Genomic DNA, 139,100 nt, shown 5'->3' with positions numbered 1-139,100 from the left:
GTTGGTCAGGCTGGTCTTGAACTCCCAACCTCAGGTGACCCACCCACCTCAGCCTCCCAAAGTGCTGGGATTACAGGCATGAGCCACCACACCCAGCCGATGGATTTTAATTTAGATGTATCTTGGGTAATCTGCCCAGCCAGCTGGCTGACCAAGCCACCCCTGATGAGAGTCCTCTGGCCGGGGGTGGGGGTGGCCCAGGGAGGGGTTTTCACCCCTCAGAGGTGCAGGCCTGCCAGCTGAGCCCAGAAAAGCTGACAGCCTGCTCAGCACTGCTGCCACTCAGCACTGCTGGGGAAATTCCCAGGGAGATGTCACAGGCAGCTGGGAGCGACTGATGTCTTGGTGACACTGCTAATCTGGGGCCCAAGCTGCCCGTGTGTGTGTGCACGCGCACGTCAGGATGACTCATGGTGCGGGGAAGAGGGGTCCTGGCTGGGAGGGGGCAGCAAATGCTGAATCAGGGAAGAGTGGGCTTCTCTTGCTTGGGGTGGGGAGGGGAGGGCAAGCTGGGCTCTGCAGGGCCTACCGCCCTGTCCCCCGTGCCCAACAGACCCCAGCGACCACCACCTGCCCCCTCTTCCCCTTCAAGGCTCCAGCATCCAGTAGCCAGCCTGGCTGCACTTGGAGGGCTGGAAGGGGAGGAAGGACCAAGGCAGCCGCCGTAAAGGTCAGCAGCCCTTGGGGCCAGGAACATCCATGATGCAAATGTGAAATTTACACTCCTGGAGTGGCTGCTGGCCAGCCTCCCGCCTGTTTGTATGCCAGCCAGCAGCCTGGGCAGCACGGGCACAACAGATGTTTGAGGCCCTGGCTGGAACGGGCAGCTCTGGGACTCCCCACTGCGGTGAGCACCTCCCCGGCGGAGCCCTGATGTGCATGGGGGAGGGCCTTGGCCGGACTGGGCAGGTCTGCTCTGGCTGAATGAGCGCGGCCCAGCTTCTTTCTAAGGCCAGTTTCATTCAATGACTTTCCTGGTCTTCCCAGAGACTTGGGATGAGGAGAAGGAGGGGCAGAACCATAGAGCTCTCCTCTCTGCCAAGGGCTTTCCTTTAAACCTCCTGACAGCCCTGCTCCTATCATCCTGCTATTCCAGGAGAGGAAACTGAGGTTCAGAGAAGAAAGCCCCCCGCCCCTCCACAAGATCACACACCCAAAGAATGGCAGGGCTGGGACTCAAACCCATTCCTCCATCATTTCCTACGCCTCAGGGAGCTGACTGTAATCTTTACTCAGTACCCACCGCTCCTGGCCACAGTTCTGCAAACGCTGAGCCTAGCAGACCTGAAACGATGTCCTCCAAACCTCACGCCAGGCACCGAGAGTCACATGCCTTTGATTCTGTCTCTCTCGGTCCTTCTTTCTTTGTCTAAACTTCTCCTTTCTTGGTCTCTCCTGCCTTCCCTTCTCTCCTTCTAGCCTCTGTCTCTGGCTTTTCTCCTTCTCCATCTCTGTCACTTGTCTCTGTCTCTCTCATCTTTGCTGCTATGTACTTGCCGCCCTTCCACCTCTCTGTGTGGGTCTGTGTGTGCGTGTGGGTCTGTGTGTGCGCGTGTCCCATGCAGTTGTGCAGTGCCGTGGTAGGTACCGTGCGGTGTGTGCGAGCCCGGGGGTCCCAGCACCTCGCCAGCCTCACCCAGCCTCTCTGGACCTCAGGCTCCCCCCGCGTTCTCCGTGCATCTGGAACCCCAAGGCAGAGTCGACTTTCTCTCCCTCTGCTCTCCCAGCTCCCGCCTGCCCCCGGCCAGAGCCTGACACGCCGTGGGTGCCTGATACATCTCGTCCTTGCCCGACTGACAAAGCTGCCATTCTGAGTCCCTGGGGAGGCCGTCCGCGGCTTCCTCAAAAGGCTTTCCAGGGCAGAACGCTTTTCAGTGCTCAGTCTTCATTTTCTTCTCGTTTACAAACTTGCTCGTCCCCTCCCCCACCCCTCTGCGCTGCCGCGATCCTGCCCGCTGGCCTGCGGCTCTCTCAGTCTCTGTCTCCCTCAGCCTCTCTCTCGATCTCTCTCTCTTGATCTCTCCCTTTCTCTCAATCTCTCTGTCAGTCTCTCTCTTTCTCTCATTCTCTCAACTTGTCTCTTAATCCCTCTATCTCTCTCTCAGTCTCTATCTCTCAGTCTCTCTCTTTCAGTCTCTCTGGTTTCTTCCGCTCTGTCTCTCTGGTTGTATCTTGGATTCCGTCTCTCTCAGGCTTTTTTTCTGAACTTTCTCCTTTCTTGGTCTCTCCTGCCTTCCTTCTCTCCCAGCCTCTGTCTCTGGCTTTTCTCTTTCTCCAACTCTGTCACTTGTCTCTGTCTCATCTTTGCTATGTATTTGCCTCCCTTCCCCTCCGACACACACACACACACACACACACACACACACACACACACACACACATGTGACCCCGCCCCCGGGAGCCCTTCCACGCGTCCGTCATGATGCGTCATGTCACACTTTTCTCCTGGACTGTCAGAGCCTTTAATCCTATTGACATTCAGTTAACAAGTTTCTCTCACTGTTGACAGAACCTCAGAACCTCCCGCCCCACCCGTGCTGGGCAGACCGGGATCAGAGTTCAGTTGTTGCTAGGTCATTTGGGGCCTGAGGGAGGGAAGGGAGTGGGGAAATGGCCTTGGTCGGTTGTGAGGAGCTCATCGCCTCCTGCTGCAGCCTGAGGGGTGCCACGGGGAACAGCCCCTCAAGTAGCGGGCCTCTCCTCCGCCTTCCTTGGGATGAGGCTGGCCCTGGTGGACCCCGCATGGTGGGGAGGTGCCTCGAAGCATCCAGAAGGCCATGGACGCCATGAGGCCAGGGAGGCAGAGGGACCTGCCCATTGCCATGCAGGGAGGTTCACTCAAGGCTCAGGGCTGCTCTTCCTCCATCTCTGTTTGTTGTGCCAAAGAGATCTGGGGCATGGGTCCCGAGAGGAGTGGGGCCAAGCCCAAGGAATCCGGGATCCAGGGCCAAATGTACACAGGCTGCTGGGGCTGTGGCTTGCCTGGGGAGGGCCAGGGAGGGCTCAGGAAAGGGACAGAGGCCTGGGGGAACAGCCTTCGGAAGTTGCTGCTGAGAAATGAACACTTGGGGGTGCCAGGGGAGATGTTGTCAGCTTTCCCTCTTCGGATGCCAATCTGCCCAGAGCTTAGGACCACTGGAGCCCACCTCCCATGGAGCCACTCCCTAGAAAAGCAGAGCTGGGGCTCTGGAGGTCCTTCTCAGTGAGGGTCTCCCCCACCCATGCAGGACCGTGGGGGTCCAACTCTCTATTCATCACCCAACTCCAGAGAATCAATAGCCCTGGGAGGGTGCAGAGCTGCAGTGGGCAGCGTGGGGTGGCTCCTGGCCCAGGGTGTCAGCAGCATCACTGAAAGGCAGCCTGGAATGAGGAAGGAGCATGAGCTCAAGTCAGACGGCCTGGGTTCGAACCCCCACATTGCTCTTCAGAGCTGTAAGGACTGTAGGAAAGTGCTTAACCTCTCTGGGCCTCAGTTTCCTCCTGTATAAAGTGGAGCAACTGCTATCTGCTTCCAGTGGATCCCCATGAGAAATGAGCAGCATGTCATATGTCAACGTGCTTGGCATGGCACACTCCTGCTCCGTAAACAGCCACCAATATAATTGCTGTTTTAAAATGTCTCACCACACTGACATACCATTATTCAAATATCAGATTGGCAAAGCTCACAGAGTTTGATAACACTGTGCTGGCAAAGCTATGGGGACCAGACAGATGCAGACAAGGCGGATGGAAGTGTAGCCTGGCGTCACCTCCAAGGAGCGCCATCAGAGCTCTCCATTCCTTCCTTCACAATTGTGCATAGCCACGTCTAACCCAGCCGTTCCACTCCTGGAAATTTCCCTGCAGGTCCACTAACACACATTTGAAGTGGCATGTGTACAGGGTTATTTATTGCAACATTTATTATAATTAGCAACGACTGGAAACAAGCTAAATGTGCATTAACAAGGGATCAGAGTTCAGAGTTGTTGCCAGGCCATTTGGGGCCTGGGGGAGGGAAGGGGGATGGGCACGGTAGCTCATGCCTATCATCCCAGCACTTTGGGAGGCTGAGGTGGGTGGATCATGAGATCAAGAGTTCAAGACCAGCCTGGCCAACATGGTGAAACCCCATCGCCACTAAAAATATAAGGTGGGGTGAATCATGAGGTGGGTGGATCATGAGGTCAGGAGTTCAAGACCAGCCTGGTCAACATGGTGAAACCCCATCGCCACTAAAAATACAAGGTGGGGTGGATCATGAGGTGGGTGGATCATGAGGTCAGGACTTCAAGATCAGCCTGGCTAATACAGTGAAACCCCATCGCTACTAAAAATACAAAAATCAGCCAGCGTGGCAGCATGTGCCTGTAATCCCAGCTACTCAGGAGGCTGAGGCAGGAGAATCACTTGAACCCAGGAGGCAAAGGTTGCAGTGAACTGAGGTCATGCCGTTGCACTCCAGCCTAGGTGACAAAGGGAGCTCCATTTCAAAAAAATAATAATAGGCCGGGGGCAGTGGCTCATGCCTGTAATCCCAGCACTTTGGAAGGCCGTGGCGGGCAGATCACCTGAGGTCGGAGGTTCAAGACCAGCCTGACCAATATGGAGAAACCTGTCTCTATTAAAAGTACACACAAGAAAAAAACTAGCTGGGAGTGGTGGCGCATGCCTGCAATCCCAGCTACTCAGGAGGGTGGGGCAGGAGAATCTCTTGAGCCCGAGAAGCGGAGGTTTCGGTGAGCTGAGATCACGCCATTGCACTCTAGCCTGAGCAACAAGATCGAAACTTCGTCTAAAAAAAAATTAATAATAATGATAATAAGGGATCGGTTAAATAATGTGCAGTCCCTCCATACAGTGAAGTTATCTGCGGTCACGAAATAAGAATGAGGAACCTGTTTTGCAAGTGACATAGAACAGTAATCAAGATGTGTTTTTAAGGGAAGAAAGCCAGGTCCGGAGCAGGATGTGTGTGTATTTTAAAGGGATAACAAATGAGAATCCCTATGAGGGTGACGGTTTTTACATAGAAGACCTCTGGGAAGAACTCACAAGAACTGGCAACAAGGTTCCCTCTGCAGAGGGACCAAAGGAGGAGCGACTTTTCACTGTATGTCATTTTGGAATTTTGAATTTCGAATCATGTGAGTGCATCAGCCATTCAAAATATAAAATCATGTCTTCAAAAATAAATTCTTATTTCTGTACACATAAAAAAATATATTCATTTTATCATTAGCCTCTTTTGGTCCAGACTGAGCTTCAAACGGGCTTTTGGCTCCATATCAAGTTTCTAGGGGTGGAAATGGCATCGAGGAATACTCAGAAGCTGGGTCCTGATGTCTGCAGTGATTTAGGACCCCCAGGGGCCCCAAGCCCACCCCAAAAGCAAGGGAAGGGGGAGACCGAGGGGCTGCGTTAGCACCTGCCTAACCATGGCCTTGGACAGGTAAGTTCACATCCAACTGAGGCTGGCAGAGAGATTTGGCCAGGCGCGGTGGCTCACGCCTGTAATCCCAGCACTTTGGGAGGCCAAGGCAGACAGATCTCTTGAGGTCAGGAGTTTGAGACCAGCCTGACCAACATGGAGAAACCTTGTCTCTACTAAAAATACAAAATTAGCCAGGCATTATGGCACATGCCTGTAATCCCAGCTACTCAGAAGGTTGAGGCAAGAGAATCGCTTGAACTGGGAGTCGGAGGTTATGGTGAGCTGAGATCGCGCCATTGTACTCCAGCCTGGGCAAGAAGAGCAAAACTCCAACTCAAAAAAAAAAAAAAAAAAAAAAAAAAAAAAAACCACACACACACACACACACACACACAAAACCCAGAGAGGTAGGAGCGGGTGGGTATGAAGGGCAGGGAAGGGTCCTGGGGTTGAGGTCACCATTGCCATTCCTGGTGGGGAGGGTGAACATGCTACATCCTCCCAACGCCTGTTGTCAAATGCCTGCCTCCTCCCCTGGAATTCTGACTTCTACTGATACCCAAAGTGTTCAGAATTCCACCAGGGGAAGATTCTCCCCATCACTGAGCACCTACTGTATGCCTGTGCCAGGTGCTTTCCCTCTCGATAGCACAGGAGCCTGGGGCAGCCAGGACCTCAGTGGACATCACCTGCCACATTCCTTGAGGGGTAAACCATGCTGGCAGCTGCCGGTGGGAGAGCAGGCACTCAGGCTGGCCCTGTCTCCAGTGTCTCTGGCTGGAGTCCCCTTCCCGCACCCAGGGTCTAGTCAGTCCTGATGCTGAGGTGCCTGCAGCCCCCCGTGGGCACGGCAGCGTCACAGACACCCATGGAGGCCAGCAGGAGCTCTGCTGCCAGGAGACTGTCTCCCTGGATTCTGACTCTCTGAGGTGGCAGCAATGTGGAGGAGGGAGAGTGCCGCCCACCCCCTCCCGGTGCTGGGGATGGTTGGTGCTGGGCTCCTGGAGGTGGGATAAGGGTCCTTTGCCAGGACTGGTCACTACAGACTAACAGGTGTACAGCAACCCCTCCCTGGCCTTGTTCAGAGATGCACTGAAGGTAGGTTTCCTTCTAGGGACAAGGGGCTCAGGGGACAGGTTTTCCTGCATTGCCAACACCAGGGGTCTTCACTTGACTTCACAGGTGGGGAACTTGTCACAACAGATAGTTATGGATTCATCGTGTGCCAGAACCTCACAGATTACCACTATAAACCTCATGAGAAGCGGGGATGAATATCTTCATTTTGCAGAAACCAGGGCTCAGGGAGATGGTGACTTGCCCTGAAGCCACATAACTGACCCCAATGCCCCAAATCTCTTCACTGACTTCCCTCACACCCATGCACATACCACTGTCCTTTCCCCCATGCCTCCATAGGTGCTAGGATGTGATAGGTCAGCTCAGGCAGACACAGAGGAAAGAGCACTCCAGGACACGTGCACAACTTCAGCGAAAGCACAGAGGTGGGGCTGTTCAGAAGGGACGTGGGAAACTGAAGCGTGAGAGTGAGAGGCTCGAAAACGGGGAGCGCCACCGTGGAGCATGGAGGGTGACTGGAAGGTCAGGCAAGACGCAGTTTAACGCTGAGAAGGATGCTTATTCAGGGAGCCCTGGGGCAGCACCAGAGGCTTCTGGCTGGAGGACCGGCATGAGGAGAGGCATCTTCCCAGAAGGCGATGAGCAGGGCGGCAGCGAGGCACCAGCTCAGGTGAAGAAGCCCCAGGGCAGGTGCAGAAGGTGGTCGTTCAAAGAGGCTTCTGGAGTGAGGATAGTTGGATTGAAGCCCTGCTGCTTAACAGTGGTGCAACCTTGGACTAGTTATTTAACCATCTGGGACTAAGTCATCTCATCTATAAAATGGATGTGACCATAATGATGACGATATAGGTTGAACATCTCTTAGCAGAAATACCTGGAGCCAGGCATCGTGGCTCACACTTGTCATCTCAACACTTGGAGAGGACGAGGTGGGGGCCCACCTCTACCAAAATTTAAAAATTAACTGGGTGTGGTGGTGTCCACCTGTAGTCCCAGATACTCAGGAGGCTGAGACAAGAGGACTGCTTGAGCCCAGAAGATTGAGGCTGCAGTGAGTTATGACTGCACCACTGCACTCCAGCCTGGGTGACAGAGCAATACCCAGAGAGAGAGAGGGAGAGAGAAAGGAGGGAAGGAAGGAAGGAAGGAAGGAGGGAAGGAGGGAAGGAGGGAGGGAGGGAGAGAGGAAGGAAGGAAGGAAGGAAGGAAGGGAGGGAGGAAGCTAGCCAGGCTGGTCAAGGTGGCTCACTCCTGTAATTCCAGCACTTTGGGAGGCCGAGGTGGGAGGATCATCTGCGATCAGGAGTTTGAGACCAGCCTGGCCAACATGGTGAAACCCCGTCTCTACCAAAAATACAAAAATTAGTTGGGCATAGTGATGGGCACCTGTAATCCCAGCTACTCGGGAGGCTGAGGCAGGAGCATCACTTGAGCCCGGGAGGTGGAGTTTGCAGTGAGCCAAGATTGCACCACTGCACTCCAGCCTGGGACAGAGCTAGACTCCATCTCAAAAAACTAACTAACTAACTAACTAACTAACTAACTAACTAACTAACTAACAAAAAGGAAACAATCAAAAAAATACTTGGGACCAGAAGTTTGGGTTTCAGATTTTTGGGGGGGATATTTATATTACTCCTATCTGTTGAGCAACCCAAATCTGAAATCCGAAATGCTCCAACGAGCATTTCCTTTTAGCATCAGTCATGTGGATAATCAGAAAGTTTTGCATTTTGGAGCATTTTGAATTTCAGATTTGGGGGTTTGTGATGCTCAATCTGCTCACACATGGGGCTCCTGTGAAGACAAAGTGGATGGACACACGTCCGGCCCTCAGTGCCTGTCAGGGCATAGCCGGCGCGCCATCAGCCTCTGCGATTTGGTACTTGGTATCATTACTTCTCCTGACACTGGCCCCGCCTCCCAGGCCTGGGCTGCTGGGACAGACTGTTTCTGCTTCCTGCTCTAACACAGGAGCCCAGTAGGGAAGGAGGAGCCACCCTACCTGGAGACTGAAGTGTCCCTGTCCCAGACCCAGAGGGATCTCACTGGTTTTAGACACCTGGTAGGTGACCAGACAGACAAGGACTGGCCCTGGAGGCTGGATCCCTGCCACACCTGTCATTGCCCCAATTCTAGGTGGGTGGGGATCCCTGCCACACCTGTTTCCCTAGTCAGGGATCAAGCTGCCCACTCATTGAGGCCCCAAGTCAGACTCCTGTGTCCCCCCCAATGCCACGCCTGGAAAGAGGAGAGGGTGGGGTGATGTCCCGGCAGTGGGCTGATGGGCATGCCTCAGCAGCTCTAATGAGGCATGTGAAGGCCACAGAGGCTGCCTCGGCAGCAGCACGGTCAATGAGAGGGCAGGGGAGAGGCGGGTCTGGCATGCTGGACATGGCAGCCGTAGACAATCAGCCCTTCGTTGGTGGTTGCTCCGGTGAGCAAGTGTGCTCTGAGCTATTCGGCTGTAATAACACTAATCTGCTCATTACCACTCCCGGAGCTGACGGGTGACTCAGGCATGAGCTGCCAAGGGTTCCTGCCTTCATAACCCCCATTCCGCCCTCCCCCAACACATCTGTGCAACAGCTGGGCTCCAGGACAGCCAGTTCCCAGCAGACTCTGGCACCATCTGCTTATCCTGGGGGAGTCAGGCTCCGCAGAGGGTGTGCTCAGGGAGCCTCCTAGAAGAGCAGGGGTGGAGTTCAGGGACACTTGGCCTAGTGTTAGGGAGCTCTGTGTCTCACTCTGCTCCCCAGAGGGGGTGTGGGGGTCCAGGCTGGGGGCTCAGCAGGCTTGGGTCCTGATGGATGTTAAATGACTTGTTTCCCCAACACCTGAGCCTCAGTCTCCCCATCTGCATGATGGAAGGACTGTCTGGCTCCCGCCCCGCTTCTCCAGCCAACCAGACCTAATGCCAGACGGTTTTTTTCCCATCTGAGCCTGGGGCTCCTGTGTGCTGTGTGCTGGGGTGTAGGGTGCATTAGGGAACAGCTGAACTGCTGACTTCTATGGGGTGTGGACAGGGTGCGGTGGAAGGACCAGAGGCAGAGGCACTGCCTCTCAGCACCTTTTGCCCCGTCCAGCCCCAGGCTGCCTATGACTGTGGGGGTTCTCAATCCCCTTTTCTGCTCCTTCTGGCTTTTGAGACTTCTGCATGGCTGCCCTTTCCTAGAGCTGGGAGGATGTGGGGATCCTTGGTAGTCATGAGAGCAGCTAAGGCTTACTGAGCGCCCGCCTGGAACCCTTCAAAGGCATTGCGCTGGTGATCACAGCAATCCAGGTAGGTGAGCGCTATCAGCCAAGTTCCCAGATGAGAAACCTGAGGCACAAAGGGGTTACAGAAGGTCACACCACTCGCAAATGGCAGCTCCAAGGTATGAACCACAGTGCATGTGACTCTGGGTCTCCTCACAGAACCGCAGAACCACACGCGGCCCCAGGGCACAGTGGGAGGTAGAAGACTCCCCTTCTAAAGATGGAACGCACTGAGGCTGGAAAACCTGGCTGCCCCACGTGACTCTGTGTCCACCTGGCATGCAGTAGACACTCAGCAATTGCTCAGGGCTTAAAGGACTCATCAGACAAACTGCTTAAATGGGAGCTGCGCTGGCGGAAACAAAGTTGGGGTCCCGCTGGCAAATTGCTCATAAACCTCTCTCCCAGTCTTTCATTTTCAGAGAGTGAATTTGAAGTTAAGAGGGGGAAGTGACTCCCAGGGACACTCATCAGGTTGGTGGCAGAATCAAGACTAGAACTCATGCAGTGGGACGTCCCCAGGAGAGCAAGGTCAGGAGCAGGTGGGGGACTCTCTGCTCCCAGAGTGGGATGGGTCACCCCCCGTCCCTTTCCTCAAGCCAAGCCAAAGAGATGGAGGAAGAGGTCTGGAGACCCAGCTTGGGCCGAGCCATCTGAGCACCCAGTGGGCAAGTGGACTGGAGTCCACAAGCTCCCACCAGCCAGGGCCCTACCTGGCCCGCTTGCTGGCCTGCTCCAGAGACGGCCCGTATGTGTGTAGTGCAGGGCCACCTCGTTCCCCACTGTTGACACACCCAACTCCCTTATTCCATCAGCAAACACTGGGCTGGAGAGACAGTTCAATTGGCTGGCAGTGTCCTCCTCCCAGCTCCCCTCCTTGCCTAAACAGACAGCTCTGTTTGTCCTCCCTGTCCAGCTGCCAGGACTTCCCTGTCACCCAGTTCCCTGCCCTGTCAGCAACTCGCCTCCTCTCACGCCCGCAGAACCCCCTGTCGGAGCTGGAGAGGTCCATGGGAAACTTTTAGGACAAGCTCTAATCCCCTACCCAAGCAACACCACCTCCATTTTTTTTTGTTTGTTTTTTTGAGATGGAGTCTCACTCTGTTGTCCAGGCTGGAGTGCAGTGACATGATCTCGACTCACTGCAACCTCCACCTCCCAGGTTCAAATGATTCTCCTGCCTCAGCCCACCAAGTAGCTGGGATTATAGGCATGCGCCACCACACCTAGCTAATTTTTGTATTTTTAGTAAAGACAGGATTTCACCATGTTGGCCAGGCTGGTCTCAAGCTCCTGACCTCAGGTGATCTACCCACCTCCACCTCCCAAAGTGCTGGGATTACAGGCGTGAGTCACTGCATCTGGCCACCACCTCCACTTTTACAGATGAGAAAACAGAGACCCCCAGAGGAGAGGTGTAGCCAGAGCCATGTAGAACAGGAGAGCAGGCTCCACATCCAACCACTCACTGCTGGGCGTGGCCTCTGTCTCCTGACACAAGCTGTTCCTTCTGACAGGACAGCCCTTCCTCGATGAAGCCTCAGCCCACTGAGTGAATAACAACCTTGGCTGCACCTGTGTGTCACAGGTGGCTGTCTCCATTGTGGCTCATGATGCCAGTCACCTTCTCCATCACTCTGCAAGTTTCTGAAGCCCGAGACCCGGGTTGGTTCATTGCAGAGCCCCCAGCTCCCAGAGTGAGATGCTGAGAAGGGTGTGGACATGAATGAATCAGCGGGCTTGATCCAAAACAGATGATCTCAATCCTGGCCCAGCTTGGACCCCCAAATCCCAATCCCTGCTCCCCTAGGCCCAGGCTCTTCTGAGGGATCTTTCATGCCCCTGTTTCCAGATCCCAGTGGGCTTTGAAGACATTGTCTCCCTTGCTTCCCCTGGGCCTGGGCCCCGCCTGGGCTCAGCCTTCTCTCAGTTGTTGTGGGTGAATCATTGGCAGGCTGTAAACAGCGCTATGGAGCACTGGCTGTACCACCAAAGCCCTGGCAGCCATCCTAGCCGCACCAGGGGGATCTAAAAGAAGACATGGCTCCCACGCACCCACGATGGAAAGGAGAAGGTGGAATAGAAACAGGGGGGAGGCTTCCAGATTTGCATACCAACACGTGCACAGGAGTCTGTAATGCAGCCCAGCCTAGGAGGGGACAACACAGAACCTGGAGGACGAGAGGGGGATGAATCAGAAAGACTTCCAAGAGGAAGGGACCTGCAGCATGGAGGTGGGGTGGCTTCTGGGAGTTTGAAAACCACCAGTATTTACTGAGCACCTACTATGCAACCGGCACTGCTCCAGGGCTGTAGATACTGCCGGGAATGTACCAAAGACCCTACGCCGTGCAGGACAGAAAAGCAGAGCAGGGCCAGGGAGGGTGTGGGCAGCTGCCTTGTACATCATTTGCAAGATTCTGTACAAGGACAAGAGCTTGGAGACTTTTCCAGCCACTTAACAGATGGGGAAATTGAGGCTCAGAGAGGGCTGAGGAGTTGCCTGAGGTCACACAGGGAGAGGGGAGAGGCAGACTCCCCAACCCTGTGTGTGGGCTCAGAAGTGAGGCTGCCTCTGGCCTTTGGAAAGGAGAGATTTGACCTTCAGTAAAGCCCTGAGCTCAGTCCCTCCCTGTGTGGTCCAGGTGGGGCCTCATTTCCGTGGTGGGTAGCTGGGGGCTGGATGAGGGCAGGACCCTTCCCCTCCTGCCCCTCAGAGGAGGGAATCCCATGGCTCTCAGAGAACTATCGGAGGCTTGTTCGAAAAGCCGAACTCTGAAGTCACTCAGCGGTGGGTTCCCCAGGACTGCACCTCCTCCCCTCCCCATCTGTAGATGAGCAGCTCTGACTCCGGGCTTTTGGCCTTTCCAAGACCAAAAATGTTGCTTTCTTTCCTCCCCCAGGAGCAGCCAGCTGGGGCCGCCAGGATGGTCTGGCGTCTGAAAACTCAGACTTCTTCCAGCCCCACACCCCACCCACACCAGCCCCAGCGCTGAGCTTGGTGTCTGCTGAGTGACTCACTTTCCGTGGCTTCAACAGCCTCAGCCCCAGCAGGGTCAGAGCGCGGCCACTGACTTTCCGGGCTCTCACTCTGCTAGGTGAACATTAGACCCACGTCACGTGGCCGCTGGAATCTGTGGCTGCCTCCTACAAGCCATTTGATAAGCTCTTGTTGTCACCTCCCTCTGGTTTGCGTGCATCTCCAGGGCCTGGGGCAGCTTGTTCACTCAGAGCCAGGGCGCTGCCAGGGGGCAGGAGTGGGGCATGGGTGGCACAGGGCCCTGGCTGGGAGCTGTGGCCCAGCCGTGTGGCCTTGAGCATGATGCTTGCCCTTTCTGGTTTCCTCCCACTCTCCAGAACGTGACTCAGCTTCCCTGTTCAGCCAGCCTCCTCAGTGGTCCGTTCCTAGGCACAGTCCTGGGCTCTGGACAAGGCAGCCTCTTCCAGGGTCATTAAACCAGCCCTCAGCCCTAACCTGCCCCAAACAATTTGTCATTCCAGGCTTCTTGGTCCTCTTTCCAGAGCTTCCCAGGCTCCCTACTCCAAAGCTATCCTTCCCTTCTCTGAGCTCTCATCTCGCCTTGTCCAGGCTCTGTCCAGACAGCGTCCTGGGCCATTGCGCAGGTGGGTGCTCCATGAGAACAGCGCCTCCTTTACACTGGATGCCCCTGCACAGGCCTGGCACAGAGTTGATCTCTGTAGATGCCCATTCACTCACTCGCCCATTCAACAAACGGCTCTTTGGGCCAGCTTCATACTCAACTCCACACTGGGTCTGGGGATAGATATTAGAGGCTAATAAGACACAGCCTTATCCTCAAAGAGCTCCCTGTCCAAGGAGAAGAAATACAATGACAAAGCACGTGATTAGTGCCCTAATGGGGGAAGTCCTGGGACAAGCAGGAACACACAGTAGGGCTACCTCACCCTGGGGAAATTAGGGAAGGCTTCCTGGAAGAGGCAACCTCTAAACTAAGACTTGAAGAATGAGTAGGTGTTAGCCAGATAGAGGAAGCAGTTTCAGAGAGAGGGAGCAGACCAGGCAGAGTTCTGGAGTCTAGAGACAGCACATGGGTTCTGGGAACCCTCAGGAATCAGGCTGGTCTCTTCACTTCTCCTATGGACTGGCTTTTCCCCACCACACTAAGAAAGAAGAGGAGATAGTTCTCGACCACCACGTAGGATTCCCAGATCCCTATCCCTGCCAGAAGAGGTCTGAGAACTCCCAGGTGGCTGGTCACTTACCAAATGCCCCTAACCTGCCAGTCACTTCTCCACTCTGAGCCTCAGTTGCCTCATCTGTCAAATGGGGTGGGGCACTTATGCCCCTATGTCTTTATTACTAGAGACCTAGAGGAGAGAAGAGAAGCAGCAGCCCTTCCCCTGCCCAGCTAGGGGTGCAGCCCGGATTGGGCCTGGGTCTGTAGCGGGGAGTGGGGTGGAGGAGACCCTGAATCCTGGTGCCCACCAATCTGAGCCCAGGCCGGCCACAGACCCCTGGCTCCTCTCCCATCTCAGGAGTCTTTCTCCCTCAGCCCCCTCACTCCCAGCCACGTTGGATGATGATAAAAAAAGAAAAGAAAGAAATGGTCCTCCCACTACCTGGCAGGCAGGCCCACGATGAGAAGTGCCTTTCCAGGGGAGCGTGGTCTCTGCAGAGCCCTTGCCAACCCCCAGCCCTACCTGTCGTGATCCTCCGGCTGCTCCCCTGCGTCTTCTCCCCAAGTCTACCTCATTGGCTAGAGGGGAGGGGGCAGAGAAAACAGCCTTCACGGTGGGGCCGAGGACTCAGAGAGTAAGCAAGGGGGACCAGGGGGCAGAGGGTGGGAGGAGAACCCCAGGACCGGCTCAAGGCAGGTCATTCTTCCCTTCCTGGTTATATGGAGGCAGAAGCGAAGGGTGGGAGTGGAGTACCTGACCATCAGACACTCGAGGCCAAATTCAATGCTCAGAAACGGCTGGGCCCCAAAAAAAGGCTCAACGAGCTTATGGGATTAGATAAGAGAGCCACGGGGACATCAGGAATGGTCTTATCCAGCACATGTGCAAACTGAGGTCCAGAGAGGGGCCAAGACTTCCCCGATCACACAGCAAGTTAGAGGAGGCAGAGGCAGGACCGGAACTTGGGCCTTCTGTATCCAGTCCTAGTGGTGGGTAGGGAATGCAAGATAACTTAGAGGACTGTGACAACGCCAGGCCAGGCTGCCACGGAGGTCGGGGTCCAAGCCTGACCACAGTTTTTATTCCTCCCCTACAGGCTGGGCTCTTGTCCCACCAATTTGGATGCAATGCCAGGGAGAAGAGAAATTCTTGCCTGGATCTTCTGGGGAGCCAGATTCCCAGGTCTTTCAATGTTCCAGAATTGCAGAAATGCTGGAAGGAACCTCCTGGATCACCTACTCATGAAAGAACTCAGGCAACGGAAGGCCAGAAAGGGGAAGGCTACGCCAAAGCCCCAGCCCCGGTGAGTGACACAAGGATGTCTCAGGCTCCCAGACCAGGGCTCTTTCTGCTGTATCACAGTGGTTAGGAGGCCAGGCTATGGATGGCTCTGACCCACCTGGGTGCAAATCCCTGCTCGGCCACTCACTGGCTGTGGGACCTCACTTTACTCCCTAGTTATTTAAGTTCTCTGAGCCTCAGTTTCTCTACCTGTAAACTGGAGATGGCAGCACTTACCAGATAAGTCTTATGAGAATTTAACGCAGGCCAGGTGCGGCAGTTCACGCCTGTAATCCCAGCACTTTGGGAGGCTGAGGCAGGTGGATCACGAGGTCAGGAGATTGAGACCATCCTGGCCAACATGGTGAAACCCCATCTCTACTAAAAATACAAAAATTAGCTGGGCGTGGTGGCACACGCCTGTTGTCTCAGCTAACTCGGGAGGCTGAGGCAGGAGAATCGCTTGAACCCAGGAGGCGGAGGTTGCAGCGAGCCGAGATCACACCACTGCACTCCAGCCTGGTGACACAGCAAGACTCCCATCTCAAAAAAAACAAAAAAAAAAAAAAAAAAGGAAGAAGAATTTAGTGCAACAACTTGAGCTCCACAGGGACAGACTCTGTCTCATTCACAACCGTCTTCCTAGCGTCTAGAACATTGCCCAGCACATAGCAGGTCCTCAACAAAATAGGACAGTCATTATCGTGCTGTACTATGCTACTTCTGGCTCGACATCAGCAGCAGGGACAGAAAGGGGATGACCTCTTTTATTTCAATGGCCCCCGAAGAGAAGCCAGAGTCTGGCTGTGGCAGAGGGAGGCCACCAGCCATGCTAGAAAGAATGGCTGTGCAGCCTTAGACAAGTCCCCTCCCCTTTCTGTTGGTGTCCCCCACAGCACAAGGAGGGCATCGCTAAGTGATGACTGAAGTCCCCAGTTTGAGGACTGCTCCCGGACCCTGTGCCATGGCCCTATGTGAGAGCGTTAAATTTTCTCCTCTGGGATGCCCAGAGGGAAGGGCTAGGGGACCAGCTGCGTGTTCCAGATGAGAAAAGGGGTGGGGACGGTGCAGTGGCCAGGCTCTGCCGGGCTCCTGGGAGCCTGTGCTCTATTAGGCTCTCGGCTTGCAAGACGCAGGAGAGATCAGGGCAGCCAGGTGTCAGTGCAGGTACCAGTCTTTGCTGGGGCCTGAGAACAAACCTGCTGGTGGAGGCTGCTGGCTCATTAAGGGGATGAAGGACAGGGCTGGCGCCTTGCCAAGCACTTCATCTGCCCCCACCCCCACCCCAGCATCGCACAACCTGGCACTTAGTGGTTCCCTCCCCAGCAGGCATGGGGAATGGAGAGGAACCTGGAAGCTCTCCTGACAGTCTCCAGTGCCCGCTCTGCCCATTCGATCCTGCTCCTTGTGGCTCTTTATTGTGAGGGAGGCTTTATTGCTATCTTCAGGTTGTGGAGTGGAAGGTGAAGTCCTGGGAACGAGAGGCCTCAGTTGGGCATGACAGAGCAGGTCCCCTGCAGGACAGGGACCCACCTCCCAGGGCTCCCAACCTGTGGTCTTGCCGTGGTTCATTGCCAGCCAAGCCACATTTGTCCCCATGAATCCTCTTGTCCCCTACACACACACACACACACACACACACACACACACACACACTGACCACACCCTCAGCAAAGCCACCCCCCACTCCTGGCATCAGGGCCTCTGGGGAGGGGCTAGACAGCCAGCCTATTTTCCAGAGGTTTCAAAGGCCCAGATCTGGAGGTTCACGGCTCCAGAAAGCTCTGGGCTCCAGAGAAAGCAAAGCAGCGCTCTTCCCTGACCCCGTGGAGGAAATGGCCTCCGGGGACCCGGGAGGAAAAACAGGAAGGGCCAGGCTGGGGAGGACGTCCTGAGGGTGGGGATGGGAAGAGGGCCAACCCATCCCTTGTCTTCCTCCCTACACACTTGGGCTCTGCGAGGGAGGGAGCGGCCAGTGTAGACCTGGCCTTGGGCTGCTCTAGGGACTGTCCTGGGCTGCACTGGGGCGTCTGTCCTCAGTTGGTGGCTGCCCAACTGAGAGCTCTTTCAGGGATCCCAGTTCACACGATGGGAGCTGAACACTGGGGTTGGAGAGTTGGAGTCGTCCGTGTGGCGGGCGCAGAGCTGTCGCCTGCCCTCCTCTCCCCACTCCTTGGCATGTGGAGGCCCAAAGCAAACTCCCCTCTCCTCACTCACCCTTCACTCTTCATTTATTGAGCCCTCCTAGTACAAAATAGCAACAACAGAGTAGAGAACAGCAGTAACACAGAGCGCTTCCGTATGCCTCTGCCCCAACTTTACAGATGAGAAGACCGAGGCATGCAGATAACTAAAGGAAAAAAACAAATAAAAACCTTCCCAGGTTACACAATGAGTGAGCACTGGAGAACTCAAATGCTGGCTGCCTGACTGCACGGGGCTTGCTGGTAACCCTTTCCTGGAGCAGTAAGGCTTAAACCTCAGTGGGGTCAGGGAGTCCCGGGAGCTTGGAGGCAGGCAGCTGAAGCGGCCCACGTGGGGCGGGAAGGCGAGGCTCGGCAGCTTCTCCACATTTACCACTGAGTCTGTTCACCCTCCCCTGCTCGTGGGCGACTCATGTTTTCTCACGATCTCCTCTCCTCAAACCCCAACCGCCCTCCCCTGTCCTCACTCTCAGCTGTTGACCTTGTTTCCCACTCCCTGAAGACAATCCCATCTCTCAGAAGTACTTCCAGATTTGCACGGGCACATCCACTCCCCCCACAGCCTCTGCACCCACACACTCTGCCTCCCCGAGTCCTAGGAGAGATGACTGCCCACGCCCGCCCTCGCCCACCACCCCAGGCGGGCACTGGAGCCCAGTCCCTGTGATCAGCAAGTCATCCCCCCCCTTCACCGGACCATTCCCATCAATGGTTGTTTTTCCTCCCATCTTAAACAAACCTGCTCTCGATCCTGCTTCCCCTGCGGCTACCACACAATTCCTTGCTCCCCTCTGCAACAAAACTCCTCCCAGAGTTGTCTCTATTCACTACCATTGGTTCTTCGCCTGTCTTCTCTCAAACCCACTTCAATCTGGCTTTCGTTCCCACCACTCTATCAAAAATACTCCTATGGGCCAGTCATGCTGGCTGATACCTGTAAGTCCAATGCTTTGGGAGGCTGAGGCAGGAGGATTGGAAACCTGGAGTCCAAGACCAGCCTAAGGGAACATGGCGAGACCCTGTCTGCAAAAAAATGTCGTAAAAATTAGCCAGCCAGACCCGGCGCAGTAGCTCACACCTGTAATCCCAGCACTTTGGGAGGCCGAGATGGGTGGATCGCCTGAGGTCAGGAGTTCGAGACCAGTCTGGCCAACATGATGAAACCCCATCTCTACGAAAGTACAAAAAAAATTAGCCAGGCATGATGGCAGGTTCCTGTAATCCCAGTTACTTGGGAGGCTGAGGCAAGAGAATCACTTGAACCTGGGAGGTGGAGGTTGCAGCGAGCCGAGATTGTGCCATTGCACTCCAGCCTGGGTGACAGGGCAAGACTCTGTCTCAAAAAGAAAAAAGAAAAAAAAATTAGCCAGGCATGGTGGTGCACATCTATAATCCCGGCTACTCAGGAGGCTGAGGCGGGAGGTGGGAGGATAACTCAAGCCCAGGACATTAAGGCTCCAGGGAGCTAGGACCATACCGCTGCATGCCAGTGTGGGTGACAGAGTGAGACGTCATCTCGAAAATAAATAAAGATATAAAATGCTCCTACCAGGATCTCCAGTGGCCTCCCCATGGCTAACTCAGCCGTCGGTTCTCAGTCTTTCTGCCACCTGACCCCAACCCCATGGCATTTGGCAGTATAGCCCTCCCTCTTCCCCAAAACACTATTTCCACTGGGCTTCTGGGCCACCTGCTGTACTCACCTGGTTTTCCTTTACCTCGCTCACCTTTCCCTCTCCATCTCCTTTGCTGGTTTCTTCTCCCAGACAGCCCAACATGGGGTTCCCTGAGCCCAGACTTTGGTCCTGTTCTCATTCCTCTTTCTTCAGGTGAGCTCACCAGGTCTCATGGCAACAGCATAGCTACACCGGTGACTTTCACAGCCGTTCCTCTAGCCGGGACCTCCACCGTCCCACCGTCTACTCAGCATCACCTCCCTGCTCTAGACAGCTCAGGTCCAACGTGTGCAAAGCTGAGCACCTGCTGTTCCTCACACGACCATGCCTTCTCCACGGGGATGCCACACATGCCTTCTCCATGGCAAAAGTTGGTTCTTGCCAGGCATGGTGACTCACGCCTGTGATCTCAGCACTTTGGGAGGCCGAGGAGGGTGGATCGCAATGTCAAGAGATTGAGACCATCCTGGCCAACGTTGTGAAACCCCGTCTCTATTACAAAAATTAGCTGGGCATGGTGGTGCATGCCTGCAGTCTCAGCTTCTCAGGAGGCTGAGGCAGGAGAATCGCTCGAACCCGGGAGGCAGAGGTTGCAGTGATCCAAGATCGTGCCACTGCCTAGTGGCAGAATGAGACTCCATCTCAAAAACAACAAAAAAAGTTCGTTCTTGGGGGGGACAGAAAAACATTGATATTACAACGGTTTGTAATTCTCCAAAGGGCCAGAGTACATGGACATGTATATATTATAGCTGTGCTGTTAAAATTCCATTGTGGGTTAGACGCAGTGGCTCACGCCTGTAATCCCAGCACTTTGGGAGGCTGAAGTGGGTGGACCACCTGAAATCAGGAGTTCAAAACCAGCCTGGACAACATGATGAAACCCTGTCTCTACTAAAATACAAAAATTAGCCAGCCATGGTGTTATGTGCCTGTAATCCCAGCTATTTGGGAGGCTGAGGCAGAAGAATTGCTTGAAACCAGGAGGCAGAGGTTGCAGTGAACCCATAGCCCATATCACGCCACTGCAGTCCAGCCTGGGATACAAAGCGAGTCTCCATCAAAAAAAAAAAAAAAATCTGTTGTGGGGGGAAATGATTAGAGAAAAACGTCTTAAAAGGCTCCTGGCGGTGGGTGATAGTGAAAAACTGATTGAGAAAGGGCACTGCTCCAACGCAAACCCCGTTTCAGCCAACGGCAATCCTAGCCTTCCACAGCTCAGGCCAAAGCCTTGGAGGCGATGATCTCGGCTCCTCCCTTTTTGAAACAACCCACATCTAATCCATCAAGAAATCCAGTTGGTTCTGCCTTCAAAATAGATTCAGAATCCAAGCCCTCCCAACCACCCCCACAGCATCCACTCTGATTCGAACCACCATGATGTCTTGCCTGGATGAGTACAGCAGTCCCCCTGAGGGGTCTCCCTGCAGTCGCACCCCTGCTGCCCTACTCCTTACATACACACACACACACACACACACACACACACACAAGCACACACACACACACACAGAGTGATCTTGTTACAATAAAAGCCAGCTCACATCCTTCCTCTTACCAAAAACACTCCAGTTGCTTCCCATCTCCGAGTTCTCACAGTCCTCCCTGTCCTAAGGGCAGCAAAGCAGAAGTGTGACCAGGTTGCTCTTCAGCTCAAATCCCTTCCATAGATCCCTGATTGCTCTTAGGAAAAAGTTCAGATTTCCTGTCTGGCAGGCAGGACCCTTCCTGACCTAACCAGAGAGGCGAAGTCATCTTTGAGAGAGTCACCTGTACTTCCCTCGCCCCCGACATTCTCTTGGCCAGACAGCTCAACCCCACCAGCTTCCTCCCTCTGCTCCAGCCCCACAAGCCCCCTTGCTTTCCTCCGACAAGCCAGGCATAGTCCCACCCTACAGCGTTTGCACTGGCTGTTCCCTCTCCCTGGTACACTGTTACCCAGATAACTGCAGGAATACATCCCTCCTCTCCCTTAAGTGTGTGCTCAGATGCCACCTTCTCAATGAAGCCTGCCCTCACCACCCTGTCCCAACATCTCAACCTGTCCCCAGATAACCCTTGCTTCTCTCCACTTTTTCTTTTTCCACAATACTCCTCACCTTCTAACACACTATAACATTTCCTTCTTTTGCTCATGGCTGATTGCTACTTCCCTCTGCTAGATGCCAGCTCCTGAGGGCAGGGATCTTTGTTTCAGTTGCTGCTGCATCCCCAGCATGAGAACAGAGCCTAACACACACTAGGTGTGCCTGATTCACCCTGGACACTCCCCCTCGCCTCCTGCATATCTGCTTTCTGACTTTTCCCACCCCAGGTTCCGTCACATCTTCCCCACCTTTGAAACCACATTTCCCTGTCCCTGAAATGCCCCCTGCGCCTCCATCCCTTAGTGAGCTCTTTCTCAGCCTCAGAACTCTCTCAAAGATGACTTCGCCTCTCCGGTTAGGTCAGGAAGGGTCCTGCCTGCCAGACAGGGAATCTGAGCTTTTTCCTAAGAGCAATTAGGGATCCATGGAAGGAGCAACCTGGTCACACCTGTGCTTTGCTGCCCTTAGGAGAGGGACGGGAAGGGAGACAGGCTGGAGGCAGAGGGGGAGACCCAGGGAGGAAGTCGATGCAAGATGGGAGGACCAGGGATAGGGCCATGAATGAGGGGAAGGGGAGGCTGGGGAGGACTGGAGCCAGGAAGGAAAAAGACCAGGACTCACCACCAATGAAATGCGCCACATGAGGAAAGAGGGAAGGTAGAGACATGGCGGAGGTCTCCGCTTTGCAGGGTCAGGGTTGTGGTGGTGCCTTAGCTAAGGACAGGTCATGGGGGAGCACGCATCGGAGTCCTGTGTGAGAAGCTTCTCTTCTCTCTCATTGCAGCTTCCATCCCCTTTCGCTGAAGCATCTTGCACCCCAACACTTCTGGCCATAAAGGGAGAGGTCAATGGGGCTTTGGAGAGGGATGGGTCTTCCCCAGCGGAACCCATCACCTCCGACCTGAAGTGGACGGAAGGAGTTCACACCGAGGTCTTTTGCAGAAAACAGGCCTTAAGGCTGTACCCCAGAAGTTAGAGAGGAACTTCCTGCTGAAAAGCCCACACTTGCCTCATGTTCTTCACGGCCTCGTTTGACCAGAAAGACAGACAGGACAGGGAGTGGTGTTTGTGACATTATGAGGACTCCCAACTCAGCCCAGGGCGTGGCAATCAAGAGAAGGCAGAAGGCATTCCCTCTTCAGACACAGTTGTCCCTGGACCATCTCCTTGGAGGAGCCAGAGACCCTCAGAACCATCTCATGGTATGTCCTCATGTGGCAGATGTGGGAACTGAGGCCCAGAGAGAGAAGCAAATTGCCACAAGGCACACCTGATATTATCAGGAGGGAACTGAGGCCACGAGGAGAGGACATACCTGGTCTGACGGGGATAGACTAATATTATCCCCAATAGTTATTTTCTTCCAAGGAGTTCAGAGCACCTCATGTCCATGATCTCATCTGTCCACAAGACATCCCTCTGGGATAGGTGACAAGGTGACTTCATGCAGATGTGAAAATGCTCTGTCATCCCCCTACGCCTGGCCCCAATAACCTTAACTTTCTTTTTCAGTCTTTATTATGTCCCCTTTCTTCCCGTAACCAATTTAATTCAGCAAAGATTTACGAGGCTACTGCTTGGTGCAAGGTGCTGGGCATTTGGGAAGCTTCAGGATTTCCCCAGAGCCAAGATCATTGCTCTGCCTCCCGTGATCCCAAAGCACTGTGTTCAGACCTGCATTTGAGCACATCCGATAGTTTCTATACAGCTACCATCCTGGAGGGCGGGGCTTGGTCTTATTCAAGCTTGCATGTCCCCGTGGTGCTCGGGTTAGGACCTGGCATTTGGGAGCCTGGAGAAATCCCTGCCCAGGGCCAAGTTTCCCTGAATCCGCCTGCTAATGCACTTGTCACACTGTATGACAGTTACTCAGAGAAGGAGCAGGATTCTGTATATGCAATGCCTCGCACATAGCAGCTAAGCCATTAATGTTTGCTAAATGGATCAATACAAAATGTGAAAGAAGGAAGATGAGGGTGGGTAGTAATGGGCGATCCTTGCCCTGAAAGAGCTCCCAGTCCATTGCAGAGGTGGAGGAGGTGGGCAGAGAATGGGATTGGAGAGCTGTATAAATGCTATCAGTGTGGACAGTTCCATCAGCAAAGTGCTGAGAAGCGCCATGGGACTACAGAAGAGGAGAGTTCAAACTCACCTCGGAGAATCAGGGACAGCTCCCTGGACAAAGGCATTGAAGATGGGCTTTGATAGGTGGAAACCCATCGGGAGAAACGCAGTTTTTAGCTGAAACAGGGCACTGTGCAAGATGAGGAGGTCAAAAGTCATACTGGGGCAGACACCACAAGCGTGGGGAGCCGTCAAAAGCCTGGGGCTGAGAAGCCAGCAGCACAATTGGGTCTTATGTCTCAGAAAACCACAGGGAGGCCGGGCAAGGTGGGTGGATCATTTGAGGCCAGGAGTTTGAGACCAGCCTGGCCAACATGACAAAAGCTGTCTCTACTAAAAATACAAAAATTAGCCAGGCATGAGGATAGGCGCCTGTAATCCCAGCTACTCGGGAGGCTGAGGCACAAGAATCTCTTGAACCCGGGAGGCGGAGGTTGCAGTGAGTCAAGATCGTGACACTGCACTCCAGCCTGGTGACAGAGCAAGATTCTGTCTCAAAAAGAAAGAAAGAAAAGAAAAAGAAAAATAAACCCGGTGCAGTGGCTCACGCCTGTAATCCAGCACTTTGGGAGGCCAAGGTGGGTGGATCACCTAAGGTCAAGAGTTTGAAACCAGCCTGACCAACAAGATGAAACCCCGTCTCTACCAAAAATACAAAAAAATTAGCTGAGCATGGTGGCAGACTCTGGAGGCTGAGAGAGGAGAAATGCTTGACCCCGGGAGGCAGAGGTTGCAGTGAGCTAAGATCACGCCACTGCACTTTAGCCTGGGCGACCAAGTGAGACTGTGTCTCAAAAAAAAAAAAGAAAGAAAGAAAAAGAAAGAAAGAAAGAAAGAAAGAAAGAAAGAAAGAAAGAAAGAAAGAAAGAAAGAAAGAAAGAAAAGAGAAAACAGAAAACCACAGGGTGGGAAAGCACTGGATGGAAGAGACTGGGGGAGGCAAGTGACTGGGCAGGTGCTGGGTAAGACGGAGGGTGAGCAGCTTGAGTGTCTGACTTAGGGAGGTGGCTCAGGAGTCTGAGAAGAGGGTGCAAGAGGCTGGGCAGAGAAAAGGGTCTGAAGGATGTGGACACTAATTAGGTGTGGGAGAAGAGCAGTGGGAGAATTTGGGGAACTAATGTGGGGCTTAAGTAATGGGGCCTTAGCAGCTGTGGGGTGACCCCAGGAAGGTAAGGAGTTCCCTCCACCTGGTGGAGAGGCTTCACTAAGGACACAGCTGCGGAGCCTGGGAGGGAGGTCAGGGCCCCAGATACAGTGCTGGGCGTGGGGATGAAGCAAAAGCTGAGGCTGTGGGAGTGGATGAGGTCACGAAGAGAGTGGGTGAGAAAGAACAGGGAAGAGAAGACGGAGCCTTGGGGGACGCCCACCGTTGGGAGGGGTGGGAGTAGGAAGAGAGGAAATGAAGCTGCCAGGGAGCTGGGGGTCCCCAATTCTTTCTCCTTTCCAGGGCGACCGGCCTCTGCTCCCCGACACCTCCCACGGGCCACACCCAGCTGAGGAGCAGCCTCTGTTGCCCGCTCAGCCTCCGGGAGAGCTCCGAGGAGTCGTGGGCAGGGGTTGAAGGCTTGGGCTCTAGACCTGGTTGGAGCTGGTGTGACTCCCACCTGTCCCTCCACCCGGCAGGCTGACCGACCTCAAGCAGGCCACGCCCCCGGGTAAGCCACGCCCCTTGTCTCCACAGCCCCCTCACCTTCCTAAGGGGATCACAACGGGACTTTTGTGACTGTTAAGTGGTATAATGCATGTTATGCACTAGGCACCGGGGCCTGGCAGTCCCTCGAAGCTCAGTAAATGATGCCGGCTGCTCTGATGATTATTAGGGAGCCAGGATTGGATTCTGGCACTCAGGCTGGCAGGGGGGCCAAGGAGCCCAGCAGCTCCCAGAGGCCTTGGTGAAGGAGGGGGCCTGGCCACCTGAACTCGCCCAGCTCTTGGAGTGCTGGGGCCCCTCCTTTCATCCTCCTGAAACCAGAGCCAGGGATCCCGGAACTGGGACAGTCGCAGCTCTCCCGGCGCAGATCACCCTTCCTTCCACCTGCGAGGGATGGGCCTCCACCCCCACTGCGGTCTTCAACTCCAGCTAGGGAAGGGGGTGGAGCCTCAATCCTGGGGTTGAGGATCCCTCAGAGAGTGTCGTCTCCGACGCCCCGCGTCTGCGTACCGGCCCCCTCCTCCCTCCAGGCCGGCGCGGATGCGTCCTCTCGGGTCCGCGGTAATTTGTCTGCTCACGCGGGTTCCGCGGCGCCCCCTCCGCGCACGCGCATCCCCGCCCCGGGCCGGATACTCTAGGCGCGCTGGGTGGGTCCGTCCAAGTTGCAGAGAAAGACTTCTATGCTGGGGGTGCCCGTCGCTGGAGGAGCCGGCCTTGAGACCGGGCCAGGCGTTTGCGTGAGCTCAGCTATTAAGAGCGAAGATGCCTCGTGCCCGGCCGCCCAATTCTGCATCTGGGGCTCAGCCCAGGCGCGCCTTCTTGCGCAGCCCTGGAGGACCAGGAGCGCGGGCGGCGAGTGGTGCTGGCTGGGATCGGGGGCTGCTGGAGCAGACGAAGGTCTTGAGTTGGTGGATTCTGGCCCCTGCCCCCTTGCACACCGAAGCCTGAACCCTAGACTTCTCAGAGCCTCAGTTTCCCCTTCTCAGCCTCAGCTAAGGGACCCTGGAAACAGGTTAATGGCTATCCTCGTGGGCCTGCATGCCTGTCTGTGTAGCCTCAGAAGAGTCATGGCCCGCTGAAGGCTGGGGAACCGGTCTCCACCCAACACTACCAGACCCGGCCTGGGCTCCCCGAGAGGAGCGGGGCTTGACCCTCTACCAGCTGTGTTCGGGTCTGGCGTTCCAACTCAGGCCAGAGCCGTTCAGTGCTGGGAGGCTTCCATTAACTAGGCCACCCCTGGGGATGGGCGGTGGAGGCTGGAGCTGACTGGCCTGAGTCCCTGGGGGAGGTGGCTGCAAGGCCCAGGGCTTTGAACAAACCACAGAAGGTTTCTGCAATATCAAAAGAGCTCTCAGAGACTAATCATGTAGGGGGAGGGGGGGCACTTGGTGAAAGAGCTTCTGCCTGGTTCCCATCAGCGGAGGATCAAAACGCATTTGGTCAAAGAACCTTTAAATACCTTGAAAGGCAGGTGAAGGCAATTCAGTGGGTTCCAAGAGGGATTGAAACGCTCGTCTGAGCTGCAGGCAAGCTGGTACCAGCCACAGGAAATGCTGGGGGAGGGACCCACCGAGGCAGGAGGGAGAAAAGGTGGGGCTAGACTAGCAGCCCACTCCCCACCTGTCCCCTCTCCCTCCACACCCAAAGTCACTGTGGAGAGGATGGGGAGGGCAGAAAACTAGGTTCAGACTGAGAGCTGAAAGCAGTCTTGTAGGCTCCTGGACCAGGGATTTTCATCTGGAACCCCCACTCCAACACACGCCCAATTATGGGCAAAATGTTGTGTGTGTGTTTGCATATGCACTTTTCTAGGGAGAAGTCCACTGGCTTCAACAGGTTTGCACAAGGGTCCAAGACCCTGTCAATATTAAAAAAACAACCTCTTTATGGAACAGATTGGTAACATGAGGCTCAGAAGCACTGAGGGACTGACCCTGGGTCACTCACCTCGTAATTAGCAAACTGAGGTGCTTCCACAGTGCGTCCCAGGAAGGGGGTCTCGCTAACCTCCATAGTCCTCAGTCAGTCTCAGGGGTCCCAGAGCTGCCCAAGGGATAGGGAATGTCACAGAGCAGAGGCCCAAGGCCAAACTTCTGACTGAGGCTGGGGCTATCCCAAGCCAGGAGGGGTACCAGTTTTAATCTTTTAAGGGTGATGAGGGATTTGAGGGGCTGATCCAAGCACTTGGGGAGTGTCACAGTGATGAAGAAGAAAGAGACGGAGAGCCAGAATCTGGATAGAGAAGAGGGTACAGGGTGAAGGGACATAGGAGGACAGATGGGGTGAAGGAGGGGTGGGATGGGGCGGGAATAGGGTTTCTGTCCCAGCAACATGGCCTGAGAGACCCTTGGGGGCCTACAGCTATGGAAGGTCAGCTTGGAGCAGGGTCTTTGGTGTCTGGGTCACCCCTACGGAACCAGGAAAGACACCCAGCCCTTGCCATCTCCCCAAGGTGTTCTCACATCTGTGTGGATCAATTCTTAGCCTTATTTTACAGGTGAGAAAACTGAGGTCCAGAGATGTCAAGTAACCGGCCAAAGCCAAACAGAGAAACAGGCAGAGGTAGGACCAGAGATTGGGTCTTGGATTCTTCCCTTGACGCTGGGGGCCAAACCCTGCCTTTTAGTACCAGGCCCCCTAAGCAGAGCCTGACAGAAGTGTGACAAGCGAGGACTCTGAATGGGCCTCTGAGATCTGGTAATTAGTGGGTCTGGCGAGACGAGGCAATTGATCAGCAAGTATTGATGGTGATGGGCGGGCATAGAGAGGGCTGCAGCTGCCTCCTAGGAGTTTGCTGTCATGTCCTCTCTGGGGTACAGACACCTGTTAACTTTTTTTTTTTTTTGAGTCAGAGTCTTGCTCTGTGCCCAGGCAGGAGTGCAGTGGCACAATCTGGGCTCACTGCAGTCTTCGCCTCCTGGTTCAAGCGATTCTCCTGCCTCAGCCTCCTGAATAGCTGGGACAACAGGTGCATGCCACCACACCCAGCTAATTTTTGTATTTTTAGTAGAGATGGGGTTTCACCACGTTGGCCAGGATAGTCTCAATCTCTTGACCTCATGATCCGCCCTCCTCGGCCTCCCAAAGTTCTGGGATTACAGGCATAAGCCACCACGCCCGGCCATCTGTTAACTTTATACTTTTATCTTCTTCAGACTCTTATGGTCTGCAAAGGACGAAGGGGAAGACTGAAGGCAGGAGCAGTGACAGAATGACAGAACAAGTCCTCACTCCTGGTCTGTCACCACCAGTGGGTTTTGCTGTTGTCCTGCACAGCCACCTTCCAGCTAGTCTCAGCCTGTCCCTTCTGAATTGGGCAAATGCTCAGCCTGGGTCTTGCCACGTGGATGAGGGCAAGGAGAGAGGTGTGTTTGTTCTGTCACGTGAGCTACACAAACAGCTTCCTCAGCATTTTTATTAATAATTCAGCCCTTAGCCAGGGGGCGGGGGCAGGGGGGAAGGAGCTGTGGGGAGACAGCAACAATGAAGACCGTGCCAGGTGGAGGCCAGAGGGGATCTCAGAGCCCTGCCTCCCAGCCGTGGCCTAGCAACAGAGCCAGGCAGCCTTAGGGGCCCTGTTGGGAGAGTGCAGGCCCAGCATCTGCTCCTGAGGGACAGAATGTCCCTCCCTGAAGCCGGCCCAGGACTCCTGGCCCCGAGGATGGTGCCAGATCGGAAACTGGCCTGAAAGGCCAGCAGTGCGCATGAAGGCAGTCCTTGGGGAACCAGGTGCTGCCCACATTTCCTGCCACAACATGGAACCCAGGACAGGGGACCAGCAACAAAACTGAAGGAGAGGGCCTCTGGGCCTCCTCCTCTGGGGGCTGGAAGGGGAGAAACTGGATGCCCAGAGGCTCAGGCCCTCCCCATGAGAGACAAGACCCAAGGGGAGGACAGGGGTGATTCACAGCCTCTGATCTTTTTCCTCGAATGAGGACCTGCTCACTCCTGCAGGCTCCATTTACTGCCTCTGCCCAGTTCTCTCTGAGTACTCAGAAGACAGAATTGGGATTGGATTCTGCTGCTCAGGCTGGCAGGATCCAGGAGCTCAACAGCTCCTAGAAACTCACAGTTGGCTCGGCTCTCATCGATATTCCAGCAGGAGAGAGTAGCCTTCTGATGCAGCAGAATGGTTCAAGGTTAGACATCTGGAAGAACTTTCCTGACAGGCAAAACATGGGAATGGGGAGTATGTGGTGCCTCTGTTAAGGGTAAACAAATAGCAACAACAATAATAATGGCATTCAAAAAGTATAAAGAATAAGTTATACTTATATAATAATAATGACATTCAAAAAGGATAAAGAATAAATTATAATGTTCCAAGTTTTTTTTTGTTATTGCTGGTTTTTTTTTTTGAGACAGAGTCTCGCTCTGTCACCCAGGCTGGAGTACAGTGGCATGATCTCAGCTCACTGCAACCTCCACCTCCCAGGTTCAAGTGATTCTCCTGCCTCAGCCTCCTGAGTAGCTGGATTACAGATGTGCACCACCACGTCCAGCTAATTTTTGTATTTATTTATTTAGTAGAGACGGGGTTTCACCATGTTAATCAGGCTGGTCTCAAACTCCTGTCCTCAGGTGATCCACCCACCTCGGCCTCCCAAAGTGCTGGGATTACAGGTGTGAGCCACCGCCCAGCCCCCTAAATATCATTTTAAGTGATTTGATTTTTTCCACCGTGCTTAAACTTAACAATAGTGAAAGGAAATAGGTATTATTGTTATACCCATTGTATAGATAAGGAAACTGAGGCCCAGAGGTGTCTGGCCAGCGTAAACACAGCAATGAATGGCAGAGCCACATAAATTTGTATTCTTTCTTCTTTCCCATGACTCTGCATCCCTAAACAAAGTGACTGAGGCCCAGAAAAAGGGTGTCTTCAAAGCTTTTTCTATGTCACTGATACAGGCAGGAAGTTTAAAAAGCACTAAGATTCCCAATGCCCTGGAGCCTCATTTTGCACAGCTGTGTCTCTTGGCATTTCTCTTGCATGTCTGAGGAGCTGTCCAGCTCTGACATCCTGGAACAATGTCCAATCCCTGTGAGGAGAGAATGAGACTGGGCTTTGTATTCTTTTAAGCAACAGGCTATAAACCCTCGGAGCAAGCACTGGGTGTCCTCATGAATTCCACTGGTTAGCAAAGGGCTAGGAGTCTCAGCCAAGGGTGACTCTTACTCCAGGCTGCTGGCTCTGGGGACTTTACTTCCCTGGGTCAGTTCTTTCTCCTCTGGAGGTCTTACCTTCATCATCTGATACCTGGGAGGGGCAGCCTGGGGCATCTCTCAGATGTCCTCTCTGTCAACTCTGAAAAATTCTAGATGCTTGATAAAGACCTGTTGAGTGGTGGTGATGAGGAATTCTGCTGTCCCCCTCTGGACTTTCAGATTGATGGAAGGATCTGGAGTGGGGAGATTCACTCCAGATGGGCACTCAGCAGGGAACCTCTCTCTCTCTCTGTGTGCCCATCTATGGTGGGGATGTGAGGGGTGCCCTATTTGCTCTTTTTTTTTTTTTTTTGAGACGGTGCTCGCTCTGTTACCCAGGTTGGAGTGCAGTGGTGCAATCATGGTTCACTGCAGCTTTGACCTACTGGGTCCAAGCCATCGTCCCATCTCAGCCTCCCAAGTAGCCGGGACCACAGATGCGCATCACCACTCTGGGCTATTTTTTTTTTCTTTGTAGATATGGGGTCTCACCATGTTGCAGGCTGGTCTCAACTCCTGGGCTCAACTGATCCTCCCACCTCAGCCTCCCAAAGTGCTGGGCTTATAAGAGTGAGCTATAATTAAAGCCCATTCTTTACTAGGCCAATTAGAGTTGGAGCTGGAGTGGGTGGGAGAAGGAGCCAAAATTGCAGACCCTGGAGTCCCAGCCTGTTGGCTTAGCTTTCTGGGGCTTGCCAGTCCCCGAGGCAGGGTGTGGATAGCTCCTGGGTTCTTGACTGCATGTGGGTGAGTGTGAGAAGGCAGAGGGTTTGGGCTGAGATTTCTGGCCACTGAGGAACTGTGGCCTTAACCTACCGATGCCTTTTTTCCTTCCATTTTTATTTAGAACAGTCAATCCCAGGAAATCTGCTCTCCACTGGAACAGTATTCATGGAGGTTTGCTGGGTGGGGAACTTCCTTATCTGTTTGTCAACCGGAAAGGCTGTAGGTGGAGGTGAATGTGTATGTGTGTGTGGTGGTGGTGGGGATAGACTTCATGTGATTTCAAAGGGGTGGGGACTGTTTGTGTGTGCGTGCATGGGTGTATGTGTGTGTCAGGGGAGACTTGAGATAGAGGGCTGTTCCTAGCTGCCTCCTGTGCTGTGGGCAGGTGGAGGTGTGGCTGGGCGTGAGCTGTGAAGTATAAAGCCAGCAAAAGTGGATTTCTCAGGGTGGAAATAAGAATCTTTGACTCTGGAAAGCCTGGCTCACCTGCAAACTGCATTCTCAGCAGAGGGGAGGGCAGGATGCTGCCACAGACCCAGGGATCTTGCCCTTCTATCTTGCCCGTCAGTGAAGGGTAGGGACAGCACCTATATTGTGGGGAGCATTAGTGTAATGTGTCTCTTTGTGTGGGCAGCATGTCTGTCTGTGTGTGTGTGTGTGTGTGTGTGTGTGTGTAGGTGATTAGGTGTGTAGGTGTGTGCAGGGAGGGCTCTGTGCCTGATACCGCTAAAGGTTCAGTTCCGGGCCTTTCACATCCTTGGGAGACAGATCTCTTTTCCTCCCTGCCCCAGAATTAAATGATCCCAACTCTGTAGAGAAATGAGAACTAGAGTTCATCTGATTCGGACTGTCCCAACCTCTGGCAGAGGGGCAGAGAGGACCAACAGAGTCCCAGGGTTGGAAGGGGCAGGAGGGATTTCCTTCCTACCCTCCGAGGTGCTAGGGTCAAGGAAAAGAGGGGAGGATCAGAGAAGGAACTGCTGCTGGAGAGCGATAAGCAGAGGCTGAAAGGTCCATTTTCTTCTTTCGTGGGGCTGGGTTAGGTGGGGAGCCTAACCTCCCACGGAGGGCAGGGATCCCGGCCCTTTAGTCTCCACCTGTGTGCGAGCCTGGAAAACGACCGGACTGGCGGGCCCAGGATCAGCGCTGCCAAGAAATCCACTCCTGGTTTTTGCACACACCAGCCCGTCTGCTCCGGACGGCCGCGGTGTCGAGTCCGGAGCTGACGCCCTCGAGCCGCCAGCAAGCGGAAAACCCGGAATGGATCTCCAAGCCCTTTGGAAGGGAGCCAAAGGGCGCCTCGGAGGAGATGTCCGGCTCTGCAGCCCTGGCCGGTACGAGGCCGCGGCCATCCGGGACGCACAGGCCGGAGGTGGAGTCGCGCAGCGGAGCTGTACCCGCTGTCCGGAAGAGCCTGGCCGTGGGGCTCGGCGGCCTTCCCCGCGGGGGCTGCGGGCCGGCGGGCGGGGCGCGGGCGGCGGCCGTGCCCTCGGGGCGGCTCCGGGCGGTGGCAGGCGCGGGTGCAGTTCGGCGCGCGGCCGGCAGCGGGCGCAGGCGGCGGCGGTGGCCGGGGCGTTCGGCGGCTGGCGGGCGGCGCCGGCGGTGCCCCGGGCGCGCTCACACACGCGCTCACACACACACATACACACGGCCTCGTACACACTCACACACGCTCCGGCGCGCACACGCGGCGCGCAGGCCGGAGGGAGGCGGCTCGGCGCGGCTCGGCGGCGGCGGCAGCGTGCTCCGCGGGCGGGCGGGAGGGCTGGCGGGCGGCCCCCGCTCCCCGGCTCCGCGGCTCGGTGCAGCCCGCGCGGCCCCCGCCCTCGGACCCGCCCCCGGGGGTCGCCCGGCCCCATGCCCAGCGGCGGCGGCGGAGCAGCACGCGGCCGCGGGAGGCTCTGAGGAGCCCGGAGGGAACCGGCTACGAGGGGACCATGTACCGGGACCCGGAGGCGGCCAGCCCAGGTAAGCGCGGCCCCGGCGGGCTGGGGCGCCCGGCACTGGCGGGCAGGACGGTGGCAGCGCCGGACGCCGTCTCGGAGCCCCAGCCTGGGGCTGCTGTTCGCCCGGAGCCGCACGGGCTCCCCACGGGGTCATCCCAGCCCCGGGGGCGCGGGATCCAGCGGCAGCGGCTGGGACCCCGGTCCGCCGCATTCCGGACACTGCCGGGCTGGCTGTCCGGGGCCGGCTTCGCAGTGTCCCCACAAGGACCTCCCCCCCACCCCCCAGCAACCCAAGGACAACGTGTGTGGCGGAGCAAGGAGCCGCTGCCCCCGTGGGAGCCGGGCAGTGCCCTCAGAGGCACCCTCGGCTCCCCAGCACCGGTGCCCTGGGGGTGCCAGCGCTGGTGGACCCCAGGGCGAGGATCCTGGCAGCTCTTGGCCAAGGTTGTGGGCACAGGGGAGCGAAGTGGCATCGTGGTGCCAACTGTGAATTGAGAGGATGCCAGGGGGCAAGTGGGAATCTGGTGCACCCGGGCAGGGAGGCTCTGGGGGGTGGGGAACCGCAGGGGCGTTGATGAGGGAGATGGGGGTGCCTGAAGGGAAAGAGAGCAGGGGCTCATGAGAATGGGGGTGCCAGGAGAATATTCTCCTAGGCTTGGGGAGGGGGAAGCAAACAACCCCAAACTCTCTCCCGTCCTGGGGGGAGGGCCGAACTCCTTTGCTTTCTGCTTCGCCCGCCAGGGGAGTGGCCTGGGAGCCCACTGTCTGCTTGGTATTCTCCAAGCCAAAGCTGAGGAATCTTCCCGTCTTCCTCGGAAATTGCTCTGCCATTTCCTCCTTGGCTCCCGATGCCTCCTCATCCAGTGCCCACCTGTAGGCAGGTCCCCTGTGGCTCCTGCCCAGGCTCCATCCCGCTCTCACATGGGGTGCTCCACCCAGACCCAGCACCCCACTCTGCCAGTTCTGGCATCAGGGTCTCTGTCTCTGGGCTTCTCTCTGAGGCTAAAAGCACCACTCCCCAGCCCAGGACGCGCTCCCAAATGAAGAGCCTCCAGGCTCCCTGCCAGCCTCCTGGGGGCAGGGGTGCTATGGGGAAGGAACAGCTCTGGGACCCTGCACAGAAGGCCCCTGAAGGCAGTCCAATGGATGCTGGCTTTGCCCACTCTTGTCCCAGCCCCATATTTGCTCTTTCCCCTGTAGGGGCAGCCTCTGCCTGTCCCTGCCTCCTGAGGAATCGGCTTCCACCCCCAACAGTTCTTTTCAGCCCAGTCGATATTGAGGACGACCTACTGGGTGCCAGACTTTGCCCTCACTCAGCACTTGGGTATGAGGGTGAGAGATTCAGTCTCCTTCTCTGGAATCTTGAGCCCTTCTCTGAATGTCCTCTAGGTGAGGGCTGAAGGGGCATTGCCTGTGGAGAGTCCTCCCCTCATCTCTCTGTACCCAGGTCACCTACCCTGGCATCTTCCTCCAAGAGGTTGCCAGCTTCCAGCACATGGCCCGCGGCAGGGGCATTCTCTTGCTCAGCTCACCTTCTCAGAAGCCAGTAGCTTAGTTCAGAAGCCAGCTCTGGGGCATGAGGATGGAAGGTGGGGAAGCAGTAAGGACACTCCCTGTCCCCTGCCCCACCAGGCTGGCAGCCTCCCCTCTGTGCTGTTAGGCCTCTGGCCTGGGGACCATGCCCTCGTCCCCTCTTCCTTCCTCCTCTTCCCTCCCACACCTGGGCACCATGACATCACCACTCCTCCAAGCACCTCTGCCCTCACCACAGAGGCCAACTTGATGTGTTTGGCATCTTCTGGGCAAAGGGTCTGGAATCCAGTGCCATCCCTGGCATGCTGGCAGCCCCCAACTCTTCTCTCACCCCTCCCTGAATGGGCCTCCCTGGCTGCGGTTGCCTGTCGTGCCCACCGCAGTCGCAGCCGCAGTACTAGTGCCTGTGGTGGGACAGCTGGAACTGGGAAAGGGGCTGGCCCGAGGCTGACTCCTCTCCGGTGTGGGCACTGGGCTGGGTGGTGTCAGATGTAGCTGGAGGGGGCAGAGTCTGCCTTTGAGCCTAGTCCTCTGGGGTCCTTGAGGGATCAGAGAGTTCATTCTGGCCTCTGCCCTCTGGCATCCCTGCCCACCTTCATTGGCCCTATAGTTCCAGGTCAGATTTCCCTTCCCCTCCAAGGCTCCCCAGACTCAGCTCCCCCAGCCAGGACTCTGTGTCCCCCATTTCTGTCCCCACATCTCCCCTTGACTGGCACCAGTTGGGACTGAGATATGCAAATTGATTTCTGTGTAATTCAGGCTGCCCCTCCCTCCGCTCTGGTCCCCCAGGGGCCGGTGCCTTTTATATCCTGATCCTCTCACCCCACACTCAGGAACACCTGCGGCCCAATCCTTTAAAAAAAAAAAAAATCTGTCCTCTTCTGCTTCCGTTTGCCCCATGCTGGTTCCAGAGGATCCCTGTGGTCCTCCCTCCCTCATCCCCGTTACTGTGCAGGCCCCCACAGGGCTCAGCTCCTGCTAAGACCTTACCTGGCAGGTACAGTTCCCTCCCCACTTGGGCCCCAGGCCCCCAGGCCCTTGGCTCCCTGATCTATTATGGATGAAGAAAGGGACTGTGGGAAATCATCGGAGTCCAATGAAGAACCCAGACCAGCCCCCACCTATGCACATCTACGGGCTCCAGCTCCACACTCAGCCCAGCCTCCTGAGGCCATACCTGCAGCCTCCCTTCTGTTCCCCCCTAGACTTCAGGGCCTCTCCCTGCCCTCGACCTTCACCCTGTGGTTCATCACGAGGTCCCTGTGTCTATGGTACTGTTTTCCCCAGGCCAGGTAGGCCCCAGCAGGCCTGCAGGGGTCAGCGTTGCAGTGGGCAGACAGGATGGCGGCAGGAAAAGAGAGAGGGAGGGAGAGGTGACCTTGCAGAGAGCTGGTGAGCAAGGCCAGAGAGGGAACCACTGGGACAGAGGGCAGGTCCTGAGGACCACTTATCTTGCGCCCCAGCCCTCTGGGAGCTTTTCCCTGGGGGTAGCAGTGCTTGAAGCCTTCTTTAGTCCCACCTGTTAGTGGTCTCTGCCCCTTACAGACACTCTACCAGGCAGGTTATGCCTTGGGGGCATGCGGGGCAGGGGGCCTTGGTATAGCAGGCCTCCTCTCTCAAGGTGGAAGGATCGTCAAGATCATCCAGGCCAACTCTCCACTCACAGGGCACAAGGTTAGGGGCAGAGGATGATGATGGGTTGGGCAGGTGCAGAAGTTAGGGGTGTGGCTGAAAGGGCAGATCAAGGGTGTGCCCTGAGGACCACTTGGGTTAGAGGCCAGGGCTGGAGTGTGGGAAGGTCCAAGGAGGCCTGACTGTGTCTACCCATTTTGCCAACAAAGTCTCTCCTCCCACTTACCTCCCCGGAGTCTGCCCATTGGCACATGCCCGGGCCTCCCTGGCCAGCATCCTGGGCTTAGATCAGAGTCCGGACTGAAGAGGAATGATCTCCTCACAGGCCAGTACTCAGTGGGGGACCTGAGGCCGGGCAAGTCTAAAACCCAGAGGGGGCGAGGATGGTTTCTACTGGGTATGGGCCAGGGCAGCCAGTGCCCCCACACTTTTGTGTTACCATGGAGACAGGCCCCTCCTTGGCCCTGGTTCACACTGTTCTGTTCTGTGGCCTTGCAGGGACAGCTTGATCAACAAGCTGGCTGCTTGAGGGCTGGGGGATGGTGGGAGGGAGATAGCCCCAAAGTCCCTCCTTGTAGTCGGGAGGGTGTTAGAGCAGGCCGGATTGAGGTGGGAGCATACAGGTCAGCAGGTGACAGGTGAGGGGACAACTGGAAGGCAGGGAAATAGGTAGGTGCCCCGTGAACAAAGACAGTCCTTGGGCAGCTGGGTTCTGCCCCTGGCTGACCCTAAGCTCAGGCCCAGGGGCATTGAGGGCAACATGAAGTGCCAGTGGGGCACTTGTCACCCCCTCTAGTCTGGCCATTGCAGGATGTGTGGGACAGGCAGAGGAGCTGTATATGGTTCCCTCCCCCTCCTGCCCCTCCTGAATCCCCCCATTCCACTCCCCACCCACCCCGTATTCTCTCAGGGACTTTGTCTCCTTATTGAATCTGATGGACTGTTTTCAATAACTGCTTCCCCCAGGGGAGCGAGGCCAAGAACAGCAGGGAGAGGAGCTGGGAAGGGCCCCATGGGGGTGGGAGGCCCAGTCCTGAGCCCATGACCCCTGGCTGGAGAATGAGTTGGCTTGATGGCTCCTCAGAGCACTGTGGCATCCCGGGTGGGCATAGGCAGCTCTGCATGGAGCTGATCTTCTCCACGGACAGTGCCTGGCAGGTGGCATATGTGGCCGAGAGGTCAACTTTCTCTTGTCAGGGCAGTCACTGGTCTGGCCAGGTGCCGGTGCCAGCCTGTGCCAGGCCCAGCCCGGGTGCCTGCCTGCCTTGCCAGGGAACCCCAGCTGGTGATGCCAGGCAAATCCTGCCAGTTCCATGGGCATGGAGGTCCCTGACCTCCCAGGCAGCAGGGCAGCCCTGCTGGGCCCTGTCCAACTAGTATCTGGAGGGCAGGGCTTTGGTCTCACCCAGCACAATTCCCCAAGGGCTGGAACAGAGTTGGCAGACAGCATGGGACCTGTGGAAGGGGCTGGACTGTGCCCAGAGCTTGCGCCTGGAATTCCAGGTCCAGTTGGTTGGAAGGTGGGCAGGCGCATTCGGCCTGCTCTGGGGGTCTCTGCAGCCTCCACCTGGAAGGACGCCTTGGGAGAGAATGAACCAGGAGCTGACTGGTATTGTGAGCTGGAACTCCTGCAAAACTGCATGTTTGGGGAGTTGGTATCTTCGTGAGATTGAGCCCATGGGTGGAAGGGGAGGGCGGAGCCAGGAGAAGAAGTGCTGTCTGTGTGTGTACCTAGTGCATGTGCGGGCGGCAGCTGGATGGATAGCCGTAATCTCTGCGCTCATCTGAGTGCCAGGACCCCTGTAAACAGCAGCTAATGAGTGTATTTGTAGCGAGGTGGGTTGAGGAGCATGGGGAGCTGAGACAGAAAGCTTTTGCGGAGGGCTCCTCCACTGGCCCTGTACCTGGCCAGGCAGGGCCTGTGTGCCAGGGACCCCACCTACCCCCTGCCACACCCTCCCACCTGCCAGCATGGCCATAGAGGCCTCGTCTGCTGGAAGCAGAGCCTTACCTGGCTGTATGGCATGCACGAGTATGGACAGGGGTATTCATGCGAGCTTTCATGTGTACAGATACAAGTGTTTCCATGATGGTGTGGGTCTGTTAGCATGTGTGTGTGTGTCTGGGTCAAACTGAGCTTGCCTGTGTGTTTGTGACTAGGTCCGGTTCTGTGCATATGTGTGCGCGTTGCTTCCCCAGGCCCTAAGAGGAGGGCTGCCCATCATCTCTAGTGATCCTGATAGTGACAGACCGTGATAGTGACAAAACCAAAGATGCTCGTAAAGCAGGCATGTACTGTTGGCCCCGCTCCTTCAGTGCCCTTCCTGGAGAGAAGAAGGCTGGGGACTTCCCTGACTGACCAAGGGAGAAAGTGGGGTGACTGTTCTGCCCATTAGAGGAGACAGGAGGGAGAGGTCTGAGCTCTAGCCCCAGCAGGCTCCCATAGTTGTTGCTTGCATCAGAGACTGGGGAGAGCCTGGGCCCTAGAGAGCCCTCTGGTTCTAGAGCCCCCCAGGAGCCCCAGGAATGAGAGAGGAACAGTGCCTACCTGTCAGTCCTAGCTGGTTGGTAGAGCATGCACCCTGCCCCCAGCCAGGGTAGGGTGGCATGAGGGGTGGGAGGCGGAAGGGGTGCCTGCGTGAGGCTCTGCACGAGGGGAGCGGAGGAGAGAGCGTGTGGCTAATGTGTCCAATTAAATTACTTCAAACCCTGCCGTGGCAGCTGCTCTCGGCGGGGCCCTGGGTACAAATTGGATCCGTCTCATTACCATGGGGTGGTGTCAGCGGGGCCAGAGAGCGGCGGCCAGCATGGCCAGCACACAGCAGGCCCGCTCTTGCTCTCCCCAGCCTGGGTCCGGGACGGCCCCCTCAAACATTTGCTTGCTTCAGCACCCCTCAGGGGTAGTGCCCCAGGTGCAGCTATTGGGGCTCCCTGCATACCTCCTTGCCATCCCTGACCCCCATCCCTGGCAGCCAAGGTACCCCTGGAAACATTTTCTCCAGGAATGGGGTTTTGTGTTTTGCAGAGGGACCAGCTTAAGGAATCCCCTCTCAGGTCACCAAACACATCCCATGTCCTCCCCTGATAACAAAAACAGCATGATAATAGCAAGCCTTGTGGAGCGCTTGGTATGTGCCTCCAGGGCTGGCTTGCTTGAGCTAGGGCTCTAGCGTCAAACAGCTGTTGATTTGAATCCTGGCAGAGAGACTTGCTGCTGTGTATCTGGAGCAGCCCACCTCTCTGGCCTTGGGTTTCCTCTTCTGTTAAATGGGTATGATGATGGTTCTTACCACCCAGGTGGTTGGAGGATGAGGTGAGATAAGGCAGGAAAAGTATTTAGCAGAGAGCCAGTCCATAGTAAACACTTAGCCAGTGGCAGCTGTTCTCACCTGTACCAAGCAATTGATGTGTGGGATGAGGGTTCTGGATCCCAAGGAGGACATGCCTGCTACCTCCTTGGTGGAGGAGTTGGGGAGGGCTTCCTGGGGGCAGTGTCAGTTAAGATGCCATCAGAATAGAAGAGACATGTGTGCTCACTATGTGCCAGGTGCTGTTCTAAGCATATAGTATGCGTTAGCCCCTCCATCCTCAGAACTACCTTAGGAAGTGCGAACTTGCAGTTAGAAGTAGGTCTGGGATTCCAGCCACGCTGCCAGACGTATAAGGCATGAGCTTCAGCTGCAGGGCCTTGCGTCCTGAAGGAAGCATAAGAGCTTGCCATGTGAGCAAGCAGAGGTGAGGCAGTCGGTGAGGTGGGGACAGCACATGGAATGGCTCAGAGGTTCAAGGGGTCTTGGCCAGCTGAGGCAGCAGTGAGTGTTTGAGCATTATCAGAAGGGAGGCCTTCAAGGCACAGTAGCAGGAAGTGAGGCTTGGGAAGGTAGGTTGGGTCAGATTAAGAAGGGGTTGGCATTTTGAAATAGGAAAACTGAAATTCTTTCAAAAAGTAAGGCATGGAGAGCCATGGATGGCTTTTGAGCAGACCTCTGTAAAGAACTTTGACAACGTGGTAGTATGGAGGGTGGAAAGTCGGGAGGCAGGCAGGTGGATGGAGCTAGAGTCTCAGCCGTTCACATATCTGCTCCTGCCTCTGCCAGGAGATCTGTAGTGTCCAGCTGGCCTAGGCCCCTGCCCTTGGAAAGCTTGTGGCAGATTATGGCAGTAAAGAGGTAGCGGGTGCAGGTGGGCATGAATGAACACCCTGAGGGGGCTTCCCAGGTGCCTGGGGTATCATAGAAAGCCTCATGGTGAGGGATATGGAGCCAAGATGGGTAGGCCCAGGGCCCTGTGGACACAGTTAGTCCTCTTGAGGATTTGTTCTGTGCCCACATAACCCCCAGGCATCAGGGCCAGGCCCGGGAGGGGCCACTTGGCTTCTGCTCCAGCTGCCAGACCTGAGCTCCAGAGCCCCACCAAAGCCAACCTGTCTCCATGGCAACTAGGCAGGCCACCCCCCTTTCCATGCCCACGGCCCCTGGCACAGGGGCCCATTCACAGCAGGGCCTGGGTATGTCTTCCCACTTTCCTTGGGGGTCGTCCCAAGGCAGACGCCCTCACACAGAGGCACTGGCAGCTCACACGCATGTTGGCATTTGGGTGCGTGTGGACACGTGTGTGTGTGTGTGTGTGTGTGTGTGTGTGTGTGTGTCCTGCAGCAGGAAGCAGGGAGGTGGTGATCGTCTGTGTTGCCTACCCATCTTAGCTGGAGATTTGTTCCTACTGAGGGGGGATGATACAGGTGCCAAGGGCCCTGATGGCAGGATGAACTGTGGGCTCCGGCCTTGGAGATGGAGGTGAGAAAGCCAGCCCGGAGAAGGGGCAGCGAGGAAAAATGGAAGGTCAGGGAAAGCCACAAGGGAGAGGCTCCCAGCTGTGCCTGGTGGGTCCACAGACCACTTTGTTCTTTCCCTTCATCATGTCATGTCATCTTCACAGCAGTCTCGCGAGGGAGATAGCCAATTCACTGTGGTGCAGATGAGGAAACGAAGAGGCAGAGAGGTTGAGCGCCTTGCCCAGGCACCCAGTAGAGCAGGAATAAGATTGCAAGTTGGCCTCACTCTCAAAGCCTAGGTCTTAACCACTGGGCTATGTTGCCTGGTGCCTCCTTATCCTACTAGGCTCCAAGCCAGCCCGTCTCTCAGCCCGTCTCTCAGAAGGGAGCACTACGAGTTGGTACTGGCTGCAGAGGTGGACTGAAAGGGTGTCCCAGTGACTCTTCTAATTCTATGGTATCCCCTAAAGCCTTTGTTCTTCCTGGAGTGGAGGGGAGTCTTCTTCCCACCCTGTCTCCATTCTCTCTACTGGCAAAGTGGAGGGATCCTCTCACTCCTGGGGGAGGCTCTCAGGAAAAGGGGAAGAACCCCTCTCTCCCTGCTTGGCACCTGCCAGCCCTGGAAGAGCCTGATGAATTGTCTGTTTGCCCCCCCCAACCTCATTCCTCCCTCTCCAGCCCCCGCCTGGTTGGGGAGGTGCGAAGGGAGTGATTTCACAGCCTGTCAGCTGAGGCCTAAAAATACCCAGAACTCTAAGATGCCTGGGCAGGGGGAGGAGAGAGCAGGGACCAGGGATAGGGTGGTGAGGGGTGCAGTGGTAACTTGGCCAGAGGAGTCTAGGTGGCACCACAGTTTTGCCTGGGAATGATGGGAGACCCTCTGTCCCCAGGGTCCTCATCTGACCCCATATCTGGCAATGACACAGGGGGCCAGTGTTTTGAGGGTCTTGAGAGCTCAGCTCTGGCACTCAGACCTAAGGAAGGGCTTAGTCTCAGATGGGAACCATTGTGGACCCCAGGCCCCCTGGAGCCTCCAGTTGATGCCTCTCTCTCTCCCTCTCCACCCCCGGGTTGGCTGGCATCTTTGGGCCGTGGGAGCCAGGCTGTGCCTGAGTCTGCTTCCTTCCTGGAGAAGGTGCCCGCTTCTGTTAGGGGAGAGGCGTGAGGAAGGCAGGGTGGATGGGGGTGCCGGCAGGTGCGGGATGTGACGTGCCAGCCAGCCAGGCACTAGAAGGAAGCCGAGGAGAAGGGGGTGTGGTGGCCCACGTCACTGCCACATGGCTGTGCACTGCAGCATGGCACATGGCCCCCACGAGTCAACCAGTGCCCAGAGACGGGAACACTTTGTGTGTGTGTGTGTGTGTGTGTGTGTGTGCACGCGCGCGAGCATGGACCTGCTAGAATCAACTTGTTCTGGTGCTGGGATGCTTGTGGACATGTGTGACCACCCTGGCTTCTTCAGGTAGCAATTGGGTGACGGCAGAGGAGTGGGTGTGGGGGCGTGAGCAAACACATGTCACTTCATGCAGACACATGACCGTGTGTGTGCTTCCCGTGTGGAAACACGATAGCACATGTGTCTGTGCAGAGGCCCATAGGCACACGTCTCTTGGGCACCAGGCAGGGGCTAAGAGGGTCCTTAGGGAAAGAATGCAGAGTGGTAGCCAGGGAATGGGGGCTCCAGATCAAAAGTAAGGAGGTTCAAATCCCAGGTCTGCCACGCACTGACTTGCTTTGTGGCCTTGGGCAACTGACTTAACCTTTCAGTGCTTCATTTCCCACCTGTGAAACAGTGAGAATGATAGCACCATTATGGGGCTGTTAGGAAAATTCGATTAGTTAATATTTGTAAACCACCTAGAACTGTGTCTGTCACAGAGTTAGCACCATGTACATTGTAGTTCTTCTTATCTGGTCCTACCCTTTGATGGCACAGGTGGGAACAGGAAGGCCCAGAGAGGGAAAATGACCTGACCAAAGTCACACAGTAAGTTAGTGGCAGAATCAAGACTAAAAACCAGACTCTAACGCCTTAAGACTGGGCTTGTTCGAGTCTCAGACCTCATGGATTGCAGTCCTACTAGAGTTTGATGCTTAGATTGTGCCAGGGCTGTTCTGGAATCTTGGGGACTCAGGGACCTGTACATCTTCAGATAATGTTGGGGTGGGGGGCTTCAGGGAAGTGGCCTCAAAGTGACCACCTTCATAAGTCAAAACCATGGCACTGGCTAGCTGTGTGGACTTGGCCAGGTCACCCAACCCTCCTGAGTCTCAGTTTTTTCCCTATAATGGAATAATAGTGATACATACTTTATAGGGTTGTTGGGATCAAATGAGATCCTGTATGGAATGTCTTAAGTGTCTGGCATACCTACCTATTAAGTGCTCAGTAATGTTTGTTACAATTATAACCCTTGCTTAACCCTCTCGCCTTGTGCTCCAAAAATGTGATTTCCTTCGGTTCCCTTTAGCCTCTGGCCACCCTCACTCCCTTCTGCCTGCCACCTCACACTCCAGAGGGCTTTGATCAGGACTGACTTGCTGGCAGCCACGACTTGTCTTTATTTCCTGTTGTTGCCCTTTGCGCAGAAGAGAACAGGACTGGACCCACCAGTAGAACTTAGCCCCTGAGCCCTCTGCATCTGGCCTAATCACTCATTTGACCTTGGACAAGCACTATTTCCTCTCTGGGCCTTGATGCCCCCTCTGAAGAGTGGAGAGGCTGGACTCCACAGCCCCAGAAGCTTCTGGTTGTGTTGCTGTGTGACCCAGGAGGGCCCCTGGCTCAGCCTAGTCAAGGGGGTGGCATGTTGGCAGGGAGGGAGGTCAGCTGGCTGCCCCGGGCAAGTGGAGCATCTGGGGCCTGAGCTGGCTGGTGGCCTGCCATCATGCCCGCCCGCACCTGTGGCTGCGTAGGAGGGTGTGCAGGCCCGGCTGGCTGGGCACTGACATTGGGGGAGGCTCAAGGACAATGACGTAGAGAAAGCCCTTCTTGGGGCCGTGGGAGCTGCCACTCCAAGCTGTCCTCCCTGCTCTCCTCCCCCTTCTCCCTGGGGTTTTCCTTCAGCAATTCCTCCTTCCTCCCTGTCCTTCCTCTCTCCTTCCCCTTCCTGGAGTCTCCCAGTATCTCTCTCTGCCCCTGCCCCTTCTGTAATCTTGACCATTTTCTGGGCCATCTTCTCACTTCCTCTCCCTCCATAGAGGGGAGATTCCTACCTCTTCTGGTCTCTATGGTTCCTGAGCTTCCTTCTGTCTTCCTTTGATGTGTCCCCATTTTTCTGGCTCCTCCTGGCTCCCTCTGCAGCCCCAAAGCCCAGGTCTCTCTCACTTACTCTGCATGGACATGTCCAGGCTCCTTCCAGCTTTTTGTCCCCTTGCTCTCTCCTACTTCAGAGTCCCTTCCTCCCAAGCATCCCTGCCTCCCTCTTCCAGTTCTATGGAGCTATTTGCTCCTCCACCAGCATCCCCTGCCCTGACAGGATGCCGACCCAGGCAGTTTCTGTGGCTGGAGCTCTACCCAGTACCTCTACAACCCCCGTGCCCTCTGTGAGTTGAGAAAGGGGTCAGTCCAGGGCCCAGGGACTGGCAGCCTAGCCTCCTAATTAGCAGGAGGTAATTGCCTGGAAAAAGAAATTTCATTTAGAATGAGACTCCAAGACTCCAAGTTAAAGCTGAGCCAGCTGATGGATCCTGGGGAGGAGGAGTGGGAAAGCAGCCCAGGTCAGGGCCTCAGGAAGCCCCTCAGGAGATGAAAGCCCCTAGGACTCCCTGCCTGGCTTGTCCTCAGCACCCCAGCCTTATGCAGGTGGGAAGAGTGCACTGGACTGGGTGTCCCGCCGTCTTCACCTGAGTTCTGGTTCCACTGCTCACTGTGTGACTTGGGGCAAACCATTTATTCCTTTGAGCCATAGTTTTCTCTCCTATAAAATCAGAACAGGGCCATCCCTGCCTACTTCACCCCTCAGGATCATGAGGGTCAATTCAGACAGTGGCTCTGAAAGCACTTAGCAGACTGTAAAGTGCTACAGAGTGCAAGGCATTACTCTCTTCCTCCACATGGTTCTCAGCCAAAAGGAGAGGATGGTGTAGGGCTGGAATGGTCTTGGAGGAACCTGAGGGATAGTGTGGCCTCCCAGAACATGGAAGGATGATGAGGTAGATCCAGCTGAATGGCAAGGTCAGATGGATGCACTCTCCCATGCTCGTATCAGCACTTGCTGACTGCACCAGCCTGAGTGGTCACCTCCCCTTTCTGTTCCTCGCTTTCCTCATCTGTAGGAGGCTAAGCATGATGCTCCCTCCTGGGGAGGGAGGGTGGCTGGAAAGCTAAATGAGATCATGTTTGCAGAGCTCTTGGCACAGTACTTGGCATACAGTAAGTGCTCAATAAATGATACATACCAGCTATGTCTACTGTAATTAAAGGCTATTATCTTGACTGTCTTGAGTTCAGAAAAGCTGTGGCTTTGGGTGCTGTCTTCAGGTGTTATTATTTGTTTTGCTTTTTGTTTTGGGAAGGAGGAGACTCTCTCCAACCCACTAAGGTTCATATCAAGCAGTACCTAGAAATACCAAGCAGATCTGCCTCTCAAAGAGCCCCGTCTGTAGGGTGGGGGAACAGGAGTGGGCCACAGTTAGAATTAGGCATTATCCTGCAACCCCTAACTTTTTCCTGCAGTGTGGGCAGTGTGAGCAAGGTTCTTGTTTGGGTGGGGGTGAAGTGTGGGACCTCTGCCCTGGGGAGGCCTTTGTGTTCATTTGGCGGAACTGGCCCTGCTATGGAGGAAAGGTTGGTGTTTGTTTAAACAAGATTTCCCTATCCACCTTGGAGGAAGGAACAGGAAGTTTTGCCTGCCCAGGCCTGGCCATCTGGGTCGAGCCTGCGCTATGACTAGGCAGCCCCAAGGCAGCCAGGACGCAGTCAGACAGGCTGGAGTGTGCGGGTGTCGGACAACGCCGTAAGCTTTGAGCGCCAGATTGCCCCGGGAGCGGTGAGGGGGCGGTGGGGGCCGGAGGACCGTCTGCCGCTGTTTCCCCACCGGCCCAAGCCGCCGCTGGGAACCGACTGTGCGCCCGCTGGGGTGCAGTACCCGTGACAGCCGCCAGGAGGCAGTGCGGCAGGCCCCCGGAAGGGAATGGGGCGTGGTATTTACCACGTTCGCGGGGCGGTTCTCTTTGTCCCGAATCAGGACTGGGGTCCTCAGCATCCGAGGACCTAACTCGGAGAAAGGGGGCTCGTGTGAGGTCCCTGGTTGCTGCCATAGCTTCAGCTGAGGGTTGATCAGGGAGGCGTTGGCTGAGGAAGGCGGAATCACTATGCATGGTCTCTCGGATCCTGCTTGCTGGGAGCTGTGCAAAGGGCGGCCTGGAAGAGGGCGCAGCCCCAGGACTGAGTTCTGTTTCAGTACCAAGGACAAGGAGCTGCGTGGCTGACAGCAGTTTCAGCACCGTGGACAGCTCTCGGGGGCGGGGCGTTCGATGGCTCCATCCTAATATTTGCCGTGTAAATGATACCCGGAATATGATAGAACGATACCTCGTAGAGGGAATCTCAGACCCTGCATTCCAGCCAGGAGACCTAGGACCAGAGAGTTGAGTGAGTAGTCTAAGGTCACACAATTGCCGGGTCGCAAAACAGGATTCATATCCGCAGTGTTCTCTCTTCTTCCATCTGTCCCGCCCCTAAGATTCCCACTAGTTATCTCTGTCCTGAAACCTCTCTGAGAGCTTCACATTATGTTGCATCCGAAGAGCCCTTGAGCTAGCGAAGATTAAGTGCACTCCCCTCCCCAGCCATAAGCCCTGGCCTTGTATTTGAATCCCAGGATGGAAGGTTTCTAGCCCTGGTGGCCTTCACAGCTCCAAGCCTCAGGTGGGAGGGCATTCGGGCAGGTGGCCCGTGAGGAAGCCTATGACTTAGGGAGATAAAGTTGAGTCATCAGCATGAGGAGCCCTTAAGTGCTCTGAGATCCTCAAATGAAACAGCATACAGTTCCAACCCAAGCTTCTTTGCCGCGTGTATTATTAATAACAATAAGTTGCTGATTTAGGCCAAGGCCCAACAATGCATTATTCATAGGAGTAACTACTGGTCGAGGCCCACACTTAATCATTACACATCCCTGATCCTGCCTCTGCTCCACATTCCTGGCGAAGAGTCCCCCCACTCCATCTGAGCCCCTCCTTTCTTGGGCTCCTGCTGCTCTGACACACGTGATCATTTTCACAGCTGCTCAGGTGGCTCGTCAGCTTTAGGATCAAGGTGGGTGGGGAGGGTGTCAGGTTCCAAGCTAACTCCTGGCTAGCCACACTTCAGCCTGGGCTCCCAGCTCAGAGCTGGCACCTGGCCTTTTCCATCCTGAATGGCTTTGGCCCTGATGACTTCTGGGCTCAGCAGCTCTCTGGGGTCTACAGATGGCCAATCTCCCCTCCCCCTCTTTTGAGGCTGAATACTGAAGCCAGCTGCACCAGGCCTCCCTAGGCCAGGAATTGTGGGAGGTAGGGGTGGCTGTGGTGAGGTGAGGTGAGGGAGTCACTGAGCAAAAGATGCCATCACCTCCATTAAATTCAATAATGCATGTGAAACCCTCGGTAAACTGTGGAGCACTTTATAAACTGCTCTGCACTGTACAAATGTGAGCCATTATTACCAAGGCCGTGCTCTCTGATGGAAGAGAGAGCAGAGGTAGGGAAGGGAAGGCATGGACAAAGTCCTTTTAGCTCACCAGGCCTCATTCTCTGATGAGGAGTAGGAGTGCTTGTGGATCCCGACATGTCCCCGTCCAATTTCTTGCTGGAACGGCTGCTGGCCCATCCAGATAATCCTTCATTCGCTGTTTACTCACTTGGCATCTCCTCTGAATTCTAAACCGTCTGCATCTAGCCGGCCTCTGCGGCCCCTGCCAGCGCACTCTCCCTAGCTCACTCACACATTATCTGTTTTTATTACAGCCAAGGTTGAGGAAGCTTGCTCGTGCTAAGCCCCTATTTTCAGCTACTTGTAACTTTCCAAAACAATTCCCCTTGGGCTTCCTCTTTTGCTAGCCCAGTTCCCGCCCTGGGTGAAGCCCGAGGGGTTGTGGGCACCTCCACAGCTTTCCAAAGGACACTCAGAGAATGTCCAGAGATCATGGGATGGGGGTAGGTCCAAGGACAGCTTTTCTGGGAAATAAGTGCTGGGCATTCTCCCCTCCTTCTTTTTTCCTTCCTACATATCTAAATTTCTTTTTCCTCTTGCAAGAGAAGAGCTGTCCCTGTTCTCAAGGTGGGTTTCCTGAAAGGGGGAGTTTTACAGTGGAAAGAGGTCAGGAAATTCTGCAAGATGGCAAGACCTGGAGCTTTGCCTGGCTGTCTGGGGTGCAGGGTTTAGCTCACTGTCTTTCTGTTCCTTTCTCCCCAACTCTCCCTCTTTCTGGCTTTCTTGTGTGTGTTGGGTTGAGGGAAGGGAGGGAACCAGGACAGGCACAAAAAATGTCCCCCTTCCCATGCCCGGATCACCCTGGAGCTGGTAAGCTCTGCCCACTTGTAAATGCCTCCCATCTTCCCCCATTTCCATCTGCTCAGCATGCGCATAGAGGGTGCTTCCTATGGAAACCTGTGACTCCAGCTTTCACTGTTTCCCACCTTGAACGTCATCGGGAGCCACCAAAAGATGGGGGTGGGGAAGTGCTGGGGCTTGACGTGTACTGCAGAATCAGGTGGGAGGAGGCAGGCTCAGGATGGGGACTTGCTGGCGGATGTAGCCCCAACCACCCCCAGCAGCACTTGATTTATCTCCGGAATAGTGGTTGCACCCTGATCAGTACCAGAGACAGAGCCCTGGGCAAGTCCTTGGAACACCCCATCATCCTCCTCTTCCCACTCCTAGACTGTCCAGCACCAGAAACCCAACCCCTAACCTGTTCTGGGACCCTGAGGCCAGCTGAGCCTCTATGTATTGAGGGTGCTTCCATGAGGCACCCTCAATACCTGGCTGGTGGAGAGGGGAAGGAGCACCAGGAAAGGTATGTGTGTCAGAGGAGTCTCTGAAATACCTAGAGTAAATTGGGCATGGCTCTACCTAGTAAAATTCTTGGAGAGTGGGAGACTTTCCCTGATGGCTGTTTGTGTGCACTCAGGTTCTTTTTGTCTCTCTATTCTCAGACTGTCTTATTTCAAGGCATGGCTCCCCTAGGTTGGAACAAAAGTAAGAGCCACAGGGTTTGAGAGGTCTTAGAGACCTCCAGTCCAATCCTGGCTTTACCTCTCTTCTGCTGTATGTTCCTGGGCAAGCATTTAGCCCTCCTGAACCTCAGTTTCCTTCTTTGTAAAATGGGCATATTTACCCTGGGTGCTGAGGTCTGCGGACATGATTCAATGCCAAGCATACATTAGTTACTGTGGTGAAAGACACTTGGAAAGGAGAGCAGTGGCCTGGGACCTGTGGATGCCTGTAAGAGCCTGCAGAGCAGAAGCAGTCTACGTTGGGAGGGCTTGAGGGTGATGGGACAACTCTGGAAGGGCTGGATATGGGGAGTGTGCGTGTCACCATCTGAGAGTGTGAGCACACATGAATTCCGGGGGAAAGAGCCTATAAGCCCAGCAGCTTCTCTGTACCATGACCTAAGCTAAAGGCTATGGGAGACCCTGAGCAATTGGGAGATAGGATATTACCCTGCTGGCCCTGCTTGTGGGGGTCAGGTCTATCCCCAAGAAAAGGGGGTTGACAAATGGATCCATTAAATCAAGTCTGGAGAAGGAAGAGACTATTGAGTGCCTGTCATTGGGGAGGGCTTCTTGGAGGAGGTGGGCTTATCTGAGACCTTGAATGGTTTCATGAATTTCTTTAGCAATTACGTAACCAACCTCTCCTGTGTACCAGATTTTGGTCTTCAAAGATGAGTGAGCTGGGGTCTTAGTCCTCTGGGTACTCCCAGTTGGGGAAGGACGTAAAAAGAGCTAATTATTAACCCAAAATAGTTAATTGTCAGAGTTACTGGGGAGGCAGAAAGGATTGTAGGAGGGGAGACCATCTTTGCCTAGTTGGGTTGAAGACAGAGAAGGAAAGGCATTCCAGGCAGAAGGAACAGCCTGGGCAAAGCCTCATAGGTGTGACAGGGGTTGGCCTCCCTGTGGGAAAGAGGAAAGTGTGGCTAGATTGTACAGTGTAGCACATTATAGAATGCTGTCACATTCGTTAGCTCAAAGGGAGGCCACTGTCGCCGGGTGGGAAAGGATGGGCTCAAGCACCTACTATTCTCCATGCCTTAGTTTCTTCCCCTGTAAAATGGAGATAATAATGGTCTGAGGTCGAGGAGATGGTGCATGTAAACTTCCTTGCACAGCCTCAGCCACATTGTGTACACTCAACTAATGTTAGCTATTATTCGATGATGACAACACCGCAGCAGGGAAGGTCAGGGGTTATAATCATCATTTGAAGGTAAAGTGCTCAGGCCCAGCAGGAGCCTTGCCCTGGGTCACTTAGATGGCCAGGGGCAGGGCTGGGGCGTGAACCCAGGTTATCTGCCTCTGAGGCTAAGATATACTACTCTGCCTCAGAAGGACAGACAGAATCTGAGTAGACAAGAGACAGCGGATTCATGGGGAGAGAATTCCAGGCTAGAGGCAGTGCGTGAATGCCTAGAGTTCATGAATGGCAGAGCTGGCTGGGCACCTGCTTGTGGCCATGGCTATGGATGTGTGTGCACGTGTGTGTGCCCGTGTGCTTGGGTGTCTGTGCCAGGGTGAGTCTCTGTGGCTCGTGTCTGTGTGCATGTGCCCACTTGTCCCTGCAGCTCGCCTCCCACTCCCCTCTGGGCAGCTGGTGAGCTTGCCCTCAGAAAGCCATTCCCTCTCCTGCAGCTCCCCAGGGCATCCCAGCAGCCAGCAGCCCTGTTTGATTCTGTTCATCCATAAATCATGGCTTGCTGAGGAGATGAGAAGGAGTTGGGAGTCAGGGGCTGAGCCTGGTAAGAGACCAGGTTGGGTCAGCAGTTCACACCTGAGGTCCAGCCTGGCTTCCAGCCGTCACCCCGTTGACCCCATCACCCCATCACCCCGTTGACCCCATGTCCCATGCCTTAGCCCTCCCTCTTCCATACAATAGGTGCTCACTGATGCTTGATTTGATCAAGCCCTGCAGGTCCTGGGAGGGGGTCAGGGGTGCACAGAATTGAGTGAAATGTGACCTCTGACCTCTAACCTCTGACCTCTGCCATCCTGTGGAGAAAACTAGAGTGTATCCAGTCCAGTATTTCATTCAGCACCAGCGAGTGCCAACTCCATGCCCCAGATATCTCTAATCCAGGGCACGACATGATAATGCTATGATAATAGCTAGCATTTAGTGCCTACTTATTCCGTGTCAGGCACTGTGTAAGTGCACTGTACATGCTAATTCCTTTAAACCTCACCGTAGTCCTATGAGACTATACTATTATTAGCCCTCGTTTACAGATGGGGAAACCAAGGCACACAGAGATTAGGTCATGGGGCTTGGAAGAATCAGAGCCAGAATTTGAGCATGAGCAATTTGACTTCAGAGACCTGGCACTAATCATTACACTCTAAAAGAAGGTTGTAGGCCCAGTATGCTGGGAGCTCAGAGGCAGGAGAAATTGATTCCCACTGGGCAGACTAAAGGGAGGCTTCCTGGAGGAGGTCTTTTCATCTGCGCCTAAAAAAATCAGGAGTTTGTGAGGCAAAGTTGAGCATGGGGAAAGAACAGAAGGGTTCCTGGGGTGTGTGTGTGTGTGTGTGTGTGTGTGCACGCACACGCACGTGCATATGAAAGAGGGCTCTCAACTCATCACCGTAGCCTCTCCCATTTCCTCTCTTCTATCTTATTTGGTGACAAATGAGATAACATATACGAGTATTGAACAATCAACAAATATTTGCCGAGCACCTCTTGCATATCAGACACCAAGCTTGTCATAGAGGATACTGGAGAGAGCAAAGCAGATATAGCCCCTATCTTTGTGGACCCTGTAGTATGATGTATAGTCGATGCTTAATAAATAGTAGCATCTATTATTATCCTTGTTTCAGGAGGCCTGGGAGTCTTCCTCCTTCATTCTTTCAATAAGCATTTATTGAGCACCTACTATATGCTCCACCATTGGTGCTGGGAACACAGTGGTGAACAGGAGACCAAGCCCTGCCCTCATGGCACTGAGATGCTAGAAAGGAAGGCTGTGCATAGGCATCTTGCCCACCTTAAGAGGCAGGCCACATCCTGGGGTACACAGGCCTTACCCTGAGATCTCCTTGTGGGGTGGCATGGCCACGAGCATAGGCTGTGGCCACAGGACCTGGCAAAGCACATAGGGCTTTGTTAGAGCCTTCATCCTGAGCTCTAGTCAGCTGACATGCCTACCACAGGCCAGGACAGAAGGGTAGCATCCTGCCCCAGTTCATACCTCACTCCCAGGACTCCCCGGCATTGGACCCAGTAGGTGTGACTCTGCCTAGCTCCTGGATCACCCTGCCTCCCAGGTTTCCTGATGTCGCCTGTCTGCCCTTGTCTGTGCTGTGCCTTACCCCCCGGGACCCAGGATGTCTCCTCTGCCCAAGGATAGGTTGTAGCACTCAGCCCTGTCAAAAGGCTGACCAGAGCTGCTATATTTTCTTTCCCCCGATGTTAATATGCTGACGGTAAGGGGACTTGAAACCATGTGTGTCATCTGAGGAAGGGTTGGAAGGGCTGGGGCGGCTTTGCCTGGAGAAGACTTGAAGGGGACATGAGAACTGTCGGCAAGGATTTGGAGGTCTGTCATGTGGTAGAGGCAGCCAGCTCATTCCTGGCAGCTCCAGAGGGCAGGCTCAGGACCAGTGGGGAAAGTTCTAGGGAGAGAGATTCAGCCCTGCACAAGGCACAGCAGCCCTCCCTAACTATGCCTGTCTAGAGAGGACCTGCTTTCTGCCTTCTGCTCCCTGCAGAATTTCCCTGTCACCAGCAGGGCTGCCCAAGGGCTTTGTACATCCCTGGGGCCTAACTCCCTGACTTTCAAGGCCCCTTCCAGCTGGAGACACAGTGACTCCATACACAGGGAATGGTTCACTCTGGCTGGTAGGCGAGAATATGCTTGCACCCCTTGATAGCGACACCTCCCTTAAGATCTCCTAAGGATGTCGGCATGCTGGCGGAGGACATCATGTCACTTTCATTCACAACATCAATGCAATTTGCAGTGGCAAGTGTTTATTTCACCCTGCCTTCAAGGGCTGTCCGAGGGAGGCTGAAGGGTCTGGGGAATCTGGGGGGGATGTACCAGCTGCCTGGAAGATGACAACAGCCACCCATACTGTAAGGGATCCTGGGGCACTTATCTAGAGGGGTTCAACTTTCCTTAGCAACATAACCCCTTCTTCACATGGAATTTTCTGCAAAAGCCCATGAGCCCAGAAACAAGTGCCACTGTGGCTGAAGAGGGCTTGAGGGATCACAGCCTTATCTGCTCAGCCTCCACTCCCCAGAGCCCCAGAGAGACTCCAGGCAACCCGAGGGGTTCCAAAGAGTATACTTTGAAAACCAACCATGTACCTCTGTAGTTGGTATGATGTCAAAGCAAAGAGTATAGAATCCAAGCCAGACTGCCTGAGTTCAAACCCTGGCTTTGAACTTGGACATGGTATTTGACCCCTCTGTTCCTCAGTTTCCCCATCTGTAAAATGGAGAGAACTCATAATGCTTATCTCTGCTGTTGTTATGACATCATGTGGAGCACCTGGAATACCTGGCTTGTCCTCTGATCGGGGAAGGATTAGGGTCAACTCTTCCACAGATGAAGGCACTGATATCTAAGAGTCGAGTGCCTTGCCTGCCAAATGGCTGGTTAGCAGCTGGACTAGGGTTTCAGCCTAGTTCTCCTAGACCCCAAGCCCAGGGCTCATTCTCCTGTGCCCACAGAATGCTAATTGCTTAAGATGGGTGTTTTGTTGGATTTCTGGGGACCTTTCAGAGTGTGCCTCCTAGACTCTGGGATCCGGAGGCTTCTGTCCCTAGGGACTCTGACCTCCAGCAGAGGTTAAGGATTGTTTTTTGAGAAGGATCTTGTTTGACAAAAAGGAGGGAGCTCCAGGAGGGTGGTTCTTGGAGAATTCCCCATGGCCAAGAGGGATATGGGGAAGTGGGGAGTGTGGAGAGGGCACCAGGGCAGAGGAGCCTACTTGGAGTGTGGCCATGACCTCCAGCTGCTTCCTACTGTAACTACCAGATCATGAGCTTGTGCAACACCCCTCTGATCCCATCCTGCCCCTGCTCAAAAGGCTACCATGGCTCCCATGGTCTACAGAACCAAACAAGCCCCTCAGCTAGACAGACAAGCCCCTTCCCCATCAGGCCCTCCTTTCCTTCCAGGCTGGTCTCCCTGAATTCACTTCCCATACCCTAAGTCCCACTCCTCAAACAATGTGCCTGACACTTCTCCCACCTCCATGCCTTTCTCTGCCTGGAATATCCTACTTTCATCTCACTTCCATCAGACTACACCGAACACCACCTCCTCAGAGTGGCCTTCCCAGATAGCTTCCCTCGTCCTGCAAGATTGATCTTGTCCTCACTTGTGCTCCCAGAGTCCTTTGTTTATGCCTGAGATAAAACAAATACCAACAACCATACTAATAGTACCCATCTATTAGGTGCTAACACACCCCTGTGGGAGACACTGAGTGGTTAAGACACTTATCCAAAGTCATACAGCTATTAAGAGGCAGAGGTGGGGCTGGGCACAGTGGCTCACACCCATAATCCCAGCTGTTTGGGAGGCCGACACAGTAGATCACCTGAGGTCAGGAGCTGGAGATCAGCCTGGCCAACATGGTGAAACCTCGTCTCTACACAAAAATACAAAAAATGAGCCGGCCATGGTGGTGGGTGCCTGTAATCCCAGTGACTCAGGAGGCTGAGTCAGGAAAATCACTCAAACCCAGGAGGCAGAGGTTGCAGTGAGCCGAGATCATGCCATTGCAGTCCAGACTGGGTGACAAGGGCAGGACCTCGTCTCAACAAAAAAGAGGCAGAGGTGGTACTCTCAGGTATTTTGGAGTCTTTTGCCCCCTGGCTGGGTATCTTGCTGTTTGAAGGTTCTGGGGCACCCGCATGCTAGGAGATAACTTATTTCTAACCTGTCTTCCCCATTTGAGTGGTAGTTCCTTGTGGGCAGGGCCTGCCCTCCCACAAACACACAGCCTCACAAATACATAGATAGATAGATAATTTTTTTGAGACATAGTCTTGCTCTGTTGCCCAGGCTACAGTGCTGTAGTGCAATCTCAGCTCACTAAAATCTCCACCCTACCCACCCCATGCCAGGGTTCAAGCCAAGTGATTCTCCTGCCTCAGCCTCCCAAGTAGCTGGGAGTACAGGCACACATCACTGCACCCAGCTAATTTTTTGTATTTTTAGTAGAGATGAAGTTTCACCATGTTGGCCTCGAATTCCTGACCTCAGGTGATCTGCCTGCTTCTGGCTCCCAAAGTGCTGGGATTACAGGCGTGAGCCACCGTTCCCACCCATAATATATTCTTAATAGATAGTTGTTGAGGAAAGCTCAGTGTAAGAAGGGAGTTTACTTTATTTCAAAGTGAGTTAAACAAAGGAAAGTGTAGGCTCACCTGCTTTCAGCCCACACAGTACCCCTAGTCCTTCCAGCGGGGTTAGGCAGGTTCCATGGAGAGAGCTGGGAAACAGACCTCATGTCCAGAAGGCACCTTTGCCCATCCTTTCCCTGGAGGCCCGGCCCTGGAGCTGTGGTGCTATGGTGGGGTGCCCTGCCCTATTCCCCCTCAGAAGGTTGGAAATAAAAGTCCTAGCTCTCCCATTTGGCCTGAGAACTTTGTCAAAGGTGGCCCCTCCAGCCAGGTAGAGCTGTGCTCCTCAGCCCAGGAGAAGGAGGGGCAGGACCCTGGTGTCTCCAGGTTGTCCAGGTCAGAGCTCATGGGTGCCGTGGACCCTGAGGTTGACAGTGAACTGGGTACAGGGGCTTCCTGAGGGTTGAGGCTGCAGGCTTGCTAGAGGAGGAGGCTGAATTGACCTGGCAGGTGGACAGGTGGGGGCCGCACAAGGGTGGTCTTTCCCTACAGCTAGGAGGCTTAGGAAGTCAGGAAAACAGAGGTGGGGCCCAAACAGGGTTCTAGTAGAGCAGGTAGAGAAAGGGCTTCCTAGTATGGTGGAGTGGAGGAGGGAGGGAGCCCAGAGAGCCCTGAGAACTGATAAGAGTCATCCCTGAGGATGACTGCTGGGCCCTCCTCCACCAGGCTCCATGGCCAAGCAAGAGAGACTGGGAGAGGAAGAAAGGCAGAAGCTAAAACCGCAGGAACCAGGACCAGACAGATATCGTCAACTCTTAATTACCACGATCACTGGCACCAAAAAGCCCACACTGGCTCCTCTGTAAATAAACAGCATCTCCTTGGCTTTAGGATGCATCCCAGTGCACACAACAGATTCATTGCGCATGTGTGATCTATGCAGGTCTCTCCACTCACTTCCCCACATGAGAATTTTTAATCAAAGTTTTTGCCTTCCTTACATTTGGTTGGAGCTAATGTTTACAACCACCCGTGAGGAGGGCAGGGGAGAGGGTCTGCTCCGCATTTACAGAGGAAGAAACAGTGCTTCTGTGACTGGTCAAAGCCACACAGCCTGGGATGGTGTGGGATTCAGACAGAGGCCTGAGGTTTTCCTCCCAGGACAGGTCTCATCTTTGGCGAGGGTGTCAAGGTTTCCACTCCTGAAGTGTGTGGCCCGGTGGCACTTGGGATGGGAGCATTTAGGAATTACAGATGGGTGGCAGCCATGGTGTGTGTGTGGGGGTGAGCTCGGGGGATAAGGGATAAGCCCAGTGGGTAGGCTTCTAGACTGAGGAAAGCTGGGCTAAAGGGGGCAACAGCTGGCCAGAGGGTTCCAGAGATTCCTTTGACTACGCAAATAGCTGTTGTCTTGGGAAACAAGACCATCTGCTAGTGCCCATGAGGCAGATGTCCTCAAAGGGGCTGGCAGAGCTGGCAAGGACCCTTTGGACAAATTTCACTGGAGTCGCAGCTCAGAGTGTGTGTGTCATGGGGACAGCAGGTGGAAGAGTGCTGTGTGGGAAGGCTGAACAGGAGCAGTGGCCTGTGGACGTATTTGATGGACAGGTGAAGTCTGGCTGAGCTGAGGATTAGCCAGAGAGGCACATTTGGCCTCTCCCTTTGAGGGTCTCAAGTTTGGAAAGTGGCACAGATCCCATGGACTCACATAGGGTCCATGCAGGGAGAAAGAGAGAAAGATGCCAAATGGCACAGTTTCCCATTTTACAGATGAGGAAACTGAGGCACACAGAAAAACTACCCAAGTTCATCCAGCAAGGCAGAACTGGGAGTAGAACCTGGGTTTAGAGGTCCCAGTGAAGGGGCCAGATGGAAGGGTAGGGTGGTTGTTCTGGAGGGCTCTGGACTGAGGGAGGGTGGCAGGCCATGGCCAAGGAGGGTCTGACCTGTACCTGTCCTCCCCAGGGGCGCCCTCGCGAGACGTCCTGCTGGTCTCTGCCATCATCACCGTCAGCCTTAGCGTCACTGTTGTCCTCTGCGGCCTCTGCCACTGGTGTCAGCGCAAACTGGTGAGGCTCCTGAGGGCCCCTGGAGGGCGGTGCCTGGCCCTGCATCCTGCCCGGACAATTACAGGTTCAGGAATTTTCCCAAGGCTACACACAGGTGACTCACCTGTGTACATTGTCAGGGACACTTCCATAGAAATTCAGACAATGTGCACATGCATGCACGCACACCTTGCGTTTGCCCGGGTCTCGGCTCTATACTTCTGTGTGTACACCCAAAGCCACGCATCTAGGGACACATTCGGGGACAGACTTAGGACTCACAGGCATTCGCACGCCAGCAGCTATACACACACAGACACGCACACGCACGCACACACACACGCCATGCATCCCGCATAAAGAACCGCAGGCACACGCTTGCAGACAGAATAGAGCCCCCACCCTCAGCGCCGCGCCCCCTCCCCTCCGCCCTGCTCCCCCCCATGGGCGTGGCCGAGCCGGTGTCCAATGCGGAGGCGCCGCCCGCCCCACCCCCGCACATCCATCCTGGCTCTCGGGTTTGTACAAGCACAAACGGCTCCTTTTCATTTTTAACGAGGGCTGGGGAATTAACGAGCAGGATTAGGCCATCAATAAGTAACGAGACCGTCAGGAGGGACATTCATCCCCCGAGGGCGCCGGTAGGAAAAGCGGGGCTGAGCCGCCCGGGCTGCAGCCCCCGCAGCCCGCAGCTTCCCTGGCTGCTGGCTGCTCACGCTAGACTGCCACTCCCGGCTAGACCCCCACTCCCGTCCCCATTCCTGCCGCCCAGCCCAGAAGTGCAATGGGACTTTGGGGGCAGCAGGGGGCGGGGGGGAGATGGTGGGCCCAGGGGTGTCCGAGCTGTGACCCCTTCATCGAGGTCGGGTGAAGGAGGGTGACTAGCAAGCACCCCCATCTCCCCGGGCCAAGAATGGTGGGAGTGGGGGCAGGGCGCCACCTCTGAGAACCCCATTCTCTAGCTGCGCAGCCACAGGGTGTCCTTAAGGACAAGAGGGGAGTGCTGTGGCTGTGGGCACTGGGTAGGTGGAGGCTTCATGCCCCACTCCTCTGGAGGAAGAAAAGGGGCAGATACCCCTGGGAAAGGGTTTTGGGGTCTTGTGAGAGACCTGCAGGAAAGGCCGGAGAATCTCAGAACCCAGTGTGCCTCCTTCAAGAAAGGCAAACTCAGGACTTGGGAGCATGCGACTCCATCCCGGGTGTTGAACTTCACGCAGCTGCGACCCCTGGGGAGGAGCCATAGAGGAGGCCAGCTCTGCTCCCTGTGCAAGTGTGTGTGCGGGTGTGCCAGTGTGTGTGTAACCTGGTCCCCCTCTGCCCGCAGGTGTGTGGAACTGGGCTGGCTGCCCTGCTTTGTTCCTGGGTCCCCTGTGTCTGCGTCTGTCTCAGAGTTTCAGGGAAGGTGGTGGAGGGGGCTGGGCCATGTGCCTTGTGTGTGAGTGTCCTCGGAGGCTGGGGGTGTGGCTGTGCGTAGCTGCAGCCCTGAGCATCTTGTTGCAGGGCCCCTTAGGCTGTCTTGCTGTCTGTCTGGATTTGAAGGCCAGGGAAGAAGGCTGCATGAGTAGGCGCTGCTGGTGACCTTGTGTGTGTGTTCCGTGTGGTGTCTGTGCTGAACGTGTTGACTTTGAGGGTATTGGTGCAGTGTGTGTGTGTGTGTGTGTGTGTGTGTGTGTGTCTGTGTCTGTGTCTGTGTCTGTGTCTGTGCCTGTGTATCTGTTCACCCCTCAGCGGTGGGATGTTCATCAACTGATCAGATCCCTGTGTGAGCCAATGCTGGGGTCTCTCCCACCATCCTGGCCTCCCCTGCAAATGTGCTGCAGCGTGTGTGTGTGTGTGTGTGTGTGTGTGTGTGTGTGTGTGTGTCTGTGGTGAGAGGTGCCCTTGCAGGACCAGAGTTCAACTGAAACTGGCTTCTACTCCACCCCCATGCACCTCCATCCAGTCAGGGGCAGGGCCTGGGGACAGGAGTTCAAAGATGACAGCTTTTGCAGCAGACGGGGGGCTGTCAGCACAGAAAGGACCTTGGAGCTGAGAGATGCAGAGGCAGCCTCTTCCCTGGGCCCAGCTCCTCCCCGAGATCCCGTGCCAGGAACGCTCTCAGGATCCAGACCACAGGCTGTCCCTCTTGACTTGCTCTAGATAGAATGTTACTCTCTCCAGCACCCCTAGTCCTGCCACCCTCTTTCCTCTGCCTCAGGGGTTCCAGAAGCCAGGGAGCTCGTTGCTCAGGCTGTCTCAGGCTGTCTCCTTGTTCCATGGAAGGGACTTTAAAACGCTGTCCCTTCTCCCAGCACACAGTTGTTGGGCTCTCCTTGCCTGCCTGTCCCCTCAGCAGCAATGACGTGATTCCCTGACAGCCCAGATCCCATTTCCAAACATTAATAACTTCCTTAATCTCCAGCTGGCTTTTTCCGGATCAGCCTGGCCACCCCTTCCTGAGAAGTGGGCTGGTGGTGTTGGGCTCCTTTGGAGCTGCCTAATGTCACCTGGACCCTGCCTGGGTTTCCTGGTAACTTGAGTTGTCCCCCTGCCCTCCAAATCAAGTCCTGGCCTGGTTCCTGTCCTCCATAGCACCTCAGCTCCTGCTGCAGAGCAGTAGTCGAAGGCAGAGGGGAAGGTTCTTGGAGCTGGGGAAGGAAGAGGGACAGACAGAGGCTTCCAGAACGTCTGGTGGAGGGGGAGGTCACGGATATGGCTGACCCTGCCCTACCTGGCCTCAGGGAAGGGGCAGCAGACCAGCCTGAGGAGAGGGTGCTGGCTGGGGGAAGCTTTCCTGCCAAGACCAGAAAGAAGGAGGAGAAGGGTGAGGAGAAGGCTGCCCTCAGCAGCCCCCTCCTGCCCCACACTGCCTGTGTGCTGGAGAATAGTGGGGCAGGGCTCCTGCCTGGGGGTCCTGCCAGAGGAGGCCTGAGGTCACTGTGGCACTGCCCCATCAGAGCTTCCCAGCTAGAACTGGGAATTGTTTGAAATTTGGACCTCTGGGTAGTGATGGGAGGGATCAGAGGTGGAACTGAGAGCAGCAGCTTTTGTGAACCCAGGGAGTCCAGCATCTCTATATTTCAACTCTTAAAGTTCTAACTTAGAGGCAGCTGCTGGGGGCCTAGACTCCAGGGAGGGCAAGGCCATAGAAGGGGCACGTCCAGGTGATGATTTCCGAGAACTGCCCAGTACCAGGTTCCACGCTAAGTACCAGCAACCCACAGCCTTGCCTCTGTGGGAGCATGTGCCCGGAGAGAGGAGCTGAAGTAAGTAAACAGAAATACTCATATCTGTGATGAGAGCCTGGAGGGCTGAGGAGTCTTCCTTCCAGGGGATCATCTGGTGAGGCCACGCCATTTCAGAAAGAAGGAAAGAGGCCAGAGAAGGGAAGGGACTTGGCTAGGGTGGCAGAGGGAACACGTTGCCCCAGGCAACCCTGAGGTGTATGGCACTGCTGGTGGGATGAGGGAGCTTTGCCGCCAGTCTCCCTAGATAGGCGGCTCCCGTGCCTCGGAAGGGGCAGCCCCTGGCAGGAGCATCCAGAGCATGGCTGTGACAGGGAGCATGGCCGAGACAGCTCTTACTTTGCTATAGAGAGGATGGAATAGTCAGCTGTTGTGGCTGTGGTGCTGGTGCACATGACAGGGTGTTGGGAAGCATTTGTGTTCACACGTGTGTGTGCGTGTGTGTGTGGATGTGTGTGTGCCTGTGTGTGTGTGTGCATGTGTGTGTGTGTGCAGCCAGGGAGGAGCAGGCCAGTGCCCAGTGGGAGAATGTGCTGAGAGGGGCAGCCCCAACCCCCATACAGCCCCTGTCCCCCCACTGCCCGTATCAGCCCTGGACCTGGCCCAGGTCTGTGGCCCATGGGTGCGCGTGAGGATGCTTGGTGGCAGCCAGGAATGTTAATGGGGCTAGGCTCTGCATGAGCTAAATTTAGAAACCCAAACCGAGAAGGTGAATGGTGCTCACCTTCCCGGCAGCAGGCCCAGTGTCGCTGCGGCCACAGCCCTTCCTTTAGCTGGAGGATCTGGGGTGCCTACTGGCTGCCCTGCCCGCTCCTTCCCCTTGCTAGTGTGAGGGACTCTGGGGGACAGAGGCCCAGGCTGCCTCCCCACAACTGCCTCTGAGTCAGTGGGCAGTCTCTCTTCCTAAGGCTACCTTCCTGAAACAAACTGGCTCCTGCCTTACAGCCCCAGGGCATGAGGACCCCCCAGGGAGCCCCCAGACAGTGGTGGACACAGCCCTGAGCAGGACTGAGGACATGGCCTTCTCCCCACCCCCACTGCTCACATCACTGGCTACTGCCATCCTTGCCCTGCAGGATGCCACCCCCACCATCTGGGGGTGGTGACGTGGACAGTGTGACGTGGCCAGGCGCCTGAGAGCCGTCTGTCCGTGGCAGAGGGAACTGTGTTTCTGGGAGCCAGGCCAGAGCCCCAGGAGATAGGCAGACAGGAGGGGCTGATCCCTGGGAGTCAGGGATGAAGTTCAGGTCGAGGCGGGCGGGGCAGGTCCTAGAGCCCGGTGGGAGCAGGCCTCCAGGGGATTGATTGGTCCCCACTGCAGTGACAGCCTCACACACTGCTCCTGGCCTTGTCGCCACACCCAGACTCCAGTGTGTCTCCTTTCCCTCCAAGTCCCTGTTCTATAGAGGTGGGGAGGATATAGTCCTGTTCCCCAGAAGTGACCCCAGTCCTATCTTCACAGGGCAAACGCTACAAGAATTCCTTGGAGACGGTGGGCACGCCAGACTCAGGGCGTGGGCGCAGTGAGAAGAAGGCTATCAAGTAGGTGCCAGGCTGCCAGTTTGGGAAGGGGCCACACAAGCAACCCAGGTGGGAGGAGCCCCTTCTCTCCCCCAGCCCCACAGATCTGACTACACACACTCTCAGTTCCCCATGCCCCAGTGCCATGCTCTCTACACTCTCCACATGCTCCCAACAACTAAGGGGCCCCGTCTTTTCGGCCTGTGCCCGAGCCCCTCAAAGTGCTCCAGAATCCCCAGCCCCCGTTCCCGCTGCTCTCACCCCCAGCCCTGTTTGCGCCCACCTCAACCCTGGTTGCCGCTTTCTCATCTGACCCTCCTATCACACACACTGTCCCGATCCCCTGCAGGCTTCCCTGGACCTCCAGGCCCCTCCCATGGGGCCCCTGCTGCTGGGCTCGGGAGCCCCTCCCTCGTGGGCCCTAGATTCTTTTCTCAGATCCTGCCAGTGTTCAAGGATGATCTGGCAGTGGGGAGGCAGACACACCTTGTGGACCCCAGCTGGCCCCTGTGCTGGGCCACTTAGGGAGCGGCCTCTCCCTCCCCATCATCCCCACTGGCTGCTGCTTGTCTGGCTGCCTCTGCCTCACCCAGGTCTCCTCGTTGTGCTGGAGAGCCCTCTTCAAGTGGTCTGCCCTCCCCCTGCAGACCACCTTGGCCAGCCCTCTGCTGAGGTCACTGGGAGACACCGAGAGAAGCCCCCCACCCACCTGGCTGGGGACTCAGGCCACCCAAGCAGTGGAGGCTTTCGCTGGTGGGGAGGCCTCTGTGCCTACTGGCCCCAGCCCCTTCCTCCCCAGTAAGCCCAGAGGTCAAAGTGGGGGTGGCGGCCCCACACCTCAGCCTGGCCTGGGCCAAGCCTCCCAGCTAAGGGGCTCTGCCTGGAAGCTGGGCACCCCCAGCTCTCCCTGCCCCCACTCTTCCTCCCTCTCAAGGCCCAGCCACCCTCCCCCTGCCCTCTGGCCTCTGCCCACTGCTGGTCTCCCCTGCCTTCCCCTGTCCATCTTTCCCCTTCCCTTCCCTATTTCTCTACCTTTTCTTTTCCACTCCTCCCCAACCCTCCACCCTGATCCCGAGGGCTCCCTCCCAGCCCCTCCTCTGTCCCATTTTGTTCATCTCTTGCACTGATCCTGTCTGGGGACTTGGCAGAAGCTGCGTGCATGTGTCTGGGGTGGGGCAGGTGGAGGGGTGGCCAGGCGGAGGCTTGGGGCAGGCAGGAGGCTCAGGAGGAGGCTGCGGGAGCCTTTGAAGCTGGGTTGGTTATGCAGGCTCCAGTCTTCAAAGCCAAGTGCTGGCAGGGCTCAGGGGCTCTTACGGAGTGCAGGCCAGGCTTTCTGAAGGCAAGAGATCACGTGGGAGAGCGCAGCCAGCCCAGCACCTGTGCCTCCTCCAGGCCAGGCCGTTTACATCCGTGGGCCCGGGCTGGGGGCCTGTCTCTGCCAGGCGATCATAACCTTCCTGGTTAGGGATACATGTGGCAGGGCCAGAGTCCTGGAAAGGGCCCATGAGAGGAGACAGGATTCCCAATGGGGGAAGGGTGGGCAGCAGGCTGTGCCAGGCTGGGACCAGTGCCCATAGGGCTCTCTAAGACAAAGTGAGGCAGCAGTGGCCATCCAGCCTGCCTCTGTGGCCCTGCAGCCCCCACACTTACAGTCCTAGCCTGCCCCTGACAATGCTCAGTGGTCAGACCATCTGCCACGAGAGAAGGAAGCCACCACGTGTGTCTACATGCACCTAGGCGTTTGCTTCCTTCCAAAAGAGAACAGAAAGGGCCCAAGTCAGTGGAGTCACAGGAGGCAGAGCCACCTTCCTGCACAGCCCTCCATGGACTTAGGACACCCCACAAAGGATTGCCTTGTCAAGGATTCTGTGAAACTGTGTTCTTTAGCAGTGCTTTCCAAACTGTGTTCCTCAGAGTCCTTGTGCCCCATAGATGAGTCATGGCTATTCCACAGGTCAAGGGTCCCACGGCCAAATACGTTTGGGGAACACTGCATATTCTGTCTCCCTCTTGGTGATACTGATATTCATGGGCACATTAAAAGCTCTGAGAAGTCCTTCGTTGAAAGAGTCAGTGTTTCCCAAATTTCTTTAATCAAAGATTGTTTTTTCCAGTACTGCAGTGGAAAAACTTGAGGGACCCTGGAGCTCCTCAGAACACAGGGTGGGAAACAAGGCTGGCAGTGGTGACTCTGGGTGGCTTTTTCTCTGGGACCAAGGGTTGGATGGCCCTAGATTCTGGAGCTCTGGAGGGAGCAGGAAAGGGAGGCTCCTACCTGCTCCATCTCCCTGACACAGGGAGGCCCCATCCATACCCTGTATGAGGCTCTGCCGGGAAGGGACATCTGTCGTGGGAAGGGGATTTTTTGTCATGGGAATAGGTTCCTCTGGGGCCTATCCTGCCTCCTCCACACCCACCAGTTACTGCCCCTGTGAGCAGGCTCTACGCTTTGGCTTTGAGCTCTGTGCACGGCGTCCCCTGTGAGACATTTCGGAGGTGTACTCTGGACAGAGATCTGTCTACACCAGAGATACCCAACACCACTGTCTCATCTGAGCCTGTGGTGGTAGCTCAGCCTCTCTCCATCTTTCTCTTTTTTGTGCCTGAGTCTTGAGGTTGAGAACCCAGGTCAAGGTCAAATTCTAAATGGAGGAAAATGCAGGTCTCCCAAGAACATGTCTGCTTGATTCTGGGGGGTGGGGCATGGCACCCTTGCCCATACTACCCCACCTTGGCTTTGGGGAGCGGCACAGCCTCAGCCCTCTCCGTGCCCACCCCGGTGCTCCACAGGGGCCTCTTCCCTACAGGATTCCTGTGCCTCAGGCATGGCTGCCTTGAAGAATTGTCACTGTCTCTGTTCCCCCTGGACTCCCAGAGCTGCTCCTTGGGGTCCCAGTAGCCCGATGAGCTGGTGGTGCCCCTTGTCCTTGGCTCCCAGGGTTTCCAGGTCATGCCCTCCACCAGCCAAGGCTTCTACCACCCACCCCACCTGCAAGTCCCCATGTTCTCAGGAGAAGGTGGAAAGTCCAGAGTGAGGGTCCCTTCCAGACCCAGCAGCTCCACCTTGGAAAGGGACAGGGGCACAGGGAGGGGCTGCCCCATCAGGCAGGCCAGAGACACACCTAGAGAAGCACAGGTTCCCGTTACACACTCCCCGGAACAAAGGACTGAAGGGCCCACTGGTTGCCTTGGTGACATCCTCAGCAAGGTCAGAGGTCTGGGAATGCTCCCCTTTCAGGGAGGTAGGGTGACCCAGCTGCCACATTTGCAAAGAATAGAATCTCCAGCTCAGCTGACATCCCCCAGTCTCAGGTTAAGGCTGCAGCTCAGTCTCATGGAGTAGAAGAGAGAGCAGAGGAAGCCAGGGAGCCCCTCAGGCCAACGGGAGGAGAAAGATGGACACAGAGCTGGGCCTGTCCAGGAGGACCCCAGTGAAGAGAAGGTGGAAGAGGAGAGAATCAGGAGTTTTAGTACTAGAGCTTCTACTCTGCAGTGAGAGAGCTGATGGTATAGCAGTTACAGCCCATCTTCTCCTTTGACAGGCAGGGAAACTGAGGCCAGGAGAGGTAGGGCCCAGCGAGTTGGCAGCTGGGCCTGATCTGCCTTTCAGCCCCCTCAGCCAGAAACAAGCACTCTCCTTCTCCCACTCCCTCTGCTCACCTCAGGCCTGGTCCCCAACCCCTCTCCCCTCTGTCCCCCACCTCATCATTTTCTCTCTCCCACCAGCTTTCCAGGTGCGAGGCTCCGGTCCGCTGCCTGCCGCTTGCCTCCTTTCTGTGTGGCTTCCTGGCCCTCGAGTGCGTGCGTGTGCGCGTGGGTGTGCTTGCACAGGTGCGTGTGTGCGTGTGCCAGGCACAGACTGCAGTGCCCGCCTGCCTTTCTTCCTCCCGCAGGAGCTGACCCTCGAAGCCCCGCCCTCTGTGCCCGGCCCCTGGGTCCTGGTCCCTTCTGCCCCCGCAGGACTTGCAGTTCTTGTTTCTTCTTGTATCTCCCTGTTTTCTCCCCTCTCTCTCTGCCCCTCCAGTGATCTAGACAGAGACTTTTGGAATAACAATGAGAGCACAGTGCAGCAGAAATGGAGCTCCTACCCTCCCAAGGAGTTTATTCTAAACATTTCACCCTACGCCCCTTATGGCGACCCACGACTGTCCCTCAAGTGAGTGACTTTACCTGGTTTGATCATATGTACCGAGTATCCGCGCACACCCTCCTTCCTTCCTCCCGCCCCGATCCGCCCCTGGCCCCCCTCACTCCCTCTCTCCTCTCGCTCCTGTCCCAACTTCCCCACCCATCCACCCCATGGGCAGGCCGACCATGGAGACGAGCAACCCCTCCTGCCCCCCGTCCACCTGCCTGCCCAATCCCGTCCCCTCCCCCAGGGCCGGCCTTGCAGGAGAGCCCCCTCGGCAGCCACACCTGGCCCCCCCAGCTGGTCCCGGGGCCCACCCCACTTTCTGTGCAGTCAGGATGGGGTTGCCCGTTTGGGTCCCGCCCCCTTGGTTGTGGTCGCTGCTTCCTTCCCGCTGTGTGCTGCCATGGCTGCTCGGTGGTCGGTGGTCGGTGGTCGGTGGTTCGTGGCGGTGGTGGCGGTGATGGTGGTGGTGGTGGTGATGAACTCTGACTAACACGGCTTTCTCTTTCTCCCTGCCTTGGGGCCTCCTGGCCTGGACAGCCCGCTCTTCCTCCGTCGTTAACCCTTCGTTGTCCTGTGGGATAGAGTGGAGGTGGCTGCCCTCCCCCAACCCCCGCCGCCCCTGCCCCAGGCGGTGGGGAGGGGCCCCCCTCCGTTGTCGTGGTGCGTTGTTCTCCGACCCCCAGCCCGCCCGGTCCCCCTCTCTCCTCTCTGCAGGCTCTGCCGTTAACCCATTTGCAGTGCTGATGTCTCTCTCTCTCTCTCTGTCTGTCTCTTGTCCGTCTGTCTCTCTCCTCCTCCTCTCTCACTGTCTCTTTCTTCCTTTTATCTGTTATTGTTTTTCCTCCTCTTCCACCCTCCCACCCCCATGTGTGGCCCGCCCTCTCTCCCCCACCGCCACCCCCGGTGCCCCTCTGGCCTGGCTGCCTTGTGCATGCCTCCAGTGGCACCCTCCTGTCAGGCGCCAAAGTGGCCGCCGCGGCGGGGCTGGCGGTGGAGCGGGAAGGCCGGCTGGGGGAGAAGCCGGCGCCGGTGCCGCCACCTGGAGAGGACGCCTTGAGAAGCGGCGGGGCTGCCCCCAGCGAGCCGGGCAGCGGTGGCAAGGCGGGGAGAGGCCGCTGGCGGACGGTGCAGAGCCACCTGGCCGCAGGGAAGCTCAACTTGTCCAAGTGAGTGATGGCGCCCCATGGCTGCCGGAGCCGTGAGCTCAGGCCTGCCCTGCCAGGGTGGACAGCGGGACCCCTGGCATGCCCGCTGCTGCCCCCAGAGGTGCCGTCCTCGGCCCCTGGCTCATTCCATCCCTTCATGAGACTCTCTCATCGTCCTTGCCATCTGGCACAACGAACTCAGCCATACAGTGTCGCATTCCAGCCTCTGGCTGATGCCCCATCAGTCCCTCCCTTTGCCAGTGACCAGGTCATTTCATTTTCTGCCCCCAGGGCAACTTCATTTCAGTCCCCGGGTCATCCCATCCTCTTTGATTGGCCGCCCCATCTCAGCCACCAGGTCATCTCTCCATGGGCAGCAGGCCTGTGGTTGTTCCATCTCATCCTGGGAGCTGGCCCATTCTCAGCCTGAGACTCACCCGTCAGCTCCAGGGCCTTCCCTCTTATGGCCAGCAGATGGCTCTAGACCTAGAAGTTGAGCCATTCCATTTTTGACCATCGGGTGACTCCATTGGCTGTCCCAGTCTTGCTTGAACCATACGCCATCAGTTGTGGAAGCCACTCACAAGCAGCCGCAGGCTGCCGCATCGGTTCATCCTCATCTCAGCCATCCCCATTGGCTGTCCCAGTCTTGGTCAATGAGCTATCCCACCACTGGTTGTTGGGACAGTGTAATCCTGGAGGTTGGGTTGTCAGACCCCAGCTAGCTTCTCTGGCCAGGTGTCATCCGGTGTTCTGGACGTCAGGCAGAAGGAGCCATCCCCTCCTTAATAGCTGTCTGAGCTTGTCAGACAGGCCCACTCTTGGCTGATGGACGTAGGCTCGGCCCCTGTTCTCCAGAGATGGTATATTCTCATGAGGCAGCTCTGTTCTCATCTTGGCCTTTGGAAACTTCCGATTCCCCTCAGCAGAGCCCTTCTAGGCCCTGAGTCCCTTGAGCTGTGACCAGTCTCACCCCTGGGGGTAGAAATTCCGTTTTCAGAAGTTAGAACTACCTCATTGCCAGCTAATAGAGCAGCCTCCCACTTAAAAAGGCCAACACCCCTGACCCCTTCCTATCTGTTGGGCCATCCTGTTGCCTCAACTGAGGGCCCTCCTCGTTCTTTTCGGAAGACCTGTGGTTTCTGCCACTGGGACCACTGAAGACCACCCTGCTGAGATCTCATTTGCTAGTTGGCTTGAGTGCATGCAAGCCAATTTCTCCCGACATCTGGCCTCAGGAGGGTTCCACAGGGAAGCCACACACCCTACAAAGAGCCCGGCCCAGTGCCCCACCCTCCCAGCCTGCCCCGGCCAGTTTCCAGGCCAGCTAGGCCTCCATGCCATCCGCTGGTTCCAGGCCTGGAGGAACCAATTTGAGTTTCCTGTGACTGAGAGGTTGTAAATTGGACTAATTTTGGATGCGATAGGAAACCAAAATGAGGTCAGCAAGGAGGTGGAGGAGGTGGCCATCAACGTGCCACCCTCCCTCTGCCTCGACCTGCCCCCAGGGAGCTGTGGGCCTACCTGGCCAGCCAGGCCTGGGCCTGCTCCTGGAGGTAGCCCCAATTTCAGGCCTGAGTCAGGCAAGGCTGCCGCCCCTCCAAGACCCCAGCTAAAGCCACGTTTTGCTTTCTTCTCTCTGTTTCTCTCTCTTTACTATACTCTTTCTCTCCGTCTTTCGCTCTCTCTCTTTCTTTCTCTCAGCCCACAGGGGTAGCCTAACTGTTGTCTTTTGGTTCCCAGGGTAGGCTCAGAGGGTGAGCAAAGCTGAGGGCTGGTTGCTGTGGTGAAAGTGGCTCCCAAGGGCCCTGGGGCCTTCTCCCTTGGGCAGCCCAGGGGATACTCGGCTGCCCCATGGCCCTAGACCAGAGGCCAGCAAACTTACTCGGTAAAAGGCCACTTGGGAAATACTTAGGCTTTATAAGCCATAACGTCTTGCACGACAACTCAACCCTGCCATTGTGGAATGAAAGCAGCCAGAGACAGTATGTAAACTCATGCCAATGGCTTGGTTCCAATAAAACTTTATTTTGCAGAGACAAGCAGCAGGCCAAATATGGTCCACAGACCATGGCTTGCTAACCCCTGCCCTAGACCATTGGATTGAGAGGTGGAGGGAAGAGACAGGAGGAGGAGGAGGTTGGAACCCCTGAGGCTCCAGAATGAGAAATGATTCACCCAAAGCCGTTCATTCAGCCCAGTCTGGGGGCAGCCTGGCTCTGGCCCTGCTTATGGGATATGGTGAAATCTCCAGCCCGTGCATGAAGCAGACACGCTCCCCAGGGGAGGCCAGGGACTTCCGACTCCAACTGCTGGCATGGTGAGATTTTAGTAGTACAGAATCTTCAATACAGTACAACCTCATCAAGTCCTCATGGCAACTCTGTGACAGAGGAAGCTTGGAGATGATTTTATTACTCACATTTGGTAGATGAAGAAACTGAGGCCCAGAGATGTGGAGTAACTTTTCCAAAGTCCCATATTCAGTCAGTGGCAGAGGTAGGGTTTGAACCCAGGTCTCTCTGAGGCTATACTGCATCTGACCAGCCATGTCTTAGTTCCTCTGTGTCCTTGCCCCACTTCCCAGTGCATTTCACAGACACTGAAGGGCCTGTGGGAGAGCACCCCCTGGCAAATGCATCAAAGATAGTCACCCGCTTCTCCGTTCAAACTGTGGCAAAGTGTCGGGGGACTGGGCACTGGGCTCCCACCTTGCCTGCGCCCTTTCCTTGGTCCAGTCCTCTAACTGGGAGATACTCCCAAGGTCCCAGGAAAGGATGCTGGACCTAGGAAACAAAGAGCCCTGGAAAGATCCACGCCAGAGCCTGAATCCTAAGGCTGGCCACGGGGCGCAGGTCTGCTGCTTCCTCGCCTCTGTGGACAAAGTATAGGAACTGATGGCTTCCCCGGCCTCCCCAGGATTACTAGGCCAGCTCTGCACTGACCTGGATTCTTCTTGTCTCCGAAGGATGGCAGTACTTAAAACACAGAGGCAGCCTTTCCTGGTGTCCCCAAGCGGGACAGCGGGAGGGCCACAGCAGCTCCCTCCACCCCTCCCACTCCAACATGACAGGCAGCCGCAGGGCCCTGGGGACCTGCCTTCACCACGCAGCCTCAGCAGCACTTGCAGCCCACTCAGACCAGCAGGGAGGTCGGCCCAGCCAGGAGATTTTCAGGCACTAGCTGAGCCAGGGCCAGAAGGTGGGTGGGCGGGGCCGACCTGAGGCCTCAGGGTGGGTGCGAGGGCTTTGCAGCCACCTGGGCGAGGCGGTGGCAGCGACAGCAGCGGCGACAGCTCCGATGGAGGCCTGGAGAGGTCCAGCAGCGCGCACCCTGCACTGGGGCCTCCTAGTCCTGGCCCTCGGCTTCTTTCTCCTCCACTGTGATCCCTTCACCTGCTTCTCCTTTCTCTCCTCTCCTCCACCTGCCCCAAGTTTCGAGGACTCCACCCTGTCCACGGCCACTACCCTTGAGTCTATCCCCAGCTCCACGGGAGAGCCGAAATGCCAGCGACCCCGCACCCTGATGCGGCAGCAGAGCCTGCAGCAGCCGCTGAGCCAGCACCAGCGGGGCCGGCAGCCCAGCCAGCCCACCACCAGCCAGAGCCTGGGCCAGCTGCAGGCCCACATGGCCTCAGCGCCAGGCCCCAACCCCCGGGCCTATGGCCGGAGCCAGGCTCGGCAGGGCACCTCGGCCGGCTCCAAGTACCGGGCGGCGGGGGGCCGCAGCCGCTCCAACCCGGGCAGCTGGGACCACGTGGTGGGGCAGATTCGAAACCGAGGCTTGGACATGAAATCCTTCCTGTAAGTCCTCCCCTTGAGCGGGCCGGCCCCACCTCCCCGACCCAGCCTCCTGCCCCCCAGATCTCCTCGGGAGCAGCTGGTCATGTGTGCCTCCTGGCCCTCCATCCCCTTGGCAGGGTGCCAAGCAGACTTGGCAGCCCCCTCCTCGGTGTCTTGTGGTTCATTCCTGAAGACCACCATGGAAGGATTCTGAGCCACCTCCCTATGAGGACCCCTGCCCCCTTGGGTGCTCTAGGGCTCCGGGAAGTTCCCCCTAAAAGTTAGTCGGAGACACTAGACAATGCCCTGAGATACATCTCTTCTTCCCGGCTAGTCCCAGGCTGCTCTTGGCCTTCCTGCCAGTCTTCCTTCTGCTCCTGTGACCTCTGTCCGCCCCGCTCAGCTCCCAAACCCGTCCCTTTTACTCATCTCCAGCCCCACCTCCTCCCCTGCAATTTACTTCTTCCCCGTGTAACCCATAACCCGACTCTGCTAGCCTTCCAGGCCCATACCCCTCCCTCCCTCTCACTTCCTCTGTCCCCGTCCCTGCCACCAGCCCTCCCCCATCTCTCTGACCTTCTGTAGCCACCTGTCCTCCAGCCCCTGCCCTGGCTTCCCAAGTCTCCTTCCTCCAGTAATGACCCATCCCCTGAGGACAAACTTGAGATGTTGCCCCAAAGCTTTAGAAAAGGTTGTTTCTAAATCGGAGCCTTCTTTCAAGTATACAGGCCTAAGAAGTAACAACACACCAGCAGTGTCTAACCATTCTCTCCAGCCATCCGCCCACCCTTACTCTCCCTGGAGGGGACTCACCCAGGAAGCCCCCTCCCCAGCATCCCTCCGGACATTTGTCCCGACTCTCAGAGCCTAAGACAGGTCTGGTCTACCATCCCGGACATCACCCCTCCTCCACCCTAACGAGAGCTTCCTTCCAGGCCTTGGGGATTATTCCCATCGCCCAGGTCTTCCCTGGGAGCACTTGTCACGGAGCAGAACAGCACACTAAGCCTGGGAGAGGAGAAAGGGAGGAGGACAGGGAAGCATTGGCAAGATATAGGGATCCTGAAGGCAAGCACGTCCTCGGAGCATCCTGTCTCTCCCTGACACCTCAGCCGGGGCTTCCCGGGCAGATGGGAGTGCTGCCCTGGGAGGGGCACCCTACTTGAAGAGGCCCCACAGTGCCAGCTTCCCGTAGCCATGCAAGTGGCCCATGGCCCCAGCCAGCCAGACATGCTGCCTGCGACTCTCCTTGGCAAATCAGGGCACCATATTCTGTAAGGCTCTATCCCACTCGAAGACCTTCAGGAATCTAACTGGATGCCTGCACCAGACAAGATGCCCAGAAGAGCCTCCTGTCTTCCAGCTGGTGGTTTGTTTTGGGACAGAGGCCGTGGTCCTGGCATGATCTCCGAGAGCTGGAGGAATTGGTTCTGTGTGGCTTGAACAGGACTGAGTGCCGGCGCAGCCCCTGCGGCCCCCTGTGCCTCCTCACCCCAGACTGCCTTGGCATAGCCATCACCCTACATCCTGTTCTAGCAGCCATCAGACTGGGCCAGAGGCCTGCCGGGAACCTGGGTGCCATCTCTTCCCTGCCTCCTGCCTTCTCAGCTAACCGGGATTGGTCCGGCACCGTGCATGCAACAGCATCCTGTGTCCCTGCTCTGTGCCCCAGGGGCAGTCTCACGTCCCCCCAGCTGCTGGCAACCTCCAGAACTCACCTTGAGGGTCGGCCAACTTTTCCTAGAAAGGTCCAGATAATAATTTAGGCTTTGCAAGACGCATGTGATCTCCATCGCACGTTCTTTTTTTTCTCTTAAAACAACCCTCTAAAAATGAAAAAACCATTCTTAGCTCGTGGGCCGTACTTTGCCCCCTGCCTTATAATTTAGCTGCCCTGCTTCTGAGGCTCTTCTCTTGCCCAAACACTGGTGGCCGCAGTAGAGAGGCAGGTGGCAAGGGTTGTCCCGGCCCCCCGTGACCCCACCCACCCCTCTCAGGGAGGGCAGCAGCCCTCTGCTTGATGGCCCTGACGCCCCCAACACTGCCAGCTTCTCCCTCCACTTTCCAGCCCCTGCCCCTCGTCCTCACCCTTGCGGCCTGCAGAGCTGGAGAGAATGACGAATCGGGAATTTATGCAGAGGAGCTGTTCTGTTTTTAAGAAGAGAAAAAGGAGTATCTGAAAAATGCATTAACCGGGGAAAAAACATGTTGTTTTCATTGAGTTTGCCTTCCCCCAGCACAACTAGCTCCCAAGCAGCCAAATGGAATTTTACCAACTCTGAAACAGCACCAGTGGGCAGAAAACAAAGAAAACGAGGATTCGTCCTGAGGGAAGGGACAGCGTTGTTTCCCGAAAGTTAGATGCTGGCACAAGTGTCAGCCTGGAGTAACTGTGCCCAGGACCAAAAATGCAAAGACAGGGAGGGACAGAGCAGCCACTTAGCTCCCTCCATTCACTGGGACCCAAGAGGTAATGTCCCATTTTCCAGGACTCTCATGGCCTCATCCCTCCCCACAGAGGCTACTTCTCACCTGTTTGTTCCCTATTTGAAACCCGCTCTGAGAAGTTAGGGCAAGTTCTTCCTCTCCAAACCTTGCCTTCCTTCACAGTGGTTGAAGTGGTAGACTTCCTGACCCAGCATCCTCTCCCTTTCAGAATATTCCATCAGCCCTACCATCTGCCCTTTGGCCCTTCTTGATCCCTCCCTCTCCTTTTGTCCTGATGAGAGGCCCAACGCTGGAGGAGCTCCACAAAGCACCCAGAAAACGCTCACAGACTCTGATGGCCTTCAGGGACAGCGGGGTCACCACCGATGCTTCCTTTTCCTCCCTGGCAAATGCAGTTAACCTTGCAAAGACTTTGGCAAGCTGCCCAATGGTGCTCTGAGAATGCCCCATACTAAGGTGTCACACCTGGCCTCACACGGCTGCCCACATGTCTACTCCAAGAGAGTCTCACCTTCCTGGCTGCCCACCGTTCAGCCTTGACCGTGCTTCCTCAAAGCACGATCTCACACTGCAGGCACAGGCTCCCTGCAGTCCTGCCAAATCTCCAGACCTTGCCAAGTTCCTGCACTCTCTCGCTGCCCTTGCTCGTGAGGCCTTCTGGACGGCTTCTCCAGTGAAAGGCCTATGACCTGGGGTCAGCAGTGGTGGTCATTTCCTGGATCTCCAGCAAGGAGGACACAGGAGACAGCCGATATGGCCGGGTTGTCATATACCACAAAGGACTTTCATTCTCCTCTGATGGGCTTGTGTATCCAGGAGCCTGAGGCTTGTGTATCCCCGCCTGGCTTCAAGGATATCTGGTTGACCATGACCCGGCGTTGTCTCTGACGGGCTTCCAGAGGACAGGGTGCCGTACCCATTGGATTTCAAAACTTTCTAAGCCTGCAAGGTGCCGCTGCAGGATAGTAATGGAGCCCCTCCCTCTTCTCCCAGTGGCCCAGATGATGGTCAGAGCCAGTCCAGCTGGGCATGCGTTAGCCTTTGGAAATCTGTGGTGTCCCAGGGCCTATGCTCCATTCCCCGCTCCCGACCCCCACCCTCACCGGGTTCCCTTGGGACTGTCCCAGCCACGGGCCACCTCTGCAGACCTCTGCCCAGCCCCTTGCAGTTCAGCTCCGGAGAGTCTTGCTCTTGGCGCAGGCCGGCGGAGTCTCCGGCCGTAGACGCCTCCCCTCCCTGCCTGCCTTCACTATCCCCACTCCATCCTGCGACTGTTGACACTGCTGAAGTTTGCTTTCTTTCCTGCAGGGCCAGTTTCTTACACTTTTTTCTTCTCTCTCTTTGTCTCTGTCTCTGTCTCTCTCTCTCTCTCTCTCTCTCTTCTCTCTCTCTCTCTCTCTCTCCTTCCCCCCGCCCCCGCCCACGGGGCCTCCTCTTTTCACCCTGGCCGGTGGGCTGCCCACCCTGGGCAGGGAAGGCCGGATGGTGGTGCTATCCTTGGTCTTAGGGCTTTCGGAACAGGATGACTTTGCCAATATCCCTGACCTGCAAAACCCAGGAACCCAGCAGAACCAGAACGCTCAGGGGGACAAGAGGTACGAGCACAGGCGAGGGCCTGCGGCGACGGCGGCAGAGAAGGAGGCGCGGAGAGGCCACCTGCCTCGACCGGCCCTGGCTGCTGGACGAGGTGGTGGTGCCTTCAGCGGATGCTGGAGCGGGAGGACGAGCCCTCTCCCCAGCCGGTGCCCTCACACACAGCCACCTCGGTGGTGTCCCCGGGGTCCGAGGCCACTCGCGGCCATCCTGGGACCATTCTGGATCAGGCCTGCTCTCCGGCATGCTTGCCCCAGCCCGGAGCAAGCGCAGCCTTTTCTGCCCCATCTTCCTGCTTGGCTCCTCTCTGCTGCCCCTCCATATTTCATCTCTGTCCCCACCCCAACCAGAAATCCCCGTTTCTCTGGTGGTTGGTGGGCGGGGGGGATGTTAGGGAAGGGGCGCCAGCCCATTCTCCCTCATCCCCACCCCCTCAACCTCCCTCTTGCCTGGAGGTCCCATTGGGCTGCTTGGCTGATGGAAGAGGAGTCCACGGTGGGAGGGTCTGGGGCGTGGGAGAGGCCTGGTGACCAGAGACAAGCAGAGGGCTGGACCCTGAGCCAGGGCACCAGGAGGGAGCTGGGGAGGGCCCGGAGTGGTGCAGGCAGCTGTCCTGAGCAAGGGTGAGGCCTGGCTTCGTTGGATTCCCTGTCACTGCTGCTGGCCTCGGGACCCTACGGAGACCGGGAGTAGCCTGTGTAGCCACAGCACAGGCCAAGAAGAAGTCTGGGCATTTAAACTGCCATAGCCTCAGCTATCGGGAATTCAGGGAAGCAGCTCCTTCTGTCCCATCTCAGGGAAGTGAGGATGCTGCTCATGGGGAAGTGGTAGGGGAGGGAGGTCCCAGGGTTCAGGCGGCACCCCACAGCTGGGGCCATTAGATGCCTGAGCTTAGTTCGGTTGACCACACCCGGGGTTCCCAGGATGAATTAGCCATTGGGAATCATGGGAGGAGGAGCTGTCACCTTGACTGGGTCTGCTTCTCATCAGACCAAAGGCCTGCAGGAGAGTGTGTGGCCTGGCAGCCAAGACCTCTGCCTTCCAGCTCTGGTTCTGCCAGAGCCTCACTCTGCATCCTTGGGCGACACACAGCCCCTCTTTGGGATCTCTGCTTACTGCTCTGTCCAGCGAAGGATTGGGTGGGGCAACCTTTGAGGAATGGCCCCTCAGGCTCAGATATACAAAGCTTTTAATGAGAAAAAAAAACAGGCCTCTGGGCTGGAGCATGTGTCCTGTGAGCTGCAAGGGACTGTTTGGACGGGCCATCCTGAGGCTCTTGAGAGGCCCCTAGGGGCCAGAAGGGACTGCCCCAGGCTGCTGCCCTGGGCTTGTGGGCTAGGGAGGGTGGATAGACTGAGAGGCAGACAGCTGGCTCGCCTGTCCCTCTGCTGGCTCCTGGAGACCACCCCTCTCAGTTTTGTTTCATCCTGAGTCAACAGTGGCATGGTCTGTGGTGGGCAAGTCTGGAAGTCTCCAGAGAGTGGGATCAGGGCTTCTACTCAGTGGCACAATTGGTGTCAGCCCTGAGCCCACATAGAGGGATACGGGAGGAGCAGAGCCTGCCACCCCCGACCCACTGGGGTACTACAGGAGCTGTGACTTCCTGAGTCAGGGCCTCAAAGCTGGGCTGCAAGGCAGTCAGAGGGCCACTGGGAGGGCCAGGGGCCAGGGGCAAGAAGACACAGGGGATGGCTGGAGTCCTCTGAACGCTCCGCTAAGAACATGAGACTGGTGCTGGGAAAGGTGTGAAGCGTGAGGGAGCAGATGCAGGCTGGAAACGAGATTTCACGTCATCCATGTGTTAATGAACTGGCTCCATCGTCACCCACAGTCTATTTTTACCTCCTCACCTCTTGGGTCTCACTCCATATTTAACACATCCATCCCTTCTGATCATCACATCTGCTTGTCCCCTGCCTTCCTGGGAAAGGTGGGTGTGGGAGTGGAGGCTGTGCGCCCTTGCTACCACCCGGCCTGACTTTCCGAGTGGACCGTGCCATTCCCACCTCATCATGCCCACCCATCCTGGAAACTCATTTCTCATGGCCCCTGGGGTGCTTCTTGGGTTGTGGGCTGCCACAGGGGTCCAGAATCCAGTGCTTCCTTCCCAGCAGACTCTCCCCTTCCCAAAGCTTGGCATCGGCACTGGGCACCTTAGGGTGCCACCCCTCTGAGTTCCCGGACCCTCAGACCTGGGAGTGGTGGCCTTGGGGGGTCTGTCCCTCCCTCTTCAGCCTTTCCTTCTAAAATAGACCCACGGTCTGCCCTTCTGCCCCCATCCCTGCCCTTCCCTCCCCAGCTGACCCTTGACCAGGAGGAAGGGGTGGTAGCCCTTGGCTGTCACTAGGGAGGACACTCAGCCCCCTTGGTCTGTTAGCAACAGGCTCATGGGAGACAGCGTCCCAGGAGGAGGAGTGGCCATTCCAGGTTCCAGGCAATGTGGGAGCGTGTCCAGCAAGCAGCAGGAGAAGAGAGGGCCAGTCACTGCCTCTGTCCCCACGATTTTGTGTCCCTGAAGTCCCCCATCCTGGATACTTCAGCTCCTGGACCTCAGCACAGCACTTAAGAGTGCACTCCCGGGAGTGGGAGGGAGGGCGGGGAGGGAGGCCCTGGCTCCACGCCCTGCTGCGCCCATTCCACCCTCAGCCACTCTGCTCTATCCACCCCCTCATGCAGTCTGCTATCATTTCACCATTGCTCCTTGGGATCCAAATGGTTTCCACCGCGGCCCACCCCCACCCCAAGTGGGGGACGGGGCAAGGCGGGGACCAGGCCTCCCCCCATTGCTCTCCCTACTCTGAAGCCACCATGTTCCTCTGTCACGGTGTGTGTCCCCCGCCTCCTCTCTGCCTCTCCTGTTGGCCGCACGCTCCTCCCTGTCCCCTTGTCAACCCGGCAGCCTTCACACGTCTCTGACTAACTTTCTTAGCCTCTCTCTCCCTCTGTCTCCTTTCTCCCATCTGCTCCCCACAGGGCCGTCCTGGGCCGGTGACGCACCCCTCGGCCTCTCCCTCTGCCTCTCTCTGTGCCTCTCACCTCTGTCTTTCTGTCCTGTGACCTCCGACAGCTTCAGTGGCGCTGACCATCTTTCCCAGGCTGCTTGGCAGCTGTGCCGACGCTGTGGCGTGGCCAAATAACTCTGACGTTATACCTTCAGCAGTCAATCTCGCACTCTCCCTGCTCTCCCGCTGTTTCTAACCTGACTTTACCTCTCCAGCTGTTTCAGGCTCCCTTCCTTCCCACTGCCTGCCTGTGTGAGCACATGTCCTCTGTGTGTATGTGTGTGTGTGTGTGTGTGTGTGTGTGGTGCGTGTCCATATGTCCATGTGTGCCATGGCCCTTGGGGAGGGGTGCCCACCTGTCACTGGGTGGAGTGGGCGTTTCTATGTTGTAGAGGCAGGGCCAGGTTTTCACAGCAGGTGTATCGTGCTTCTGATAATCAGGATGTTTCAGGGCCCTGAAACCACTCCCTACCTTTTCCATTTCAGTTTGTCCCCATTCACGTGCACACGTGGCATGCCTAGGACTCCCCAGTGTGCCTCCTCTTGGGATCCCTTCGTGCTCATCGCTGTATGTGTGTTGTCACTGCTGCTCTGCTTGGCCTGCCCAGGCCCCTTGCCACCCTCTCCCTGCTCCTCTGGGTGTCTGTAGGACTTGTGTGCATGTGTGTGTGTACATGTGCACACCTGTGTGTGTGTGTACATGTGCACACCTGTGCGTGTGCGCACGTGTGTACATGTGCACACCTGTGTGTGTGTGCGTGCGCACACGTGTGTGCGTGCACACCCTGCTTTGGGATCCTGATGTCTCCCCTCAGGGCCTGGCATAGTCTATGCATGTCTGTCTGTCTGTCTGCCTGTCATGGCGGTCTGTGTGCTGGAGGCTGGTCTCTACCAGAGGGCCATAGCTCATGTCCACCCTCAGCGTGTGGCTCCCAGTTTGCGTCTGTGTGCTCTCAAAGCTGTTCTAGTTTAGCCTGTCCTGAGACTCATGCTACTGATCCCCCATCTCCTTCTTCCTGCCTACCCCCACCTCTCTTCCTCTTCATGGGACATTCCAGCCTGGTCCCTGGGCAGGCTTCTAGTGCCCCCTTCCTGAGCCCCAGCTGAACGGAGCCTGGGCTCACCACCCAGCCACTGGGTCAGAGAGCCCAGCATCCTGGGAACAGCGTGGAGTTGGGTGCAGACAGGGCTTCTCGGTGGTGCCTGTCTTTCTGTGACCCTGGGTGAGAACCTTATCAAATGCACAGTCTTCAGCAAGTGGGAGAAGGATGGGAACTGGGGAGCAGGGGTGTAGGCTCACCCTATCCAATAGGGGGCTATTAAACCTAAATGAGCTTACATCCAACAAAATTAAAATTTCAGCTCTCAGCCACACTGACCACATTGCAAATGCTCAAGTGCATACATGTGGCATGTGGCTGCTCCACTGGACAGCACAAATACAGAACACTCTGTCACTATGGAAAGTTATCCTGACCTCACCTGGTCAGTCTCGTGTCTGGAGGGTGGAAAGAGGATTCTTGATGAGCCCAAGCAAACACAGGTGGGGCGTCTGGGAGACAGACATTCTGGGCATGTTTGCAGAGGGTAATGACGCGGAGAGGCACCTGGACACACCATGCCATGGCGGAGCCTCCCCCTTCCAGTCTGGGGGTGGGTGGAATAGCACCAGCCTCTGGGGAGTGGGGGCAATGGACAGCTCAGAGACCAACTATGCAAGCCAGTGACTGAGGGTGGGGGTTTTCTGGGGAAGAGGAAGAATGGGGGTGTTCCCAAAAATATCCCCTATAGGAGTAGTTAAGCCACAGTCACCTGGGGCAGAGGTTGCAAGGAGAATGGGCCCTGGGCGTGGGTCTCCAGGGAAAACCAGGCATCCACATGGACAGGAGTACTGACACCTGCTGGGGTCTACAGAGAAGGTCCTGCCACCCCCCAGGCCGGGGTGCCCAACCCAGCTCACTCCCCAGCCCAATCTCATTCAGACTACCCTGCTCCCAGGTTGCCCGCCGGAGGGAAGGCAGTGAATACAGCCCCGGTGCCAGGTCAGACACCCCATGATGAGTCCGACCGCCGGACAGAGGCACACTCCTCCGTCTCAGACCTCGTCAACTCCCTCACCAGCGAGATGCTCATGGTGAGAATGGGGGAGCCCGGGCTGGGAGGCCGGGGCAGGGAGAAGAGGGACGTGTGTGGGAACTGGCAACGGCATGGGAGTGGTCCAGGGAGGGGAACCGGGTCAGAAGCAGCCTGGAGAGCCAGGCCCGTGACCACTGGGCACTTGATGACTGAGTGTGCAAGGCCTGGGCTTGTTGCCAGCTCTTTCACCCAAGTATCTTCTCCGTGTCTCCATTTCTTCCTTTGACAAGTGAAAATAAGAATTCCAATCCTGCTTTGATCCCTTTGTGGATTGAGAAGGGGCCAAAGCAAACCCACTCATGCAAGACATTTTCAGGATTCTAGAAGGAAAAGCTGGTGGGCAGAGGACTCAGGGGAGTTGTCCCCTCCCAGGAATGGTGTCCCCTTAAGTGGAGGTCTGGGGGGGAAGGCCTAGGCCAGTGACCTCCCCCATTCCCATGGCTGGAGGACCCTGAGAGCAGGACAGCAGGAATCCACTGGTCCTGGCTCCTCTGAGGGGACAGCTGTGGTGACGTGCTCCTGTCCACACCCTACCAGAGGCCTCTAACCCAATGGGATCCTAGTTCTAGGTTGTTTGGCCCAGGCAGAGATTGTGGTCCCCATGGTGCCTCCAGGGGGCAGCAGTGAGTCACAGCCACTTGCCCCACCCACGCTTTCCGAAGAGCCCCTGGAGGGAGAAAATGGGAGATTGGCAGGCAGGAATCAGTTAAAGGTTCGGCAGCTCTGAAGTCCCAGGAAGGCTTGAAGAGGAGATGAGGTTGGGAACCAGCTCTGTTCCTACTGGTCTTGACCTAGGACATTTCATCTCCTCGAAATTGAACCCCTCCCTCCTGTAGAGAGAAGGAAGTAGGAAATCGGCTTGGGAACTCCCAGCCCCTCACCCACTGCCCTGGCACCAGAGCCCTACCCTTCTGTCATGTAGGATTCCAGCCAGCTCTAACCATCCATCCCCACAGCCCCTTCTAGCCTGGTGTTTCTCAAATTGCTATGTACACAGGAATCCCCCAGGAACCTTGTTAAAAATGCAGATTCCAGGCCGGGCGCGGTGGCTCACGCCTGTAATCCCAGCATTTTGGGAGGCTGAGGTGGGTGGATCATGAGGTCAAGAGATCGAGACCATCCTGGTCAACATGGTGAAACCCCGTCTCTACTAAAAAAAAATACAAAAAATTAGCTGGGCATGGCGGCGCGTGCCTGTAATCCCAGCTATTCAGGAGGCTGAGACAGGAGAATTGCCTGAACCCAAGAGGCGGAGGTTGCGGTGAGCCGAGATGGCGCCACTGCACTCCAGCCTGGGTAACGAGCGAAACTCCGTCTTAAAAAAAAAAAAAAAGCAGATTCCTGGTCCTTAGGTAGGGCCTAAGAGGCTGCTTTTTTTTTTTTTTTTTTTTTTTTTTTTTGAGACAGAGTCTCACTGTCCCCCAGGCTGGAGTGCAGTGGCACGATCTCAACTCACTGCAACCTCCACCTCCTGAGCTCAAGTGATTCTCCTGCCTCAGCCTCTCGAGTAGCTGCGATTACAGGTGTGCACCACCATACTCAGCTAATTTTTGTATTTTTAGTAGAGACAGGGTTTCACCATGTTGGCCAGGCTGGTCTCAAACTCCTAGCCTCAAGTGATCTGCCTGCCTCAGCCTCCCAAAGTGCTGGGATTACAGGCATGAACCACGGCGCCCAGCCTATCCTGTGCTTTCCTTGGATCCACATTAGACCATCAGATTTTCCACATCCAGATCGGGTCGCCTTGGGCCTCCCCACCTCTCCCCTTCTTCCTACCCCCCAGGCCCCTGTGTCTGGCCCTCCGCTGCTCTCCTTCCATCTTCCCCAACCCAGGCAGACTGGCCCCAGCTGTCCTCCCCTCTGGATGGGCCATTGCCACAGCCCACCCTGCCTCCCTGCACAGCCCCTTAATTCATTACAGCTTCCTGGTAGCAAGGTTTCCAGAAGGACGGCCCCTTCCCAGACAGCTTGCCTGCCCCCTTGCTGCTCCCAGGGAGGGGCCGACAGCTGCAGCCAGTGGAAGGAAGCGTAGGCCTTGTCTCCCTCTCCTGTGCTGGGAGGATGCTCAGAGGTGGGAAGGCAGAGTCTAATTGCACTGCTCTGTGCCGATGCTAGGTCATTGACATTAACAGGCATGATAAGATAAGCAGGGCAGAATCAGTTCACTGTGACCTCAGCCTGTCCTGGTCTCCAGACCCTGGGCTGTGGAACCTGGGGGTCAAAAGTCAAGAGTGAGCTGGGCACAGCGGCTCACACCTGTAATCCCAGCACTTTGGAAGGCCAAGGTGGGTGGGATCATCTGAGGTTGGAAGTTCAAGACAAGCCTGGCCGACATGGCGAAATCCCGTCTCTACTAAAAATACAAAATTAGCTAGCCGTGCTGGCGCATGCCTGTAGTCCCAGCTACTTGGGGGACTGAGGCAGGAGAATCACTTGAGCCCGGGAGGTAGAGGTTGCAGGGAGCCGAGATCGTGCCACTGCACTCCAACCTGGGCAACAAGAGCAAAACTCCATCTCAAAAAAAAGAGGGAGAGTCGGCCGGGCGCGGTGGCTCAAGCCTGTAATCCCAGCACTTTGGGAGGCCGAGGCGGGTGGATCACGAGGTCAAGAGATCGAGACCATCCTGGTCAACATGGTGAAACCCCGTCTCTACTAAAAATACTAAAAATTAGCTGGGCATGGTGGCGTGTGCCTGTAATCCCAGCTACTCAGGAGGCTGAGGCAGGAGAATTGCCTGAACCCAGGAGGCGGAGGTTGCGGTGAGCCGAGATCGCGCCATTGCACTCCAGCCTGGGCAACAAGAGCGAAACTCCGTCTCAAAAAAAAAAAAAAAAAAAAAAAAAAGAGGGAGAGACAAGAGTAGAGCACCCAGAACTGGCCAGAGAAGGGACTGAGGGGCAGAGGTGTCTGAGAAGCAGCCAAGCCACACCTGCCTCTGAGCATCTCCTGCCCTGGCACAGGGTAGCCTGCTGCTTTTTGAGGCTGACTTCTGCTGGTACAGGGGCTTGGGTAGCACCTTCCCTGACTCTGACGGCGTGGCCAACCTGGTTGCCATAGAGATGGCTCTGTCCCAGCTTAGTAATTAGGGCTCAGGGCTGTGGCTTGGAAAGGCTGGGAGTGGGCACAGAGCCGCCACCCCTTTCCCAGGTGAAACCCGCCTGGCCAGCCCAGGCCTTCCCAAGACCACACTGTTTGGAAGCCAAGAGCCGAGGGACCGGAGGAACCTCAGGCCCGGGCTGCGGTCACCAGCAACCCCTCCTCAACTTGAGAAGCAAGGGGGAGGGTGAGTGATCTTTGCTGGCACTGTCCACTCATGTGCCCCAGTTACTCGGTCCCTCTGCCAGTGGCTCAGGTCACGGAGCAGAACTCTAGAAGGGACATGGACCCGCTTAGCTCTCCCAGGACCCCACAAAGTAGGTTTCACAGTCCCCACTCTACAGATGTAAACACATGGTCAAAGGGTATGGTGCTGGCATGAGCGGGGGAAAGAGCATCAGGGAGGCTGGGTGCAGTGGCTCATGCCTGTAATCCCAGCACTTTGGGAGGCCGAGGTGGGCAGATCATGAAGTCGGAAGTTCAAGACCAGCCTGGCCAACATAGTGAAACCCCATCTCTACTAAAAATACAAAAATTAGCTGGGTGTGGTAGCAGGTGCCTGTAGTCCCAGCTACTTGGGAGGCTGAGGTAGGAGAATAGCTTCAACCAGGAGGTGGAGGTTGCAGAGAGCTGAGATCGTGCCACTGCACTCCTGCCTGGGCAACACAACGAGACTCTGTCTCAAAAAAAAAAAAAAAGATCATCGGGGAAAAGCAGGTTCTGGGCAGGTAAGCCACATTCTCATTGGGGCTGCAGTGGGGCTTGTGGGGTTATCTGGATCGGCCAAGGGGTGAGGGCTGGAGGGACCATCTTCTGCTGTAAGACAGCTCAGCACCCCTGCCCCCATCCAGGCGGGACCAAGGTAAAGCCCCAGACTCTAGATCTGAGTACAAGAGCAAGCCGCAGGTGGAAGGGAACTCAGGATTCCTGGGTGCTAAACTGGGTTCCGTTCCCACTGGGCATTCAATCTCGGGAAAGCGTTCCAGCTGTGTTCCAAGTATTCCAGTGGGAGTGCAGTGCCTGCCTCGTTGGGATGCTGTAAGAGGTCAGTGAGGACAAGGCACAGGGCACAGGGCAGGGTTTGGCAAGGCGGGCAGCCAGTCCATGGTGGTTACTATTATGAGTGTGAGGCTGGGCACGTGGCTCACGCCTGTAACCCCAGCACTGTGGGTGGCCGAGGTGCGGATCACTTGTGGCCAAGAGTTTGAGACCACCCTGGCAAACCTGGCGAAAACCTGTCCCTACTGAAAGTACAAAAATTAGCTGGGCGTAGTGGTGCAAGCTTGTGGTCCCAGCTACTCGGGAGGCTGAGGCACGAAAATCACTTGACCTTGGGAGGCGGAGGTTGCAGTGAGCCGGGATTGCACCACTGCACTCCAGCCTTGGCAACAGAGTGAGACCCTGTCTCAAAAAAACCAAAACAAACAACGATTTGAGTGGGATCTGACGCTTTTCACCTGGCATGATGAGTCCGCAGATCTTTGCTGGCTTGAGGGGGACACCTCAGTGCTGCCCTGGGGTGTGGGCCTGCTTTAGTGGAAAGAGCAGGATTGCGAATCAGAGAGGGTTCATCCTGCTGTGCAGTCTTGGCCATGTGACTTAACCTCTCTGAGTCAGTTTCCTCAGCTAGAGGGTGGTGACACCTGCCTCACCTGGCTGTTGTCAGGATTCAGTAAGGAGGCGATCTGAGAGTCTCCAGTTGTGGTAGGAGCGCATTGTGTTCGTTATTATCTGTCTTACTTAGTCATTCAGAGCCTAGGGCTGCCCCTCCAGGGTGAAGGAGAGAGCACAAAGGTTTCTGCAGGAGAGGCACGGAGAGAACGGGTGCCTGCAGTTTGTCTTAACTGTGTACCCAGGGTCCTACTCCATCCCTCATCCAACCATCATGGGAGATTTTTGAGATGGGTGCCTGAGCCATGTGGTCCCCTAACTGGGTCTGTTGTGGTCAGTGGCCTGGGGCTGCTGTAAGCGGCTGGAGGGTGGGCAGGGCTCTAAACCCTGGCAGGTACTCCCAGTGTGCCCACAGCTTCACACACATGGCCAGGAGGTCCACGTCCCAGCTGCTTCCTGTGGTTCCATGTCAGGATGCAATGAGATGCCCACCCTGCCTCTGTGTGACGGTCCATTGCTGGGTCAGCCCAAGCGACCTCCCTCCCAGCAGCCCTCAGCCCCGATGGGTGGTACAGTCATCTGAGGTCTGAGGTGCCTTTTTTTGAGACAGAGTCTTGCACCATCACCCAGGCTGGAGTGCAATGGCATGATCTCAGCTCACTGCAACCTCCACCCCCCAGGTTCACGCGATTTTCCTGCCTCAGCCTCCCAAGTAGCTGGGATTACAGGCACACACCGCTACACCTGGCTAATTTTGTGTATTTTTAGTAGAGACGGGGTTTCGCTGGCCAACCAGGAGTTGGCCAGACTGGTCTCCAACTCCTGACCTTGCAATCCTCCCGCCTTAGCCTCCCAAAGTGCTGGGATTACAGGCGTGAGCCACTGCGCCCGGCCTGAGGCACCTTTTACACAGCACTGATGCCCAGGCCTACACCAGCTCCATCTGGTCAGACTGGCTGGGGATGGGGCCTGGGGAGTCTGCAATTTTCACGTCCCTAGTGATTCTGCTTTACACGAACAGACATTGCTCCTGAAAACTTGCCTCTCTCATTTTGTAAATCACTTCAGTCTCCACACCCCAGAGAGCCACTTTCCAAAGAATTACTGTGGTAAACTCTCTTGCAGTACGAGCAGCCTCCCCCATCTGCCGTGCAGCCCAGGTTTGTGTCAGTGCATCCACAGAGGCCCCTCCCATGCCACGGGAGGGCAGGGAGGTCAGGGGTCTCAGAAACCCCAGCACATGCCAGACCAGCTGGGGCCAGGGAGGCGAGGCCGCTGAGCTGCAGCTTGGGGCAGGCGGCAGACCCAGAGCTGCGAGGAGAGCCTGGGAAATAGGCGTCATGCAGGCTCAGGAGACAGGGCGGTCTCAGCTCTACCCTCCCCCCTCCCCTCCCCTCCCAGGAGACCCTGGTCAAGGCACCTGCCCTCTGAGCCTGAGCAGCGTCCATGGATGTGAGTGTGGGACGGGCCACCTCCTCTGGCCTGTCGCCCGTGCTGGGCAGCAGTGGGGACACAGGGGAAGCAGAGTCCTCCCCAACCCTGTGGCCTCTCCCCTGCCCTCAGCTCTCCCCAGGCTCCGAGGAGGACGAGGCCCACGAGGGCTGCAGCCGAGAGAACCTGGGCCGGATCCAGTTCAGCGTCGGCTACAACTTCCAGGAGTCCACACTCACCGTGAAGATCATGAAGGCCCAGGAGCTGCCGGCCAAGGACTTCAGCGGCACCAGCGACCCCTTTGTCAAGATCTACCTGCTGCCCGACAAGAAACACAAGCTGGAGACCAAGGTGAAGCGGAAGAACCTAAACCCCCACTGGAACGAGACCTTCCTCTTCGAAGGTGAGGCTAGTGCCACCCTCCTCTCGCCACGGTCACCTCTTGCCGTCTGCCATCCCCCTAGCCAACCACACATGTGGCCATGCACAGATGCATATGTGTGCACACCTGCAGCCCCACAAATGCACAGACACACACATGAGCAGATACAGTTCTGTGCACACCTGCTTGCATGCACAGGCACAAATCCACACACATGCACTCCCACACAGGCAGTATCTTGGCCCGGTTAACCTGATGCATTTTGTGTCTAGTTGGGATCAGGTCACAGGAGCCGAGTGGAGTCAGCATCAGCCAGAGGCCGAGGAGGGAAGCCGGGCCACCGCCTGGCGTTTCAGCCCAGACACAGAGCTCATCCTGACGAGGGCAGGAAGGGAGGGAGGGAGGCACCTGTAGGACTCAGAGCTGGAGCACCCTGGAGCCACCCAAGTGTAGTGGTTCAGTGCACAGGCTGTGGCCCAGGCTGCCTGGGTTCGATTCCCAACCCTTGACCTTGGGCAGGTTTCTGAGCCAAGTTTACTGGCTGCATGACCTTGGGCGAGTTCCTGAGCCCCCCTATGACTTGGTTTCCTCATCTACAGAACAGAGATAATAATAGTCAGGGTTGAACAAATGAGTGAGTTGTAGAGGCAGCTCAGAACAGTGCCTGACACCCAGCAAACGTTTGACACCAGGTTGTTAAACACACTCCATCTGTTGCCATTCTGACCCCCTCCCCCGCATGGGACAGGAACAACAGCTCTGAACCATGCCTGAAGGCCACTGAGAAAAATGTCCGTTCTCTCTCCTGCAAGCCCTCTCTGAAGGCCGGTCTTTATCTCTTATCTCTGAGGATTCAAGGTAACCAGGAAGTTGGGCGTGTGATTAATGAGTGATTTCTATCCCAGGGCCTTTGGGTGCTAGGACCCCACTTAGAGAAGCCGTAACCCTTTGCCAATGGCCCCCGGTTCAACTAGGGAGAGTAAATCCCTACTCCAGCTGCCCTGAGCCCCAGCCTTCCAGAACCTTCACTGTGTACCCCAGAGACCTTTCCTTATCTACTGTCCCAGCCACTTAGCACCCCACCTCTTCTGCAAGATGACAGCCAGGTCACCCACCAGCTGGCACTGAGGGTGAGCAGTGAATGCTCATATGTCTCTGGAGCCCCTCCTTTGCAGGCACCGTGAGGGCAGAGGTGGCTCAACAGCGAGGGTTTCGGCTGTCTGGAGGTCTGTGTGGCCAGCTGGCAAAGCGAGGTTTTTGAGCGGAACTCTGATCCCCCAGTGTCTTCCACAAGCCTGTACCCAGCAACAACCATGAACTGGGCACTCTTCCAGATACTGGGGGTGTAGGAAAGAATGAGGCACCATTATGGCCCTCAAGACATTTCTGATCTAATAGAGACAGAGATGTGTAGATAACTCAGCCACACACAGCATGACAGGAACTGCAGGAACCCAGTATGAGCTCCCTTTGGTGGTGCTGAAGAAAATTTCTCAGAAGAGGGACCATTCAAAAGGGGTTCTGATGGATGAGTAGGAGTTTGCCAGGTAGGAGCCTGCCTCTTCTGCTGTTGATGAGAACTGATGGGTTCAGGGACCTCTTGGAGCTCCCAACATTCCCAGAACACTTGTCCTCATTCATTTTACCTGAATCAATACCAAGGGTCTCCTGGGCTAGGTCCCTGGGGAACTCTGAAATAAGCAAGACATAGCTTCCCTCAATATGAGGAAAATGACCCTGAACAAATTCAGAGTCTCCTCTTCCAGCTCACCTGCTCCTATCAGAGCTCCTTGGTGCTTCCAGAATCTCTGGGGAAGGTGCTGGAATCCTCTGGAGCTCCTCCAGAGGATTTTGTGTCTAGCTAGGCTCAGGTCACAGGAGCTGAGCTGGTGAACATCGGCACCAGCCAGGCTGAGGTTCCAAGCGTCCTCCTTCCCACTCACACCCGGGTTCAGAATCTCCTCACCTCAGGCCTCCAGGCTGGCCTGTGCCCTGCACCTCCCGGGCCAGCCCCACCTCTGACTAAGCCTCCCACCTTGTGACTCCCGGCTTCAGACCTGCCCCTGGCCCCGTCTTCCCTCCTCCATCCCATCCAAGTCCCTTCTGCTCCTCTGGCTCTGACCTTAGCTCCCACCTCACCTCAGCACAGTCCTGCTGCTCCCTCAGGAGACAGGGCGGTCTCATCTGTTCAATTATGCATTCACTTAACAATATGTATCGAGTGCCTACTATGTGCCAGAAACGGTGTTAGACACAGAGATCCAGTGGTTGGTAACAGAGATGCCTTCCTGGGAATCCTAGCCTTCTGGGAGAGCCAGACAAAAATCAGGGAAAGAGACAGAGAAATATGTTACCGCGTGTGACATGTTTTGCAGAAAATGTGCTAGAGTGGATAACCGGACACTGTCTGAGATGCCAGGAAAGAATGCTGAGACCAGAAGGATGAGAGTAGCCGGGAGGGAGGTGGGCATGGTGGGGCCAGTGTGCACCCAGCCCCAGGGCAGGAGGGGTCGAGGTGTGGAAGGGCCAGGAAGGAGGCCAATGTGGCTGGAGCCCAGTCACTGAGTGAAGAGCGGTCACAAGCCAAGCAGGGAGAGGACAGCCGGGCCAAATTGTGGAAGGACTTGAAGCCAAGGTAGGGTGCCCGGCTTTTATTCTAAGTGCACTGGGAACCATTGAAAGGCTTTAAGCGGGAGCGCATCGTGATGGAATTTCTATTTTTAAAAGATCTCTCTGGCGGCTGCATTGAGAATGGACCGTAGGAGAAAGCGTGGACGCAGGGAGGGCAGTTTGGAGACGTTTGTGGCTGTCTAGGCAGGAGGTGCCAGCGCCTTGGACAAGGGAGGCAGCAGTAGAGAAGGGGATGCTGCAGAAAAAACAGAAGCACAGGCAGGAGGAGAGGGGTGCAGAGTCACAGGACACTTGTCACTTCCTGCTTCTGTGCCTTTGCCTTCCCCCCCCCATGCCCCTCTGCCCTGAGTCCTCCTGGGGCCTGCGTCCTGGCAGCTTTGGCCACCTAGGCAGAGCCGCTTGCCCAGACCTGCCTCGGGATGATTGGCAGCAGCTGCGCCTCCACTGAGATGGACACGAGGTGCATGGGTGAATGGAGGACCGCAGTTCTACTCTTTACTAGCTGGGACTCTGGGCAAGGAATTTAAGCCATCTGAGCCTCATCTGTAAGATGGACAAGATGCCATTGACCTTGGAGAATGGTTGAGGGAGTCCCATGAGATGGTGACAGTTCTTGCCAGCACTTCAGTAAAGGTCTAATCGCAATCTGGTGTGCCTGCTGGCCCAGTGGGTTGGCAGCGGGAGGGCACAGGGCCTGCCTCCTCTTCCCAGGGCCTTCCTTGCCTCCTGGGCCCCGTGTGGCCCCTCTCTCCCCCTCTTCACTGGCACTCCTCTGTACCCCCAGGTTTTCCCTATGAGAAGGTGGTGCAGAGGATCCTCTACCTCCAAGTCCTGGACTATGACCGCTTCAGCCGCAACGACCCCATCGGGGAGGTGTCCATCCCCCTTAACAAGGTGGACCTGACCCAGATGCAGACCTTCTGGAAGGATCTGAAGCCATGCAGCGATGGGAGTGTAAGGCCCCATGGGTGGGCCTTACCTGGGCAGGCAGCAGGGCAGGGCTGGCAATCTGCTCCCAGACCCCTGTCAACCTTAGGAAGGCCAGGAGGGCTGTGGGGGAGGGCAGGTGGGCGGTTCTGATGGAGCACAGTCCTCGTCAGCAGCTGGAGCACTGGTGCTTGGCGCCTAGGGGACTCACCTGATCTGTAAGAAGGAACCTAGGAACAGGGAGGGGATGGTGGCCCTGGGAGGGGCAGTCCACACACCCGCCAGAGGAGGGGAGACAGAGTGAGACAGAGATGACAGATAGGGGCATGGGTAAGCAGCAAGGTCAGGGCAGAGGAGGCCTGGGGCCCACTGGTGCAATCCGAGAGCCCTACTAGACGTTCCCACACCCTCCCGTTGTGCCTCCCAGGGGAGCCGAGGGGAGCTGCTCTTGTCTCTCTGCTACAACCCCTCTGCCAACTCCATCATCGTGAACATCATCAAAGCCCGGAACCTCAAAGCCATGGACATCGGGGGCACATCAGGTGTGGGGCTGCTCGAGCAGAGGACGGACGGGCAGGTGGGGAGGCTCTGGTGACATGAGGGTTACACCGCAGATGGAGAGCAGGGTCCGTAGTGGTCCACTCCCACCCCCCACACCCCAACCTCCAGTCCTCGCTCCTTACCCTAGAGACCTTGGGGGCCCCCTTTGGAGCACCCTCACCTTGGACCCTAGGTCAGGATCGGCATCGTCTTGGACTCCAGTCTTCAGGAAGAACGGGAACACCGTGGGAAGACCTGGGTTCTAGCCCCAGCTCTGATGCTGCTTGTCTGAGATTCTGGGCAAGACCTGGCCTCTCTGGGGCTCAGTTTCCTCATTGGTAGTAACAGGAGGGCCCCAAGTGATCGCCAAGGTCCATCTGCTGATTCTCCCAGGTCCCTCTCATTCTGGCCTGGGTCTCTCCTTGCCTCTGGGGAAAGCACCCAGCCCTCCTGCCTCAGCTTCCATACCTGGAAGGGGAAAGGGATCCTAGGAAGTCCCTCCCCTGCTGTCCCTCTAACCTTTCCCCACTCCCTCCCCTAGACCCCTATGTGAAGGTGTGGCTGATGTACAAGGACAAGCGGGTGGAGAAGAAGAAGACAGTGACGATGAAGAGGAACCTGAACCCCATCTTCAACGAGTCCTTCGCCTTCGATATCCCCACGGAGAAGCTGAGGGAGACGACCATCATCATCACCGTCATGGACAAGGACAAACTCAGCCGCAATGACGTCATCGGCAAGGTAGGGGCGAGGCAGGTGGTGTGGTGCGCACAGCTGGCTCCATTCCTTAAAAGAAGCAGCAGGGGTGGTGGATGAGCGTGGGCCGGACACCAGGAGAGATGGGGATCGGTCTCCTCCCTCTTGGGCCTCTGTGTCTTCATCCAAAAATAAGGGGATTAGATGACACCCTCCCTGGGGTTCCTCTCTAAGCGTCCTCCTATGGGTAAGTCAGCTGGGGACAGACCACCAGCAGGGCAGGGGAAGAAGGAGTGCGAGAGAGGAATGGCCTGGATCTCAAAAGAAAGGTTTTCTGGGCAGGATGATGATGTTGGAACAGTATTGCCCCGGGTCCCGTCTGCACAGGGTGAGCTGTGTGGGGCGGTGTTGGGAGCCACAGTCAGACTCCAAAGACTTCCTTTCAGTTCCCACCCTGTCTGCCAAGAAACAACCATGTAACCTTGGGCAGGTGGCTTGGCCTCTCCAAGCTTTAGTGTTCTCATCTGTAAAATGGAGCTACTTACACTGTCCCTGTGGAACTTTACAGGTGGTGTAAGAATTGCTTGAGGCATGCGGATGTCTGCTCTTAGAAAGTTGGCCAGGCACAGGGGCTCACGCCTGTATTCCCAGCACTTTGGGAGGCCGAGGCAGGCGGATCACGAGGTTCAGGAGCTTGAGACCAGCCTGGCCAACATGGTGAAACCCCGTCTCTACTAAAAATAGAAAAATTAACCAGGCATGGTGGTGGGCGCCTGTCATCCCAGCTCCTGGGGAGGCTGTGGCAAGAGAATCCTTTGAACCCAGGAGGCAGGGGTTGCAATGAGCCAGGATTGTGAGACTGTACTCCAGCCTGGGCAACAGAGCGAGACTCTGCCTTAAAAAAAAAAAAAAAAAAAGGCCGGACGCGGTGGCTCAAGCCTGTAATCCCAGCACTTTGGGAGGCCGAGGCGGGTGGATCACGAGGTCAAGAGATCGAGACCATCCTGGTCAACATGGTGAAACCCCGTCTCTACTAAAAATACACAAAATCAGCTGGGCATGGTGGCGCCTGCCTGTAATTCCAGCTACTCAGGAGACTGAGGCAGGAGAATTGCCTGAACCCAGGAGGCAGAGGTTGCGGTGAGCCGAGATCGCGCCATTGCACTCCAGCCTGGGTAACAAGAGCGAAACTCCGTCTCAAAAAAAATAATAATAATAAAAATAAAATAAAAAATAAAAAATAAAAAAAATTTAAAAAAAAGCCGGGCGCGGTGGCTCAAGCCTGTAATCCCAGCACTTTGGGAGGCCGAGGCGGGTGGATCACGAGGTCAAGAGATCGAGACCAGCCTGGTCAACATGGTGAAACCCCGTCTCTACTAAAAATACAAAAAATTAGCTGGGCATGGTGGCATGTGCCTGTAATCCCAGCTACTCAGGAGGCTGAGGCAGGAGAATTGCCTGAACCCAGGAGGCGGAGGTTGTGGTGAGCCGAGATCGTGCCATTGCACTCCAGCCTGGGTAACAAGAGCGAAACTCCGTCTCAAAAAAAAAAAAAAAAAAAAAAAAAAAAAGTTATCTCTTTGTATCATATAACCAAAAAATCATACCTGACCTTGATTTTTCCCAGGATGGGATTCTGTGACATAAACCCTTCCATGTTTCTGCCTTAAAATATCTATTCCTGTGTCTGTTTATGGTTTAGTGTTGAGAGCATGGGCCCGGGAGTCAGATCGCCTGGGTCCAAATCCTAGCCACACTTTTTACTGCCATAACCTCTCTGAGCCTCATTTTCTCCTCTCAGAATGAGAGTAGGACGATCCTTCCCTCACAATGTGCTGGGAGGATTAAGTCAGATCACACAGGTGAGCTGTTCTGCATAGTACTTGAAACAGGTATTAGCTAGTATTATAATAAAGGGACATATATGTCAGTTCAGGCATGGCGGTTTGACCAGGAGCAGGTGAGGAACCAGTGCTCAGGACAGTCATGGGGGAAGGGGAGATTCCAGGAGTGAGTGAGGGGCACACACCTGGGCATTACCCTGTGTCGGGGAAAGGGAAAGGGGAACTGGATGCCCAGAGGGAAGGGAGCTGAGTTGGGGGCAGCCCTCAGACAGCTGGGACTGGAGAACTCAGTGGCTGGGCTGAGGGAGGCAGCCTGGCCTCAAAGAGAAGAGCTGACCCTGCCTGCCGTGAGCACGGCATGGGGAGTATGACTGGCCAATCTGTGGTCACAGGTGAGACAACTCCCCAGGACGTTGCCCCTTATGTTCCAGAAAGAGAGCGTGCCCCTGCCTGGCCAGGGCTTAGGGCCTGCCGAGCCCCCCTTGACCAACTCAGGCCAAAGGCCAAGTAACCATTTCTACTTTGATGTTCTTTTGAAGCTTAGCCTTTTGGAGTTGGGTGTTCCTTAGATACCAATTAGAGCTCCTTTTGAAACAGTCCTCCCTTCTGTTGGCTGAACCAAAGCAAACGTGGATTTGTTCTCACTTGGGCCTGGCTAACTTAGGGAGCCCACGGATCTCTGAATCCTTCTGATTCCAGCTCCTGCTCGGCCCCTGGAAGCCAAGAGTCTCTGCCCCTCCTGTCTGCCTGGCGTCATCCAAGGCTGTAGGCCTCATGCTGGGCTGAGGTTGCAATGGCAGCAGTCCCAGAGCAGGGCAGGCCCAGAGCGGCCCTAGAGCTCCGTGACCCCCGCATAGTCACCCTGCTCCAGCAGGACGGAGCCGCTGGCTGACAGAACTCGCCACACAGGGACATGCCACCGTGCCCAGCTGAGCACAGGATACGCACCATCCCCACTGTCTGTGAGACAGGCACACATCAGCCCATTTTACAGAGGAAGGTCTGGGGCTGAAAGAAGTCACTCCACCGTGTGTTACAGAGCTGGTGCTTGCTCCTCATCCTTTTTTTTTTTTTTTTTTTTTTTTTTTTTTGAGATAGAGCCTCACTCTGTCACCCAGGCTGGAGTGCAGTGGCACAATCTCAGCTCACTGCAACTTCTGCCTCCTGGGTTCAAGCGATTCTCCTGCCTCAGCCTCCTGAGCAGCTGGGATTACAGGTGTCTGCCACCATGCTGGGATAATTTTTGTACTTTTAGTAGAGATGGGGTTTCACCATTTTGGCCAGGCTGGTCTTGAACTCCTGACCTCAAGCAATCTGCCCACAACTTCCCAAAGTGCTGGGATTACAGGCGTGAGCCCCTATCCCTGACCCCCTCCCCAGAGTCTCACTGTGGTCCAGGCTGGAGTGCAGTGGCACAATTACTACTCACTGCAGCCTCGGCCTCCCCAGGCTCACGTGATCCTCCCCTCTCAGTCCCGCAAGTAGTTGGGACTCCAGACACTCACTACCACCCCCAGCTAAATTTTTTCATATTTTTTATAGAGATGAGGTTTCACCATATTACCCAGGCTGGTCTCAAACTCCTGGGCTCAAGTGATTCTCCCACTTTGGCTTCCTAAAGTGCTCTGATTACAGGCATCAGCCACTGCGCTCACCCGCTGGGGCCACAACCATCCTTTTTTTTAAAAAAAGAAAACATTTTTTATATTGGAATAATTTTAGATGTACAGAAAAGTGGCAAAGATAGTAGAGTTCCCATCTACACCTTACCCAGCCTCCCCAGTTGTGAGCGTCTCACATTACAATGGGACATTTGTCACAGCTTGAGAAACCAGCGCCACCAGTGCATTACTGGGAACAATACCACAGCCATTATTTGTATTTCACCAGGCTTTCAGCTTCCCTCTGTCGCAGCATCCAATCCAGGGCACGGCATCACATTACATTGCCATGTTTATCCCTCCCCTCTGGCCCATGACAGTTTCTCCGTCTTTCCTCTATGATCTTAACAGTCTTAAGGAATACTGGCCAGGTGTCCTATACAAGGCCCCCAAAGCTGAGGTCAGCTGGGCGGATCCTGGGGTTCCTGGGGGATTCACGCATGCAGCCTTGAGAGGCTGCCAAGCCCCTGCCGGAGGCTCAGTGGGATTGGACCGGTAGTGTAGCACTCCAGAAACATCGATTTCAGTCTCTCTATACCACTTACAAACTCTGGGACTGGCCCGGCGCAGTGGCCCATGCCTGTAATCTCAGCACTTTGGGAGGTCAAGGTAGGTGAATCACCTGAGGTCAGGAGTTTGAGGCCTGGCCAACATGGTGAAACCCCATCTCTACTAAAAATACAAAAATTAATCGGGCGTGGGGGTGTATGCCTGTAATCCCAGCTACTCGGGAGGCTGAGGCAGGAGAATCACTTGAAATCAGAAGGTGGAGGTTGCAGTGAGCCAAGATCACACCATTGCACTCCAGCCTGGGTGACAGAGCAAGACTCCATCAGTCAATCAATCAATCAATAAACAAACAAACAAACAAACTCTGGGACTGTGGGTCTCTTAATGCTTTGCACCTTAGTTTCCCCACCTGAGAAACAGAGTTAATCATAAAATCCTACCTCTAAGTTGTAGGATTTGATGATCCTTGTGTCTGAAGTCCCTGGCTCAGGACTCACCGGTGGCAAGCGCCCAGGAGTTGGGAGCGATTATCATTAAAGCGGGCTGGACAGCACCCAGCAGATAGGGCAGGGAAGGCCATGGAGACAGGCTGTGTCCAACCTCACCTTCCAGACTCCACTGCAAAATAGGTTGGCAGTCTAATTCTGAAGGGGGCAGACAACCAAGAAAACAGGTCAGGCTGGCAGAGGGAGGGAGGAGGGCACCTCTGTGGGGTAGGTTGGCACAGCATGTGGAGGTCGGGGAGCCACAGGCTAGGGTATCATGGTGGAGTTGGGCTGTCACCCCTGTGGGGGAAAGGGCCAATGCCCTGGAGACTGTGCCAATACCATCCTCTCCCCTTTCTCTCCAGATCTACCTGTCCTGGAAGAGCGGGCCAGGGGAGGTGAAGCACTGGAAAGACATGATCGCCCGTCCCCGGCAGCCTGTGGCCCAGTGGCACCAGCTGAAGGCCTGAGTGGGGCCAAGGGAGGCCCAGGGGGCCGAGGGCCTAGGTCCCCATCATGCCCTCACCACTTTATGCACAATGCCCAGCCTGAGCCCTCTGCCATAGGGAGGGGAGGACCCTGAGGGCTCAGCCAGGGAGGGGTCCCAGACTCAACTGGGCTCCGTTTCTAGGAAGTATCAGCCCCGTCCCCCACAGTCCCCTTGGGGGAAGGGACTCTGGGAGGCATTTTCCTGCTTTGCCCCTTTTCTTCCTGACTTGCTGATACTAAAGAAGTCGGGGGAGCTTGAGAGCCAGACGGCCAGACAGGCAGACCCCTCCAGAGGCCAGCCAGGTGGGCATGGTCCCCCGTTTTCTTTAAGGCAGCACCTGGAGTGGAGAGAAGCTGCCCCCTCTCCAGCCCCCAACGTGGACCCAGGGGAGGGGAGGCTAAGGAGGAGGCTAAGGCATTTGGCCCTGGTCTGTCCAGGAGAGGCCCATCCCCAGGGCAGCTTCAGGTGCCGGCTGGGCCCTGAGTGCCAAGGATAGGGTAGAGCCCGCTCCTGGGTCCTGGAGCCGTGGCCCTTTGTCCTTGTGTTGTGTCCATTGTGTGTGTGCGTGGGGACAGAGGCCTGACAGTGCGGAAGACTAGGCAGAGAAGGCAGGTTTCGTGCCGGCCAGGCAGGGCTGGAGGCGGGGGGCAGGAGAGGAGAGGCCTGTAGGGCTGAGTGGGGGTGGGGTGGGGCAGAGGTCGGGAACAGAAGAGGGGCTGGAGCTGAGCTGAGAACTGGGCTGCCTCCTGACACCCCCCTCTCCTCCCCTTCTTCCCTCGGTGCCCCCCTCCGCTCAGCATCTCAATAGTTCCTCCTTCAGCAATTTCATCCCTTGAACACCGGCTCACACCTTTTAGGCACCTACTGTGTGCATAGCATTCCACTAGGCCTCGCCTTCCTTCCGTCTCAGGGGGTCCTGAGCCCCCACTAGCTTTGCCCTAATTCCTTCATCCACAGACCCCCGCCAGCTTCCCACACCTCACACAGCAGCCACATCGGCCCTGTTCTCCACGCTCTCCAGCTGCCCTGCCTTCCTCATCTCCCCCTGCCTGTGCAGACCTCTTCCCCTCCATCCCCCAGTGCTTGTAGACCTTCCATTCATTCCCTCTCATCACGCGTGGTCTCTGATCTTCCACCACCTGACCTTCTCCAGGACTCTCTTCTCACCCTTCCCTACTCCCTGGTGCCCGGGAGCAGCTCCTTCTGCCCAACTCACAGTGCAGGGAAAGGAGGCAGGGAAAACACTGGGATTCTGTGAGTTCTGAGATTGCCACACACAAAGAAGCCGTGGTTTCTCTGCCTCTGCCACCGATAAGACTAGAACTGGCTTCCCCTTGGAGTCGGCAGATTTCAGGCTGATCCCTGCTTAAGCCCTCTCATCCCCACGCTGGTACTGGTATTGATACAAGACCCAGCTGGTGACAAAGCCTCCGATCCTGGGGGTCCACGAGCCTGGGCCTGACATTCCCAGAATCACCGCCAGGTGGCGCCAGGTCCCCACAGTCTGTGGCCATGATCTTGGCCCACAGTTCCACCCTGGATGGGCCTGGGACACCCCAAGGAGAAGAGGAACTACATAGGGTCCCCATATCCAGAGTGCGGGGAGACCATAGGCATTTGGGAACCATTTTCCTTCGATCGGCTTCCCCTTGAGCTGAGCATTCTGCTCGAGGCAGTAGATGGGTGGCCTTTTGCCCATACCAAAATTTTCTTAAATTGAATCTTACACCCCCACCCCCATTCCCTCTCCCTGGGATCTGGAGGAACATCATACATAGTAGGTGAATCGTTTTGTAGAGTGAAGAATGCTAATGTAAAGCAAATAGTCACCCACGTTCTTTGTAAATCCAAATGTTTCTATATTGTAGATTTGCTTAAAATGGCGTCGGCCCCAACTGCCCCGTCCTCTTTGGCGGGTTGGGGAACGGCCCCAGCTGGGACAGGAGGGCAGAGGCCACGTAGATGTGGGAGAGGGTGCGGTGGGAAGTCTGCCTTTCTCCACCTCTCCCTTGGATCCGCCTCGGTTTCCTGTCCCCCCACCACCCACCTGCCCCGAGGAAGACCACCGAGTGAGCAAGCCCCCACCTCCCAGGCCCCTTCACCAGCCAAGGAGCCCCCCAAATCCAACCACACTGGCATCAAGTGGGCAGGACAATGGCTGCCCCTTTTCCCGAGCCCCACTCACAGAGCTCTTAGCCAATCCTATGCAGAGAGCATCTCCTGGCAAGGGTCTCTTCCCAACCAGACCCCACCCAGGCACATTGGTGACCAGGCTTGGGCTTCCCCAGCCCCCCATGTGCAGGTGGAGCTCTGGGATGCTGTGCTGGGGGGTGGCAAGAGGAGGGCCGAGGGCCGGGCAGGCTAGCATGGGAGGCAAGGGTGGTATGGGACAGGGCAGGGGCTGGTCTAGGGAGATAGGAAAGCAGGGAATGGGGGAACTTGAGGGTGGGAGGAGGGCACCGGAGCCCTGCCACCATCCCAGGAATTTGGGCAAGTCACCTGTACTCCCTAGGCCTCAGTTTCCCCATCTGTAAAATGATGGTAATAATACTTCACCTACCTCATAGGGGAGGTTGTGAGGCCACCATCACCTGACGTGGGGGTCAAGGCAGGAGGACTCCGAAGGTGCTACCCCGGAGCAAAGTTATTACTGAATCCTGACAGCAAGGCCCACCTGCCCCTCCCCCACAGAGCCTCCAGAGCTAGCTGAGGCCAACCCAGGCCCCGTCTCTTCACTGTGTCGCAGGCCCCTTCGGGGGTCTCATCTGCCATCTTCGTGGGCGCCCTAGACTTAGTCCTCACCTTGTTCTGGTTTCCTTTCTTGTGATCATCTCCCCACGTAACTGCTGTACAAATCCCACCTGCCCCGGGACCCCCACACCTGCCCTCCGGCACCAGATGCCAGGGAAGGGACAGAGGAAAACAGCCACAAACAAGCCAAGGGGGCTCCCCCGAGTGCCCCGGGGGTGGGGATCGGTGGCGCTGTTTGTATCGTGTTTGAGTCCTTGAGTGCAAGTGTTTTATAAAAAATAAAACAAAAACCCACCATCACACAAAAAAAATTTTTTTGCAGCCAAGAGAAATGAAGAAAAACTGAAGAAAAAAAAAAAAAAAAAAAAAAACAGGAAAAAAAGAACCATACAAAATGTTTCCACCACACACGCCCTCTAAGCCAGCAAGATTTCCTCTTTGCAAAATCCTATTTTTGTGGGAATGGGCCCCGCTTTTTGTGGCGAGGCCTGTTCTGATTAATAAAGGATCATGGAAAAGTAGGGCCTTGGCTGTTTCCTCCGTGGGTCCCAGCCCTCCCTCACTCCCTGGGGGCAGAGGCAGTGGGATGAAGGGGATGGGGGCCCCAGGGCTGAGCCTCCCCTCAGCGTGTCACCTTTGGGATTTACTTCACTGGTGACCAGGCCCATCCTGAGCGTCCAGCCCATCCTCAGATCTCTATGATCCCACCGTCTGTCCAGAAAGCAGAGAAGCAGCTACCTTTCCCAGATCAGGCCTGACACAAAGCTTTGTGGGAGTGGAGTCTCCTCTAGACCTCGGGGGTGCCCTCCAGGGTCACCCAGCCTGGCGTCCCCTCCATCAGTCCCCCGGGGACCCTCACCACCCTCCAAGGCAGCTCAGACAAACCAAAGGGGTACACTCCAGCTTTCCCGCCACCACCCACGGGGCCCCTGTAGTTTCAGGTCAGCACCCCCTCCCTGGTCCCCAGTGTGGGGAAAGGAAAGACGAGGCACTCTGTGTTTGTTGGCTGGACCTGTGGCTTCTCTCAGCCCTCTTCTAGTTTCGTTCTTTAAGATTAGAAAAGTCTCTTTGACTCAGTGGAACAGGTTCCAGCCTGGGACATGGGAAGCTGAGTTCTAATCCCTCCCTTCTCCAGCCTCTGCGGCTCTGGGCACGCTCCTCCCACCTGCTTCCTCCGGCCACAACAAAGCAATAACCATCCCCATCCCCTGTCCTTTCTTCCCCACCCAGCCCAGGGGAAACAGGCCCGGCAGCTCTCAGGGTACTGCAGAAGGAAGGTGCTACATGTTTCAGACACAGGCACAAAAGGAAGGAGCCCATCTCCCCAGTCATGTGTCCATCTGCTGGCCCCAGCTCCCACGTGGAGTGAAGTGGGGGCCCCTGTTCCCAGCACCTGGGGCCAGCAGCTGCCTCCCAGAATTGCACTAAGTACCGCCCCGCAGAGCTGTCTGTCCCTGCTTCTCACAATCTGGTTTAGATGTCCCTTCTGATCTCTGTTCTAGAGATCGGAGGAAGCCCTGGGGTCAGGTAAGTAGCCTCAGGGGCGCCCTTGGTCAGAGCTTTCTCTGTGAAAGCAGCCCCAGAAAACTGAGCCTGAAGTCAGAGACAGCTCAAGCCTGGCACAGGCGGCAGCACCTCGCTGCTGGCTCGGGCTCTTCCCTGGACTTTCTGCCTTCCTCCGTTTTTTCTCTGGGTCTGTCTTCATCCATACCTGCTCTGAGATGCTCCCCACTCCTCCCTGTACCCGGGACCACTGCCCCCTGGTGTTTTCTTTCTCCTGCAAGTGTCCCCCGGATGCTGCTGCTTTCTGGAAGGCTGTCCTGGGCCACATCCTGTACTCCTCTCCCTCCCCCGCAAAGACAACCAGAAGGACAAGGCTTGAACACGCCGATGCCCCTGCGCGTGGCTCCCCTGACCGTCTGTTTTCCGTGAAGATGCCCCGCTCCCCATGTCTGTGTCCTTCGTGTATATGTCGTGTCTTGTTTAGATTGTGAGCCCCCTGGGCAGGGATCCCTGTCTCTGTGGCACGCCCAGGTGTGCTAATAAACATTCATCTTCAGAACAAGAGCACCAGGTGTCTTGAGGAAGCTTTGGGATGGATGCCTGAGTAAGCCCTGGGGGTGGCACTGGAGGCAGGGAGGGACTTCTGGGCAGGGGCCTCAGCTCCAAAAACCTGTTTCCCCTTTTCCTGTGTCCCTGAGGGTGGGTGGGAAGGGGGCAGGTTATGTCATTAACAGGGGTGAAGGCTCCAGCCCTGCGTCTCTGCTGCCACGCTGGCCATCAGGGCCGCTTGTCTGAAGTGGGTGGGGGTGGGGGCCTCAAGAACAGGCCGTAGTTCTCAGACATTCCACTCGAAGACCTGACTGCCAGCTAGGGATGAGCAGCTCTTCTGTGACTCAGTGGGCACTGGGTTGGGAGTCCTCACACCGGTGGGTGAGTCACTTGCCCTCCCTGCCGCCTCCTCGGCCTTTCCCTCCGCTTGGTTCCCACAGTAGGAAGGAAGCTTCCTGCTCTGACCACAAGCTCCCTTGGCCTTTGTCCCTGAATCCCTGGTACCAACATGACTCTTCGGGAATTTCCCTGCCCTATTCCCCCATGGTCTGCCCACCCCTGACTGCCCCAGTATGATTTGGGGAACCACAGGGGCAGCCCATCCATCCCATCCCATTGTTACAAGCATCCCTTCTAGTCTTCCCTGCCCCCTGCTCCCCAGAGGCCAAGTGAGAATCACAGGAAGTTGTGGGTGGGGTAATGCTAGGACTCCTAACACAGTGCTCTCTCTGACATCGAAGGGTGCCATGACACCCAGCTGTCCTTGGCAGTAGCTCCCTCCCTACTCACATGGAGACAGAGACCCTCAATTGTGCCCTATAGCATCAGCGCCCAATTTAACCAAACTTGAAATTTCCAGAAGGGACTGACTTCTGAGGGAGAGCCCGTGAGTAGCAGAGCCAGGGACAGAGCCCATCCCCATTCCCAGGGGAAGCCAGCTCAGCTGGCAAGCAGTCACGGCTGCGGGTGCCGTGTTTGACGAAGCAGAAAGGTAGGACCCTGAGTGCCTCAGGGTGGCCTGGGGGACTCATTGCCAAGCCTTTGCTCCAACCTAGAGTCCTCAGGTGAGAGCAGCAGGGGAGGAGGTACAGGGAAACAGACCAGAGGAAGGAGACCTAAGCTCACTAATGCCAGCAGTTACTGCAGGTGACCGCGGCTGCATCCACATCCTGCTTCTGTATCTAAGGTTTGCATGAAAAGGGCAGGGCGTGGTGGCTCACACCTATAGCTAATCTCAGCACTTTGGGAGCCGAGGCGGGTGGATCACAAGGTCAGGAGTTCGAGACCAACCTGGCCAAGATGGTGAAACCCCGTCTCTATGAAAAAGTACAAAAATTAGCTGGGTGCAGTGGCAGGCACCTGTAATCCCAGCTACTTGGGAGGCTGAGGCAGGAGAATTGCTTGAATCAGGTGGTGAAGGTTGTAGTGAGCCAAGATCGCACCACTGCACTCCAGCCTGGGCAACAGAACGAGACTCTTGTCGGAAAAAAAAAAAAAAGGTTTGCATGAAAGGAAGGTAGACAAACACCTTGCATGAGGTATTGAACTACAGCATCAGCTCTAAATAAACCCAACTCCTTGGGCCAGGCATGGTGATTCACGCCTCCCAGCACTTTAGGAGGCTGAGGCAGGCAGATCACCTGAGGTCAGGAGTTCGAGACCAGTCCAGCCAACATGGTGAAACCCCTTCTCTACTAAAAATACAAAAATAACTGGACATGGCGGTGCGCGCCTATAATCCCAGCTACTCAGGAGGCTAAGGCAGGAGAATCACTTGAACCCAGGAGGCAAAGGTTGCAGTGAGCCAAGATGAAGCCACTGCACTCCAGCCTAGGCAATAGAGTGAGACTCTTGTCTCAGAAAAAAAAAAATGAAATATAAATAAATGAATAAACACAACTCCTTGTGTATAGACGAAGAAGCTAAGGCCCAGGAGGGTCATGACTTGCTCAAGATCACTTGGTCAATAACAGAACTAGGCCTGGAAGACCTGCCTTCTGATTCTAGGTCCAGGGGTATTTTCCCTGTACAAGTGGCAGGCCAAGAAGACAGTCCTCAGTCAGCTGCAGCTCCCACCAGAGTGATCATCTCTCAAATGACTTTCTCCAACCTTCCAGACCCCTGGAGGGCCCCCAACGGGGAACTCTGGAAGAGACAAGGTCTTCAGCAGCCAGGCCCCAGACCCTCTTCCTCCTTGGGAAGGAGGCAGCCACCGATCTTCCCCACCCACCACCTCCTTCTGTCCATTCAAGGCCTTCACTCTCCTTTGCAAGCTGACTGCCCAGATCCATGCCCAGCCTCCTCCTTAGCCGGGCCCTAGCCCCATGTGCCAGCAGAACTGCTGGGCAGGGCCTGACCTTTTGGCCTGGTATGACATCAGCCCCTGTTGCCATGGTGATGGAGGCCTGGCAGGATCTTCTCAGGGGAGATGGGTCTCCATGCTTGAGGTTTTACAATTTTCTTCCTTTCTTTACATCGTTATTTATTATTTTCCTGAACAACAACGGGGGAAAGAAATGCCAAAACCGAGCAAAGATACTAAAAAGGAGAGAGAAAGAGAAAAATGGAGTGAGAGAGACGGAGGGAGGCAAGTCTAGAGTCACCGAGGGAGAGGAGGGGCAGTGCCAGTGAAAGAGGAGGGACAGTTCAGCCAGTTTGAGGGTGATTCAAAAACATACAGAACCTTCTGCAGAACCAAGCTGTGAGATTCCACATAGGACAGCAGCCCCGAGGGGCAAAGGCCACCCCTGTCGACAGCACTTGTTCCAAGAAAGACAGCACACAACAGTTAGTAGGGTTGGTCTGACACAGAGAGGGGAGCACATGGGCAGGGGCAGTGCCAGAGGGAGCCCAGGGTCCCCATAGCAGTGGGTTCCGGTGCTCCCAGGGCTTATAAATAAACAGGCATGTGGGAAACGCACATTCCTTCTCCAAGAAATAGAATTTATGTTTACAGCCAGTTAATTTTTTCTTCTCCCTAAAGAAAACATTACCATGTGGGGCCCCTGCCCCAACAGTGTCCCTGAGTGTCCTTGGCCCTGGCCCCGTCTTCCCGTTATTGCTTGGATGAAGAAGATCTGGCTCTGGGAATTGCAAAGCGAGGCCCCTCTCCTCACCCCCTCGGGGCTGTCCCTGGTGACGGAGTGGAGGTACAGAGTGCCAGTCCCGTGCCAGCCACCCTGGCCATGCCCATTTAAGGGAAAGGAGAGTGCAGGCCATGGGAGAGGTGCCGAGCTGCCTCCCAGAGCAGAGAGCCCCTCTCTGCGGTGCAGGAGGCCCTGGAGGCACGGTGGCTTCTTTTCAAATTTGACAGCTGGAAGGCTTGGGCCATGGGGAGGGGGAGGGGGGTGCTCTTTTTCCCAGCAAGATTCCAGGCACATGCTTAGAGAAGAGAACAGAATATAGGGTGGGGGTGACCCCTTGCCTTCTGTGCCCCACACAAATCTCAGGAGGCCGGGGAGGGAGGTATGTACGATCAGCCCTGGTAGAGGGGTGAGGGCAGCTTCGGTGCTGGGGCCCTCATCTGTTTCCCACTTCTGTCCCGGGCACCAAGCCCCTGCACCCGGGCCAGGCCTTCTTCCCAAGGGCAGTCCACCCTGGAGGCAGCGGCTCCTGCCCTAGAAAGGGTGGGCCCAGGAGATCCAAATCCCAGAAGGTGACAGGGCGGTGGGCGCCCTGCATCCAGACTCAGCAAGACGTGAAGATTCTGTGGTCCTCAATGACCCTGGTTCCAGGAGGAAGCTGGCTCCTGTTATCGGTGGCTCTTTGCTCCATCGGGGACTGGACCCAGCCCAGACTTCTTGATCTGACAATTGCCCACAGATCAGCCAGGGGGCAGTCAGTCCTCTTACTACCTAGGAGTGTCTGAAGATGAGTCCCGGGCCTGCCAGTGCCCGCAGCTCGCCAAAAGTAGCCCCTCTATTGCCCCAAGCAGGGGCCCTCCGAACCCGCAGGGCTACGCAGCCAAAGCTTCCCAGAGCCCCTCCTCTCAGAGTGGCCGACGCCCATCAGCCAAAACAGAGGCTCAAGTGCCCAGTCCTGGAGCGGCTTCCAGGGCCCGGAGGCTGTCCCCGGGGACGCCCAGAGTCCGGGAGCCAGCGCCGCCTATGAGCAGGTCTTCCTCCTCCTCATCCTCAAAGGCGCGTGCTGGGCGCCGGGGCGGAGGCCGGGGCGTGGGCTCGTCGCGCTCCGCCATGCGCTCGACGGCGCCCTCGCCCACGAGGAACACAGTGTCCGCGACGCGCGGGGGCCCGGTGACCGGGTTGTGGTCGTAGGAGAAGACGCGCAGCGCGCGTAGCGGATGCAGGTCGGGGAAGCCGCCCAGGCGGTTGCGGTCGAGGTCGAGGATGTGCAGGCGGCCCATGCGCAGCAGCGCGGGCGGGAACTCCTCGAAGCGGTTGCCGTAGAGCCAGAGGCCACGCAAGCCCGTCATGCGCGGCAGCTCCGCCGGCAGCGCGCGCAGCCGGTTGTCGCCCATCTGGAGCGACTGCAGCGCCACCAGGCGCAGCAGCGGCCGCGGGAAGCGCCGCAAGAAGTTGCCCTCGATCCAGAGGCAGCGCAGGCTCTGCAGCTGCGCGAAGTCCGCGGGCAGCGCCAGCAGCCGGTTGCCGCCCAGGTAGAGGCGCGTGAGGCGCGGCAGGCGGCAAAGGCCGTCAGGCAGGCGCTCGAGTTTGTTGAAGTCCAGCGCCAGGATGCGCAGCTCGCGCAGCTCCTCGATCTCCTCGGGCAGCTCGCGCAGCCCCGTGCCGCTCACATACAGCTTCTGCAGGCGGCTCAGCGCGCACACGGCGCTGGGCAGCCGCCGCAGCCGCCGCCCGCTCAGCTCCAGCTGCTGCTCGCCGCTGCGCAACTGCTCCTCCGCGTCCGACGGCAGCTCATCCGGCGTGGACTCGGCGATGCCCATGGTCACGGGCCCCGGCCGGGGCCGCCAACACCGCCACCGCCACCGCCCGGCATCGCCCCGCCCCGGCCGCCCCACGGCCGCCCCGACGGGGCCGGAGCCGCGCCGGTCCCCGGGCCCCCCGCCCCGGCCTACCCCTGCGCCGGGAGGGGGGCCGTGCCGGGCCGGGAGGAGGCGCCCGCTTGGGGCCCCGCCGCCGCGCGCCGCGCTCCGCCGCCCGCCCTCCGGCCTCCCCCGCTGCCTCCGCCGGAGGCCGACTGAATAGGGTTTGCGCTGACTCGCAGCTTAGCGACCCGTCGCCCTGGCAACCCCGACGCGTGTGCGGCTGCCAATGAGGCGGAGGGTGGGCGGGGCGGGGCGGGGCCAAGGCGCCACCCGAGCGGGGTCCCAGCGCCGGAGCCCGCCCCCTACCTGCCCATCCAGCCCACCGCGGAGCAAGCGCAAACCGAGGGGTTCCTCTCCCGCCAAGCCTCGCCCTGAGACCCGACGCCGCTTGGTGTGCAGTTGTGTGCGCCCCAGAGCCGCGGGTCTAAGAGGTAGGAAACACTGGCTGTGGACCAAAGACTCTCACAAGGAAGGGCTGAGGGGCGCGGTCACTGCGGCCATTCACGTCCAGCAGCGTGCGGCCAGCCTCCCTCCTGGGGTCACTTGAGTATAGTAACTCGAAACTGTTAACTGTCCCGCCCTTTTCATGCCTGCTGGTTTTACGGGGACCCATGGCTTGGCCCCGCCCTGCCTAATTGCCCCACAGCTCCCTCATTGCTACACTCACACCCCTCTCCCCTGCCACGATCCCTCCACTGAAGCTCAAGGTCTGTGCGTGGCTGCGGTGAACAGGGGACTGGGACACGTGGACGCCTTTGAGCCACCAATGATGACCACTCTCGTTCCGTGTCTCCAGCCGTTCCCTCCTGCCCTCGCCCCTCACCTCCCATCCAGAGCCCTTCTGCCGGAGCGCCTGGCAGAAAAGGACCGGCTGCCACTAGCTTCGAGCCCACGTGTGCCCACACTATGCTGAAAGCATTGCGTTGGGTCCTTGGCACAGCCTATAAGGTAGACACCCTCATCACCCCGATTTTAAAGATGGAGAAACTGAGGCTCAGAGACAGGGCTGGAACTAGGTCAGTCTGAGCTGGGTGAAGTGCCCAAGGTCATCTAGCTGGTGAGCAGCTGGATTCGAAGCCAGGTTCGTGTGACTGGAGAACCTGTGTTTCTAACTATAAACTATACCGATAGATGGAAACCCCACCTCCAGCAATGACTTTTCTCACCACAGAGCCTCTGATTCTCGGACAAAGCTACAAAGAGAGCATTCTAATCCCATATGAAAGAGGAGAAAAGTGACCTGACAGGAATGAGGGGCCCTGCTTAAGGTCACACAATGCATAGAGGTTGCAGCTCAAGGAGCTGAAATTTCAGGCTCCAAGCCTCCTGCTCCTGCCTTCTCTTGAACCCGGCTGATGTGATCCATGTAACTGGCTGAATGGACTGACCTCAGGACAGCATGCTGCCCTCTGGCCCACCCCCACTGCCATCCCCACTGCAGGCAAGGAGGGGGGAGGACAACCCAAGGGCAGAGAGCAATTACCAATGCAACCCGAGGATGGGAGCCATCCCCACTGGAATGTAAACTGCCCAGGCAGGCAGGATTGTGCATCTCCCTCCCTGCTGGCACAGGCTCTAGAGCATATAGTAGACAGTCAGTGAAAAATTTTATTTATTATTTATTTATTTATTTATTTAATTTTTTTTGAGACGGAGTTTCGCTCTTGTTACCCAGGCTGGAATGCAATGGTGCGATCTCGGCTCACCGCAACCTCCGCCTCCTGGGTTCAGGCAATTCTCCTGCCTCAGCCTCCTGAGTAGCTGGGATTACAGGCACATGCCACCATGCCCAACTAATTTTTTGTATTTTTAGTACAGACGGGGTTTCACCATGTTGACCAGGATGGTCTCGATCTCTCGACCTCGTGATCCACCCGCCTCGGCCTCCGATAGTGCTGGGATTACAAGCTTGAGCCACCGCGCCCGGCCTATTATTTATTAATTTATCTTTTGAGACAAAGTTTTGCTCTTGTTGCCCAGATAGGAGTACAATGGCATGATCTCGGCTCATTGCAACCTCTACCTCCTGAATTCAAGTGATTCTCTTGCTTCAGCCTCCCAAGTAGCTGAGATTACAGGCACCTGCCACCATGCCTGGCTAATTTTTGTGTTTTAGTAGAGACAAGGTTTTACCATGTTAGTCAGGCTGGTCTCAAACTTCTGACCTCAGGTGATCCACCCGCCTCGGCCTCCTCCCAAAGTGCTGGGATTACAGGCATGAGCCACTGCACCTGGCTGAAAAATTTTAACATTAAAAAAAAATGGAGGCAGACATTGCATACAGTGTTCACTGTACAGATCCTAAGTGTACTCTTGGATGTGTTTTGGCAAATGTACACACCCCTGTCCCGTTTCCATCACCCCACAAGTTCTCTCAAGCCTCCTGTAGTCAATCCCCACCTTGCAGAGGCATCTGTGATCCTGACCTCTATCCTCACGGATCAGTTTCACCTGTTCTTGAATCTCACACAAATGAAACTATACAGCACATACTTTTTTCAGATAATATGTATTCGTTGGATAAAAGAATGAAAGGGCATAGCAATAGCAATTCTAATATGGCAAGAGGTATCAGGGGGCCGACAGGTGATGGGGGACACAGAGGCAGATGTTGCTCTGAGCCAGGAACCAGCCATGTACCTCCATCCTGGGAGAGACTGGCAAAACGAAAGCAGGAATCCAGGCCAACGTAGAGGACCCAGGTGGAACCCAGACACCAGACCTGAGGTATAGGAGTCTCAGCCCCAGCCAGAGGGGCTTCAGGCTCCTTCCAGATGTCACTTAAGTTCCAATCCAGCTCTCTCCCTTCTACTCATTCAGGAGGACTTCTTGGAAGAGGTGAAGTTCCCAGAGACTGGAAAGGTAGGGATTACCCAGCCAGGCTAATGGGATGAGGATGAGTCCCTCCCCCCACACCCAAGCAGTTTCACTGAGGGAATATTGGCTGTGGAGGAGGAGGCTCCACAGCGGCCTCTCCACATGCTCAGGCTGGCACTCCAGCACCAGGCTGCCCTCTTGGGCTTCATTGGCACGGGCAGCACCACATGAGCCCACATGAGCCTCTCCACCCTTTTACCAGCCTGGCAGAGCTTCCTGGGGCTGAGCGCATGGAGGACCAGCCCTCTTGTTTCTCAGTCTTTTTCTTGCTCTCCGCAGATCCTGTACCTTCGCCTCCCACCAGGCCCTTCTCAGTGGGTAAAGGTAAAATGTGCTGGCGTTCCGGGCCCACGCAGGCTGGCAGTGGGGCAATCATCATGATGAATCATGCTGGCACCGCAGGCACCCGGTCCTTGTTGAGGCGTAACTAATGAATTAGCTTCACCCCCCAGCACGGGGCCTCTCAGCCTTTCCCCACTTCCCAGGAAGGCAGGACACTGAGACCTGGGAGGGGGAAGCAGGGGAGGAGAGAGGGCTCTGTCAGCTCCAGGCAAGGGTCCCAGACCCTGGCCAGCCCCTCCGCCCCCACGCACGCTGCAAAAATGCCCAAAGTGCAGGTCCTCCGGGTCCCAGAAACTGCCTCTCTGTTACTAATCATGAGCTGTAACTATGAATGCCCATCCCCAACTCTGTGTTTTTTAAAAGATTTTTTTAAATATAGGAAAAGTACAACGCTGTGATAAACACCCCCATGCCCAGTACCCAGCATTGACAATTGTTCACGTTTCGTCATACTTGCTTTAAGCCTATTTTCTTTTAAATAAAGGGAAGAAAACATCGCGCATAGCATGAGTCTCCTTTGTCCCTCTTTCCAGTGTCCCCATAAGCACTACTGCCCCCACACCCTGACCCTGCCAGAGTCCCCTCTGGTTTCCCCTCCCTGCCTTGGGGCCAGGACCCCCACTGGCTGCTGGGACTTGAATAAGATGATGGGATGTTAGCATCTCAGGTTCTTAGAAAACAAGGATTCAAACCAATTAGAGCCAATTATGGGACGTGGGCGCTGGGAGGGTGCTGAGCTCCTCTGGGAGGTCACAGGCTCTGTTCAGTGTCTGCAAGAAGCTAGAGACCCTTGTTCCCGAAAAGTGCTGGGAGGCAGAGACTCACCAATGGTGTGCCCAATTCCCACTGGTTCGTGGTCTCCTGGGCGTCTAGGCCAACCCCACTTCATTTGGCAGAAAAGGAAAGTGATGATGTCCTCACTTCATGGCCCACTCCCCTTACCTGCACCAGCCAGAACTTCAGTTCCACCATCTTTCAGGTATTCATTCAACAAACCTTAAGCACCCCCTTCTATGCCTAGGCACTGGGGAGTACCATGAATGTGAACATAATAGACAACAATCCCTGCCTTTGTGGAATTAATATTCATGCAAGTGGAGATCATCAAAACACGCGTCAGGTCATGATCAGGCTATGGAAGAAACAAAGCAGGAAAAGAAAGGAGGAAGACTGGCCAGGTGCGGTGGCTCACGCCTGTAATCCCAGCACTTCGGGAGGCCGAAGCTGGCAGATCACCTGAGGTCAGGGGTCCTAGGCCAGACTGACCGACATGGTGAAACCTCGTTTCTACTAAAAATACAAAAATTAGCTGGGTGTGGCGGTGGGTGCCTGTAACCCCAGCTACTCAGGAGGCTGAGGCAGAAGAATTGCTTGAACCTGGGAGGTGGAGGTTGCAGTGAGCCGAGATTGCACCACTGCACTCCAGGCTGGGTGACAGAGTGAGACTCTGTCTCAAAACAAAAACAAAAAAGCCTGAGTGGCCAGAGGAGGCTTCATTGAGACCGTGGCATTGAGCGAAGATGAGAGGAGGTGAGAGAGCAAGCCACACGGATGTCTGGGGGCAGGGTAGTGGGGATGGCAGTGCCCAGCCCCCGTGGCAAGAGTGTGCCTGGGCCTTTGGGAGCAATGAGGGGCCCAGCCCAGGGAGCCGGGGAAGCACGGTGGCCAAGGAGATCAGAGAGAGAAAGTAAAGACGGTGCAGGCCGAGGAGGGCCCGTGTCCTTCGTAAGGACTTTGGCTTTGACTCTGGGTGAGAGGTCACTGGGAAATTTTGCACAGAGGATACACATTTAACAGGATCCCTTTGGCTGCAGCTGCAGGAAAGGTTGTGTGTGTGTGTGTGTGTGTGTGTGTGTGTATGTGTGTGTGCGTGCGTGTGTTGGGGAAAGGAGTTTCTGCAACTTTAACCTCTCTCCTCGTGGTTCTCTCCCTCGGGATAATGATAGCTGTCATTTACTGAGCACCTACAGGTTGTCAAATTTATTCTTCACAACAGCTCTGCCAGGCAGGTACTATATTCCCCACCACCCTCCCACTCTACAGATGGAGAAACAGATTCACAGAGGTTAAGTAGTTTGAGTTTCAACGTGGTTAAGCAGTGACTGCCAAGCTACAAGGTCACGCAGCCGGTAAGGGGCAGAGCCAGGATTCAAACCCAGTCCATCTTATTGCACACATCTCACTGACTCTGTGGGCTGGGAGAAATTAGAGAAACCACCCCAGGTGCTCAGATGCTTGCCCCCATCCTGCAAACAGCAAAAAGATTTCTAGGGGTGGCCAGGCATGGTGGTTCATGCTTGTAATCCCAGCACTCTGGGAGGCCGAGGTAGATGGATCACAAGGTCGGGAGTGTGAGACCAGCCTGGCCAACACAGGGACACCCTATCTCTACTAGAAATACAAAAATTAGCTGGGCGTGGTGGCAGGTGCCTGTAATCACAGCTACTCGGAGGCTGAGGCAGAATTGCTTGAACCCGGGAAGCAGAGGTTGCGGTGAGCCTGGATTGTGCCACTGTACTCCAACCTGGGCAACAGAGCTAGACTCCATCTCAAAAACAAAAACAAAAAAAGATTTCTAGGGGTGCCCTCCTTGGAGATTTTGATGTTGCCAGAGAGGACAAGAGTGGCTAAGAGCCACACTACCCTTTCCCATCTGAGGCCCCAGGGCTCATATGTTTGCCTAACTAAAAAGTATCCTGAAATCCATACGGCAAGCCTAGGAACCCCTAATCAGGTTCCAGAAGACAGATCAAAGAGGGCTCCAGGTCCTGGGCTATCCTAGGCCTATGATCAGGGCTCAGGGCTTATCTGACAGCAAACTCCAGGCAGTCTCTGGCCCTCCATTGGCCTGAGCCCATCAGTGGATGGCCAAACACACCAGGCTGGCTCAGCCACTGCCATCTACTCCTCCCACCCTGCCTAAGAAACCAGAGCTCAGGCATGGCCCAGGGATCATATTTACCTGGAACCCTAGCTCTGCAAGTTACCTGCCTGAACTATTGAAAGCTGAGAGTCCTCTCAGGTCCCCCTGAGAGACACCAGAGCCGCAGCAACAGTGGCCATGGGACTGTGAGGAAGGGGAGAAGCTGGCTGGTGCCCAAGTCCACGCCTCCACGTTGTGGATGGAAATCTGACCATCCTAACGGGTTCTGTTAGGCCGTGATGCTGCAAAGTGGACAGGATGACTCCTTCCTCCTGGGAGGAACGCTGGGGCCATGGCTGGCAGAAGCTCTTTATGTTAATACCTTCTTGGATCTGTGACCAAATGCAAATCAGATCATCTGCTCCAAGGTCCCAACCAACACTACCAAGGCCTTGTCTGGCCTCTGTGGCAGAGGCTACCAAGAGTGAGGAACTTCCATGCCCTCTTCTTCCTGAGCCCTCAGTAAAACTAGTTTTCATAACCCAGAGGATAAGACCCTGGGATGAGTGCTGGGCGGATAGACATGGGCAGAAATGAAACATGCCACATCAATGCACAGCCCTCCGCTCCCTGTCTACTGTGATGTTAAGGATGGAACGGATCCTGGATCTCTCAGTCACCACTCGGAGATGAGGTAACCTGACCAGCTTCTTTCTACCCCAGAACCTTTGGACACGCCAGTCCCTCTGCGTGGAATCCTCTTCTTCCCACTCTGCTTGGCTCATACTACTCATCCTTACGGTCTCAGCTGAAACCTCCTGATATGGTTTGGATGTTGTCCCCTTCATATCCCATGTTAAAATGTGATTTTCCGGCTGGGCACGGCAGTTCATGCCTGTAGTCCCAGCAATTTAGGAGGCCAAGGAGGGCGGATCATCTGAGGTCAGAAGTTCAAGAACAGACTGGCCAACGTGGTGAAACCGTGTCTCTACTAAAAGGACAAAAATTAGCCAGGCATGGTGGTGCACGCTTGCAATCCCAGCTACTCTGGAGGCTAAGGCAGGAGAATTGCTTGAACCCTGGAGGTAGAGGTTGCAGTGAGCCAAGATCACACCATTCCACTCCACCCAGCCTGGGCAACAAGAGCAAAACTCCATCTCAAAAAAAGAAAAAGAAGAAGAAGATATGTAATGCCCAGTGCTGGTCATGGAGCCTAGTGGAGGTATTGGGGTCACGGAGGCAGATCCCTCATGAATGGCTTAGCACTGTCCCCTTGGTGATGAGTGAATTCTTGCTCAGCTCACTCAAGATCTGGTTGTTTAGGAGTCTGGGACCTTCCCCTCCTATATCTTGCTCCCTCTCTCACCGACTGATAACGCCCCTCCCTTTTACCTTCTGCCATGGCTGTAAACTCCCTGAAGCCCTCACCAGGTGCAGATATGGCACCATGCTTCCTGTGCAGCCTATAGAACCGTGAGTCAAAATAAACGTCTTTTCTTTCTTTTTTTTTTTTTTTTTTTCTTTTTTTGAGACGGAAGTTTCACTCTTATTGCCCAGGCTTGAGTGCAATGGAGCAGTCTCAGCTCACTGCAAGCTCCGCCTCCCGGGTTCAAGTGATTCTCCTGCCTCAGCCTCCTGAGTAGCTGGGGCTACAGGCATGTGCCACCATGCCTGGCTAATTTTACTATTTTTTTTTAATTGCATTTTAGGTTTTGGGGTACATGTGAAGAACATGCAAGATTGTTGCATAGGTACACATATGGCAGTGTAGTTTTCTGCCTTCCGTCCCCTCGCCTGTATCTGTCATTTCTCCCCATGCTATCTCTTCCCACCTCCCCCCGTCCCTCCCCCATTTCCCCCCAACAGACCCTAGTGTGTAGTGCTCCCCTCCCTGTGTCCATGTGTTCTCATTGATCAACACCCGCCTATGAGTGAGAACATGCAGTTAATTTTACTATTTTTAATACAGTTGGGGTTTCACCATGTTGACCAGGATGGTCTTGAACTCCTGACCTCAGATGATCCACCCTCCTCGGCCTCCCAGAGTGTTGGGATTACAGGCGTGAGCCAACATGCTCCGTCTGTCTTTTCTTTATAAATTACCCAGCGTCAGGTATTTCTTCATAGCAACACCAGAACAGACTAACACACTTCCCTTCCAGGACCTTCCAGAGCACGTCAAGCCCCTGTTATAGATGCTTGAGCGCCCACATTTCACCTTCAAAGTACTTATTCCAATCATACTAAATAAATAATAACTGTGAAAGATTTGCTTGAAGACTGTTTCTGATGTACTAGGATGTGAGCTCCATAAAGACCAGGTCAGAACCAATGCTGTGTGGAGCCATTATCGGAACCTTCAGGCAAAGGAAAAATCAGTAACATGAATCTCATCTTTTTTTTTTTTTTTTTTTTGAGACGGAGTTTTGCTCTTTGTTGCTCAGGCTGCAACCTCTGCCTCCTGGGTTCAATCGATTCTCCTGCCTCAGCCTTCCAGGTAGCTGGGATTACAGGTGCCTATCACCACGCCCAACTAATTTTTGTATTTTTAGTAGAGATGGGGTTTCCCCATGTTGGCCAGGCTGGTCACGAACTCCTGACCTTGTGATCCACCCGCCTCGGCCTCCCAAAGTGCTGGGATTACAGGCGTGAGCCACTGTGCCCAGCCTACAAATCTCATCTTGATTTAAAATTTTGATATTTTGTTCAACATGGATTTTTGGCAATAACTTTTACTTTTACAATGATTGCATCAAACTATTCCTTAATTATGGAGACAATGTTTTTGGCACTTCCTTAAATATGGTGCCTGGAACAAGGGCCTTGCTCTCCTCACCCTAGTCTCAGCTCTGGATTGGGCAAAATCATCCTTCTTAGAAGGATTATCACAAAGAATCAGTGACAGTGTATGGGAGCTGAGTGCTGTCATTTTGAGATACTAACTTATTCCACTGTAGACAATTTCCTTGTATCCATTGACTTGCATTCATATGCTAAGTTGGTTTCCTATATTCCCTGCTCTCCAGGGGAACCCAGAACAAAGCGTCAAATCCTTGGCTTTGAGTTGCAAAAGAGGCTTTGAAATCCAGAGCTGAGACTATACCCTTACAAGAACCGAGTTTTGAAAGAAAAATCTTTTGTGTAGAGCCAAAAAAGCTTGGTTTTGAACTTCGAGAGCGAAGAGCTGATGCCATAAGCCCTGGAGAGGGGAAGGATGCGTCATCCCAGAAGATACCACCCAAAAGGAAATTAAGGTTCAAGCAGCAGGTGGGGAGAAGGGGCAGGCAGCACCCCTAAACACAGATGCCAGACCTAAAATGAGTTGTCAGCCCCATCTGGGAGGATGGCATTAGAAAAGGTATATACCCCCTGGGGTGACATTAGAAAAGGTATATACCCCCATGTATATTTGGGGGACACCAGGGCAGCAGGGACCCACCTGCACTTCCCTTACCAGTTGTGGCCTGAGGATGTAACAGGCCTCCCACTGAGGAAGGAGACCCAGACATCTGGGGTCAGCCTCCCCCTCGACTTCCACAATGCATTTCAATAGAAGAAAAGACTGGCCACCTGGCACCTCCTGAGTTTACCTTCCCGTAAATAACACGCTTGGTATGGGGAAACTCTCTGGAAGACACTGTTTTTACTTAAAGCAAGATCAAACCTCCATCCAGAGACCAGAACCTTTTCACACGTGACTCCTAAAACTGTAAACCCGAAACCCTTTTCATATGTAATTTCTAATGCTGTAAAACCCAGAAACCTTTGCACATGTGATTCCTAAAGCTGTAAATCCAAAACTCTTTCAATTGTGATTTCTAAGGCTGTAAACCTAAAATTTCTCTATGTGTAATATTTGGAGTGTAAGCCTATATAATGACAGAACCCTCCTTTGTTAGATGAGCTGGGTAATTTGGAACCATTGCCAGGCTCCCGGCCGTAATAATAATAATAATAATAATAATAATAATAATAATAATAAACTCCTTCCTTTGCCATTCGGTGTTCGAGAGCTCTGTTTCCCACAGCTGCTCTTGCTACACCACAAGTCACTCTACCTGTATGGAGAGGCCTCAGTAGTAGACACAGAGGTGAACTCACAAGGGGGAGCATCCAGAAGTTTCCATACCTGCAAGACAGACATAGGTGTAGCCAAGATCAGGCTGGGGGAGTCCACGTCTTTGCTAAATCCAGTTACTAATAGACCAAAATACACTTTTTTTTTTTTTTGCCACCCAGGCTAGAGTGCAATGGCATGATCTCGGCTCACTGCAACCTCTGCCTCCCGGGTTCAAGGATTCTCCTGCCTCAGCCTCCCAAGTAGCTGGGATTACAGGAGGTATATGCCACCATGTCCAGCTAATTTTTGTATTTTTAGTAGAGACAGGGTTTTGCCATATTGGTCAGGCTGGTCTTGAACTCCTGACCTCTGGTGATCCACCTGCCCTGGCCACCTGAAGTGCTGGGATTACAGGCGTGAGCCACAGTGCCCGGCCCCGAGATACACCTTTGAGCTCTTGAGTATGGCTTATGAAGTTCCTACTCACATATACCTGCTTTGTTCTGGCTATACACGTCACGCCATGTACAGTGGGGCCATATCTAAAGGTTCCTTTTGACACCAGGGTCCTACACTGGAGTTAAGCATCTCAAGGAATGGCACCTTTGATCCATGTTCCGTAAAGGGTCTTTACAGGCCGACAGCAAACTCCCTAGATGTGTACAAGGTCTTTTAGGCTGACTCACGGCACTACGGACGCTATGGCGATCCCCATGACCTGCACATACACCTCTGGAGGGCCTTCCGGAATTAGAAAACCTGAAGTAACTGGAAGATCATGAAAAGCAGAAGAAAGATCAACCCCTGTGGCACCTAACTAACTTGAGACGTTCTCCTATTGTTTCTTATTCTGGCCTCAATTGATAAGGCCACTGGACTTTGTAACTGACCTTGGTCAACCTCATGACTCCAGACCTTACGGCCCCCTCCCAGCTTGCAAGCCTACAACCCCGTCTCAGCTTGCAAAAAATCACCCTAAACTCTAACTTCTGTAACTTTCCACTGCCTACCCCAAACCTATAACACCAACTCCTGTCCCACCACCCTCTGCTGACTCTCTTTTCGGACTCAGCCCACCCGCACCCAGGTGAATAAACAGTCATGTTGCTCACACAAAGCTTGTTTGGGGGGGGGTCTCTTCATTCAGAGTATGAGTTTTAACAGTGCGTAGAAGCACCTACAGCCCCCTGCTCACAGAAGGCACCCCACAAATGCTCTTCTTAGTGATGGGAATCCTAGTGGGAAGGACATTTGAATTCTTTGGGCCTCCCAGCCTCTGAAGCCCCTGGCTATGCTGGAGAACCCACCTGCCTTTCAAAACAGAACCCACTCTCCTCCCGAGCAGCTGAGAACACTGGAAGCTCACTTTCCCAGCATCCCTTGCAAGTGGGGTGGAAGCCTGTGACCTGGAAGTCGCCCCCAGATACACCCACGTCAGATTGGAATGGGAAATAAGAACTGCTGAGCAGAAGGGATCACGCAGATCCCTCCTGAGGGTGGTGAGGAGCAGCAGCGGGGGCTGCGGCCGAGAAGTGGTGGTGGGGAGGCCTGGGGGCTTTGTGGGCCCAGGGCCATGGGCGGTTTTCTCTGTGGTTCCTGGCTGGGTGGGCGCTAAGTTGTATTCTCAGGTCCACTTGACCATTCTGTGAGTGACTGAGTCCTTTTAATAAATTCCTTGGCCAGGCACGGAGGCTCACACCTGTAATCCCAACACTTTGAGGGGCTGAGGTGGGCAGATCACCTGAGATCAGGAGTTCGAGACCAGCTTGACCAAAGTGGAGAAACTCTGTCTCTACTGAAAACACAAAATTAGCCAGGCCTGGTGGCACATGCCTGTAATCCCAGCTACTCGGGAGGCTGAGGCAGGAGAATTGCTTGAACCCAGGAGGTGGAGGTTGCAGTGAGCCAAGATCATGCCATTGCACTCCAGCCTGGGCAACAAGAGCAAAACTCTATCTGAAAAATAAAAAAAAAAATTTCTTTCTGCTTAAATTAGCCAGATCTGGTTTCTGTTGCTTGCAATGAACTCTGGCTGATAGCCTCCATGGTCAGAATTCATCAGCCTGTAACCACTCAGGGAGATGCATGATCATTCTCCCCCTGCCTCCACTTCCACTGTCCTACCACGAGCCTCACTCTGCCCAATGCAGTTCTGTGCTCAGGAGGCACTTTGCCATGTTCTTCTTTCTTTCTTTCTTTCTTTCTTTCTTTTTTATGGATATTTTTCTTTGACATTTTGCCAGAACTTGGCAAGTGGTAATTTCTTTTTTCTTTTTCTTTTTTTTTTTTGAGAAAGAAAAAAAGAATAATAAGAAAAAGAATAAAGAAGAGGAAGAAAGAGGAAGAGGGAGAGAGGATGGGGGTATTGCTTTGTTGCCTGGGCTAGAATGCAGTCTAAATATGGGTATGCCTATAATTGTCCTTGATAATGGAGACATGAAGGAAAATGAGGGAAGAGAATAACAAACAAGGAGCCAACCAACATTTCATTTAAACTTCTAAGTTGATATGATGTGGTACTGATAAGAGTGTATATTTTGTGTATTTAAAGTGGAGAGTTCTATAAATGTTAATTACGTTTACTTGTTTTTGCCGTGTTCTTCAATGCCAGCCCTCACCCCCAGTGCCAGAGCCCACCAGGAGAGCATGGCTCTGCTGCCAGGCCATCTGACCAGAGGGACCACACTTTGTCATCGGGCCCCTTAGGAGGCTGCTTGGCCCAGGGGCTCACATAGCCTTTCCTGAGCACAGCTCCTTCAGCATCTCACCCAAGCCTCGGCCAGGTGAGCAACACACACACCTTCCCGCCCTGGCTCTCTGGGACGCTAAAGACACACACTCACACGATCTCCACCCTCACACTCTCACACTCACACACATGCATTCTCACACACTCTCACATCCACTCATACATACACACATACACACATACATTTACACTCACATACACATATACACTCACACATACACACACTCATACACACTCCACACTCATACACTCACACACCCCCACACATACACACAGATATACACTCACACATATACACTCACATACACACATACACTCACACATACACACACTCATATTCACTCATACACACTCATACACTCACACTCCAACAACACATATACTCACACCCACACAGAGACGCACATACACAGACACTCACACTCATAATCACACACTCATACACTCATATTCATATACCCACACTAACACATACCTACACACACAGACACACACTTTCACACACCCATACACTCACGTTTACTCACACATTCACACTCTCACATCCACACTCATACATACACATACACACCCACACAGACATACACACATATACACTCATATTCACTCATACACATTCATATGCTCACACTCTAACACACAGACACACACATACACACACATACACTCTCACGCATACTCATAATCTTGATTCATACACTCATATATCCACACACTCCAACACACACCCACACATATACATTTACACACATAGACACGTACACACATACACTCATACTCATGTGCCCACACACTAACACACACCCACACACATACACACCTACACATGCACACACATACAATCATCACACACACACCACTTACATATACACTCTTACACATACAACTCTCACACATTCACACACATATATTCACACTCTCAGACACATACAGTCCCAAACACACTCATGCACTTACACTAATGCTCTCACACATGTATGCTCACTCACACTCATATTCACATATTCACACACACTAACACACAAACACATACGTAACGCTCACATTCTCACACAAGTACACTCATCTCTTTAGCAAAGGAAAACAAAGCTCATACTTCTCACTGCCTGGCTCTCCCAGGAAGTCTCCAGACCCGATTCCTGCCTATCCTAGACCCCCAGGGAAGTGAAGGGGTGGGGAGGGCCTGAGGTTCAGAAGACAGTGCGAGCGCTCACAGAGCCAGCACCGCGTGGCTTCGGCAGGTCGCCTCACCTCTGGTTGGGGTGACCTGCCCATCACAAAGGTCCTGGGCAGAGCCCGTCTGCAGCAGCGTGGGGAGGAAGCAAGGCGTGGTAGGATGTCTCTCAGGCCCTGCCGGCCCCCTCTGACCCTTTGATGGGGGCCTCCAGTGGAGCTCCTGAGTCTGAAATTCATCCTCTGCCCTTACACACTTGCTTGTTCCGGGAACAGTTCCTCAGGAATGGGGGGCCCTCCAGATGGTCAGAGAGGAGACTGGGGAACCGATTCAGAGCCTCACACACCATCTGGCTGGGTGTACCATAACCCCCATCCTCAGCCTCCCCACTCAGGGCCTCCCGCCACCCCCAGCCCTCCAGTTCCCAAAGACAGATGCCTCTAACCACCCCACCCCCAGGAGCCCTGTGTTCCCAGCTGGACAGCTGTCAAGCCCACGAGTCAGTGATGCTGCCTGCCACCACGTGACCCAGGCCAGATGGCACCTGTCAACATCAGCCGCCACCAGGCCATGACGGACAAACAGCAGCCTCACACATGTCCACACGCGTCACAAGCCGGGCCTGATCTCATGGTGCACAGCTTCCGCCCCCACTGCTGTCCCGCCAGCCCTCTGGGCTCCACACTCCCACACCAATGCCGTCAGCACCCCACCCACCTGCGTCCCCAAACCTCCCCCAGAGGGAGGCCCCTCTGTGTTCTCGCTGGAAAGGTGAGGGCCCACGAATATTCTCAGCACCCGCAGGCTGTGGGGGCTTAATGAAGGTTAATCATCATCCCTGACACCTCAACAACTTTAAAAAAATATCCACTGGGGAGGGGGCAGGAAGCTTCCGGCAGCAGCTGCAATAGTCACCCGCAGGAAGGAGTGATTCTGTGAACACCCAAAGCCAGATTACCTGGTGAGGGGAGAAGCAGGCAGCTGCCAGGATGGCCTGGCAGAAGTTGGCCTTAGGAACGGGGTGTTAAGTGGGGATAGCCCCCTTGAGGGCAGCCACGGCCTTCCAGGTCAGGCTATGTGGGTGATCACCTGCCTGTGATAGAGAGGAGGCCTGCTCTCAGGGAAGGGATTTGTTTTGTTTTGTTTGAGACACGGTCTCACTGTGTCACCCAGGCTGGAGTGCAGTGGCGTGAACATAGCTCACTACAGCCTCAACCTCCTGGGCTCAAGCTCTCCTCCCACTTCAGTCTCCCGAGTAGCTGGGACTACAGGCACATGTCACCACACCCAGCTAATTCTTTGTGTGTGTGTGTGTGTGTGTGTGTGTGTGTGTGTGTGTGTGTTTGTGTGTGTGTTATGTGTCACCCAGACTGGAGTGCAATGGCACAATCTCGGCTTACTGCAATCTCCACCTCCCAGGTTCAAGCAATTTTCCTGCCTCAGCCTCAAGTAGCTGAGACTACAGGCGCCCACCACCAAGCCTGGATAACTTTTGTATTTTTAGTGGAGACAGGGTTTCACCATATTGGTCAGGCTGGTCTCAAACTCCTGACCTTGTGATCTACCTGCCTTGGACTCCCAAAGTGCTGGGATTACAGGTATGAGCCATCACACCCAGCCAAAATGTTATGGCTTTTTTTTTTTTTTTTTTTTTGAGGTGGAGTCTCACTGTGTTGCCAGGCTGGAGTGCAGTGTCGTAATCTCGGCCCACCGGGATTACAGGTGTGAGCTTCTTTGATTTTTTATAAAGACCATCTCACTTTGTTTCCCAGGCTGGTCTCGAACCCCTGAGCTCAAGTGATCCTCCAGCCTCAGCCTCCCAAACTGCTGTGGTTACAGGCATAAGCCACCTAGCTCGGCCTCAGGGAAAAGTCTTGAGGGGGCCCACCCAGGTCCAAGCAGGAGACAGAGGCCAGACCCTGTGACAAGCTGCACTGTGGCCTTGACCAAGTCTCTACTTCCGTCTTGGCCTCTGTTTCCTCTGCCCTAGCATTGGGCAGCTTCTATTTGTGTGTACTCTGTGCATGTTGGATTTCATCCAGAAGGCAGCTGCTGCTATTAGCTGAAGCTCAGAATGGGTAGGTGACCACTGGAGGTCACAGAAGTCTTAGGTGACCGGCTGATGGCAGGGAGCTGTCTTGGGTTGTGCAGAGCTGGCATTTGAACCCAGGCAGTCAGATTCCAGGGCTCAGGCCTGTGACAGCTACGCTCTGCTGACTGCCTGGGCCTGGAGGGGAAAGAGCTCTGGCTGATGCTGTCTGGGAGCAAAGGGGATGAGGCCACTGAAAATGAAGCCACGCGGTCAGCGCCCCTGACCTGCTCCTCTGGGCCATCCCTTAGGGGCTAACTGCCTCACATGTCTTCCAAACTCTCAAGCTGAGAGACCGGAACTTTCCCACTCTCCCCTGACAGCACAGAGCAGGAGAAGGAAGCCACACAGCAGGATGTCCCTTCAACAGGGATGGCATCCCGAGGAACCACCAGGTAGAAAATGTCCCCTCCTCCTGTCCTGGGGACACAGGGAATTTCCCAGCACTAACTCTACCCTGGTCTTGGTGCCTACCAGGGGCCAAGGCTGGAATGTAGAGGCCCTTAGGGAACTGCAGGGAAGCTTCATGAGGCTGGTCAGAGGCTGAGCTCCGTGCAAGGGGAGACCAAGGGGCTCACACAGAGAGGAACGGGGCATCCTGGGGTAAAGCAGTGGTCCCTAAGGGCCGTGGCCATGGCAGCTGGACAGGTGGGGGTGAAAAGCAGGAGCCAACCACACGGACTCGGGGAGGCTGGGCCACTGACATACTGGTGTTAAGGTGGGTGACACCCAGATGCCCACATCTGCCATAGCCATTCATTCATTCATTCATTCATCTGCTATTTACTGAGCACCTCCATATGTGCCAGGCACTGTCCTGGGCTTTGGACTTTCAGTGTGAAGAAGGCATACATGGTCTGTCCCTTTGTTGGACCTCATAATTGAGGGGGAGCTCCTTAACACGGCCTTCAAGACCCCGCAAAATCTGACCAGCCTGCCCTCTCCGCTGCAGTGCCTCATGCTTTCTCCCCCTGCCCTGATCAAGCTGCTGCCTGGTGCAAGACGAGGGAGGTGGGAGACGGTGGAAAGGGGTGTGATCAGGCTCCGGTGTCCCCGGTACCATGTCCCCCACCCCCCAGGTAGAGGAAGGATGGGCAGGAAACATGAGCTGTAAAAGGATACTCGGAGGAGAAGAAATGAAGACGTGAAATAGAGATGAGGTGCAATGTGTGTGTGGTGTGTGTGTTGTGTGTGTGTGGTGTGTGTGTGTGTGTGTGTGTGTGTATGTGTGTGGTGAGTGTGTATGTGTGTATGTGTGTGGTGTGTGGTGTGTGTGTGTGTGTGTGTCTGTTCTGTAAGTCTCTGTACATCTGTTTTTGTGTCTCTGTGTCCAGCATGGTGGCTCATGTCTTTAATCTCAGCACTTTGGGAGGTCGAGGTGGGAGGATCGCTTGAACCCAGGAGTCTGAGACCAGCCTTGGCAACGTAGCAAGACCCCATCTTTACAACAAATGCGAAAAATTAGTTGCGCCTGATGGTGTGCACCTGTAGACACAGATAGGAGGCTGAGATGAGAAGGTCACTTGAGCCCAGGGGGTTGAGGCTGCAGAGAGCCATGGTCATGCCACTGCACTCCAGCCTGGGTGACACAGGGAGACCCTGTCTCAAAAACAAACAAACAGCAACCCTGAGACCAGCTGGCTGAGGGTGTAGCCTCCAGGCATCTGGGGCTGGATGCCACCTCGAGTCCAGCCTTCCTGGTCTAGATGCTTGGGGACATTCTCGAAGTACCCAGGACTTGGTGATTTCTAAGAAAAAAGGTTTAATTGGCTCCCAGTTCAGCAGGTTGTATAGGAAGTATAGCACCAGCATCTGCTTCTGGGTGTAAGAACCTACCCTGGGCTAGCATCACTGACTCCATCTTAGCTGTAAACTCCAACCTAGCTTCCCCCTCCCTGTCACAGCCCCTCTGGGTGCATAACTGGGCCACACTGACGCTGTGCTTATGTCACGCTGACGCTGCGCTTATCCCACCGTATAACCAATGTAACTGCGTCCTGCTTGGCAGGCACACCTGCTACTGTGTATAACTCTCTGAATCCCCTTGGGGATTGTTTGGAACTACCCTTAGCAACCAACAGTCCTGAGAACCTCCTCTCCCTCTGGTTACTAGCTAACTTGCCTGTTCTGCTTCTGTAAAATTCTGCTTCAGCTGGGCTCCCCCTCCCCTATCGAAATCAAGGTATAAAAAGGGAAGTCAAGCCCTTTCCTCGGGGCTGAGAGAACTTTGAGTATTAGCTGTCTCTCGGACGCTGGCTAATTAAAAGGACTCTTAATTTGAAACTCAGTGTGTGGCTGAATATCCCTTCTAACTCACTGGGATATTACACCGGGAGGCCTCAGGAAGCTTCCACCGTGTAGAGGGAACAGGCATGTCTTTCTTTTTCTTTTGAATTGGAGTCTCACTCTGTCACCCAGGCTGGAGTGTAGTGGTGCAATCTCTGCTCACTGCAACCTCTGCTTCCCAGGTTCAAGCGATTCTCGTGCCTCAGCCTCCTGAGTAGCTGACTACAGGCATCTGCCACCATGCTCGGCTAATACTTTGTATTTTGGTAGAGACAGGGTTTCACCATGTTAGCCAGGCTGGTCTTGAACTCCTGATCTCAATTAACCCACCCGCCTCAGCCTCCCAAAGTGCTGGGATTACAGGCGTGAGCCACTGTGCCTGGCCAGGAACAGGCATTTCATATGCAGGAGCGGGAGCAAGGGGTGGAGGGTGACACACACTTTTTAACAACCAGATCTCACAAGAACTCACTCACTGTAGTGAAGATGGCACCAAACCGCAAGGGGTCCACTCCCATGATCCAACCACCTCCCAGCAGGCCCCACCTCCAGCATGGGGATTCCAATGCAACATGAAAGTTGGGGGACAAATACTCAAACCAGAGCAGCAATATAGGCTGGCCGTGTGTGTGTCTGCATGTGGAAGAGTCTTGGGTGTTTATGTGAAGCTGTGTGTTTGTGCACATTTGTTTTGTGTTTCCATTTGTGGTTGTGTTAGTTTGTCTGTGTACTTCTGTTGGCATTTATGTGCCTAGATGTGTTTGCGTGTGCGTGCCTTCGGGGGTCTGCACACACATGTATGCTTCTATTTGCATGTGCTTTTTCGTTTTGTTGTTGTTTTTTGGAAATGAAATCTTGCTCTGTCATCCAGGCTGGAGCGCTATGGTACGATCTCAGCTCATTGAAACCTCTGCCCGCTGGGTTCAAGCGATTCACCTGTCTCAGCCTCCTGAGTAGCTGGGATTACAGGCACGCGCCACCATGCCCGGCTAATTTTTTGTATTTTTAGTAGAGACGGGGTTTCACCATGTTGGCCGGGATGGTCTCAAACTCCTGACCTCAAGTGATCTGCCCACCTAGGCTTCCCAAAGTGCTGAAATCACAGGCGTGAGCCACCACACCCTGCCTTGCATGTGCTTTTGTGCTAAGTGCGTACCTGTGTGTGTGTGTGTGTGTGTGTGTGTGTGTGTGTCTTTGGGCAGGGAGGGGCTGGCTGATCCCACACTCACTCACTCTCCACCTTACTCTGGCCATGGCTAGGACCCAGCCTAGTCACTTTGATGACTCACCCTACTGCTGGGGCATGGACTAGCAGGTCGCCACCCACAGTCCGGGCTGTCGCTGTGTCCTGAGTCTGTCTCCGAGACTCTGTGTCCTCTGCTTCCCTCCTTCCATGCTGGGACCAGCTGGAGCCACCCACAGCCCACATGGAGCCCCAGCCAGGTTGTGGACAGCCCCCGGGCCTGCCGTTCAAGACTGTGCTGGGTACACAGGCTCTGGGACCAGCAGCACGCTCCACAGACCCCCACTAAGGAACACAGGTGGAGGCAGGGGGTCGGAGGAGGGCCTGCGTGCCCAGACAAGGCTGCAAGGCACAGGGGACATCCCCAACCCAGCGCTGCTGCTGTCTTTCTGCCCTGTGTGATCCTGAGCAGCTCACGCACCCTCTCTGGGTCCACACTTCTCATTTATAAGAAGCTGGTGCAAGCAGGCCACAGCATACAGTTGCAGTGTTGTGCACTGCATAAATGCGCTTGGTTGAGGTGACAAGAGGTGCTGCGAGCTGGCCTGGATGCTGTCTTGAATGCACCTGCCTGAGAGCTGCCTGTTCTCATTCTCACAAACAGGCCACCCTGCTTGGGTCACCCTGGCTGGGAGGGAAAGTAGAACCAGCCTTTGTGATCAGCCCCTCCCCGTTCTGGGTCGGAGTCCAGGTGTCCACGTGTCCGAGACTCTCCTCTGTCCCCTAGCCCGGCCTCTGCTTCCCTCCCCTTCTCTGGCCCACCTGCCCCTCCCTGGGGTTCTTCCACACACATGTGACCAAGTACTTTCCCAAACAGCACGGGCCATAGAGGACCCCTTTGTCTCAGGACAGGAAACTGAGTCTGGAGGATCAAATGCCAGGTTCATCATGTCATGGTTCCTCAGAGATGCCAGCTGAGCCCTTCCGACTCCAAATCTGGCCCTAGCTCCTCCATCCCTGCACCCTCGTCCAGCTCAGCCCTCCGTGTCCTGGCCACCCTGACAGCAATGTCACACGTCTCTGCTTCAATGCTCTTTATTTCATTAGAAGAGTAGCTGGGGAAGTCCCTGTGGGGGATGGACTGGGGGTACAGACAGTAGCCTGGCTGGCTTCTGTCCCCTAGGGCTGACAAACCTGTGGGGGAGAAGCAGAGGCGAGGCCTAAGGGGACACTCGGGTGGTTCTGTGCAGTAGCCTGGGATAGAAGAGGGTCCGAGAGGCCCCCGATCTCCCACCCCCTACTCAGAGGGGCGTCCCCAGGCAGGACTTGCTTAACCCAGGGCTTGGGAGGCAGGGCTGACCCCCAGTGGTCACCCCCACACTGGGAGCAGCTGAGGGAGGGGGTCCCCAGCCCCTTACCAATGGCTGAGGGCTCAGCTGGGTGCCCCGAAGCGGCTGCTGGGAGGTGTGTCGCGGTAGAAGGGGTCGACTGAGGCCAGGGTTCTGCAGGAGGCAGGAGGAGAGCATTGGCATTGGCAGGCAGATCCTGGACCTTGCCTCTTGTCTTCTGCCTGACCCTCCCTGAGAGAGCACAGACAGGGCTCAGCCAGGGCAGCCAAGCCACAAGCGTTCTTTGCCTGCCAACTCCAGGCCATTGTTGGTATAAATGTAATTTCTGAGGAATTGAATTGAGCAGAAAGGAGCCGGGTGAGGCAGAACCACAGTCCATTCATCTCTGGATCCATCTCCTCCTCCCCCGGCAGCCCACCAGGCCTGGAGCACAGGGGCAGGAGCAGCGGGAGGAGCAGCACGAGGAGGGGAGGGGACCCTGGAGGAAGAGGAGGGGAGAAGCGGGTGCTGGCAGGAAAAGGGAGGCCAGAGCCAGCCAGAGGAGATGGGCCTCTCAGAGGACAGACTGACCGACAGAGCCAGAGAGGAGAGCAGGGGAAAGGCCTGGCGCAGGGCCTGGAGGAGGAGGAGGGAGAAAGAACAGAGCTTGGGGGAGTGCCACCTTCCCACGTGGGGGTGCAGGTGCTGCAGGCTCTCCGTGGGCTTGGGGGTGGCCTCCATCCTGCTGACTGGCTGGCTGAGGGCATAGCCTCCTGGTGTCTGGGGCCGGATGCCACCTCGAGTCCAGCCTTCCCGGTCGAGACCCTTGGGGATGTTCTCAAAGTACCTGGAGGAGAGGAGGGGCCCTTGGCTGGAAGCTGGCCTCTGCCCACCTCTGCAGCCCCTCCTGCCCTTCTCCGTCAGCCCACAGATGCCCCCAGCCTCCCCACCTTTGTCATGCTGCCCGCCTCATCTGGCTCTCCCTCAGCCCACGTCCGCTTGGGGAACTCTTACTCAAAAAGCCTGCCCTCCCCTCCACCTGATACCGAGACACTCTTGGGAGTGTAAAAGGACAGTTTCAGTGACACCCCCATCCTTGGCCTGTCCCTGGCCTGCCAGCACCTTGGGGTGGGGACCCTGTCTCATCCACTTCTTCACGAATTTAACTTTCTTCCATTTCATTTCCATTTCCCTCCATTTCACTGAGCACAGCCAGGTTCAGAGGGCGCAAAGCGGGGCAGACAGATCAATGCAGAGAGCAGTGATGACAACCCCAGGGCTCCGCAGGCACCAGAAAGCTCCAGCAAGTGTGGCTGACACGGGGCAGTAGCCCAGGGCACGGCAGGCGGCCGGGAGGAACCCCGCAGAGAGGGCCGGGGCTGGCCTCTGCCAGAGCCACAGGCGGAGGATGTTTGCCTCAGAAGGGTCAGAACATCGTTACCCCTCACACCAAGAGCCTCTGGGCCTCCCCCCGACCCCCACCTCCGTGGGAACGAAGCAGCCACCTCAGCACGGGCGAATCTGCTGTGCGACTGAAGCACAGCTCCTCCCCTCTGAGCCTCAGGGTTTAGGCCAGAGGACAGAGGACAACCAATGGCCCTTCCAGGTCACACTCTTGCTCCTCCAGGCCACCGCCCTCCCCTCTTTTCAGTCTCAGCTCAGACGTCACCTCGAGGCCTCCGATTTCAAATGTGACCCTCGCCCACTGCAGCCCTCCTGATCCCTTTCTCCCCGCCCATCACCTAACAGCTCTCACGAAGTGACGGCAGCCACAGGCACGTCTCCTCCCATGCTGAGGTCTGAGCTCTGTGGGGCAGGAGTTGCACCCAATTCCCAGGGCCTGGGGCAGCGCCTGGCACCCAGTCAGGGCTCAGTTAAAGTCTGTTCCGTGAATGGATTTGGTGGGTATCCCGGAGCAGGGGGTTGGGGCAAGGGGAGCCTGAGGAGACAGGGAGGTGGCGGGGACACCTTGGAGGACCAGGAGTTGGAGGGGAAGAGGGTGGACACAGACGAGGGATGTGAGGAAAGCTTGCACTTCCTGGCTCAGAAGAGTTTGTCCTAAGAATTACACTTCCTGGCCGGGCGCGGTGGTTCATGCCTGTGATCCCAGCACTCTGGGAGGCCAAGGCAGAAAGATCACTTGAGGTCAGGAGTTCGAGACCAGCCTGGCCAACACAGCAAAACCCCATCTCTACTAAAAATATAAAATTTAGCCGAGAGTGGTGGCAGGCGCCTGTAATCCCAGCTACTCAGCAGGCTAAGACAGGAGGATCGCTTGAACCCAGGAGGCAGAGTTTGCGGTGAACTGAGATCACACCATTGCACTCAAAAAAAAAAAAAAGAATCACACTTCCTTTATAACACTCCTATAATGCTCTCCCCACCGAGTCCTGGCCCTGCCTGGCCCTGGGAGGCTTCCCCATGGCTTTGAGGCCACCTCCTCCTGGAAGCCCTCCCTGATGCCCAGGACAGTCACTCCTCACCTAGGGAATGCACAGCAGAGTTGACCTTCTGAGGACCCATGGAGCCCACTCACCATGGGCTGGATGGAGTGTCTTAGCAGACACTGCTGCCCCAGACCCCCTTGCACCCACCCCCCCGTTCTTTTCATGCCCACCAGCCTGGTCACCAGTGCCCTGCACTGCATCTCTGTGGGAGGGCTACCCTTGGGTTGCTAGAACCTGCTTTGCCTGAACAAGGAGGCACCTGGGGTTTAATGCTGCCCTGGGGATAGCCCTTAACCAATGACTGATGGATCTGGGGGTATAAATACCTGAGCTCTCTCATCTTTGGCTGGGGTAACTCTGAGTTATGTGCTTTACACTGTTTTCTCGAGTTTTCCCCGTGGGATCGCTGGCTTAGTCACATGCTCATTATTGCTGCCTTCCCACCGCCATCCAACTTCCCCACCTCCACACGCCTAACAACCGCCTAGTAACGTGCTTGCACTCCAGTTCTCGGCTTAGGGTCTGCTTCTGGGGAACCCACATTCATTCAGCGTTGATCTTATCCAGGAGGCTGTGAGCTCATTACTTATCCCAGTCTCAGTCTGTCTGTCTGTCAAATGGGTCTCAGCTTCGGACCAGGAAGCAGACCTCACCCTTGGTTGTAGGTGGTCAGGAATCGATGATCCCTGTCAGGATCACGGGGGCTCCGGACATAGCTTGGGTTGTTAAGGCTGAACCCTGTGGGCTCCTGCACAAGAGGGGTAGACAGGGGACTTGTGATGTCAGGAGGGGTAGGGATTTGGGGTGAAGAATGGAGGTAGCAGGTCTCACCTTTTTCCCCACAGTCTCCCGGGCAAGCAGGGCAACATTTGTCTGTTGCATCCGATGGGGTGGCTGAAACTGCTGATGACTCAGGCTGCTGGGTTCTGGGTGGGAAGGGGGCACCTGCAGGGGACAGAGCCACCAGCAGAAGGGACGCTGAGGTGGCCAGGCTGAGGCAGCAGGGATGGAGGGAAGGCAGGCAGAGGCACACACAGCTGCAACCTGTCCGCAGCCCCAGCGACCCTCCCTTCCCCTTCCAGCCAAGTCTGCTTCAGACCACACCCCTGGCCTTCCAGCCCCCAGGAAGGTCCAGGCTCTCTTCGCCCTCCACCTGGGGCCCTACCTCCACATCCCCAAATATCCTAATTCTTCTCATTCTTCAATGCCTGACCCAAAATGCCACCTTGTCCCAGAAACCTCCCTGTCCCCCACCTTCTCTAAGCGAGGCGCCAAGGTCACTCACTCTGGGGTTCAGAACCCTTTCATTCCCTCGGCTGAAGGCTGTTTCCCGGTCAGAGCCTCTGGCCAGCACAGGTAGGAACTCATCTCCCTGGAGGGAGCAAAGCAGCCACTGGCACCAGGATGTGGCCACCTCCCCCACTGCCCTCCAGAGCCATGATCTAACTGTCCCCCCGCCCCCCCCGCCAGGCGATCCCCAGCTTCCCCTTAGCTCAGCTTACACGCAGGTGAGTCTTGGGAAGGAAGCTTGATGTGGTGACACTCTGGCCTGGGAGGAGGGCCTGGAAGGAGGCCCACAGAGGGTGTCAGCCTCACAGAGGCAGGCCAGGCCCCTGGCGGCTCCAGCCCAGACTCAGCTCTCATGGGCATCACTGAGAAAAGGGAAGTGTTTGGGGAGAAGACAGAGGAAGGCATGACCCTGAGTGTGGCCAGCAGGCCAGGGCTCTTGTCTGAACTCTGGATGACCTCGGCTATACCTCTTCATCTCCTTGGACCTCAGTCTTCTCATCCATAAAATGGGGGAATGGGACCAAAGCAGTGGTTTTCACCTAAGCTCTCTGACCTTGTGTTTGAACAAAGGGCTCTGCAGCTCATAGTCTTTAGGGAAGCTAGAAACCCTGAGACTGGAGGGCATCAAGCCCCAGAAAGTTCTAGCTGGACCCCAGCGGACTTACCGGGTCCCCAGGGAGGGACTGTGAGGGGGGCTGGAAGACAATGGGGCTCTGGCGCGACTCTTTGGTGAAGCCACTCCCCTCCTTGGCGCCGATTGATTTTTTCTGCAACAGATCTACAAAAGACATGCCCCCTGTGCTGCCAGGCCACCCGGCCCACCCACGTGTCCTCCAGAGGCTCAGTGTCTCAGCAGGTGGGAGGGAGCGGACCCCAAGATACTGGAGACTTGTGTCAGGGGGATCCTGGGCAGCAGGGTGAGGATTCCAGTGTCCAGGCCGGAGGGCCGGAGAGGAAGCAGCAGGAAGGGCACGCGTCGGCCAAGCCGCCCTCCTGGGAGGCCCAAGGCGCTGAGGTCAGCCCCAGAGAGGCGCGTCCCTCCAGCCACCCGTGCATCCTTCTTTCTTCCAGTGGTGCCTTCTTAGTCCTAGGCCAGCTCCAGGCCCCTCGGGGTAGGAAGTAGGGAGGGTGAGGGAGCTGTGAGTTCAGACAGGGCCTACCTGGCTCGTGTGGAGGCTCCCTCAGATACTTGGAATTGTACTCTGAAGTCATGAAGCGCGGGCCCTGGAACACAGAGGTCGCAGGAATGGGGGCAGTGGCCCACCAGGGCCCCGAAGGCGTGCGGCAGCGGTGGAGGGGCACCTGGGTTGGCTATCTGTGCTCTGAGGAGGCCTGGGTGGGCCAGTACGCACCCTGGACACCAGGGTCTCTCTGGGGTGGAGCATGGCAAGGCCAGGAATTCCCGCACAGGAGCACAGTGCCCCTGGGACTGTGACTACCACATCACACACCACGCCAGACTCCTGGTAATGAGTCGGGGGTCCAGAGGGACCCAGACCAGGAGGGCCCGAGAGCGAGAGGAAGAAGGCAGGGGAAGAGCATCAGCGTTAAATCGAGAGAAGCCACATTGATGGTGTTTTGGAAAGAGCCAGTGTCGAACCCTTTGCTCTCCCGTCTTTCTGGGCGCCCCGCGTCCACACTGAGTTGGCTTCTTGGGTGAGTCAGTGCCATGCCTGTCTGGAGGTGGGAGGAGGCAGGGGGTGTGGCTCCTCTGCCCCACCCCGAAGCCCTTAGCGACCTGCCACTCACATATCGGAAGTTCTCCCGTGCCAGGGAGTCCTGGCCCTGCTGCTGGTGGAGGAGGGGCACTTCCCTGGGCTCCAGCCCTGTGATGGCCTGAGGCCCATGCTCCTGGGTGTCGAAATGGACCTTCCGAACCTGGGAGGAAGAAGAGCCAATGACAGTCAAGGGGGCGGCAGTCACTACCTGACTGATTGTGCCCTTGACCTCTACAGAGCACAGTATCTGTGTAGCCGCCAGAGGGGGTCCCTTTACAATGAAACCCGCACGTCCCTTCTCTGCTCAGAGCTCTGCAGCCTCCCCATCACGCTCACAGGGAATTCCACGTCCTGCTGGTGGCCCATGAGGACCTGAGCGCCTCACCCAGCTCCAGCCACTGGTCTCCCTTCTGCCCACCTCAGCGCCTTTGCACCTGCGGTTGGCACTGCCTGGACCACTCGTCCCTCACACAGCTGCGTCTGGAGGCGCTGGCCTCCCTCAAGCCTTCATCCAGGCCTCCATAGCAAGCCCTTCCCACCCTCCCGATCTGCACGGGCAACTCCTTCACTTCTTATTTATTTATTTATTACTTTTTTTTTTTTTTTTTTTTGAGGCAGTCTCGCTCTGTTGCCCAGGCTGGAGTGAAATGGCGTGATCTCAACTTACTGCAAGCCTCCACCTCCCAGGTTCAGTCAGTTCTTATGCCTCAGCCTCCCAAGTAGCTGGGACTACAGACACAAGCCACCAAGCCTGGTTAAATTTTGTGTACTTTTTTGGTAGAGATGGGGTTTCACCATGTTGACCAGGCTGGTCTCAAACTCCTGGCCTCAAGTGATAGGCTCACCTTGGCCTCTCAAAGTGCTGGAACTACAGGTATAAGCCACCGTGTTCAGCCCCCTTTTTTTTTTTTTTTTTGCGTTTTGCTCTTGTTACCCAGGCTGGAGTGCAATGGCGCGATCTCGGCTCACCGCAACCTCTGCCTCCTGGGTTCAGGCAAGTCTCCTGCCTCAGCCTCCTGAGTAGCTGGGATTACAGGCACGTGCCACCATGCCCAGCTAATTTTTTTGTATTTTTAGTAGAGATGGGGTTTCACCACGTTGACCAGGATGGTCTCGATCTCTTGACCTCGTGATCCACCTGCCTCGGCCTCCCAAAGTGCTGGGATTACAGGCTTGAGCCACCGCGCCCGGCCCCCTTTTTTTTTTTTTTTTTTTTTTTTGAGATGGAGTTTCGCTCTTGTTACCCAGGCTGGAGTGCAATGGCGCGATCTCGGCTCACCGCAACCTCCGCCTCCTGGGTTCAGGCAATTCTCCTGCCTCAGCCTCCTGAGTAGCTGGGATTACAGGCACGCGCCACCATGCCCAGCTAATTTTTGTATTTTTAGTAGACACGGGGTTTCACCATGTTGACCAGGATGGTCTCGAACTCTTGACCTCGTGATCCACCCGCCTCGGCCTCCCAAAGTGCTGGGATTACAGGCTTGAGCCACCGCGCCCAGCATTTTTTTTTTTTTTTTTTTTTTTTTAGACGAAGTCTTACTCTGTTGCCCAGGCAATCTCGGCCTCACTGCAACCTCCGCCTCCCAGGTTCAAGTGATGCCTTAGCATCCCCAGTAGCTGAGATTACAGGCACTGGACACCACGCCCAGCTGATTTTTGTATTTTTAGTAGAGGTGGGATTTCGCCATGTTGGCCAGACTGGTCTCGAACTCCTGACCTCAAGTGATCCACCCACTTTGGCTTCCCAAAGTGCTGGGATTACAGGCAGCAGCCACGGCACCCAGCCTGCAACTCCTTCATTTATCTTCCTCCCTACTTCTCCCTCATTGTATTTCCGACTCCCCACACTCCACTGACTCATTATCTCCAAATATGAAAGAGATATTCAGAACATACAGGTTGGATGAATGAATGGCTGTCCATTCTGGTGGTGGTGCTGATGATAGGAATGGTGGTAACAATGAGGATAGAAATAAAAAAGATGGCCCGGGCACTGTAGCTCACATCTGTAATCCCTGCACTTTGGGAGGCCGAGGTGGAAAGATCACCTGAGATCACCTGAGATCAGGAGTTCAAGACCAGCTTGGCTAACATGGCGAAACCCCATCTCAAAAATAAATAAATAAGTAAATAATAAAATAAAATAAAGAAATGAAAAAGATGGCCCGGGCGCAGAGGCTCATGCCTGTAATCCCTGCATTTTGGGAGGCGAAGGCGGGCAAATCACCTGAGGTCAGTGGTTCAAGACCAGTCTGGTCAATGTGATGAAACCCCATCTCTACAAAAAATACAAAACTTAGCTGGGCATGATGGCAGGGGAGGCTGAGGCAGAAGAATCGCTTGAACCCAGGAGGTGGAGGTTACAGTGAGCCAAGATTGCGCCATTCCACTCTAGCCTGGGTGACAGTTCGAGACTCAATCTCAAAAAAAAAAAAAAAAAGAGAAATGGAAAAGATAAAAGATGGGGGTAATGATGTCGACAGTGGGGGGCAGTGGTGGTGGTAGGGACGGCGATGGGGCTCACAGGTGTGCATAGGAGTGTGGGGCTCACGGGAATGGGGCAGGGATGGGGATGGAAATGGAGGTGGAGGTCATGGTGGGGCTGGGGCAGGCAATGGAGGTGATGGGGAGGGTGGGGATAAGGATGAGGACAAAGGCGAGAAAGAGGAGTGGACCCCACCCTTACAATGCAGCTGCTCCAAGCCCTGTCACCTCCACCTTGACCAACTGTGGGCAGTGCAGCCCCAGCCCCACCCCACCCTAGGGCTCCACTCTCCCAGCCCTGGCCCAGCACTGACCTCCTTGGTCGGGGGCCCCGCACAGGGCTGCTCCCGCCCATAGCCTGAGCTGGTCTGGTGCATGCTCCAGGGCAGGGGCTGCCTGCCATCCGGCACCTCCAGGGGGCGGTAACTCTGGCTGCTGGTGGACTGGAAATGGTCCCGGGCTTGTTCCCTGAGGGCGAGGCTGAGCTAGAGGTCCTCTGCCCAGGACCTCCCCTCCTCCCTGCACCCTCCCACAGATGGCTCAGGGGTCCTCCGTGCCCTGAGCCACCCAGGACGCCAGGCAAGGCTCCGGGGCCCCATCCACAAAACCTGGAGTTGGTCTGATGAGCAGGGCAGGGGCTGGGAAGGGGTCATATAGACCGTACCCCATGGTCGGGTCATCCAAGGCCTCCAGGCTGGCTTGGCTTGAGACCATGGGCCGGAAATTTGATTTGTAGCCGGTGCCTGTGTGACTGCTTACCCGGGGCTTGAAATCCTCCCGACCTGCCAGAGACAGGCCCCAGGGTCACAAACAGGCAGGGCTTCCCAGGCAGGGCCCCTGTCCTCTGAGGGGCCCGGGGGTCACAGTGACAGGGGAGGGCTCAGAACCACTGGCCGGAGCCTCGAAAGCCTGGCCTTTCAGGACTGTGATGGCAGGAAATGGAGTGGGTGGGCTGCGGACAAGGTCAGTGTGACAAAATCACAGTGACAGAACTGCAGGGACAGAATCGGAGAAGGGAGCCGCCAGGCAGGGCTTAGGGACAGACAGATTCAGCGGACAGACGGGGTTGCACTGCAGTGTGACAGCCAGAGGGGGTCCTCCTCCCTCAGAGAGAGCCCCTCCCTTCCTGTCCCGGCCAGGGGGAGGCTCCTGCACAAAGGTGCCCTCACCGTAGGCTGTGCAGTAGCTGGTGGCGTAGAATTTCAGGGGGTCTGTGGAGCCCCCCGAACTCATCTTCACATAAGGGGAGACAACCCCCAGGGGGAGTTTCCCCATCATGATTCCGTGGGGCAGGGCCCCAGGGGGCCTGGAAAGGAAGCACGGGAAGCCTTGTGGGTCCCAAGCCTGGCTCAGAAGCCCAAAGGGGTGAAGATCTGCCCCCCACCCCCCATGCAGCTGGCCCCTTCTCCCAGGCCTCTGTCCCTCCGGTCCAGCTCCCACATCCTTAAACTGAGGACGAAACCGATCATCCACACTTTTATCCTAAGAGTCCTCATGTCTCCTCTCACTTTCCACACCTTATTTTTTATTATTTATTTATTTATTTGTTTTTATTTTTTTCCACGGAGTCTTGCTCTGTCGCCCAGGCTGGAGTGCAGAAGCCCGATCTCGGCTCACTGCATCTCTGACCCCAGCGTTCAAGCAATTCTCCTGCCTCAGCTTCCTGAGTAGCTGGGATTACAGGTGCGCACCACCATGCCCAGCTAATTTTTGTATTTTTAGTAGAGACAGGGTTTTACCATATTGGCCAGGCTAGTCTCGAACTCCTGACCCTTCTGATCCACCCGACAGCCTCCCAAAGTGCTGGGATTATAGGGGTAAGCCACCGAGTCTGGCTTTCACACCTTATTATTAACTCATGCCCCCATTTACTGCCAGGGCAGTGAGGTTCCAAATGATAAAGGATTTGCTCATAATAGGTGGTAGTGCCAGGATTGAGACCTAGGGCATTTGACTCCTTGCCCCCGACCTGAACCTTACATACCTACCTCTCAGAATGAAAGAGATGACAACCTCCTGCCTGGGGAATTCTTGGCGGCCCCCCACCCAAGAAGTCAGACTGGGACGCTCACTCCCAGCCCCCCCGGCTCCTCCCTCTCCCTCAGCTCCCCTGGCCTTGCCTGCTTCGAACCTTGCCTGCCTCCCCTGGGAGTTGGCTGGGCTCTCCCTGAAGCCCAGCCACAGCGGCCCCACCCTCACCTTTCCTCTGCAGAGGCTCTGAGGTCAGGGAGAGGCTGCAGGAGACAGAGCTGCTCCAGAGAAGCCAGTCCTCCTGGAGGTGGCCATGTAGGAGAAACAGTGTGTATGTAACCTAGCAACTGGCGCCTAGCAACAGCGTCCCCAGGCTTCTGAGCCCTTCTAGGGCCTGGGCCCACTGAGGGGCTGACCTGGCCGGGAGGGGAGGGCCAGGAGCTGCCTGTGCAAGGCCCTGCCCCAGGGCTCCAGCCCTGACCTCTGTCCTCTTCCACAGGCCCGGGAAGAGTTGCCGTCTACATGGCATAAAATAAAAGATAATCCCGAACACTCAGTCCCGTTAAGTACCCACTTCTCGGCAGACACATTACATCCTCTACCTCCATCCACTGAGCGGCTCTTCAGGTAGCTGTGATTATCCCCATTTTCGCCGGGGGAACAAGAGGCTTAGACAAGCAAAGCGACTTGACTCCAGAGATCTCGAATTAAGAAAATAGCCGTGTTGAGATTCAAACGTGGGTGGATCTGGATCCCACTCTCCTGCCTCTGGGTCAATCAGTGTTTATTATGTTCCGCAGCAGCTAGATCTGTGCCAAGCCCTTTAACATACACTACATCGTATAATCCCCCAAACCACCCTGTGAACTGGGTACCATTACTGTGGGGCCAAGGAGCCGCAGCAGGTAAGAATGTGGTTCAAATCTCACCTGTCACCTCTGATGAGATACTTATCCTCCTCACGCCCCCATATCCCCATCTTCACAAGGGATGTGACTGCACCCACCTCACAGCGCTGCTGGCAGTTTTAGCGAGAGCGTGGATCCAGCACCTGGCAGGTAGTCTGTAGCGGACCAACGACCTGGGCAGGAATTCAGGGGTCGGGGATCAGGGTCTGGAGGCGCTGTCCCATCAGAGCTCCCATTAGGTCCTGTCCTCCCGGCAGCCTGTGGGTTTTTTGCTGTGTGGTGACACCCAGCGGCCGTAACTAGTAACTGCAGGAGATGCCGCAGGTGCATCCCCTAATAGGAGTTGAGGGGGCGGTCCTAGGAGTGGTGGACAGAGCAGCTCCGTTGCCCTGGTCACAGGCCCCCACCAAGCCTCACTCTCCCCTCCCTCCAGGACAGAAGGGGCCGGTCTGGGCAAGGAGTGTCCCGGGAGGGCAAGCGCTGGAGTCCACAAGGAGCAGGAGCCCAGGTGCCAGATGACCCAACAGCAGTGTGACTTTTGGACCTGTCATCTATGGACCTCCGTCCTTCTATACACAAAATACAGGAACAGACTAAAAGTCCTTCCATACTGGAAAATCTAGGCCCGCCTTATCCCACTCTTTTCCCATATCCATCCCCATTTATTAAGCACTTTCTTGTGCCAGAACTGAGCTACGAGTCACCTCATCACTTTTCCCTCCCAGCCCTATGATGGGAACTACTGTAATTGTGCCCATTTTACATATGAGGAAGCTGCTTGAGGGCTCACAGACAGGGAAGGGTGGTGCTAGGATCCAAACTCAGCTCTGACCCTGGAATCTATGCCCTACCCTTTTGAACAAACCAGCAAATTCTCCAGAAAGCACTGGGACAGTAGTACTGGGCTCTTAGCCCT

At 55.7% G+C, this 139,100-nt stretch overlaps 3 protein-coding genes and 1 long non-coding RNA gene across 16 annotated transcripts; 1 reads left to right on the top strand and 3 right to left on the bottom strand.

The window, feature by feature from the left end:
* The first annotated feature begins 31,985 nt into the window (after positions 1–31,985).
* Positions 31,986–99,879, top strand: SYT7 (synaptotagmin 7). 11 transcript variants are annotated; one of them, XM_074401575.1, is made up of 13 exons: positions 31,986–32,206; positions 57,235–57,338; positions 62,004–62,083; positions 66,087–66,218; positions 67,139–67,363; positions 70,777–71,145; positions 75,045–75,167; positions 80,166–80,301; positions 86,574–86,844; positions 90,239–90,408; positions 90,809–90,923; positions 91,463–91,662; positions 96,483–97,633. In XM_074401575.1, exons 1-13 carry the CDS (start codon positions 32,182–32,184, stop codon positions 96,585–96,587), a joined length of 2,055 nt encoding a protein of 684 aa, XP_074257676.1. In that variant the 5' UTR covers positions 31,986–32,181; the 3' UTR covers positions 96,588–97,633. The 11 variants fall into 11 exon arrangements, with proteins under 11 accessions (XP_074257676.1, XP_039326856.1, XP_074257672.1 ...); XM_039470922.2 differs by lacking the exon at positions 31,986–32,206 and adding an exon at positions 32,466–32,840 and having other exon boundaries at positions 96,483–99,879; XM_074401571.1 differs by lacking the exons at positions 31,986–32,206; positions 66,087–66,218 and adding an exon at positions 32,466–32,840.
* A 4,001-nt stretch (positions 99,880–103,880) lies between these two features.
* Positions 103,881–106,569, bottom strand: LRRC10B (leucine rich repeat containing 10B). The gene has a single exon (XM_010337822.3). It carries the CDS (start codon positions 106,311–106,313, stop codon positions 105,435–105,437), a length of 879 nt encoding a protein of 292 aa, XP_010336124.2. The 5' UTR covers positions 106,314–106,569; the 3' UTR covers positions 103,881–105,434.
* A 2,339-nt stretch (positions 106,570–108,908) lies between these two features.
* LOC141584762 (uncharacterized) lies at positions 108,909–120,645 on the bottom strand. 2 transcript variants are annotated; one of them, XR_012517965.1, is made up of 3 exons: positions 120,558–120,645; positions 116,556–116,626; positions 108,909–109,796 (listed from the first exon to the last, which is right to left on the bottom strand). It is a non-coding gene; the product is annotated as an uncharacterized LOC141584762 (long non-coding RNA). The 2 variants fall into 2 exon arrangements; XR_012517966.1 differs by lacking the exon at positions 120,558–120,645 and adding an exon at positions 117,051–117,219.
* Positions 120,646–127,117: 6,472 nt separating this feature from the next.
* On the bottom strand, positions 127,118–137,718 carry SAXO4 (stabilizer of axonemal microtubules 4). 2 transcript variants are annotated; one of them, XM_003920200.3, is made up of 14 exons: positions 137,505–137,718; positions 136,475–136,611; positions 135,970–136,087; positions 135,620–135,773; positions 132,853–132,981; positions 132,264–132,327; positions 131,769–131,881; positions 131,316–131,375; positions 131,099–131,185; positions 130,645–130,758; positions 130,467–130,561; positions 128,049–128,213; positions 127,457–127,540; positions 127,118–127,232 (listed from the first exon to the last, which is right to left on the bottom strand). In XM_003920200.3, exons 2-13 carry the CDS (start codon positions 136,581–136,583, stop codon positions 127,471–127,473), a joined length of 1,278 nt encoding a protein of 425 aa, XP_003920249.2. In that variant the 5' UTR covers positions 136,584–136,611; positions 137,505–137,718; the 3' UTR covers positions 127,118–127,232; positions 127,457–127,470. The 2 variants fall into 2 exon arrangements, with proteins under 2 accessions (XP_003920249.2, XP_074257670.1); XM_074401569.1 differs by having other exon boundaries at positions 127,124–127,540.
* Between the last annotated feature and the right edge of the window lie 1,382 nt (positions 137,719–139,100).

This window comes from Saimiri boliviensis, chromosome 6, assembly GCF_048565385.1.
Source record: "Saimiri boliviensis isolate mSaiBol1 chromosome 6, mSaiBol1.pri, whole genome shotgun sequence".
NCBI lineage: Eukaryota > Metazoa > Chordata > Mammalia > Primates > Cebidae > Saimiri > Saimiri boliviensis.
Note: the sequence above shows the minus strand (reverse complement) of the source record. Positions and strands in the feature narration are given on the sequence as shown.

What these genes read in the sequence shown, in the direction of transcription:
- SYT7 (XM_039470922.2), top strand. Translation starts at nt 32,810, where the DNA reads ATGTACCGGGACCCGGAGGCGGCCAGCCCAG. An exon ending in GACCCACGACTGTCCCTCAA is followed by an intron (nt 66,219 to 67,138) that starts GTGAGTGACTTT and finishes GCATGCCTCCAG; the next exon opens with TGGCACCCTCCTGTCAGGCG. An exon ending in AGCCATGCAGCGATGGGAGT is followed by an intron (nt 90,409 to 90,808) that starts GTAAGGCCCCAT and finishes TGTGCCTCCCAG; the next exon opens with GGGAGCCGAGGGGAGCTGCT.
- LRRC10B (XM_010337822.3), bottom strand. Translation starts at nt 106,313, where the DNA reads ATGGGCATCGCCGAGTCCACGCCGGATGAGCTGCCGTCGGACGCGGAG.
- SAXO4 (XM_003920200.3), bottom strand. Translation starts at nt 136,583, where the DNA reads ATGATGGGGAAACTCCCCCTGGGGGTTGTCTCCCCTTATGTGAAGATG. An exon ending in AAAGGGTTCTGAACCCCAGA is followed by an intron (nt 130,759 to 131,098) that starts GTGAGTGACCTT and finishes TGTCCCCTGCAG; the next exon opens with GTGCCCCCTTCCCACCCAGA. An exon ending in CTGCACCCCCACGTGGGAAG is followed by an intron (nt 127,541 to 128,048) that starts GTGGCACTCCCC and finishes TGCCTCCTGCAG; the next exon opens with AACCCTGGCCTCAGTCGACC.